General features: G+C 41.5%; 3 protein-coding genes across 8 annotated transcripts; 1 reads left to right on the top strand and 2 right to left on the bottom strand.

The window, feature by feature from the left end:
- Window positions 1-47,853: 47,853 nt before the first annotated feature.
- On the bottom strand, window positions 47,854-98,922 carry NOL10 (nucleolar protein 10). The gene is made up of 21 exons (XM_005506835.4): window positions 98,783-98,922; window positions 98,261-98,306; window positions 97,525-97,623; window positions 96,706-96,783; window positions 94,846-94,883; window positions 91,484-91,620; window positions 90,670-90,735; window positions 89,182-89,242; window positions 88,584-88,669; window positions 88,156-88,234; window positions 86,610-86,759; window positions 84,237-84,303; window positions 78,874-78,926; window positions 61,423-61,549; window positions 59,697-59,776; window positions 59,444-59,542; window positions 58,715-58,804; window positions 57,896-58,069; window positions 57,285-57,532; window positions 51,571-51,673; window positions 47,854-48,258 (listed from the first exon to the last, which is right to left on the bottom strand). Exons 1-21 carry the CDS (start codon window positions 98,846-98,848, stop codon window positions 48,139-48,141), a joined length of 2,067 nt encoding a protein of 688 aa, XP_005506892.2. The 5' UTR covers window positions 98,849-98,922; the 3' UTR covers window positions 47,854-48,138.
- A 5,387-nt stretch (window positions 98,923-104,309) lies between these two features.
- Window positions 104,310-125,269, top strand: ATP6V1C2 (ATPase H+ transporting V1 subunit C2). 6 transcript variants are annotated; one of them, XM_065055918.1, is made up of 14 exons: window positions 104,310-104,447; window positions 105,361-105,519; window positions 107,029-107,096; window positions 112,525-112,610; window positions 113,360-113,389; window positions 117,152-117,246; window positions 117,770-117,861; window positions 119,984-120,082; window positions 121,155-121,223; window positions 122,603-122,695; window positions 123,126-123,219; window positions 123,449-123,546; window positions 123,930-124,059; window positions 124,874-125,269. In XM_065055918.1, the coding sequence occupies exons 2-14, from the start codon at window positions 105,391-105,393 to the stop codon at window positions 124,967-124,969; spliced, it is 1,179 nt and encodes a 392-aa protein (XP_064911990.1). In that variant the 5' UTR covers window positions 104,310-104,447; window positions 105,361-105,390; the 3' UTR covers window positions 124,970-125,269. The 6 variants fall into 6 exon arrangements, with proteins under 6 accessions (XP_064911990.1, XP_064911991.1, XP_064911992.1 ...); XM_065055917.1 differs by lacking the exon at window positions 104,310-104,447 and adding an exon at window positions 105,088-105,205; XM_065055919.1 differs by lacking the exon at window positions 113,360-113,389.
- On the bottom strand, window positions 125,183-140,717 carry PDIA6 (protein disulfide isomerase family A member 6). Its single transcript, XM_065055915.1, has 13 exons — window positions 140,610-140,717; window positions 137,701-137,842; window positions 136,450-136,507; window positions 135,593-135,719; window positions 134,992-135,098; window positions 133,413-133,546; window positions 132,911-133,025; window positions 132,165-132,305; window positions 130,711-130,795; window positions 130,545-130,617; window positions 129,539-129,697; window positions 127,488-127,584; window positions 125,183-126,767 (listed from the first exon to the last, which is right to left on the bottom strand). The coding sequence occupies exons 1-13, from the start codon at window positions 140,641-140,643 to the stop codon at window positions 126,699-126,701; spliced, it is 1,341 nt and encodes a 446-aa protein (XP_064911987.1). The 5' UTR covers window positions 140,644-140,717; the 3' UTR covers window positions 125,183-126,698.
- Between the last annotated feature and the right edge of the window lie 3,462 nt (window positions 140,718-144,179).

Below are 144,179 nucleotides of genomic sequence, written 5' to 3'. Positions count from 1 at the left end.
ACTTGGAGTCATTGCTGAAAAGTTAACTCAGTGTTTGATACGTATATGATTGTAGTCAGCTGTGGTGAAAAGATGGTGTAGGACCAGGAAGCTTTCCCAAGAAAATGACAAACATGAATATAGGTGTGGAACAGCTTCCCTATGAGGAAAGGATAAATGGTGCTGGAAAATAGACTGAGGTTTCTAAGAAGATCTTGTGGAGGAGATGGATTGAGAGCAAGTATTGTCATAAGGTGAGATCTAAGGGCCACCTGGAGAAATCATTGTGCAGCAGGTTCAGACCAAACAAAAGCACGTTATTACCCACTGACTAATTGCATGGTGGAATCCATTACCACAGGGTTCTGTGAGTCTGAAGTGGGGTTCAAGGCAGGGATTTAAAATTTGCAGTTCCTAGGTGGCTGAGGGACAAATTGATGGGGGACAGATCCACCTATCATACTTGGTCAATGTTCTCAAGCTCGGGAACAGAGAGTTCCTAAAGCACTGACTGCTCGTAACTGAGATGACCCGTCTATGTGTTCTGGGCCTTAAACTCTTTACCCGAACAGTCACTTGTGGCTGGATGGTTCTCAGCTCCAACAGCCAAAGGCAGTCCTTGTGCTCCTATGAGGCACTTTGCTCTCAGCGAAGCAGCATTTTAACAAATGCTTTACTAACTCCAGTAAAAAGCACTGCAAAGAAAATTTCTTGTAGAGCTTTGCTCCTTCTTGTTTTGCACCAGGGATCTTCAGGCAAACTGCTCCATACTCAGCTCAGCCTCACCAGTACAACTTGATTTGCATAACGAAAACCACAAACAAATAAATGCACACAGCTTTTCCCTAAAGCCATCACGAGCCGCGTGTGCCAGCGCTGGTTTCTGTGTTGTCTTTTCATGAATGCACACAAACAGATGGATGTTTGCACATCCAAAGACGTGTTTGTGGCCAGGTAAGCCACACTTAACACCAGACAGCCGAGGGGAAGGCAGGGCAGGGTGGAGCAGAAGCCTACACACTGCAGGGAGACCGCAGGAGCCTTGAGCTCCCGTCTCCAGAACTGCTGGGGGGAGAAACCACAGAGGTTTTAACATTGTCTGTCTCTCTTTTGGAAAACAGAGAAGATGTGAGTGAGGAGTAGTGCCAAAACACTGTAAGAGTCTGTGTGCTCACCTGTGACCCTGATCCTGCCACGCCATCCTCATAAGCCATCTTCCCAAGGCTGTCCTACACCTTCCCGTTTGGAAAGTCACAACATGGGGAACTGAGAGCTGATCAGTGGCAGAAAGAGGACTACGAGAGGGTTTAGGCACCTGCAACCTCTGCCATTTTCAAGAGCTGAGGGAGTGGATGCATGGGTTCAATCTGGTTTACAAACCCCACAGTCACACAGGACAATGAGGAAAACTGCACGAACTGCACAAAGAGAAGCAGCTTTGGAAATACCTCAGATGAGCATGCTGCAGGAAGAGAGCTTACACTGGATTTCTTTTTCACCTGTGTCTACACTAGTAACTAGTCAGAATCATTAGCATAATCCCTGGCTTGATTTTGACACAGGTCAGCTTCCCCAAGCACTGCTTGAGCCCAGCCTGGGAGTTTGCACAGGGGAGAGATCGTTCCCAGCAAGTAGTTAGGATGTGGCCACTGTGGTTTGGAAGCTAAGAGAGATTAGCGAGGAGGCTGCAGCATGGCCATGCCAGCCAGCTCCAGTGGTAGAGGCCAGACCTCGGTCTGTTTAATTTCTTTGAGTAGATTTAGCCCAGAAGCTCCAGCCTCCTTTGGCACTTAAGCTAATATATCATGCGTCATTCCGTTTTTGCCTGTCATCTATCATGCAAGGGCCAACGCTGCCAGTCACACCTGTTGAGATGTATTTGCTTATTGCTGTGCTGTACCAACTGATGTGTGTCATGGAAAGCCTTGAACTTCCTTATTTAGCTTTTGTAAATGCTTCATTTACACTTGTGTGCACTGTTTTTTCCTGCTCAGCGTTAAAGTTCCTCGTTTCCACATTGAGCTTCTTTGTGCTAAGATTTCCTGCCTTTTTGCTGAGTAGTTTTGACCTTCTTTCAATAAATCAATAATCTTCCCAGAACTTAATCATCATAGCCCCCCCCGACTGCCTCTGCCTTTTTTCCCAGCACTTACTTTCCACAGCACTTCAGCAGCAGCTTGCCTGGAGTTGTGATGGACTATATAATTACAGAATTGCTCTTGGACATAGATTAGATGGACCGACCCTTCAAAGGGATCTTCTGTCTGCTTCAGTCTTCCCTAGTCATCTTCAAAAAATCCTGTACTCCCAGCAGCCCACAGAGTGAGATGGCAAAAAAGCCTGGGAAGGTTCCTTGACTTGAGCGAGTTTCATCAGTCCCTCACTGAAACAAATACATTTCTGTAGGTCAGTGTTTTCTGACCATGCACTTAACATGAAGAACAGACCTCTCAATTGAAAACATAAAATTACAAACACTTATCTGGGTATTTCTTTTCCTTCAGTCAAGAAATCTTTCTCTCCATCCTAAGTTCAAAAGGAGGTATTTTTTCAGAGTTCGCCTATGGTATCCAAGTAGCAAATTCTCTTCCTTTAGTAGACTGAGTTCCACTTTAAAGGGGAATTAGGCCCTGAGCCAAAGGTTAGATCTAAATTCAGATCTACAGAACAGGGCTGTTTGCATCTTTGTTTGTATTTGAGCCTGTCTGGCTTCCTAGGGTGAAACTCCTCTTCCAGATCTGCGCAGCAAAAATCAGCTTTGCTATTGTGTTCTCTACTCTCCCTTTGGCAAACAACTTGTTGGAAATCAGCACATCTAGGGAGATCAGTCCAAACTGCCACGGGAAACTGGCCATCTTTCTAAAATACATGATACAGATCAACCACAGGTTACTGCCTAGATTACTAGTTTGTGGTACTCATGAGATCAGACTAGGTGATCATAAAGGTGCCTTCTGGGTTTCGAATCTATCAGCCTAAATAATGCATTAATGAAGTAACATGGAACAAAGCCACATTTGTTCATGTGTAAGGCATGTTAATGATGTGCCTTTCAAGGGTAGGTAGATAGAGCAGTGGATTGGTGCACTGAATTTCACCTCTAGGGACTATGACTTTGGTTACGAGACAAATGAGTTTGATAGCATCACGTAAATACTCAGTGGATATTCGTCTCCATCCCCAAAACCGCCATGCAATTTGGCAGGAGCAGCAGTCTGTGCTCACGAGACGTCTAGAGGTGCTCAGGGCATTGGCAGTTCTCTGGAAGGAAGCATCCGACGGCGCTGTGCCCTGCGTTAGCCAGCGCTCTCCCCGGCTCGCTTCCCCGAGCACCAGCAACACGCTGCTCCCCAGAATCACTGCAAAGAAAACATGACATTAGAGCTGAAAGAAGTGGGGAAAGATGTTTATTTGGGTTCACGAAGTGAGCTAATGCTGGAGATTGGCCGAACTACATACTGTATCAGCTTTGATGCATTATTAGAATTGTGAAAACTTTCGGGGTTTCAAGGAAAAGATTTTTTCCAGGCGCAAGATCAAAGTAAAAGCTCAATAATATTGGGTTGCAGAGCAGGGGACTTTCAAATGGCTGGTCTTGACTGTTTATGTATCTAGAAATGTTGTGACAGGAGTAGCCCGTTTTTACAAGGCCCAGTAATAACAGCATAAATCAAGCATTAACCAGAAGTAGGGAGCAAATTGTCTATTTTTTAAAAAGGCTTCTGCTTGAGTTGGTTTTTAGGCAAGGAAAAAACTTTTGTTTTTAATAGCATAAAAATAGTTGTCCAGGAGGCGCCACTGTATCTTTGTCCTGAAGTATAACAATGTTAGATATAAACCAGCCCTGAAACAGCTGATAGAACTACATACAGGGATGTTCTGACACAAAGCTGCTAGGACACAGCTCAAAGTGAATCCTTGCCCTTATTTGATAGCTTTTTAGACTCCTTGCATAAAATATTCAAGCTAAAAAAAGAGAGAGACGTACTAGTCTGTGCGAAATAAGAGGTGTGGAAAATTTGCATGCAAAGTATGTCTCTGTTAGATTGGACATTTCATTTCATTAGTCTCTTGGAGACAGAAATCATGGCTGTGGCAGCCTGGATTTGGTTACAGAGCAGCAGCATTCACAGCAACCGGACAGTGGGAGCACAGACTAGAAGACAAGACATACAAGAGGAGCTAACTTCACCCTTCTAAAAATCACACATTCAGCCTGAACGAGTTGTATGCGTTCCCTCTATAGCTAAGGCAGAGAGGCAAACACCTCCAGCGAGTAAGTCATCCTGTTCTAAGACAGGTGCTTAAGGCAGGGGCTGAACTGCCTAGCAAAGGTGCCTTTTTCCCCCTTCCCTGGCTCTTGGAGCCAAGAAAACTAGTGGAGCCAAGACGCCTAATTGCCAGGTGGCTAAGACAGAGCAAGATGCATCACCCCACAGCTAACTTACCTAATCATCATGACTCCTGTTATGTTTCCAGACGGGTAGAACAGCCAAATACTTTCAGCCTTGGATATGTTTATATGAAGGAACACAACAAGAAAGAACAAAAGTAAGGTCTCCCTCCAGGACACGGCCACAGTTTGTCTCTCTTTTAAAAGGCTTTTGGTAAAGAGAGTGAAATGGCTGTTTCTCCATGTTCAAGGCTGCCTTGTTTTTCCCCATAAGGTTAAAACACAGCCTTTTGTACAGAGTCCACCTTGACCATGGTTAGTATTGCTATCTGAATGACACTGTTCAGGCCCATTTATGAAGCCAAGAAAAAGAAACCTGAAGATCTGCTTCCTCCACTAATTGCAGACTGCCATAATTTCGGGCCAAATTCAATTGCTGACACAAAGAGAATCCAAAAGGAGTGCAGACTCTTCTCTTAACCCATTAAGGAAGCACAGGCTATTCTGAAAGCAACTTTTTCAATGTCAGAATTTAAGATCAAAACTACAGATGAGGAGTATACAAGTAAAAAAAAAAAAAAATCTCCTTAATTCCAACATTTCTATAAAAAAATGGTGCAATTTGCATCCGTCCACATGTAATCAAACTGGTAGGCTTTGAGTGGCAAACATACCAGGTCTGGTCATGACCCTATCATTTGTAACTGCTGTTCCTCCATATTGCTGCATTGCACTGAATGTCCCAGCTATACCACGGAGATCCCTTCTCCTTGGGAAGGAAACTGAACCCCACAGAATGGGGTGACGGACTCCCCTGAAGATAAGGCCACCAGCAGAGCTTGAGTCTGTTGATGAACATCCCTTTACAGTGAGCACAGGTGGAGCCTTATAAGCATGTTAAGACAAAAGGCTGGATCCAATTTATTCATAATAAGATGGTGTTTACTTGTTCCTTGACTCAAATTTTGATGTACAAGTTAAGCAAGGCCAGAACTTTTCAGAAATGCAGTTTCCATGTCAAGAATTATCTATATGTTTATATGAATATACATACAAATACATGCATACATATTTGTCTAGAATGAGATTGATTCATAAAACTTGAGAGGCCAGAAAGAGTTTACCTCCGTGCGTGCACATACATATGTATGTAAAAATATGCTTCTTTGCACAAATAAAAAAGGAGATAATAAAAGATAGAAAATAACCTGAAGAAAATCAAGAAAGAGGCAAAACAAAGAACAGTAAGAGACAGACAAGAAAGATATGGAGTAACCGAAGTTGGAAATCTGACTTATGTTGTACATCTTCTGCGGCCAGGATGCTCCTTCCATGAGAGAAGGGAGCAGTGTTGAACACTACAGGGCCCTGATTCAGATTTAGTTCTGCAAGGTGTTACGACAGTGCCCAAAATGCAGTCACTGAGAATGGATACTTGACTGCTCTCTCTTGCACAGCCCTAGATCTGGAACAAATTTGTTGGAACCAGTGGAGTTACTCCAGAATTATACCTGTGTGAGCAGAGATAAAATCTTCTGTGCAATGTATGAAGATTTATGTAATCCAAGAAAAGGATTTGGTCAAAGGAAGCAAAGCAGAAACAAAGGAGGAACATGAGCACTCTGCCTCACATTCTTTGAAGTCTTGTGTCTTTTACAAGGGAGTAGCCTAACCCACGTTTATTCCAGTGTTTTTCTTCCACAATTTACTCCAGAGATTTTCTTTAAACAATAAATAGGAAATACTCTCACATACAGCTGTGCAGGATATCTAGCTTACAATTTTTTTTTTCCAAGGTGGGAGCTCGTCCGTTACACGTCACAGTCATGGAAAAGAAAATACCGAACGTGATGCAGGAAGCAGCAATGCTGGCTTTCTCATTTAGCATCCATTCAATACCAAAGTTAATTGGAAGAGATATTCCTAAGTGACTACCTGCATGAAAACAAGATGAATTTCAGCTATGTCCATCCAGGGAAAGTGCCACCAGCCTCCCTGCAGTGGCCCCCTTAACTGTCATAACAAGCTACTAAAAATAAAATGCAGAACACCTGAAGTTACACTGCAGCAGAACTCAATCCTGGAGACCATTCACCAGGAATGTACCTGACAGCTTGAAAGTTCCTGAGATGATGCTCCAAAAGGTCCTGATCTGGACAGAGGTGCATAAAAGTTTGGATACAGACTTAGGACAAGGCACCAGAAGCCCCTAAAACTTTTAATGGGCTTGATTCAGCAGGTGTGCTCAAGGCGAGAATATCCATAGCAAGAGCATTGAAATCAGTCCAGAGCACATCTTGTCCTGCTTTATCCACCTCTGGGTAATATCCCTGTGGCTACAGCAGACTCCCACTGAGTGTGAGACCTGGCTTCCAGTATCACCAGCTTCTGTGTGTATGAACTTGCACATGGAGGAGACTGTTCTGGCCACCAGGCTATACCATGTTCCTGGCATTCAGGGGGCAGGGTATATCTATATATTTATTTACCTTTATATGTTAAAGCTGGGCCACATGCACCCCGGACTGCAAGTCTCACAATGTCAGAAGATGAACAAGTGAGAAGCAGCCTTGTCATTAGAGGACCAAACTGGACTGGGCTGTACTCAAAACTGATTACACTGGCTTGGAAACACGTTTGGTAGAAAGCTGGATCCGTTTCTGAGCTGTGGCACCTGGTCTCCATGCAGGCTTGTGGGACAGAAGTGAGTCCGAGTCAGCTGGGTACAGCTGGAAGCAGCATAGTTTTGCACTTCAGGTACCTGGATAGGCTCAACATAAGGAAGATTTTAAAAGTGTGATTTTGCTCTGAAAAGTAAGAAGAAGAAAACAAGATGGTAGGGTGAGCTGATCCCTCAGTGACTCAGATGACATATGCCCTGCTTGCAGAAGAAAATGAGTGGGACATTCTCCACTCACCTTCCTCTGGGAGCCAGGCTGGTTATTTCTGGTCATTAATTCTGCCTGATTTTGCCCAGAGAAAACAGACAGCCATTTATCAGAGTTATTCTGATGATGCAATAAAGAGCTAAAATACGGCTTTCTACTTATTTAGAGCAGTGGGGTTCCTCCATGGCGAGTGTTAACAAAAAGTGACAAAGTTTATACTTGTATGGTACAGCAATCAGCAGAGAGCACTCTCAACGCATACAGGATCTGATGAAAATAAGGTTATTTTCTTCAGCCACATTCACAGGCACACTAGAATTACACAGTCACTTCAGAAAATCTTCTTCAGATTTTCTGTGGGTTTTCTTCTCTGGGAGGTCTTTGTTCGTCTCCTTGCAGCATTTCAGGTTCTGCATGTGCCTGTGTCTCCACACACAAGGTAGACAGAGGACTGAGTCCAGATCTAAAGTCCCAGGCCCAGGAATTTGGATGGGAGGAAAAAGAGCTACACTTGAGCTGTGGCATCTAATGCCAGCCATCTTCTTTTCTGCAGTGTTTCTGAGCACATCCACATTAACATTATTAGCTGTTGTCATTTGGCTGGAGCACTTCTGATTTGTTCCATTAAATTCAGGTGGCTTGTTCACCAAATTGGCTGTGGTGGCTCATGCACCCAAATATTCCCCATTTTCACCTGCAGGAAGGGACCAATGTTATGCAGCTCACAGCTTGTGTCACACCATGCCGCCAAGCATCATCACGATGCCACCGTGATGGTGTTGGTATAAGTCCCTCTTGGCTGTGTCTGAGCCTGGTTTCACTCTCTGACTACAAAAGAAGAGGAGCTAAACCAGGCAAGAAGTAAATTCTGGCACTCAGTCCTGGCGACCACAATGGCTTTATTTATTATTTTATGCATTTTCTTTCTTCTGCTCATACAGTCAGTTCACATCACATTTTGTCTTCCAGAGATAAATTAGAGCCCGCAATGGGCTTCAGACCAACTTTGGTGGAAGCTGCTTAAACAGAGCATGAATTTGCCTCTCTACCTTTGCTCTGATTTAAGGAAATGTGCATGCCCAGATTATTTCACCTGAGGTAGCCAAGTGTTAATTAATTACATAAAAGCATTTGTGAACCTGTTAAAACTATCTATTCGATGAGCAGCACTGCTATCATCTCCACCATCGCTCTGAACGTTTTAATTAATTTGGGGGAATTTACACATGCACATTGTCTGCCAAATTCAACAAAACTTGCTTTATAAACTAATAATAGCATTTGCTTTCAATGTGAAGGAGTTATGCAAGCTCTGTATGTGCTTGTAAGTGGAGAGGGTGCTGGCCACTGCCCAGAGCCAAGTGCCGCCTGGTCATTTACCAACAAACTGATGTTCTCATCAATATTATTTTCATATTAAAGTCATCAGAGGGGCACCACTCAGCACCATGCACACAAATACGTGTTCAGCATCTGACAGGATTAAGTCCATCAAAAATAATTGTCTTTTTTTTTTTTTGCAACAGTCTGAGAAAAATAGCAATTTGTTTTCTCAGAGTGGTGCAGAGCTGTTAGTGAGGCCTCAGTGACTTGTGCCATCGCCTGTGCCTGCTGCAGATTTTACACTGTGTTCAGATAACAGCACATGAGGGCTCAGCTGCTGGAAATTAATGGCTGGTGCGTGATTTTAAAGGAAAAATTATTGCTCTTTTTTGGCAGAATTGATGGGATAACTCATCAATTAGGTAGCCTGAAAAGCAAAATAATGCCCTTCATTGTCTTAGCCACACAGGGCAAGACAAGGCCTGCACAGATGTGAGGAAACTTCACTGAACAGGGCAATGTCAGCTCAGACCACATCCCAGGGAAGATCTGATCCTCTGCTGCTCTGACAGCATGTACCTCTGTGAACACAGGAGAAAAAAACACCAAACTCCTATAACCTGAGCCAGATGGCATGAAAGCACTTGCCATGGAAATTCCCCATGCACCAGCACAGCTGCCCGTGCTGTGCTTCACCGCCTGCCCCACAGTCCTCATGCCTGGCTGGCAGGACAGGGAGATGTCCTGGAGCACGCCAGAGGTCCTCGCCCCAGCACCTGCAGCTGGAACACCCATGGGATGGTGCTGCTGAGACCCATCCTGGAATGCCCTGGCCACCACAGCTCCTTGGTGTCTCACAGTCTCTGTGTGTCTGTCCTCACCCCGCCTCTGCAGGGTATTGCCCCATTTTACCACACCAAGGGTACAGCATTTTCAGGGGTGTTCAGACATCTAGATAGGCATCTGGCCCCAGGTCTTCAAAGGTTTCGAGGCGGTGCCAGTGCTGCAGCTTTAGTTACAATGATTGCAGCTGGAGCTTAAGTGCCATGTGCTTGGGGTTTTCTCCAGTTTAACTACATCCCTCCAAATCCACCTAGATAAACTGATATGACTTTTCTTGTATAGACAAGGCCTTAATCTTTCCATTTAGTCTCTTCTTGCTATTGTTCCCCCTGGCCTGGGCCTCTCAGCAGCCCAGAGCACTAATCACAGCGAGGTGCACAGCTTCCTCAGGACAAGCAGGGAGCCACCCTGCAAATTCATTTCCACTTGTGGCTGGCATTTGGCTTGCACTCTAGCTCCCTGAGGCAATATTAACTTCAACGTTTCCAGCCCATAAGACTCAAATTTAACATTCAAAATGCATGTCCTAATTTATCTCTTTCCCTTGATATGATATTTTCCATGCTTCTAGCTGATTTCTTTGTCATGATAACCAAGGCAGTTTTGACAAAGATCCTCCTTCTCCAGCAGGTGTGACAGGATCTAGCACACCACATCACACTGCTGGTCTACCAGATTGTATCTCCTGCCTTTGACAAGCCCTGAAACCGTATTTTTTAGAGAAATGTGGGGAATCCCATCCTATCACCACATCTGTTACAGAATCACTGGCACTGCATTGCCTGCCCAGCACAGCACATTTGCTGCTGAGGACATCTTGTGTGGCTCCCACCTGGAACTGCCATGCTAGGCAGCATTGTCCTTCACAGTAACCCCACCACAACTGCTAGTGTGCCTGCTATTGTGCTGTGCCAAGCAAAGACTGTTAGTTTCTCCTTTTTGCCTACAGATGCTCACTCCAGCCAGGTCCTCACTGTCCCCGGTAAACCAGGGAGCTCCCACTCCAACCCAGCCTTCACCCGGTACCTCTGCTGCTCTTCACATTGCTGTCATCCTTCCAAATAAAACACAACACAGAAAAATGAGAAAAGAACAGACCCAGCAAGAAATAGGAGTCTGAAAGCAGTGTTTTGGGAGCACTAGTCTTTTGGTGTCATCTGCCTAACGGGGGATATTGCTCCTGCAAGGAGAAGATGGTATTTGGTTGCTCTGGCTTAAGGTCTTGTGCTCCCAAGCCTGTTGACTGGTCACTTTTGCTTGAGCAGATGACTGTGGCTGTACCCAAATAAGGTCAGGGTCCTGTTAGAGATGTCACTTTAGGTGAACACTTAGCTGTCCCCTGCTCTGACCTCAACACAGATAAACCAGAGGAGACAGCAAGTGGGAGTCAACATCTAGCTGGGATCAGCATCTGGCCTGGTGGGAGGTAGAAGTTGTGTTTCATAGAATCTGCTGTCATAGAGGTTCATGGCCAGGTTTTCCTGGCCTAAGTTATTACAAAAAAAGTAATAATCAGTACCATAACCTTAAACCCAGTCTGTATTTCTGCAAACTCCTTGATTTCTTAGCCTGTCTCAGTGCCTTTGTAATGTTTCCCAAAAGTACCTGCAACTCAAGGTGCAGCTGATATGTTCTGAGAGACAAGGAGGAAGGATGTTTTCCATCTAAACAAGATTTGGAAGTCAACTGGGAAATTTTCTGTGGTCTGGTCCCCAAATCTCACCAGGGTCTCTTTTGATATAAGGCACAAACGTTCAACTTTGCATTAATAGAGGCAGTTCTTAACATCTCACGAGGGCACATAGCAACACTCAGGACTCTGCAGATACTGTTTCTCACTTGCAAAACCTCTGCTGTGCCCAGAAGTGAGCCATTTACAGTTGCCTAGAGAAGAAAGAACAACACACGATGTGCTTATCTGTTGCCGTCAGGCCTGTGGGCACTTGTGTGTGTGCACCTGGTCACATCGCTGTCCTCACGCTCTCTCACCAACAGTAGGTATTACACTTATCATTAACTGAACTAGCTCTTCATTCAGGTGAATGTGCATGTGTGCTTGACATACTGTGTAAGAGGAAAATACCAGAAGGGAAATTTGAGCAGACACATCTGCAGGATGTGCAAATCAGTGCAGAAATGAGGAATTTGGCAAGTCTCTCGGAAATGATGATAGTGACTTTTTTCATCTTATGTCTTTTACTCATTCAGCCAGGACACTATTTCCTATTTCAAGACATTTCCACATTGCGTATCTTCTGGGAATGTAAACACAATCCAGGATTCAGCTACAGCTTTTTCATGAGCGAAACATCTGCTTTCCAGTGTCACCCCCAGCCACAGCCCACATGGGAAAGCATTCAGCAGAGGAGTGACACAGCTTGACGTAGGCTGGAGGGACCACAGCTCCATGTTGAGTTCATGTGTGAGCAGGGCAGGCAAGATCTCCCCTCCTTATCTCACTTTCTATCCCATGCTGGTAGGGAATTAATCTCAGAAAACTCTACTGGAAGATCTCTGATGAGTAAGCAGGCACCTTTGTTATTTTCCTTCCGCTCACAAGGCATTGCTGTGGCCCAGCTCAGTGTTTGGAAAAGGCTTCACACCTCCCTGCTGGGAAAAACGTGACGTACAAGGACAAAATGTGGGAGAGGAGCCTGCGGGGACCAAAGGGAGAAGTTGAGCAGCAGTGGCTTCAGGACCAGCAACAGCAAAGTCAGGGCTTGCAAATGGAAAAAGCGGGAGTGCATGTCACCAGCAAGGGAGGGAGATAAGAGATAAGTGATAACCTGCTCACCACCTGCTGCTGGCTGGAAAATGTGATGATTGATGACTCAGTGAACTGGGGTGTAATTTTTCCCATAGGAATTAATGTAACTGAGGGAGGAATGAATGCATGCAGGTACTTACACAATGCACATTCTTAAAGTGCACAGGAACAGTACCTATAGTGTAGAGGATGAAGATGTGGAGACAGGATCACCAAGTGATACTTGTGAGGCTGATTTTTGGGAACAGCACACTGCTCTGAAAGTTCTCACCTGCCTTTTCCATGAGGCTGACAGCTTGATGCACATCCTCTTGCAGAAGAATTCCTCCTACCTCTTCTGAATGATTACTTTTTCATCCCTGCCATTATCTTCTTCAAATTAATAAATCTCATTCCAGCCAGTCAAGGGCAAGGAATGGAAAAATGAATCAGTGATGAAAGTTAGCAGAGCATTAGTTAAATGATTGGTAATGAGACTCCCAAACTGCAGGCAGAGAAGGGCCAGGCAGCAGGGCATTGACGTGCTGCACAGTTTCCCTTCCCCTCTGTAGCAGTCTTGTTTTCTGTACAGAAAACCAGTTCTTGAAGTTCCCTGTAACTGCTGTACAAGGAGCACTTCATACCCAGTACTACAGTTCAAGCCTGTACCATACATATGGCTGAGCACAGGCTGTGCAAGGACTTGGTCTTTCTGCTTTGTTTTACAGCTTTCTCCATTTATACGATCTCACTGGGTCCCTCCTGCACTTGCCCCAGTTTGGTGTGATGCTATCAAAGAACTTTGCTGTCCTCTTCAAAGTCTGCCTCACACTTTGCACTTATGGTCCCTTCCCTGATATTACATTTCTGCTGCCTTTTCTGCTTATGCAGAGTCATGCTGTCTCCCACTGCAAAGCTGTTCAGTGATGTGGCAAACTCACACCTACTAAAGGTTTTGCCCTAAGAATCCAGCCAAAAGGGCTACTGAATCTGAGAGAAATCCAAGATTGCTGTTCCAGCTGTCTTCCCTCCCCTCTGCCTGTGTATGGGTATCTCATTTGCCTCATGCTGCCCTCTCTGAGGTGGATGGAGAATGTTGTCCATTCTCAGGGAATTTAATTTTGGCTCAGTGGATTCTGGCAGTGAACTGGGTTAAAGAAAACATGGAATACTGGTACTCCTATAGAAAAATTAATTATGGGCAATACAAGAAGTTTCTGCCATTTGCTATTTTCTAGCAGATACAACTGTCCTTTGCCACTCTAACCAAAGAACCTTGACTCTTCAGCTGACAGTTTGAAGCCAGGTACATTAAATTTAAACTTGCCTTAACCTCCATTTCAGAAAAAATGTCTCAGGGTGGTGACCTTTGGCCAGTGGCCAATTGAGGGCAGAGCCTCTCAAAGTGCCCCACGGATCATGTGTGTCACTGCTTCAGCCACCACCAAAACGGGGCACTTGCGATCGCTGCTACAGGACCCTGTCAAAGTGGGTTAAAATAAGCTCTGAAATTAAAAACTGAACACAGCATTTCACACAGAGAACCCTGATACATCCTCTTAATTACCCACATGAGAATAAAATTGTGATAATTAGAAGATAAGATAATGGTGCCTGGGAAACACCAGGGCAGTAACAGCAGGAATGTTGATTTAGTAATGAAACACATGTTAAGTATCCTTAAATATCTAATTAACACCTAGTGTATGATTCCCAGTGCCAGCCTCAGTCTGCTGACAGCAATAAGACACATGGAGCTCTAAGGTGAAATAGATATTTTCTCGGTGTTTTTTTATATTTTGGGAAACAACTGAAAAGAAATCCTGTGACAAACTTATTTTTTTCCACACTGTTTACAGCATGAAAGAGCTTTCAGTTTTCTACATGTTGCAAACCACTGAGTTTGCACTCCTGAGTGTTATTTAACTTTCCCCATCCTGCCAAGAGATGCAAAGAGAGCTCAAAGGGGCCTGAAAATCAGAGTGAGGAAAAGGAGGACAGGATGTGGCATCAGTGCAGGAGAGTCCCTGTAGCCACCAAATGGAAACTGCCACAGGTGGAGAGATCTCATACTTTGACTTTGCCCTCAGCTCAGAAACCTTCAGGAGGAAACAGCACCAGGGAAATGGATAAGGTGGATAGGAGTGGATGTAGTAAACACACAGTACAGCATACCAGTAAACAGGGATTAGGACAAGTCCTCCAACAGAGAACAGCTGCTGGAGCAGCATCTTTTTTCCTGCATTTCAAAGAGGCTCCCTTTTCAGAAAGACCTGGATTCATATCTGATGGAAAAGTGAGCTAAATCTAGGTAATTCATGAATCCTTTTTGGAAACTGGCTGTACCACTGTAGATATTCAGGAAAACAAAGATTTTCATGTTGAGTGGTCTATAGCTGATAAGAGCGACACATAGAGTAAGTAACCTATGATTAAACCAAAAACCAATAATGCCACATCATGAGGGTTTAAACCTCCCTAAACCAAGTCAAAGGAAAGAAAGGGGTAGGAACAGTGGCTGCTGAAGCAAATGGAGGGGTTCAGCACAAAAGCTGAACACAGCCTTGCAGGCAGACTCCCATCTCCTGTTTGCTCCAGCTCCCAGCATGTGTGGCCACAGATGGGTGAGCTCCTGCAGGAAAGGACTACCGACCCCTGCCCCATTTTGTTTTGCTGAATATGATTCCATTAAAACTTGTCTTTAGGTCATTTGCTGCCTGCTTGACTGCTCTCTGGCCGGACTTGGCACTGTGGCAGTATTAGGTAAGAGTCCTTGAGTAATACAATTCAGTTTTTAATCCTGATACTCTATAGATTCCTGACTGGGTTCAAATACCACACAAGCAAACAAGCTCAAGAAACTACAGGACACAGTTCAGGACAAAATCATAAGCAATCTGTCATTGAAAGAGATGGACCATGGCAAAGGATTTTCCAGTTGCGTCCACCTCACAAACTCCCTCAAAGGCAACACTATTGTGAATGTGCCTTTGCAGCCATGCATATGCTACCATGACTAAGGCCTTTTTATCACATTGAATCCTACTGTCATTCCCTGGAGAAGCATCCTGTCCAAAGCCTGTTATTAAACTACCAAGCACTTTATAGTTGTGAAAACGAGTTCATCATAACTGTTCGTTAAAGGTTGTGAAACCCAGGAAATGCTGAACAGCCTTTCTTCAGCAGCTGTAGATACTGTTTATATTATAGATTAAAATAAGAACATAAACTGAAGAGTCATTTGGGGTTTTTCTTAAATCACTGAAGGTTGCAAAGTTGCCAAATGCTTGCTCTGCTCCGGACATACTTTGATAGCCAACTGGCAGAACGTTAGCATTATGGGATAGGGATCAAGATATTTAATCGTTAGCATCCCGTGTCTCCAGTCTGTGATTCTAAAGGGAACATCAGTCAGTACTTAATTAAACAGTGATACAATTTCAAACTTGTAAGCCAGTGTTTTGGGTTGGATGAGATTGCAGAATGGGTACTTTCCAACTGAAGATTTCTCCTGCTCAGCAGATTTCTGTCCAGAATATTTTATCTACTGTACCATTTTTATGAGAGACCACTGAAATGAGAACAAGCTTTGGACAAAACGACAGCACATATATATCTGAGAGTGGTACCTATAAATTGGTCCAACAAAGTAAACTGTGCCCTGTTGGACCCTCTGTGGTTGCCTCCTTGCACAGCTCATGAACTCGGGCTGATCACATCAAATCATAGTGCCTTGGCATCCATGGCACTGCCAAGGCTGTGCCACTCATGTCTCCTAAACCAAAGATGATTAAAAATTAAAGCCCCAACACTTTCCCTTTGGACTAAAACATATCTAGATGGTAGAAGAAAATATTTTATTTTCCTGATGTTGCTACAGAAGAATGGGGGTGGCAGGTAATTCCAATACAGAAGAACGAAGCACCAGGGTTAGTTCTGCTTCTTGAAAATTGCAGTTCTGAAGCAGCTCTAGGAGACCTTAGAAGAACTCACAACGTCCAGCAGGAAAAGGGCATGGTATTGTAGCAGAGGACCACGCACATCACTGCAGTCTCTCCCAAAAGAAAGATTTAACCAGTCAGGGGACACTACCCTTAGCCTCGTGAATACCAAAGGAGAAACTGAGCATGGAACTACATATGGATGTACGTATACATACACCCATAGATATATGATTTTAAACTAGAAGAGGGGAGATATAGGCTAAACATGAGGAAAAATTTTTTTACAATGAGGGTGGTGGAACTCTGGCCCAGGTTGCCCAGAGAGGTGGTCGATGCCCCATCCCTGGAGACATTCAAGGCCAGGCTGGACGGGGCTTTGAGCAACTTGATCTAGTTGAAGATGTCCCTGCTCATTTCAATGGGGGGTGGATCAGATGACCTTTGAAGGTCCCTTCCAACCCAAACTATTCTATGATTCTATGATTCATATCTATCCTGTCTAACTGTGTGTTTTTCATGATAGCTCAGTAAACATGGATTGTCTGCCTACAGTCTTTACAATGCCTGTCATGGCTCTTTCACATGTCCATGAACATGTGAAATCCAAACCCAGGGCGGAGATGTTGCAAGCCTGAGGCAGATGGGCCGTTTTCTATGTAAGGGTTGTAGCGAGTAGGAAATCCAGTGGTTCGTTCCAGTGCTAAAGTAGGTAAAGAAAAATATTTTCTTGCAGCCTCCTCAGAACAAGGGAAACAGCAGAGAAGAAAGGTCTAGCACAGCAAATCCAAAGCCCATCTGCCCAAAATAACTTTTCCAGTTCCGTATTCCAGGAACAGTGGGAGATGAAGTGCTGGCACCCAGTCCCAGGCAGGGGACCTCTGGTAAGTGCCTGTCCTCAGGAGAGAGGCGGTAGCTCAGATGGCCTCATGGCCAGCATTTTGTTTTGGCTGGCTCTGCACAGCCTCCAGCTCAGCCTTGTGGCTTTCTGCATCTCTCTCCAGCAGTACTGACCCCTTGCTGTGGGCTGTGGGGGGCTGGGGACCTGCTCCAGGCTGCCTTGGCAAGTCTGTGGCAGCTGGAGGATATGGTCCAGACACCTGCTTGATCCATTTCACCCCTCTTTTGCATTTGCTCCATTTTTCTGACCCCAGGAGGAAATAATCCAAGCAAAAAAAATGCTCAGTGAGCAGCATACCTCACCTGGGATTGATGTGCAGAGCCAAGGCAGGCTCTCAGCCATGGCAGCATCAGCCACCAGTCACACAGCACAGACCCGGCATGGGAAGTGATGTCTTCTTAACTTGCATAATGCAGAACAAAACAAGGTTGTTACCATTAGCAACATTTATCGGCCAAGTTACCATCAACCCTTTTTTCATTTTTTTACCTGGTCTCAGGGAACTCTGTTGTTTCCAGATGGATATGCAATCTCGAGGGCACCACATCACACCCTCAAGCAATTTGCTTGCCTGTTACCCCAATACCACCCAAAACTAAGGCATAAATCTTCCTAATTCTTTGTATTTCTGACAAGTGCCTGTGGTGTGCCAGCAGTTGTATAGTACTGGTCTTAAGCATACTGGTCTTTCAGTGTTGTTTTCCTCAGATAAAGCTTAACTCTTCCAATGTTGGGTAAAACTGAAGTACAGGGAAAGAAATGACACTGAACCTGACCATCCCTTTGTCAGAAGTTACTGCACTTTTGTTTTGTAAAACCTAAGGTGACTTTCAAGAAGCTGTCAGCTGCTTTTGGTATTGTAGTAACCAAGTAGCCTGATGTAGGCTACTGGGTTACCATACAAGCTGACACAGAAATGCAAAGCAATAAAAAGCAGTCAAAAGTGACTAATTTAAAGGCTTTCCAAGCTATCCTGTCAAGGTTGTTTTATTTGAAAGCCACTTACTGAAAATGTGCATTTCCTCTCTAATTTGTGCACCCTCATAGAGGATTATAATCTCATTGCCATGGTTTGCATAGCTTGCCTGTGTCTGTGTGATGTGGCAGAGCATGTTTTTCAGGGCTACAACATCTGTACCAAAGAGGCAAGTTGCCAGGTGTAGTGAAGGTGGAAGTTCAAAGCTGAACTTACTGACAGTTTCTGAACTTAATGCTGCCTGGAAACAAACTGTCCTGCGTACCCTTTTCTGGGTCACACCAGGGAACTCTACAGCCAAATGGCACCATGTAAAAGACTGCAACTTGTTGAGGAGGGTAAAAGGTCTCACAACAAGAGCTAAAAGTTTTGTCTTAGTAGACGTCCCAGCAATTGCCAATGGCTTGTTCAGTAGTCTCAAAGGGATCACTTGCATTCCTCAAAGTTTATTTCATCTGGCACTTTCAGGAAGAGAACGTATTTCTGGGCTCTCCTGTTATCAGTGCTGCTGACTTGGTTTTACATCAGAAAACACATCGGCTATTTTTATCCAGCCTTTCACGACCGATTTCTGTTCTTGCTCTGAGCAGGGCCAAAGCAAACCAGGTGCAGTCAGGGCTACACAGCTGCAGAAAGATCGTGTGCACTGTAACTGCAGTGACGTGACTTCCAGGTAGGAGTTGGCGTGGCTGGTGGCAGGAGACCTTCTCCATAGCATGTCAATCTGCAAAACACTGATGTTCCCTCGGACTCAGATCCTCAGAGAGCCAGGTTTATGGTCACAGTGGAGGGTTTTCTAATGTGCTGAGCACTTTGATTTGTGGCTGTTCAGACCTCTGAGGCAGAGCAAGTTGTCTCTTTGTGGGTCCTCAGAATCAAAGACCACTTTCTAAAGTGGGACAAGCAGGGACGAGTTCCAGTCGAAGGGCTGCCAGAAAAATGCTCAGCTGTTCTTCCACATACAGAGGGGTTTTCCAGCTGTTCTAGCCGTGACAGTATAGCATGCTGCAAGCAAATAATCTTATAAGCAAGACAAACAATTTTGAGGTCCAAGTCAAACTCTACCTAGAATGTAACAAGCATCAACTGTCCGGATGACAGCATTAGATAAAAGAAGCCTCAGCATACTCTTTTAATTATTTTGCACTTTGGTAGCAACTAGAGACCTCAGTGAAGTCATGCTCCAGCATGCCAGGCACTATATTAATAAATATAATGGGCTGGTCCTTAACCCAGAGAACCCAGTGTACATAGACAAGGCGTATTCTGAGAAGGAAGCAGAGATACAGAGGAGATGACAGGACTACCCCAAGGCCAAACAGTAGGTGGTTGGTGAGGCAGAGATTTCCCAGCACCACACTCGTCTCAAGCCTCAGTAGTCCTGGCTTTGTGTACTGACACTTGCCACAAAGCCCTGGTTAGTATCTGAAAGGCAAAAGTACGCTTTTTCCTCAAATTCCAGTACCCTTTTAGAGGAAGTAGGAAGGTGGGGTTTTTGTCTGGTTGGTTGTCTTTTTGTTCAGTTGGGTTTGTTGTTGTTTGTGAGGTGCACATGAGTGTACATCCACCATGTGGTCAAAATGCAGGTGTTCCCTGAGAAGCAACATTTGTGTACCCACTCCAAGGACAGGACACCAGAACCTCTGTCCTGTGTCTCCATACACGAGTATATTCCAGGCACAGAACTGGCTGTGTGCTGCTCACTAGGCAGGGGCACCTGCATTTTTTTACCTTGCCTGTGTGCTAGTCTGAGCACATAAGACCTTCTAGAAAAAGAGTGAGACAAAGAAGTAGGCTTTGGGCCACCAAAATAAATTGTAAACTCCTTCAACAAGAACCTGCTGGAAAATGAGCGAGCCTCTTGGTGACACAGACACTGCCTGGCTCATCCGTAACAATGTGTCCAGAGCTGCTTGAATGCTGTTGGCCTTGGCCCAGCCATGAGCAGAGCAGGAGCCAGAGGGGAGCAGTGAGCTGCCTCCAGAAATGCAGCGATGCAGCAGCATCCGTTCTGCAGTGGTTTCAGCTCATGGAATCATTTCACCTCTAGTAATCCATATTTAAGGAAGCCTGTTCCTGAAAACATTCACAGAATCACAGAACCACAGAATGGTTGGGGTTGGAAGGGACCTCTGGAGATCATCTAGTCCAACCCACCTGCTAAAGCGGGATCACCAGAGCGCGTCACACAGGATCACATCCAGGCAGGTTTTGAATGTCTCCAGAGAAGGAGACTCCACAACTTCTCTGGGCAGCCTGTTCCAGGGCTCTGGCACCTCAAAGTCTAGACGTTTCTCCTAATGTTTAGATGGAATCTCCTGTGCTTCAGTCTATGCCCGTTGCCCCTCATGTTATTGTTGGGCACCACTGAAAGGAATCTGGTCCCATCATCTAGACACCCACCCTTGAGATATTTCCAAACATTGATAAGATCCCCTCTCAGCCTTCTCTTCTCCCATCCCTTCTCCACTGAACCTTGTCCTAGAACTGGGCTGCATTGGGATACGGGGGACGGAATCCCTGGTGACCTCAAGGTTGTGGGTCAAAACCCTTTAAGTATTTAGTCTGTGGTTCAGGGTCACGAGGCAGTGCCTCACGTTGCGTTAGGCTCATTGCCAAGGCATCAACAGGGGATGAGTTGAGCGTAAATGAAAAGCATTGGCCCAGCTGTTCATAGAGTTGTATGGCTTATGCCTGCATTTGGACAGCAAGAATCACTCCCCTGTGTGCAATATAAAATAAGCTGTAAGGGTGTGAGAATATCTGTTAGAGCCTCTCCACAGCCCAAACATGCCAAACAATTATCGGTTTTCTTGTGGATATAAATAGTAAACATAATTAATCATTACTCACTCAGTAGGTGCTAATGATACACTTGGCATTGTGGCCATGTTCTGAAATAAAAAGGAGCATGTTATTAATTAACTGCAATCAATGTATTCATTAAACTATGTGGGACCTGGATGATTCTCTTGTTCATTTTAAATCAACTACAAAATGTGATTATTGCAGAACTTAGGAAGTCAAATGCGTTTCTGAGGTAATGTAAGTTAATTAAGCACTCCTGCAAGATTCCTCTGTTCTTGCAATGTCCATATGGACAGCAAGCATGTGGAATTGCTTACACGAGGATGTGGATGAAAGACAGGTATTTAGCACTCTAGCTGACAGCCATCCACCTTAAATAACCCATGAGCCTCATTATACTGGTCAGATTTATAGGGGTGAAGGTGCCAAAGTAGCTTGTAGAGTACCTGGCTAATACCAAGCATGACACTAGAGAAATGCCTCACGTGGTGCCTGTTTCAGCTTGCAGTGAGACAGACCCATGGTTTTCCAGGTTGCAGAATGCTGATGATCAATTAGAGGGTGACTTGGGTTAAAAAAGGGCAAGTTTGCAACTGCATGTGCCATGGTAGGAATCCAAACGGGGACAAAGGAAACAAAGACAATGGAATAAAGATGGTGCAATTAAATTATCCTCCCATTAACTACATCACTTTGAACACAGAGTTGCTGAATATGATTGCCACAAGATAAGGAACAACAGTTCTTCAGTGTGTTGGTCCAAATTAACTTCCAACACAGGCAGAAGCACAGGAAATAGCACCAGGGACAACTGAGATAAAAAAATGAGATAAAATTACTGCTGTATAAGTGTAGTCTGCATAATGAAAAAAGCATTACAGGTTTATTCATTATAGACATTTTCATAGCAGAATGCAACATGATATATAAATCAACAGCTGTACTGAATGCTGGACAGTGGTGGGGAAAAATTCAAGCTGCCTGTGGGATGGTGACTGCGGGATCTCAGGAAAATTTCCTGGAAAATGTTGGTTTGCTCTACCCTGAATTTTTCATCACATTCAACAGATAGCCCAGGTGCAAAAACTGAGGAAGACCACTGCTCTCTTTAACTCAGGGTTTAAGACATCTTCTCAGAAAATAAGACATTCCTGGTTCAAATCCGCTTTGTGTATCATTCAGCCCAAGGCTTCAAACTGAGGGTCTGCCATCAGACTCTAAGGTACCTTGGTGTGGGTAACCCCCAGTCTCTCCTCTTCACAGGAGCAGGAACCAGACCTTAAATGAGTTGTTCGAGGGCTAGAAGACTGGTTTGGGTTTTGTTGGTTTGGTATGTTTGTGTGGTTGTTTTCTTTGTTTGTTTGTTTTTCCCTGTGGATTAATAATTATTTAAGTTGCTCTATAGAAAGCAGAAGATCCAACATGTGAGGTTGAGAGTGCTTGCGTTATCTATCTCTTGTTCCTCAAGGGTACAGGACTTCACACCTGGTGGCCAGGGCAATGTCCTCATTGCCCAGGTGCAGTTTCAGATTCTCTCAAGCAGAGGTATCAGTCAAGCCTCAGTTCTTACGCATCCCATCCCCATCCACATACCTTGTTACAGCTAGCGACCATGTGCTGGCCTGTAATACCGGAGCCTTACCTTGCAAAGATCCTTTAGCTCCTTGAACAAAGAAGTTCTTTGTGGATGTCAAATCATCAGCTCTTCCCAAAAGGTTAAATAGGGCCTTGACTCCTTCAATTACTTGGCTTGGAGACAATGAGCTTTAGTAGGCTAAGCAAAGCTCTGCATGTGAAAACAACTGAACTGACATGTATTTAGTATGTTGCTGGCTTCTCCTCCCAGCAGCTTTGATCAGTGTTCAGAGAGCAGGTAAAATGTGCAGTGCATGCCCAGATCGAGGATGCCAGTAGCAGTTCCAACAAGACATTCAGGCAACAGACCTCCTGATCTGACAAAAAAGGAGGTCTGTGATGCAAACAATGAATACCACACAAATCCTCCCATCTGCTGATCTAAAGAACTCTGCTGATGGCTCCTCAATGAGTTTTCAACCACCATGGGAGTATTTTCTCCATTTTCAATGCCAAGTGATTGAAGCTTAGAGAAATTTGGCGAAAGCCACACAACAAATCCACCGCACCAGAAAATAGCTCCAAACTTTCAGCTCCCATTCATGTTTTACATCTTTTGGTCTTGCTGCCTATTGGTGCACTGAGACCAGTGACTCCAGTGAAGCTGTAAATATGACCAGAGACCACATCGCTACAGTCCTGTCTGTCTAATCAAGTCTACCTTCTGAGTCTCTTGAGAGCACTGGAATGACAGGATGACATCTGGGGTAGAGAAAACCCTAAGAGGTATTAAATGACCTGGCTATTATTAAATTAAACTATTAAATCTTCCTGGGCATTAAATGACCACTCCTATTTCAGGTTGTGCTTTTGTATTACTATGACTCTTTGGGATTTAGAAAAACTAGGGTGCAGATACTCAACAAAGAGTGAGGCACATAGAGAATAGTAATACCAGCAAATAAAATGGGCCCAGAGCCGTTCTCTGATCCCAAGGTCAGTGGTTCACCAGATCACATCTGTCCAGATTAGCTTTCTGCAGCAGGGTGGCCACATACGAACCACTTAGTGAGACTGGGTCCAAGCCGAGCCCCAAGCCTTGGCTTGGCCATTGCCTGACAGTCCAAGCTGATTCAGGTCCAAACCATGCTGGGCACAGTAGCAGCAGGCCAAGAGGACTTGGCAGACACCATAAGCGCTGCAGCAGTGAACCTCCTCCGTCTTTGAGGAGGGTGCCCAGTCCAGCTCTGAGTGCACACACAGGCTGTGAACAGACTTTTAGGGTTATCTCTGACAGTAAAGGGCATTTTCATGGTCAGGAACACAACAGCACCTTCTTACTCACAGCAGCCACCCCTGTGATCTACCAGCAGGAGGAACCCTCTACAGCAGGACTCCCCAACAGACTGTTTGGGGACAGACTTTTTAGAAGGGTGTGTTTCAACAGGACAAAGGGTAATGCTTTTAAAATAGAAGAGGGGAGATTCAGGTTAGACGTGAAAATGAGATTTTGTACAATGAGGGCAGTAAAATACTGGCACAAGTTCCCCAGAGAAGTGTTCGATGCCCCATCCCTGGAGACATCCAAGGCCAGGCTGGATGGGACTCTGAGCAACCTAATCTAGTTGAAGATGTCCCTGGTCATTGCAGGGGGCTTGAACTAGATAAGGTTTGAAGGTCCCTTCCAATCCAAACTATTACATGATTCTATTAGACTCCTATTGTCAAAATCAGCAATATTATTTTAATGTGCCAGTGCTGACTGTTCAAACCCATGTGCCTGACTGAAGCTGATCAGAGGTTGTTTGTATGGTCTTACCCAGCATCAGAGCTTTGGAAATCATCACCTACAGCAAAGGGACAGCCACCTGCACCCTGAAGAGGCAATAACATCTTCAAATGGCATAACTGACAGCAAAGGGAGGATTTGCTTGTGCCATTACTTCTGGGGCATTGACATGGATTTTCCTGTTGAAGAAAAGCACTGGGTCAATTTTTCTGTAAAGAAAACTGTTGCAGCTACAACACAGGCAACAACAACAAAGAAAAAATTCCAGACAGGACAGATGAATCCAAAGGCTCACACCATCTTGGTGAGGATCAGGTTGAGAGCAGGTTAAGCTCAGTTGTGGTGGTGATTTGTGACAAATGGGACTGGGCCAATATGAACTTGAATAAGTCATATCAAACTGACCACTAGAAAGCTACTGAAGAACCGCCTATTTCAGTCATGATGGATCTGATTCAGAACAAAATTAGCAACCCAGACAGTGAAAGGCTCCATATCGCATTACACGTTCATCCCAAAAGCTATATTTAGACACAGCAGGAGCTCTGTCTTGTCTTCAGACCATCCCAGATCTCTGCGATGAGTGTGAGGAGGCAAGAATAGAAAGGGGGAAATGTACCATGAAAAAATAAAGCATGTTTAGTCTCGTGGGCTGGAAGTGGAAAAGAGATCATAAAGGAGCATAACCAAAGTGCACTGACAAAAGGGAAATATTGGACCTTGAAAAGATAAATAGATTTAATGGTGATGTTGAAGTATTTTTAACTCATGAGGACTTTCTGCTGCTTTATAGCATATGAAGAAGAGTGGATATTCTTTTTATTTCCTGTCCTTTTTAAAGCTTGTCTTCCCCAGCTGTATTTGGCACATTCTTAAATACAAAGGACAAGATCTGAGATTTTACCAAATTTGTTTTCAAAGTATCAAAAAAAGATTTTATGTTCTGATTTGAAGTGTCACTGTTGTACAACTAAAAGCTGGTCCAATGCAGTACGAAGAAGCAAAAAAACACAGCTATGCCCAGATTTCTGTACCAGTGTAGTGGCGTGTTTTAAAGACTGATTTAGAAAATGGTTTAAGCTCAACCATGTTCAAATTGATTTCAGCAATCTGACCAATCTGACAATATTAATTAACAGGCTTTTAACTGTAGATGTTAAATCAGTGCTAAACTACCTGTGGAAGATGCTTCATAGCTTCTACAAAGAACTTGCCTGGTTTATCAGCAGGCTGTTGCTGTTTGTGTACGTAGAAGGGCGCTTGAAAACATGGGTTCAAGCAAAGCCAAAGCAGAACTGCCAACATCTGAAATAGAGCAGGTACCTAATTTTAAACTATTAAGTGCAAAAACACGTTTGCTTTGGAAACAGGAGGAGCAGTTTCAGAAGCGGTTGTCCCTCACAGCTGGTCACCTCTCTGCAAGAGGTCACTGATCTGACAGCAACCGCATTGGCAAATTCAGCACATTGGTGTTCCTCAAAGCACAGAGGAGGCTGCTGCAGCTTGGTCTGCTTGCAGGGGGGCCAGTTCTAGCAAGGACATCAAACTGCCTGCTGGAGCAGCTAAGGGGTGTAACCTGTAATGCTGGATGGGCCTGATGCTTGCTTGGGGAGGAAAACACCTTGAATTGCTCAGTCAAGATTCACTGGAATTCAGCTACCAGTTCATTCAAAGGGGGAAGCCACCTTCATAAATCACATTAGGGCATCCTCGGGTCTAACCTTGACCTTATTGCTTATAGTTAAGTGTCACTTCTAAAGAGCAATTAAAAATAAAGAAAAAATTTATCTTATTTTATCATCTATCCCTAGCAAGCTTCAGAAGAAAAACAAGTTTTTAAGCTGTTGGCTCCTTCTCCTTTGAGAGAGACATTCATGTCTGCAGGACAGCCAACTTGAAAAGAGCACTAACAACTTCAGCTGGCTGAGAGGATGGTTTTGTTGCAGGCCACTGTTGTTCCCAAGGGTCTTGTGATCCCCCAGCCAGAGTCACTTCCACGCCTTTCCTTCTGACTCTTTGCTCTGGGCTCCAGCCCTGCCTCTGCAGCAAAGCCTTTCCCCATCCTAGTTTGGTCAGCACCATTTTATTGAATAGGACAGTGGTCCCTGCTTGAAAACACCTTCCACTGAGTGAAAATCACAGATGAGAAAAGCCCAGTCAAAATCAGTAATCACGAAATTCAAACATTGGGCTATTCACCAAGGTGTGTCCTGGTCTTCTCTTCATGTCCTCAGCAGTGGAGTGAGGGCAACAGAGACAAATCAGTTCATCAATTTCCATCTCGATCATGCTGCAGTTCTGGTGGCCAGTCCCTGCGAGCAGTTTCACCCAAAAGAGGCGTTTTTAAAAAAATGAGAAAGTGCTGTTAGTGATGGCAACATTGCAGGAACTTACTGTCATGGCAGCCTCACACTAACCATTAGGAAGCACTTGTCTTCATGGGCAAATTTGCCTACACACAGATTCTTTAAAGTTATACGTAGCAAGGTAAAGTCTTTCCTTGCTATTAGGCTGCATGCTCCAAAGATCTCCCTAACTACAAAAAAGCTGAACTTCAACTGTCTTTAGGAAACACTTCAGGAAAAACAAGAAACCCCACCAAACTCAGAGGACTCCTGCCACTGTGATACTTTTACCACCGTCAAACAGGTTCCCGAGTGCCACAGCCTACCAGCTTTTCCTCCTCTCTTACACTTGTTAGGCTCTCATGACCATGTTCTCCAGTTAAGCCACAAACTTTCATGACTTCTTCTCCTCTGAAAAAGGGAATCTCTCTTGCTCAAGCAACAAAATGAAGCAGAGTTCAGGTGACTTTCAAAATCATAAAAGCGCAGGTAGAACCCACAACTCCAGTTCGGTCCTACCAGTCCAGTGTCCTAACTGTAAGGCCATTCTTCCTTCCACACACTCAACTTCAGCAGGAAGCCAAGAAAAAGGGTTTTCCAGAGCTGCTGTGCCCCTCGGCTGCCTGCTCTGCGGGGCAGGAAGCACCATTGTTATTCTGAGCTGTGCAATCCCCATGCACCCATCACCGCAGTGAAAATACGGCCAGTGTCAGCAGCCATGGCCAAGGGCACCGCTGATGAAGATGCCACATTGAAATAGGTGTCCAGGATGTTTGTGATCACCAGGATTGAGGGTTCTCTGCACCTGGACCATTTCCAACACAGAGTTTTACAGTCTTCAGCCACCCAGATCAGATCTTGCCCCCTTTCCTGGCTGCCAGCTGCTATGTAGCTGAGAGTGGCAACATTCTTGCTAGTGTGGGGAAAAACAGGGACATGGAAATGTCCTTTGCATCACATCATCATGTGAATGGGAACACTCTGCGTCCATTCCCACCTTCCTCAATTGACTTAAACAACATAAATCCTATAGCAACTAAAAAGATACTGCCACAGACCTGGGAATGGGGAAGCTCAGGGAACTCCAGGATGAGATGTGGAAACAGCAAAATATCCTGTGCCTGGATGCACATTCATGATGGGTTCTTGAAGACCATCACTGGGGTGCCAGGACTGTCCTGGACTCCAGGACTGCTTCAGGTGGGCTTGTGCCCCTTTGCGCACTTGAGCTCACACGGGTAGAATCCCTGCTGCCTTCCAGCAGTGGCTGTATTTTCACAGAGTGCAAAAGAAGCACATCCCCCTCAGAAAGAACGGGCCTTTTTGCCAAAAGGCTCAATCATACAAGCAGTCTTGACGACCTTGCGGGGGCCGATCCGATGAGTAAGGACTAGTGCCATGAATAAGACCCACAGGACTGGATGCAACTTGTCAATCTCTTTTTTCAAGTGCACGCAGGCCTGCTGAAGCTGACCTGCAAATCAGGGAAGAAAGCAAACACTAAAGTTTATTACTGTCCTCTCTTCTAAGGCAAAGCCCGGGATGCCTGAGGCACTCTTCTTCCCCATCGTTCTTCCTTGGTCTCTCCAGACAGCCCCAAATTTGGAGTTAACAGTGCCCTTGCCTGAAATGAGAACATTGTCTGACATTTTAGATAAGCATAAACAATTCCCAAACCTCATTTGCATTTCTTGCTTTACCTGGAGTCCGTCCAGTGTAGCAGTCAACTTGCTGAACCCCCCAGCATGTACTTATAAACAATCGTCTTAAAAAAAATGCGTGCGAAAGTGTTAATGCCTGCATGGTGAGAAGGGCTGGAGCAGGGGCTGAGGGCAGGTACCACCACCAGCTGTCCTCTGGTCAGACATTTTCCTTCCTTTTCTGGAGTGGGTCTGAAGAGAGCTGACCGCTTGCTAGAGCTTCTCACATGTATAATTTCTCCATTACAAATGTTTTTACTAATCCTACAGCAACTGAATGAACTCAGACGAGGAGAGTTTGCTGGAGGCAGGCGTGCAATTCACATTCCCTGCTGTTTCAATAACTCATTCATACAAGTATATTTACAATAATGTATGTGCACCATGTATGACCAGAAACATAACTGTAACTTCTGCAGTGTCAGCAGCATTGTTAGCTTCCAGGAATGAAGAGCAAATAAAAGCACAATGTAAGTGCTGGTTTGGTAGGGAATGCCCCAAGACAGGAGTCACCGTAATTTGCCATGTCCTAAATGACAGTGAAGATGCGTTTGCATTCTTCCTACTCACCTTTGAATGTTATTCTCAGATTTCTTATAGCCGTATAGCATATGCATGCAAGGCGCATATTATCAGGTCCTGTATGTACACACAATCATTTAATTTCCTGACCTCTCTGAAACGTCTCCTGCTACACAGCTGACACAGAACACAACAGAAGAGAGAAGATACCGGTGGTGACACTGACCTAGTAAAAGGTTTGCTGCAGCCTGTCTGTTCATGTGGGATTACAACAGTGTGCTGATTAAAAAGATTATGATTACCTCTTTATAAGAGATTTATCTGCTGTGATTGTGTGTACATAAATACCTCACTGCAAGTAGCTGGAGGAAAAGCTATAGTCAGATAATACCAGATCCAAGACCAAAGTATTTGGGATGAGTGACAGAAAATCTCTTAGAAAGCAAAGAGTGTCCAGCCAGATGCCACTAAATCTTAGCTAGGTAATATTTCATCTGACAAAGCCAGTGCCCTATCCCCATCTGGCAAGAACTGGCAAAGCTCCAGTGATCAGCTGAAGAGCTGGCCTATTTTTGACAGAAATCCTGTCTTTCTCTTCCACTTCTGAAATAAACCAGGCAGAAAGTCAGGAAACCCAGCAAAGTGTCAGAAGTGAGCCAATGGCTGTTACAGGTTGAGGTGGGTTGCCATAAGTCGTCTTTCAGATTAGCCTTTGAGAGGCCCTCTAGAGTTGTAATGACATGTTATGCAGCATACACATACACGGTTGTGATAGGTCGTATCAAATCTATAATGCTGCAGATGTGAAGTATGGGGAAAATCCAGACCCGTACTTTTTTCACAACATTATTTGTCCAAGTATTATTTCAGCTTTAGAATAAACATTGCTTGAAAATGGAAGGTGACACAAAGGTGATGTCAAGCTCACCTCCAAATAAAAATCACAGAAGAGCAATTTGCACCGTTGCCAAACACAATGTGACAGAAGGGCCACTCCAGGCAATGCAGATGCGGGGAACCAGAGCAGAGACTTCGGCAGCAGCTGTGTTGTTCTCTGCTGTGCTGATGGAGCAGTCACAGCTCCAAGGTTCAAGTCCCCCCTGCAAAGCTTTCCCTGTGAGCTGGATGCTTTGCCCGGTTGATTGGTACCCTTGGAGTCGCTGGGGGATGGAACTATTTAAATTGGGGTGTAGCAAAAACTGGGACTTCAGAGCAGATCAGTGACAGCCAGTTGTTTGTGATCATCTCTTCTGGCATGACTACATGGGAAAAGGCTCCTTTCAACTCCAGCCTCTGGCAGAGCAGCTCTAACGAATTTTGCCACAGTGGTTTAAGACATCCCCTTTATCTTGCAGTGCATCCAGACAGTCGGGGCTTGCAACTGCACCCCAGCTATCCAGCTCATGGCACAGGGAATTAGCCTATCCAGCACACAGGCACCAAGGACAGCTGAAGGCACCCACACAACTCTGCCACCACATCACCACATCCATTGCTTGGGCCAGCTGGATGGTTCAGGGGGTGATGACTGGGAGGATGGCGCTGCAAAGCCATCCGGTGACAAAATCACCCTGGTCAAGCCAAGAACTACAGTGCACAACACTTGCTGTTTGAGGTTTGCTAGCAAGGGTTTGTTAGTACCCATGGCTCCTGGAAAGTCCCACTGGGGAGGTGACCAACAGCTCAAAAAGCAGCAGCCACATTCATTACAAAAGAAGTGACTAGAGGAAATGCTAGTGAACATCTTCTGTACAGCAGCCCAGAAGCTACATCACACCTGAGAAGAGATGAAAAGATGGATTCTAAGATCTCACAACTTCTAGGATTTGGTCTCACACTTGTGCCTTATCTTTAGCACCTCTCAGTCCTGGATAGCCCTATCCAGAAGCCCCAGGGGCAGGCTCCTCTCAGGCTATGAACCCTACTGGTCCTGACAGGCCCTGGCCCCATCAGCCTTGACCTGAGCACGGGGATACAATCAGACAAGGTGGTTCAGACACGGTCCTCTCATCATCATTGATTTGTCTGTCTGCTTGTGTTAACTGGTGGCAAATCTCAAGCTTATGTGACCTGTACCATGGAGGGAATTAATGTTCAACTTTCCCTTAGACACATTTTCTGCAGCCCAAGCTTTGGACTTCAGGGTCCACACAGCACAGCCTCCCAGTAAATCCAGCTTCTGCCTCCTTTCACGCTTCCTTCCAGTTACAAGGGACATGAGCAGGAGCGGGGGGTGTCCCAAGACAGGCTGGTAGGACAAGGAACCCATCATCTGTGTGGTGTCGGGTCCCCATGGCTGAGCTTCCAGGGTGTGCTGAGGCGTGGCTGGGTTGGCAGGCTCTGCTTCAGACCTTCATCTTCCTCAGAGCCTCTGAGCTGGGGGAGGGTCAGGGCAGAGGCCTCAGGGCTGATCACAGCACTGTGCCTCGCAGATGGTTGCCCAGTCCAGACTCAAAGGTCATCAAGTTTCTTTGCTGGAGCTGGAAGCTGGAAGGGTAGAGGTTTTCTCTGGGAAGCAGGGCCTAAATATAGGAATACTTCAAAAAAAAAGCAGTTACTCTTATCTTCTAGTTCAGTGAAGGCAAATGATTTACAGTTGCCTTTCTCTTCTATATTAATGAGTTATTCACTATTCCCTTAATTCTTTCCACCCTCCATGTTCAGCACTCATTAGGTCTGAAACCTGGCAAATCTTCCCTGGGCTCATCCAAATCTGCTGTCCAGAAGACCGAACTGTGGCACTTTCTGTTCCTCTTGCTTGCACTGATACAGAACAAATTAACATCTGCTACCAAGCCATGGGATAAAAAGAGACCCCTGCAAAAAGAGTCTCTAACACTGAATGCAGAATTGTATTAGAATAAGAAAAAGCAAATTATTAACACTATTCTGTCTCTCTCTTGTGCTCCTGCTGGGGACGTACCCGGATTGCTCCCATCTGCCACCCTGCTGCAAATTTAAAAGCAGCGGTAATCCATAGATCCTTGCAACTATGATTAATTCTATCTGGGAAGGAAGAAAACCTCAGAATTCAATGAAGAAGTTACCACAAGCAAAAGAGATGTTGCCTAATATTGGCCTGCTTTTATTTTATTGGAACTATAACACTGAAATTAGTTGCTAATGTTTTGAAGTCTGCCTTTGATCTTAATAATATATGTGGTGAGAATTGGACAAATCGGTAATTGTCTCCAGCTGGAGACAAAGCAGTTGGAGGAGAAGCCATTTCAGGATCTTCTGCAGTTGCTTAAGTAAATCCCAGGATTAGGGGCATGCAAATTTTACTGGGGAAGGCAACAGAGGAGGGGCTTGCAGCATTGAACAGAAAAAAAATGAATAAAAATATTTTAGGTGCATCAGAATCTTAAAATGCTTGATTTTAATTAATTTCAAGAAAATGGAAAACTCAGTTTTGGCCAGCTCTATTAGCAACAAAAGCCAATGGCTGACTTCACAGCTGCAGGTGACAAACGTACCTGAAAGATTTGTCAGAGCTAGTGCTGAGAGGAAGAAGAGGTATGATGGAGAATCGTTTTTGGAAGTCTCCTCTGGTAGGTGAGAACAGGCTTGTGGATGGAGAACTCTGAGTGGAGTTATCCCAGACTCACCTGATGAAACTGTCCTGAGATCTGCAAAATATTTAAATATGAATGTGGGTGCAAGTGTACTACATTTCCTAGAGGAATGTTTTAATCAATAGGCTATAGAATACCTGTTTTCTTCTGCAGTCCAAGCTAAAATTTTGTGTGAAGTATACCTGTCCTGATTGCTGAGCAAGGGGAGCCCTGCTCCTAACATGCCTTGTTCCTCAGAAGTGAAAGGATGAAGACTGCTCTAGTCAGCTTGTGTAAAAGACTTCTTGCACTTGTTGTGAGTAGTGGCAAAATCCCCCAGAAGTACTAACTACCTAAAAGATCTAGGGAATACAGATCAGAGTTTAAACAGGCCAAAACTGCACTTCCTCGCCAAAAAAAAATCACTCCCTGTAAACACTCACTAGGTCATTAGGATCCTGGTTAGGATGTTGCAACATAGTATTTGATTCCCCTAATGCTGGGAGCTAAAAAAGACATGCAGAGAGGAATGGGCTGATAGCACGTCACCTCCCTCCTGCAACTATGATGCGATGGTCCAGGATGCACCTAGCTGAAACAGGTGCGATTCCTTTGGTCTGTCTATGTTAAATGAAGAAGTACCGTTGGAATAGCAGAGGTGTGTTATGTCCTGTTAGGCTCTATATTCCAGCAGGATTACAGAAATGCTGCGTTCGAGATTACTAGCAGTCAGACCAGCATTCTTCCAACCAGATTTTATCCACAAACACATCCCTTATGCTCTATTTTTGTATGTGTGTGTGTGCTATGCCTGCATTAAATGAATGCAAATAACATAACAAAAAATAAAGAAGTAAAGGAAACATGATCTCTAATCACTTCACAGGTTGTCAGCAATGGTTAAAAACAAGCTGGAAATATCTTCATTTGTTGCTCTGGTTTCAAAAGCATTAGGGAAACAGCTTGCCCCTTTGGAAAAGGAGAGGGCTCGTGGAAGTTCAACACGTTTATGGAATGCAGGGAGCTGTTTGTAATTACTTGTAGAACATACCTTAATGGAACCACACTGAAGTGGTTTAACTTGTGGTTCAAAGACTGGGTGTTACTCATCCTTTATATATGGTAGACATTATGAGGCTGACTTGGGCAGGAGCCATCAAACACTTCTGACTGCTCAGCCTCATAACATGCATGATATGGCCATGGAAGGCATCTTCAGGTTTCTTCACAATAGCTAGTCTGAGCCTGGAAGCTGGTTTGCCTCTGAGGAGGGATTTCCAAGCTTAGGTATTTGTGGTTAGACGCAACTCCAGTCTCCTGGACTAAAGTCTGATGAGCTGGACAGAAAGTTAGAGGTTCAGCTATCTTCTTGGCAATGCTACTTGCTTGTTAGTAACAGACGACCTCAAAGTGAGTCCCTGGAAAAAACAGGCTGTAGCTCACATAAATCTTCGAGCATTTTTAGAGGACAAAGGGGAACACACAGTAATTTACCATCTGCTTATACCTTTTCTTTCATGCTGTGATTTTCAAATGCCTGTTTGTGCAATGTTCTTTGAGTTCCTTGGGAGCTCAATTAATCTTTGTAACTGCAAGTATATAACTCTTTTTTGTTTTGTTTTGATTTGATTTGATTTTTTCCCATGTTTTGTTTGTTTCTTTTTGGTTGGGGGTTTTGTTTTGGTTTGGTTTTTTCATGTTTTTCTCCCAGTGTGGTCTGTTAGCTCAAGTCAATTGCTGTCCATTTTAATGCTATCTACAGAGATTGGTTTTGCTGAGGGAGAGGGAGCAAGAGGGAGGCTCAGTCAGTGGTAACTTTCCCATGGCATTGCTTTGAATAATGTGCACTCTGAAATGCATGAGCATCAGCATCTGCTGCAGCTGCCATCCCTATGGCATCTGGCAACAAGGTCCTGCAAGTTAGTTTACAGTGCAAAACCACAATCACACTAAAGGGAGAAACTAAGAGCAGTATGTAAGGATGACACTGCTATCTGTCCTGTTAGCGCAGTCCCATTTTGTCCTTTTTCTCACGAAAAGCTCATGCACTAGATGTGCTGTGAAACAGTTCCTTAGATGCTTCATCTGCATCTCCACCACTTATAACACCACAGCTCATTCCTTCAGGCTCAGTGGTTGCAATTCCTTTCTCCCAGGGCTTGAAGCAACCTCATTCTGCCACTTGCACTCCTCCACGGGCGGACTGCCAGCAGCACAGCGGACTGACATGACGCCGGCTCCAGCACCTACAGACCCAGCTTACGGCTTAGCCTGGCCCTTGAGTCACATCCTGGCGTGTTTGCTCTGGGGCGCTTCCGAGGTGTAACGCACCCTCAGCCTCCGCGGTGATTGCAACAGTGGGAAGATAACGTGCTGGCTGCAGGCTCTGCCCTCGCTTCAGCCTTTTCTTTCCCTTTAGCACCCAGGACTCCTTTTTGTCACACCCTGATGACAGCCCAGATGTGGGAATGGAGAAGTAGGTGCTTTCGCTTGCCATTTCCGCAGAACTGCAGGAAACAGGATCAAAGTGATGTTGAGAGGTCCTCGAGTCTGGCTTCTGTTCTGAAGCAGGATAAGCTCTACCTACCCCAGATCAGAGAGGCATTTAGCTAATCTGCTCTTAAGCTCCTGTGATGGAAATCTCACAGCTTTCAGCATGCTCACAGCAAGACACAAATACAGGCAGACCAGAGTTACCTTCTCCCTTGTAGGTATGTAAGGAAGGGTATAAGGAACAGGACAAGTACAGAGTGATCTTTTCCTCAATACGTGCTTCAGGCAGACACTAATCTAAGGATTTCTTGAGCTGGAGATGGCATCCAGGTTCTTAGGTAGAGTAAATCTCAGTAGATTTATCACTTGTGAACATATCTCACCCCTTTTAGTATTAGTACCTACATTTGTCTTCCATAATAGCCTAAGATAACTAACTTCACAATGTACCTATACATCATATACAAAAATACTCAATATGTTGATCTTAAACCTGCTACCTGATAATTTCACTTGCTGGCACTTGGATCTTACATTATGAAGAATATTTAGTAACAGTTTCATAACCTTCCTCTACACACCATTCCAACCGTTTTATACGCTTCTACCATACGGCTGCTCAGCTCTCTTTTTTTCCAAGCTGAAAAGTCCTGCATTATTAATCTTCATTTGCAAGGAAGCTCTTCATGTCTCTTCCAAAAAATGTTTCTCTTCAGTGCATAGTTATATAACACCACACCCTTTCTTACAGTGAGGTGATCAGATCTAAACATAACGCCCAAGGCACAGGAGCTTTGGATGTTTATGTATAGCACAGATATTTATTCTTCTTTCCCCCCCCCCCCCCTTTCATTTCCAATAACCTTTGACTATTGCTGAACACTGTTTCAGTGTTTTCAGAGAACTTTCTCCACTTACAAGATCTTTCCTGACTGCCAATGACAAGCTGAGAGCTCGCTGCTGTATCCCTGCAGCTGGCTGGATTTTGCTGCCTGTCTCTGTCACTTTGCACAGCTGACGTGCCACTGCCGTGTCACAGCATGCCGCAGTGGCAGCTGTCACTTTGCTTCCTACCCAGGTTTATTGAATTCTCCTACAGCTCTTTGCAGCCTTCTTTACTTTTTATCTTGCCAAATCACTTGTAAATACATGGAATAGCACAGGGCTCCTCACAGGTCCTTGGGAAACCCTCCTCCTCTCAGGGAAACTGCCCATTTACTGTCACACTTTCTTTCCTACCCATAACAACTTATTAAACCACAGGAGAACCCCTCCTCTTGCCCCATGACAACTGATGGAAAACAAGCCTTGTTCCAGAACAAAAGGCAAAATATATTATTAATGGTATTTCAGAAAGCCAAGGGCTCTGAATTGTTTGCATGTCTATGAATATCCCAAACATGGGGCAGCTTCTGTACAAGGAGTGACTGAATAGTTCAGGACTTCAGTCTGGAAAAGAGATGACTTTAAAATGGTCACAAAAGAAGTCTACAACATCAAGAGTGTTGGCAAAAAGATGACAAAAAGGGAACAGCTGTCTCACTGCTTCCTCAAAGCCAAGAACTGGAATGAAGCTCAAACGAAGCCCCGGAGCCAGGCACAACACCAGCAGTGGGAAGTGTCTCATCACGGGGTGGCAGTGGGTGCGGTGGATGCTAAAATATGCAGACTTCAAGGGGAAGCTGGAGGAGTACACAGAAGCTGAGGTACCAAGGACACAGAAACTATATCCAGCTAAGGCTGGCCCCAGCTAAATAGCTCTGAGAGCTGGGTGGCTATCAGGTAGGAGTTGTGTTACATCTCCAAGTAGACATGGGCTACACCATAACTATGCAGTGCTCAAAGAGAAATTTCTTGAGAGAAGCACCAACTCATCTGAAGCTGCAAATGTTCATAGGGTTTTCATCTCTCCCCAAGTGCTCTGACAGTTTGCAATCCCATTGCCTTTGCCTAATCTTATAACCACGTAAGAAACCTCTGCAATCACCTACAGATACTGAACGTGTTCTCCAGGAGAAACTTCAAAGCCTTCTACATGTAAAACCCAAGCAAAAATGGTATTTAAGACCTGAACTGTTCCTGATTGTGGCTGCAGATCTCTCTGTGAGCAGGATGCATGGAGTTTCAAGGGCACAAATGACACAAAAGTACATTCTATTAGTCTCCTAAACCAAAGAAGAAAAAAAAATCAATGAATTGCTTTGCTTATTTGTAAATGGTTTTTAAAGATTCTGTCCTTTTTTTTTTTTTTTCTTTCTCAAATTGTATCTTCTGAGATAAAAAGGTGTCTTTGGTTTAAATCCTTAGCTACAACAACTGGGGCACAGAGATGTTTTGATAAATACTGTCTCTAATTAAATAATGAATTTCAGAGCAGGGAATGCACATTTTTTTTCCTGCCTTCCACCTAAGGCAGAACCCGTTTGCAATTAACCACCTTCCAGGTGTATGATGTGCCATTCTGTCAGGAAATCAAAGCAAAGGTGTAAAAGCTTTTATCCATCAGAGCAGACCAAAACTGCACCCCCTTCCCATGGCAGTTAAGACAATGCTCTGACAGAACCGCTCAGTAGATTCAGAAACTTTCACCTTGCTCCTCTGAGATGTGGTCGTCATCTCACCCCTTCCCATTTTGAGACCCACCATAGCACATATTAGGTTGGTGCAAAAGTAATTGAGGTTTTGGACTGTGAATTTTAAATCCTTATAACTAGGCTCAGACACAACTTTATTAATCAAAATATGAACCATTACAATCAACACATTTTTTCAATGAGAAATAAATTTGTTTATTCCTGTAGCACAAAAATCCATGCTTCGAACTCATGGAAAGCATTTTCTGCATCCTGCTGGCTGTGGAAGTGTTTTTGCTGCAAAAAGTTGTCAAGGCGCTTGAAGAAGTGGTAGTTTGTTCACAAGAGGTCAGGCGAATATGGGGGACAAGGCAAAATTTTGTAGCCCAATTCATTCAGCTTTTGAAGGGTTGGTTGTGCAATGTGTGGTCAGGTGTTGTCATGGAGAAGAATTGGGCCCTTTCTGTTGGGAATGGTTGTGAAGCAAAGGAGAAGCAGAAATCTTGCAGAGCTTCCAGTGCTCCAGTTCCACTGCATCCCCCTTCCATCTTCAGGAAATTATCTGGCAACCGTGAACTGGATCTATGCAAAGCATACGGCAGATCTGACCCCCAAGGAGGGCCCGCCACCAGGCTTGTGCATGACCCACCTTTAGCCACTGCTGCTCTTCATGGCCATTGTTAGGGGTCAGGCTGGGAGACCTCATCAACTCATCACACCTAAAGAGCCATGCTACTTTACCTCAGTACAATGTGCTCCTTCCCCCCAGTTCCACCCAGAACAACACACACTGACAGGCAATCAGCAAGCCAGGCAGTACCTCACAGTTGTCACAGTAAACATACAGCCAATACCATCTCAACACAGGCAAAACTCCTTTGATGTCAGCGAGACAATGGTTTGCGTCAACGCAGCAGGATTGGGATTGACCCTATTGTTTTGGAGACTGTGTAGGTGGAAAAGACAAGACCTTCAGGTGGAATAAAAACCCAAAGAAAATGAATTGAGAAATTATTCAGTAACAGTTCAAAGCCCCACATGTGGGATGAAAGCTGGCTTATGCTTAATAAATCTAAAAAATGATTCAGCAATAGTTCACCCTGTGCAATAGGTTCCCTGTAATTAATGTAAGCAGCATGCATGAGAGCCAATACAAACTAAGTACCAGTTGTTCAAATTAACTGTCTGCATTTGAGCTGCCTTACTTATATACCAAGGTAAGAACTTTCAGTTGAGAGAAAAGTCTTTCTGAACTGTCACATGCTGGTCAACCCAAGCTACAGATCTGTTGCTGAGGGACCTGGAGCATGGTCACCATAGCTACCTCTCATGGTATCATTGCTTCTCTGGTAAAAACACAAGAGATTCCATTGCTATAACTGAAGTTCTCTCTTTCGGTGCTTGAAATCCACAGGCAAAAAGGTGTTCAAAGAAAGCTGTTTGAGTAGATTTCAGATTTCTTGCTTTATTTTGAGGCCTCTGCATCAGATGCTTTCAGAGACCAACACTGAAATACCTCAGAATCATTATTGTCCCTTGGTTTTTTATGTCCTTCTGCCTTAGGGCTTAGTCTTCCTTTCTCTGAACCCAGAGGCCAGCTTTTCTTTGTTTTCAGAGACTCTTAATATTTATGGAAGAAAATAAGATCTACTACGGACGGTTTGGTTCTCTAGCTTTTCAGCTTGGTGGTGAGGAACATCGCCTAGGCCCCGCAGGGATCTTGTGGTTCCTTTTCAAAACACTGAATACATTGGCCTCAAAATGCGCTGACATACTAAGGGCTTTCAAAAAAGAGCAGGAAGACTGCTCAGAAAACACACGATAGAGGGAAGGCTGGAAGCATGGCTGTTGCCAAGGTCTTGGGACAGCTTTGTGCTGAAGATGTCTGAGTTGCAGTCAAAGCAGAACAGGCCTATGTTCTTAGATTCAAGCACCTTCGAATTCTGAGTAAGCCTGGAGGCCAGTCCAAATTCTTGTCTTAGCCAAGAGGTAGAAATTTTGACCTATGGGAATACACAACCTAATACAGTGCGAGTACCTTACACAATGACAGATTCTTAAACCCGTCCGATTCTTAAGCCTGGTTTGTATCTTGATGTATTAGTTTTGATACCCTAGAATGCGTTACTCATTGTTGTGAGATATATGAAGCGATGCATGAAGTAAGCCAGAAATAGGATTGTCTCAATTTCAGAAGCTTCAAAGTTTCCTGTGATTAAGAAATTATTTCCACTCAGCTCCTCTCCGTTAGTTGTCACCAAATCCCAACTACACTATGAAAAAATAACCACATCAGCACTGATAATAATTTTCATTCCCACTATTCCCACTCCTGACCAGCTCTAGTAACCTTGTAATGCTGATTAAAGCAATCCAGTTTTTAAAAGACACTGAAGTGCAAGAAACCAGAGCAGGTCAGGACAGGACTGTACCCTCTAGGAGAAAATGGTGGTAAAATCAAAAGCTAGGAACTCTTCACTGAAAACCCCAAACCAGAACAGATTAGTTTCAGCTCTTGAAATTTGACACTTTTATTGATAAGCTCTGCTCTTTGTTGGAAAGTGTTTTAAGAGAAATATTTGGCCAGATATCAAACGATTTTTCACATCTCCTCTCTGTCTTCCTCCCCAGCTGCTTTACTGACTGCCTTAGCAGACAGTTACTCTTTTTCCAAATTCTCTCTTTCTATGATAAATTCCTCTGATTTCATGGGGAGTGGTGGTCTCTTTGAAGGAAGGAGCTCTGCTTCCCCAGATTTTCAGAGCCAAGGGGAAATGGTACATTTTCACTCACACAAAAGGACAATTACTTTTCTCTGGTTCAGAGGAAGCAGGTTAAGTATCAGTAGAGACCAAGAACAACATCCACCATTGGGGATTACTCTCTAGAAATTGCTTCAGTAGACATCATGTACACATAGATATATACATAACAAAGGAAGCCAAGAGAGATCTTCTGAGAAAATGGTGGAGAGAAGGAGCTGCCCAACTCTACTGCTTGGTTATGTGATCCTCTGGTACTCTGAGGTGCAGTGTTCTCTCCACTTGGGTGTAAAAGTCTCCCTTGCTTTGGTCATGTTAAATATCCACCATATACCAGCAGCCCTGCGCTCGCATAGATCCAAAATGCCCCCACTGAAGTCAGCTTTCATTCCCACCACTCCAGGGATGTCAAGCATCTCTTGAATACCTGAAACAGCCTCTTGTCTCATCTGCGCTTTGGGCAAGTTCCCATCTTCTTCCAGTTTCGACTGGAACCTCTCATGGTTTGAGTGTGACCACATAAATAAGGGACCATCTCCTTTGAACTCTCCTAAAATAACTTTCTCTAAACTCATCAATAACTCTAACTTCTTCCCTTAACTGGCTAAACTACAGTTAATTTAGTGATAGTAGTCCCCAACTACATGCACATGTGGAATATTGCACACAATATTCTTGCCCGTGTCTGTACTCGTAAACTGAACAGCGTCAGGCCCCATCGTAAGCACTGGAGCATGATCATCTGTGCCCTGCTTCTAGTAATATTTAAATGCAGTTACCATGGCACTGTGCAAAAGTGATTTGTTGCAACCTGTCTTAAATATCTCAGATAGAGGATATTTATTTGCTGTGGAGATCTGTTTAAATTATTGCCTCATATTTCCAGTGTAAGTGTCATAGTCCTGTTGGGCAATCTCTCATTTACATATGGGAAAGGAAAAAAAACACAGTAGCTACGATGGGAGTGTTGCAAACTTCTCTTTTAATTTGGTTTACAAGAATATCAGCAAAAACCTAATACACAAGATAATTACTTTTCACCATATCACATTTGCATAAGACGATGAAATCCTTACAGGTAAGCATGGAGTCTTTTACGACCCCTACTGTATGGACTTCACTTGCAATATAAGTTGCAATATTACAAAGGTTAAAATACATAAGAAAATACATTTGCAGAAGAAATGTTGTTAAATGGAGTGGACATAATATTCATTACTGAAGTCAGATGATATATAATTTTAATGCTTTTGAATGTTGAACCTGTTGTGTAATTGTACATTGCAATAGTACTAATACAGTAGTAAAAGTCTCAAAAAAATTTATAAAACACAACAACCCCACCCAAAACACCCAGATCCTTACTGAAGTAGAGCTAGCACAGCGGTACAGATGCACACAGAGCAATAAGAGTGAATTTTTTGGGGTTAAAGCAACCCTCCTCTTGCCTATTGTCAATGATGTGCACAGAAGCACGTGCCAGTTCTCTGAACCCCCACCGTGTGTTTCGATGTCACAGCTCTCCACAGCTCCAACTTCATACAAATCTGTTCTGCTCAAGATGTGCCTATCCACAGCCTGTCTACTATTACTGTTTTAGTGTCCCTTCTCAAATCTGTGCTATATCTGTACAAATTTGTGCTATAGATAGATCCTGATATTAATAGAAAAACTGGAGTGTAGAGATGTGTGCCCCCCCGCCCCCCCCCAGGAAACAGCCAGATGTTAAAACAAGAGATAATAAGTAGGAGAGACAGAGCAGCTTTGGCAGAAACTGCTGTAGGGAAGGGAAGGGTGGTTCCAGGAACTGGGAGTGTAAATTTTAATTAGGGCTGGGCTGGTATTTCCCACTTCAACTGCCTTTTTCTCTTTAATGAGGAAATGGGATTTTCACTTTTGCCCCACTCAATGAAGAATTAAATGTGAACAAGGACTTGCCTTCATAGGTAAGCTGACCCAAATGCCATTTATAAAGCATGACCACACTGGGAAGGATAGTGTTTTAACTCATACCTGATCTTGCTGCAAAATTATCGTATTTAAACTCTAATTGAATGTAACTGTCAAAGGAAATGTAGCACTTATCTCTGCAACTACTTCTTTCAAATGGTAAGAGAAAAGTCACTTGTTTCTGAACATGCTCAGGGTCGATCTTCACTCCTCGCACATGCACTGCAGTCTGAAACACTAAGCAAAGAACAGAAGATGAGATCTTGAAAAACAGTCATCAACAGACAAATACACTTCTGAATTTTTACTAGTATGGACGATTTACGCTCATTGCAGTTTTCATTGACTTGTACTGAAATCAGCTTACTTGACCACTGCTGATGGTGAGTGTGCCAACCAGTCTGTACCAAGGGATGCTCACAAGTATTTCATAGGGAAATGCCACTTGCAGTACAAATGCAGAGTAACATGACATATCAACAGAAATTTGCCACTAGGCCCCATGTGGGCCAAGGATCTGGGTCAAATTAAAAAACAAAGGGTGAGGAAGTGATACTAAAATGATACTAAAATGCAGTTAACACAAGCGCAGTCATCAGAGAGAGGAATGGGGCAGAGAGAAAATGCCTAAATTAAAGGTGGGGGAATGGACGTGGAAATTTGTAATACCCAGTTTTATAGATAAAATGACTTACAAACCATCTTGCAAAGTTTGAAGTTATCCATCTACAGAGTCTTCAAAATAAGGGAATTCTTTTTCCTCCAGTTGTGTAAACTACAAGCTCTGCTAAACCTGATTATTTTCTGCAGGCTGTAGCATAAATTGTTCATTTTAGTGATAGAACTACTTCATGTTCATCACAAAGAGTCAGTTGTTGAGTAAAATGGGCTTTGAAACACAGAGATAACAATCAAGAGCTAAAGTTTATTAATAGATTTATGTGTTTTCATTCAGCTTAAAAAAACCCACACTTCCCAAGATCAGACAAAATACATTAGCTATGGAAACAGGCCAGAAAAAGTATTTAACCTTTACAAAAGAGATAAAAAGGTGAAAGTAGTGAGTGATTCAGCTGAAGGATGGGACAAAGGAAAATGACTCCAGTCAGTTAATGCTGCACGCCACTTCCTTATGCCCTACGACATCAATAGAGCCACGGGGCTGGAGGTCCTCTGGAGTTGATCAGTCTATTCCTCCTCCTCAAGACAAGCTCCAGCAGATGTTCAATCTGACATCACACGTTTTTCAGTGGGCACTGCACAACCTCCCCAGGTGAACTGTTGCACTGCTTCACTGTCCTGCTGCACCTGGAAGTTGGTCCTTTCTTCCTGGAATTCAAGCTTATTACTCGTTTTCCCATCTGGAAACATGGAGAAGACAAATATTTATAAAAGGCTGCTGCAAAGCAAGATGGAGCAATTTGAAAACTGTTACACCCTTGCTCACAACTCTTCCTGAAGCTGGTAATATCAAAGCATACCTATGTTACACTCTATACATAAACAAACCCCATGAATACAAAAATGTATATGTATATATACATTTTACACACACATGCAGGGAAATATTTTAAGTCATATTTCACTATTTTGTTCAGATATTAGAAACCAGCAGTGTGGTACACTAAATTCTTTCATTGTTTTGTATAAACTGATGGATGCTCTCCATTTCAGACAATTGTACCAGCCGCAGGAACACAGCATGCTTCTTGGCATAGTAACAGCATTTTGGAAAGAACACTACACAAACAGTTTGGTTCAATGTTTGTTCAATTACTAATAGCCTGTCTGAAGTGAATTATATTACTTGTGGAGTAAGAAAGTACTGAAGTATATAGGTGACACATCAGATCCAGGTCTTTATCTTGCTGGTATTTCAGGCACATTTAACCACTATCAGTAAATTTATTTATAGTCTTTAAACTGATTATTACCATTAAATTCTCACACGTATGAAACAATTAGGGTTTCAATGAGGCTACAGCATCTGATCACTCTTACCTTAGAGAATGAACTTTAAATGTCAAAAAGGATCCCAGCAGCTGCTCAGGTTCTAGGAATGGCTGTATCCATACTGATTCCTGCAGCATGGAAAATGAAGTACTGTTGACTGAAAAAAGGTTGATTTAATCAGGCCAATATCAATGAAATGTCCACTTTGAATGCATTATGAAGTTAATGGGTTGCAATGATGTTGCATTAGCACACCAGCTTCCACTGAAACTCTCAGATGTTACCCCAAATAGCTGCTTAAGGACATTTACCTGGTGTATGAGGCTCAAGAATCTAAACATGCTTCATGTCAGGTCCCTATGTGGGACATTAGGGCTTTGCTACTTCTCCCCCACATTGCCAAGGGTTTGATTCTCTGTGTTGAAAGCCAGCTCAGGTAAACCACTGGGGACCAGACTGCTGAGATCATAGAACAATTTGGGTTGGAAGGGACCTTCAAAGCTCATCTAGTCCAACCCCCTGCAATGAGCAGGGACATCTTCAACTAGATCAAGTTGCTCAGAGCCCCGTCCAGCCTGGCCTTGAATGTCTCCAGGGATGTGGCATCTACCACCTCTCTGGGCAACCTGGGCCAGTGTTTCACCACCCTCATTGTAAAAAGTTCCTTCCTCATGTCTAGCCTGAATCTCCGCTCTTTTAGTTTAAAACCATCACCCCTTGTCTTATTGGAACAGAAGAGCTCTGAACAGCCTTGCCAGAGGTCTCCCCTGCTTTGCTTGAGAGACACATCAGTCTTAATCCTCACCTAAGCTATGTTTCAGGTGTGCCCATGCCCACCCAAATACCTTTCTGATCCTGATCTTATCACTTGACCTAGGACCTGCCTTGTCATGATGGACTTGTCTGTCAGGTCTGTTGTTTGAACCTCATTGCTGTCACCCTACTGCTCTCCTTGTTTGGTAACTGCCAGCCTGCCCTCCCTCAGAGCTGCCTCCTCTTGCTGCTCCCCAGCACCTCCGAAGCAAGGCTTGCAAGGAATCTTCATCCCTATTTCACCAAAAAGCCCTTGGGCTTGAACGCGTTCCAGGCAGCTGGACACCCACACTCACCAACTATAGCTCACCTGGGTTCCAGAGCTGCAGTGCTGGACACCCTGAAGAGACGTGTCTCACCATTTGGAAGTCAAACACCTCTGACCAAAATGAGCAACACAGAGATCAGAGCACTGTCCTCTTTCAAACGTTTAATAGTCAGATCAAGGCTAGGAAATCCACTTTTCTGGGTATCACCGATTCTAAAAGTGGTCCACGGGAAAAAGTAGCCCAAAATTAAATATTCATTCAATTAGTTTCTGAATTTTTAAATTATATATTATCTTTCTGCTTTAGAGACCGGCTGGGTATCCCCCTGCCTGCATTAGAATCACACGTCCTTCCTTCAGGACCCCTGCAGCAGGAAAACACCATTGACACTACAGACCTGGTTTGGGTTAATTCTCTCTGGTCTTTCAACATCAGCCACTGGTACAGCATGAATGTAGTTGTAGCTAAGATGGAGACTGCACAGAGCTCTGTCTCCACCTTCCACAAACGCCCCGTTCCACCACGACCTGACACAAGCCCTGAGCAATCCAGTGCACAAATGAAGAAAACGTTGCATGAAGAACCATCCACAAGGCAGGTGTCCCTGGGCAGACAAGCAGATGCATTCACAACAATATGCCAAGTATATTTAAGCACTGTTTAAAGTATGTACCAAATAGCACAATGTATATTTCACATAGAGGGTAAGTAAAGTTTGCGTGTGCCTTTTCTTTAGCAGTATGACTTATATTCCTCTGATGACACAGATTCCAACCTAAATATATGATCAGTATTATCATAATGTAACATACTCTGTAATATAATAATATAACTAATAAAATAACTGTAATAAAATAACATACTCTGTAAGTGCACGGAAAGCAAAAACCACTGAATTAAACCAGTGTCAGTCCCGAGAATCTCAAAATAGAAGAAATACACTTTTTAAACTGAAAGTTAACCATTTCAAACCAAGTTCACTAATATTCTGCAAATGAACCAGATTTTTTTTTTTACTGCTCCCGGCAGCCAACAAAATCATTGCTGAAATAAGGATGCCTTAAGCCATAAATGCACCTCTAGCCCCTGATTGAACATAAAGGGATTTAAGCCTACAAGAAGAAGGAGCAAATTCCTCCGAATTGCTGTTCTTACAGCGCCAGTTCTGTCCACCTAATCCCCAGTTCTCCCTGTATCAACTGGGATGGTGGCAAGTTTCCAACATTAGTCTTTCCATGTTCAGTACAGCCACGTGTGTGAAGGAAACACACTTGAACTGCGTGCAGGTCACTTCTAAGAGAGAACACAAAGCTCCAGGGGAAAAGACGTTGCACTAGGACAAACTTTAACTTGCCCTTGCACTTGGATTTCAAAGGCTTGGATGTCATCAAAAGACAAGACTCCAGAAAAAGGGACTTGCCTTGGAGCAATCACAGTGGCATTACGTCTTCTCAGTGGCTAAAGAGGAGCAATAATGCTACCCCTTGATACGCAGCATGGGTGAAACTGACATTGGAACACTGGGCAGTTCTGTGTCAAACAGCAAGCATGAGAAGCTTGTGGACAATGCAGAAATTTGACAGCTAGAGGTAAAAGATTGGTATGAAGACACTCACCCTTTAGTTGAATGCAAGGACAGAGCTGTGATGATTACAATGTATGTTCTGAAGATGAAAGCAGCAGGTGTAAAAGGCATTTTTAAATCAAGAGAAACAATTAAAATCAGAAGCAAGAAATTAAAGCAGGTAAAATTAAATTGGGGAGAAGAAAATAAATTTAACCATGCGACTAATTACCATGTTACAAAAAAAAAAAAAAGCATCAGGCTATGAGAAACCAAGGTTTTTACTGACATTAACTGCAAACATTCGATGATAAATACTGTCCAGGAGACCTGACCAGATTAATACCCTCTCTGGTTTATAGAGCAAAACACCTAAGAACCTCCAAGTCTCTTAAAAAGATTTACAGTGATGAGGATATTCACTGATTCTTGTCAGATCCAAAGTTCACAGTTTTTTGGATTTAGTAAAAAGACAATTTATAAAGCCTTTTAAAAAGCAATTAAAAAGTTCCATTAGAATCAAAGGCAAAAATTAATTTCTTTGCTTAAGTAGTGAATAACTTATGTAAATTATGAGTTTGCAAGATAATGATCAAGAAGAAATGCTGCATCCTGGTTAGCAAGAAGACGACAAAGAAAAGAAGCAATCATTTCCTTAACGTATGTTCTAATGAACTTTTTGAAGAATAGGAGGCTCCTGGCATGGCCTTAATGCGCTTGTTAAGTGAACATACACCATCTGATCTATGTTGAACCATGGCTAGCTTATAAAAACCACACTAAACCTGGTCCTAAGGATTCCAAGTAAAGGTAATATTCACAAATTTCACCTAATACGACTATCCTTCCAAGATTCCCCTTTGTACACCAGTAAGGCAAGAAAGGTTTCCTTACAGAGTGACTTACAGGAACCTAAATCAGGCAATCTCAACTGTCCTCATGATGACCATTGGTACCTCCTCCTGGCTACTCAGGCAGCCCAAGAATATAAAGGCAAAGTTAGTTTTTGAAAAACACAACTGTGTGTCATGCTTCAAGAACTACAGAATTAAAAAACTGTTGTGCCCTCATAAAGATAAGTTTTTAGAGAAAATAACTTACCCTTGATCTTTTATCTAAGTAGTCACAAATAAATATTTCAGAAAGCAAAACCCCACAGCTCTTAAGTGAAACAAAAGACAGGCAGCCGCATAGTATATATAAATTTTTATATAGAAAACATCCAGGGTTACAAAATAACCAGTTGCTAGTGATTACTGCACAAATGCAGCTCACACATACTCACATAGTGTCCTTTGGTCAATATTTTCATCAACTTTTCAAAAATGAACGCTGGCTTTAGCAAGTTCTGATTTTTGTGTTCATCAATTAATCGAAATACCAATACATTGGCACTGTGTCCTAATTTGAAAGAGTCCCTTTTTCCAAATGAAAAATTAGATATAAGAAGTTCCTTTTAAAAAATAACATAAAATAAATCAATGAAACCGTCGTCCTCTTCCACGTTTGCTCTTGAGATGACTAGCAGAACGCCTAAGAGCCTTCCTCTCTTGACGATGTTGTTTCTCAGCTTCTTGCTGTTTCTTTTGCTGCTCCGACTGGAATATTAAAACAAAAATAGACTAAGATTCTTGTAAACTTATATATCACCTCATTGTTCAAGTATCTATATATCAAGTCAGAATTCCATTAGGGAAATCTGCAAATGTTACTGTAAATAGTCCCATGCTATCTTGTTTTATACAGCACCTGTTGATTCTGGGTATCCCAGGGAATTATCATTCCAAGTAATTCAGAGCAAACATTTAAGATAAAGACATTGAAAAAAGTGAGTAATGTATTTCAGATGAAAACCAATGTCTAACAACAAATCATAAAATTAGACTCCAGAATGTATGTTTTAATGTCCTCAAGAAGGTAGAGCACAATTTGAGGCTACTTAGTATCTACTTTGGTTAATTAGTATTAGCATATTTATATTTACACAAACGCATTTTTAAAAGATAGAACAATAAGTTAAATTTTCTGAAACATATAGTGTTTTTTAAAAGTGTTCTTAGAAGTTCTTTAAAGTGTTTGATACGCTGTATGCAATTCTAGGCAGATTTTTCCACATTAAACTAATTTAAAGTCTCCGCTCCCATGGCACATGCTCTATTAATGTTTTTCCTTTCCATTAAAAACACACTGAAAGGGTTTCACTTACATACCACATAGATGAGATGGCTCAGACAGCCATAAACTACTATTTCCTTTGGAAGACTAAGACTTGTCTTCAACCTAAGCATAAACTGGAACTAGCAAACTTGAACTGTCCAACCTCAGGCAACTGTCCACGCTATAAGACATTCCAGCAATTACAGCAATTTCAATGGCAGCACCAGATAAATGCATGAACAGCGTGACTGGATGTGTGGCTGTATCCCCACTGCATCTAACTCTGCAACCAGCAGCATTCATACAACAGCCCCGCTCCTCCCAAATCTCCCATTAAAGCATCAATGAAACTAGAGCTAGAGATTTGCCTGCATAGAGAACATTTTGGCTCAGGTAAGATATGAACCAATTTACCAAATAAACCCAGCAATAAACCCATACCAGTGTCATGGAAAGAAAAGACAGTGGTCTTTGGACTTTGTTGAAATTTTTTTACTCCTGTTTCCACTGCAAGCAGGGAAATAAGAAACCCACTATGTGTAAGTAGTTTGTCTCCAGACTTAATCTGAAAAGGTCTTGCGAAATCTTACTTAATATAAAGTTGACTGCTGCTGCACTGAAATTGAATGATCTTGATTTGAATTTGAAGCTTTTTTCTTTTTAATGTCCTCTATACCTCCTTAGTAGCATAAGTACTTAGGAATTTTAGAATCCCTGCTATTTCATTAAATCTACTTGCTATGATAAAGCATGCTGAAATTGAAAAACAGGATGGCACACTGTAGGAACCATACTGACATCCCCTGAAAACTAAACTGTGAAGTATCAGTGACAACCAATTTCATTGCTGGACCTCTTAGCAGTTGCCGGGCATTTGGGAAGCTGCTGACACACCTCAACCACAGCAGCCAAGTTCAGTCTCAATTTCACTGACCTATAAGGCTGAGTGATACCAATGCCTTGGAATCACAATTCTCTCACCGACTAAATCTTTCTACCTACTCCTAAATCCACCTGCACTTTAAGGAAAGGGCATCACAAAGCAGAAGCTGATGATCACAGTATCACTAAAATCCTTTATTTGGCTTGCCAACTTCATATTTTCATCCTCTGGAGTGTCAAGGCACAGAATACCATGTAGCGTGACTTCCCCCTAGCTCTCCCTGCTTCATTTCCTGGGACTTCAGAATATATACGCAGGGTCTGTTACTTTGACACAAGACTTGAAAGTCTTATTTTGCTGTTCTGTTGATAGGAGAACAGAGCTCCACTGTAGATGCATTATCTTCGTGTTAATTAGACTTCAAAAAAATCTAATACAAGTGAGCACAATATACATATTTAAATAAGGCAACATCAGTTAGCAGTCAAAAAAAAATCCATATACATCAGCAGAACATAATTTAAAAAAAAATGTCATAGGTACAGCATATCTTACAGAAGCAAGTGGCATTCTGAACCACTGCTGTACCTGCCTATTCCACCTTACTCCCAAAAACTCACAAAACTGTTACAAAAGGTGACAGTTCCTTATTCAGCACCAATTTCAATAAACCTTGTGCCTCTGCACTTCTTAAGTTAAAGCTACTATAAAAGACTGTGCTTTCAAAGTCCTGCAAAGCCCATTTAATTAGCTGCAAGACAATAACATATCAGTTACAGCAGTTGGTAAAATCCCCAGAATGGTTATACCACACAGCACTCCAGAGGAATTTGATTCTTATTCCACAGTCAACACATTTTAAATTCCAGCAATACAGGAATGAAAAACAGATGAAAAAGGACATCTGCAAGCAGACAATAATCAGATAAAACAATTAAGGTAGAAATAGTCCAGTAAATTTGGTTATTTAAAAACTTTCCTCAGGCATAGCCAATGTGACAGTCAAATAACTACTTAGCTATTCTTGTGACAGCAGTTTTACCAGTGAGAATAACATTTCTCCTTACCAGTGGTCAAATATATTACAGCACAGAGGTTTACCTGAGGGAAACCAGTTTTTACTAAAGTAAATTTTTGCCAGCTCGAGTATCAATTAATATAGCTGTTCAGCTTTTATAATCGGTCCTTTCCTCGGTTCTAAAGCAATTTTCTAGCAAAAAATCCCTAAGCGTTGTACAGCCACAGCAGATGCACACATGCATGTAACTCTGCCCACACTACAAAGTAATCACCTGTCTGCGATCTGCAGAACTCCTTAGGATGGGAAATAAAAACCCTTCGGGGAAGGTAGATAGGCAGCAGTCAACTGCACACTTCAAATGGAACATGGCAAGTAGAACAGGAGCGGAGCTCGTTCCTGTGACCTGCGTTACACAAGTTCAATGACACGAGCGGTTCGGAGCTCTTTTTTCCTGCTGAGACCTTGCGACATTATCAACCGAGAGCAAGTCTGTCACCTACGGCATCCCAACTGCATTTGGGGCTGCAGACAAGGTCTGATCAGTCCTGGCACAGAAGTCACGTAAGGTCATAGGCTTCTGATTGTATGTCTGCAAATAAACTATTAAAAGATGGAAGCCAGCATTTTCCACCGGAACACAAGATTTTATGAGTGTTGCCTGAGTTATAAGGGTATAAACACACAGAGTACTACCGGAGGCTTTCATTCTCTTGGCAAGAAGCAGAAGAGTTGGCAGCTTATAAAGAAATGAAGAGGGACATTTGTTTGACGGTTTTAAAGTTCCTGTTCTTTCATGCAAAAACTAAAGTTACTTGTGCATTATCTTAAAAAATTATATATATAGCTCACCTTCTTTAATTTGAATGTTGCCTGTTTGCTGCCTACTGTGGTATCAGACACGTTGAGTGTGCCAAGTTTTTCTTCAAGCTTTAAACGATCTCCAAGAGTTTTCCTGCAGAGAATAATTAACATTAGTCACTATTCTTGCCATCTTCTTACTATAATAAATGCTGATAATGCAGTCAAAACTAATCTCAATGTCTCTGAAACCTTGAAATGCCATCACCTTAAAAAATAAATATTCAGTACACAGAACAGAAACAAGTTCAAATCATTCCCTCCAGATATTGCTTTCAGTAGAAACGTTTTTAAAATTTATGTAAAGTTCATTGTGCTTTTTTCCTGTTAAAAAAGCAACAGGACTCCAGTTGAGAAAGAAACCGCACCCTTCTATTGCTATAGTTTTCTATGAAATGTTAGAAAAAGGAATGTTCAGCTACAGTAACAGATACATAGACACAAAAAATAAGGCTAGAATAATCCAGTTTTCTGAAAACCTTATCATTTCTAAACTGGAAACACTTTCAAGGGAAGGAAATAACCTTGACAATACATCAGAATGAATTAATCACCAAATTAATCACTTCCCTTGTAGAGACAAACTACTTAGTCCAAATATCAATGACTGTTCGGACGCTGCACCCCTGACAGTCTAATGCAATTTGTTTTCTAAATAAAAGAACAATGCAAACAAGTGAATGTGATAAGAAGACAGACCCTGACGATGGAGCGGAGCTCCACATGACCATGTGCCTGCAAGCGCACAGCGCTCAGGAGCTGGTTTCTGCAGCGAGCTGGTTAGAGCTCCCGCACTGCTGGGGATGGGGTGGCTGCTGGCACCAAAACTGCTGCCAGCTTTCCCCCACTGCAAGTTCATGCCCCTAGAAAACCAGGACACATGACATGCCCCAGCTGCTCCGGGTTGTGAGCTGATGTTTAACGTCACCCTTACTGACTTGAGTGAAGTCGGGTTGTAAACTGGAAGAGCCGAGGAGCGGAGACAGCCCTTGTTCTCCAGCACAGGGTGAGGCAGGGCCAGGGCTGCCTTCAGCCAAACTGCTCAAGGGCACCTCCCATCTTAACGTGGCTCATCCTTCTTCTGTCATGCGGGTCCTACAAGTGGGTAGTGCCACTTGGGAATATGACACGGTGTGTACAACCAAACTCGCTCTGTGATGCGCTTTGGAAATGTTCACTTGACTGTAAATGAAATTAGTTTCTGTAATTCGAGATACTGCTGTTAGTGCCCTATTAGATCTCTCTGAAGAGGTCTAAAAGACATTTTTTGTGCAAGTTTTAGAGTGGAAAATAAGCAGTCATAAAAATACAGATGATTAGCAGCCAAAGTCAATGGCATTTCTAGGGATGAAGGGCTCGTGGATGGTGGCCAGTGCATGAAGTCTCTGAGGTCTGCTGAATTTTGGTTAATGAGCCATTTTATGTAAAAAAGTCTTTTCAGATTAACAATGAAAAATTACTGTCAAGAATTACATTATTTCTCATGACTAGGTACTTTGTATTTTTTTTTTCTGTAGTATATTTTTCAGTGAGTACGTGTAAAAACTTGTTCCATCTGTGCGAATCGGGAAGACAAGCTAAGCCTCAGAGCTAACTATGGCAGGAGATCAGTCACAGACAGTGCGGTGGGATTTTTACATTCAAGTGAAGCCCCATTTCTCTCCCCTTTGAAAGTGAAGTGGAGAAATATGGCTACTACCCAGCAATTATTTAGCATGACTGCCTAGATACTGCTTCTGTCAGGAGAAAAATTAAAATGAGGAGATATTAGCAAAACGCCGTGGGGCTGCAGTTTTACAGAATAATTGCAGGTATGGCTTTGTTTATCTGAAAATGCACAGACCTCAAATGATAGTGAATTGCACACATTGATACACAAACACAACAGCTGGGTTGTTTGTTTGTTTTTAAATCATCCCCAGCAAATTGATTCAAGGGATACATTGAGAGTGTTATTAAAAGCAACTTCCCCTGCCCTACAGTAAAAAAACCAAACAAACAAATTGCCCAGGCACTTCTTTTTTCCCTCACTATAAAGAGAGGAGTTTTTCAGGATCTTTCCTGCTGTTTTACTTCAGCCATACGTAGGAATGTCAACTATGCTTTTGTTGACTTTCTTGTCCACCTCTGGAGACATATACATTGACTGCCATACTTAAGGAGTAAAACTACTGTAGTTTTTAATTTTGACATGCTCTAACCTCAATAATAAACATTTTAAAGGGACATCAAGTAAATCAAAAGAGCTCTTAGCACACTGATAGAAATCCTTTCTGTTGATGGATTCCTTTTAAGTTACTATGTACGGAACTTAGGTGGTGAGTAAACAAAGCAAAGTTTTGCAGGTTTTCATGTGTAAGTATAAGAGCGCAAAAGGGGAAAATGAAATGCGGACAGATTTGACAGAAGGTGTTTTTTTACAATCATGAGTAAATTTTGAAGCTTTCCTGTGCAAAGAAATGCGTAGACTGTTGGTCTATGAAGAAATGTATAGTACGCACCACTGCTTTAGAAGCTGGGCTTGGAGCCGTGCTGAGTCAGGAACATGTTGAAAGAAACACCCAGTTTTATATAAGTCATAAACTGTTTCCTCAGGTAGAACATTATATGATTAGAGAAAAAAAGAACACCTAGCCATTAACTGCATAGTGAAGGTATTAAGGTACTTAATTATATTGGTCACAGACCATCATGCCATAATTGGATAAATCAAATGAAAGACAAACACGCCAGCCTCACCAGATTGTACATGCCACTGCAGCCTTTCCAATTTTCAGTACCTTACTTGAATTAATTATTTTTATGTTGACTACTGATCACTGAATAAGGCTAGCACAAAACACATGTAGGTATTTTCTTCACAGAATTCCAATATGTAAAAATGCTATTAACCAAACAAGCTAGCTCATAACACAAAGTCATTATGATTAGAGAACTGCATCAGCTATGCAAGAAACATATACCAGCTGCTAATTTTTAAACTTTTCTGAGAATGTGAGGAATATCGAACTCCATACTAAGAATAATGTGTGGATGAGCACAAATGGGACGAGGCAGTACAGAGCTAATGGCTTAGACTAAAATTAAAAAAAACATGGAAAGACAATTCAACGACAGCAACTCAGAAAAACAAAGGATGTAACACTGTCACATCCGCATTTTTGTAATCCTATCTTCAATTCTGTCTCGTTTTCTTTCTTTTTTAACGTTTTACATTACATCCCATCTGTGCACCTACCCACAGAGGGTATCTGACCTAAGCCACCCTAGTTATGCATCACACCTTGCAAAGTATCCTAGAGAGAATTAGCAGCAAATCTTCAGACAGTTTTTCTTTTCTCTAAAATCCATCTTTTAAAAATCTTTCCATGGTTATTTCATCACTGACATTCCTCCATCCACCAGATAGGTCTGTGGTATTTGCTTTCATTTTTCACAAGCTGAAGCAATAATTTTCCTCCCCGTATACACCAGATGTAAGAATTTACTTTGCCTTGTGTCACACTATACTAATTTTTTTCCTAAGTGTTTCTCTTCCTTACACCTGTTTTGGTTTAGTTACTAAACTTTCAGTATCCTTGTTCACATTTAAGCCTTCTATGTTTTGAATAAAATGAAATCTTACTACGTCAAATTGAGTATTCTTGAGAATTTCCTTCAGATGTCAGCAGCTGAGTTCCTGTAAAAGCCCAGGCTGCCTGCCAGGGGAGCGTGTCAACAGCAAGGAGAACACAGCGCCATCTGACCACTGTCTCAGGCTCAAGTCACTTGCTAACATGACTATAAATCCAAGTAGAGTGTAAAAAATATCCTCAGCCTATGATACTCTGTCAGTGTCCAAAGTGGATTTTCTCCTGACAAAGGGAAACAACTGACAAAACTGAAGAGTTGCGAGGGGACGAGAGCGGGAGAGAGGGGGACGAGAGCGGGAGAGAGGGGGACGAGAGCGGGAGAGAGGGGGACGAGAGCGGGAGAGAGGGGGACGAGAGCGGGAGAGAGGGGGACGAGAGCGGGAGAGAGGGGGACGAGAGCGGGAGAGAGGGGGACGAGAGCGGGAGAGAGGGGGACGAGAGCGGGAGAGAGGGGGACGAGAGCGGGAGAGAGGGGGACGAGAGCGGGAGAGAGGGGGACGAGAGCGGGAGAGAGGGGGACGAGAGCGGGAGAGAGGGGGACGAGAGCGGGAGAGAGGGGGACGAGAGCGGGAGAGAGGGGGACGAGAGCGGGAGAGAGGGGGACGAGAGCGGGAGAGAGGGGGACGAGAGCGGGAGAGAGGGGGACGAGAGCGGGAGAGAGGGGGACGAGAGCGGGAGAGAGGGGGACGAGAGCGGGAGAGAGGGGGACGAGAGCGGGAGAGAGGGGGACGAGAAATCTAAGAAAGAGTCCAGAATGAGTAGGTATATTCAATATAAAGATCAAAAAAACCCCTGTGTGAAAACACTTGCTGATAAAAAACAGTTAAGGAAAACACGGGAACCAGTTCTGCAGAACTGCCATAAATCCCAATTTATAAAAAATACGACTTCTATTTAAAGTGGTCTTACAGGTATGACATGGAAATCATAGACTACCAGACTACTGTAGAAACACTGTCTCGATAATATTTAAAGACCATTTACATGATCATTCAGTTAAAAACTTGCAAGTCTAAGGGATGAGCTGAGTTTTTATCAAATGTTTCTTGTCTCCAGAAAATTTCCATCATGAAACAATGAGATTGTAAAGGCAGTCATTAGTGACACAAAGAAACAGTCCCATTATATATATTATTCACTTCCTCTTCTTTTACTGTATCATTTTATTCTAAGTAAAAACATAATGGCTATTACGAGATCCATCTAGCGCAACAACCTGTTTCCAACATTAGTCAAAATTCTGCTTTGCATCTTGTGTGCTGCAAGAACTTTGAAGCTATTGTCTTTCAAGGTTTTAATACTGGTGTCTGCACTCCAAGTAATAAAAGGCTATTAAATCTAATCTTCTGAAGGGCTCAATTCACCTCTGAAAAAAAAAATCAATGAGATTTGCAGGCATTAAGCACGTCAAAGCCAAGTCCTTTAGTTTGACGTGCTCTGTATAAAGTACCCAATTACTTCAGTTGATCATCAACTTAAGGAAATCCAAATTAAAAATAAATGAAAAAGGTTGTTTTTTTTGTATTGCAGAAAGAAAAATAGAAATAGTGAGACCTGACAACATAAGGACAGCATAGTTTTTTGAAAGTTTTGAAGTGATGCCACAAAAACACCCAGAGAAAACAATTTTTGTTTTATCACCTTATCCTACCCCCAAAATAGTGACTAGTCATGCAGTATTCTACATCCTTTTAGAGGATCAGATGAAAAACATCCAGACTGTCAACCTCATACTGACACTGGGGAATAAATATATCCAGTATCACAGACATCAGTGTTGTTATTTGTGAGAGCAGCAGTTCACCAACACTAGTAATGGATCCCCAAATCTGGCTCAGAATATTGCTCTTACTCGCCTCATTTGTGTTGTCTCTCTGCCATACTTTAAACATATTTGTTTTAACTACAAAACAAAGCTTTAACAACTATGTCGCTTTAAGTTACATCCCTGCATCGCCAGATGTGGCTTTACTAGTAAGTGCTTCCAAGCCAAAAATGCCACTGGCTTGCACTATACAGAAATACTTGAGAATCGTCCACCCCCAGTTATTAAAATAGGAACATTAGTCTTACTTCATTAATTTTTGTTTTTTGGCAGAGTCTTTGAAGCTTCTGAATTCCTCTCCTTCTTTAATCTCAAAAAACTGAGGTTTCAGTAATGTTTGCTGATCCTCCTTGAACCTTTCCTGCCGCTTTACTTTTTCCTCTTGGCGTAGAAGCTTGCGCTGTTTCCTGACCTCTTCAACCCAGCCTTTTTCATCATCTGAACTCTCAGAACTTTCTGCATCACTTGCTTTTCCTTCTGGCTCTTCCTCGTCTTCCTGCAGACAAAAATAGTATAAAATAAGAAATCATCAACTCATTTTCTTTTCAAACCATTCCTGCAATTAGTGTACGTGACAGCTTTTGCATAGATATAGTTGAAGAGAACTAAAGTTTAAACAAAAGCAATAGCAGCAAATGAAGCAGAAGAGATATTATAAAAGTGTTTTCACCTACATGTTTTATGTTTTTCAAATCTATATTCACGTAGACACATATTGCTCACATCTAACAACCAAGATAACATTAGAAATTACACTTACTGTAATTGATAAGACATTCTTGTGTTGCTTTCATCTTTCTTTCTATGGTAAAAAATCTGAATGCTTGAAACAAACAAATCCAAATGTAAAATATTTCACCTGTTCTTGTGCTTCCAGTTCCTCTAAGATCTTCAGTTTCCTCTTTCTTTTCTCACTTATTTTAGAAACAAGTGGGTTAAGTAGCCTAAATTCTTCACTCTGCTCATCCACCTGGAAATCTGGATTCTCAAACATGACCTTAAAACGATCATCTTTGAGAAGGCTAGGCAGGTTCTGGAAGACAAGCAAAGCATGAGTGAGTTACAAAATTCTGAAACAGACCTATAGAAAGCTTCCCCCCACTCACTAGGTGTTAAACATTAACTCATTTTTTCTTTTGAACTTCATTTAGGATAAAAATGGATTATTTTCAACATCAGGAAGAACTACTGTTGCATAAGGGCAAACCATTTTGGCTCTTTTATGAAATGTAGTTAACTGCGTACATAAAGAAAGGCAATTGTATCTTCAGTTTTGCACATAACATCTATCTTGTGGTCACCACCAAAATACCAACAAATGCAAACAACAGGCTTTTTTTGAGAAGCTTTGCATGAGCTCTGCATTTAGCTGGCTTCTGGAGTCCAAGTAAACCAATATGTTCTTCACAGCAAGTATTTAATAATTTTAAGCTTTAAGTTACTACATAGCCTTTTTGGTGCTGCAGCTACAGTGAAGTCCAACAAAGCCACCTACTAGAATAAGTGATGGGAAACAGAAACAATGGCTTTTTGAATCTGTTTGGTCACATTACAAAACAAACAAAAATCCCACACCAAAACAGAATGAAACCAACCAAAACAAACCAAACAAACTAGTTCTGTAAACATTACTGTGTCTGTGCTCCCCCTTAAAGAAGTCTCCAAAACAAATACTCACCTTCTGTTTCCTTTTCCTAGTAACCTGTTGCTCTTCTCCTTCTTCTTCAATCAGTTTGAGTGCAAGCTCTTTATTGACTTTTGGAAGTTTCTGAAGAGAGGAAAGCAATTAATCAGTAAATTATTCCTTTACACATGCAAAAACCTGTATGCTTTACATTTGTAAGTCTGGTGGAGAGAGAATTCTTATTCATTCTCATAACTCCTGCTGAAAAGCTCCTTGACTGGTTCCAAGTATTTCTAGGCACTAGTAAAGCAATAGTACTTGGAGAAAATTTAAGCAGAACTTCTGTGTAGTTTCTTCCCTGTAACGCATCAGCTTTAGTACTGTGAAAGCTACCATTTCTCCTTGTATGTTGAGCAAATTCAGTGTGGAAAGTTACTAGTTATAAACACAATACTATTTTTATATTATCTCTTTTCAGAGTATTACGATTTGATGGCTTAAGCCATTTCGTTTAATGACAGCAGAAACTGCAAGTTTTACTGGAGGGTTATCTGCTCAAGTGGCAAATGCGATGAGAGCTGCTCTTTTCCAATTTGGTATCAGTCTCTCATATATGGGAATCACAAGCAAGGGAATTCTACAGTTCCATTCAAAACATTCTATAAATCACTTTGTGTCTCCAATGATAAACAGAATCAAATCCTAAGTCATTACATCTCTGAGATACACTTACTCTTTATGAATAGTTTTCCCAGAAGTATACTCATTGTTTACAGGATTTACCTTTAGTTGAACTCTCTGTGCACGTGTTTCTTCTATCTTCTGCCTTATTTTCTCTCTTCTGTATTCTTCATAGGCAAAGGGGTTTGCCATCATTTTTGCCTTTGAATAAGCAGGAGGAAGTAAAAAGAAAAAGCATTAACACAGGACACAGCCCATTGTTTGCAGAAAAATAAAACACACAACCCTCGACAAAAAGCCAACACATGTACTTTACTGTTTCAAGTAAAAGTTGACAAGGATCAGCCTTATTTACCTTATGATACAGTCTTATGTCCATGAAAAAGCCATGCATATATGCTCTGAGCAATGATGATCCAATGAGATGAGCAAGGCCTGGGAAAAAAATTAAAGGATTTCAAAGAGCTTTCATATAAAAATAACTCCTGTTCCAAGATAACCACTTCACTGACCCAAGTCAAGACAAACAAGCACTGCCAACACAACATATCAATCTAATAGTCACATCTAATACACCAACTCTTAAGAAAAACAGCCAAAAAAAGTTTGGCCAGCAAGAAATCTGAGCTCCTTCAGAGAAAAAAAATCCATTTTTCTTGTCATAATCCATGTTACTGTGCACTTCTAAAAAATGCCCACAAGTACTATGCTCCATAAAAGTTTACAAAGAAAAATTTGAGAGGATTTTTTTTTTTGAAAGTCTATAGATGTTTGACAATCACTTTTTTACTGTGGTATAGAGATGTTTTTAATTAAAGAGTTTTGCCTTGGGTCACTATCTTTGAAGAATCAACATGTTGAAAAAAAATACAGTACCACATGAGGTCGTAAAACTGTCACCCTAGGCCCTAACCTAAATAGGAATGAAAATCCTTGAGAGTCTTCTGATTTTCCTTCCACATATCTTCACAAAATTCCAAGACTGAGAAAAGGAAAAGCTTTTTATAGCAAAATATCCTTAATTTCTAAAGATTTGGAATCTGTCGAGAATTAACAAACCACTTCTAGAACTAAATGGCAAAAAAATGTGAGAAACCACTGTGCACCTCAGAAAGTTAAGTTGTTTTTTTTAACTGTTTCCAGGAAACAATCTTCCTGCGTATTCCAAAATGAGAGTACTCCAGCTAATGGCTAGTAACGCAAAGAAATCCTGACAGATAAAATCAAAAAATCCCTTAAGCTGGTTCTTTATTTGAAAGCTTCCATTTATGGGGAAATGAATTTGTCTAAGTCACAGAGAATTTAAAGCAGAATAAGTATTCTGAGTCAAGTCTCTGTGTAGATAATACCACATTGCCTTTTTCCCTTGCTATTGGGATAGGGGTCTGTGGGCTCCATTCAGACTCTAGAACTCTAACACTGAAGACACAGGTGCTTTGGATGACCTCCCCCTTGAATGGCCTCCAGCCAGGCCAAACCCAACTCCCATATTCAGAGGTAAATTAGCTATACTAAACTGGATCAAAACATGGCAATCAAAATACATAGTGGACTGAAAAAGGACTAATTACGTTGGGAGAAACACGCTTCCCTTCTCTGCTATGTAATTTTCAGCACTACAGTTCCTTGAAAGTGGTTTTCTATTAGCCTGAGAATGATTTGTATTTTCTGGAATGACTCTATTCAAATAGGGTGGTCTTTGGCAGAGCTCTGAGCTCCAATATACTATTTGAGCACCTCAAAAATACTTTGAAAACTAAACCAACTTCTCTTCTTATGCCATCTGTTTAGTGTCTGAAAGCACACACGACAGATTCCTAGACATACTAAATCAGCAAATATCAATCATCTTCTTGGGATAAAAATCTGCGAAACACAAATACCTTGTGTTGCACTGGTTGGGAGCCAAAGAACATAAAGCCATCACTCTGGTAATTAATATCCAAGAAGACTGGTGGAAACTGCTGCCAGTGAATTTCTAACGGTGCTCGTACGTCACATCAGAATTACAAAACTTGTATGTGCAAATGGTCAAAAACTGAACAAAAAAGTCAGTTAAAGAGGATATACAACTGTTTTACCTAAATTTTCAAGGTCTTTTCTGGTGACAAATTTGTAATCATCATAAACTGTGCTCTCTGGGTTCTCTTCCAGTTCTTCAGTCAAGTTATCCAAGAAGGAACACCATTTTGGAGCAGGTCCTAAAACCTGTGGATATTATAAAAAGTTAAGACATTGTATATTCTTACAGAAGAAAACCTACAGTTAGGCTCTCAGCTACTGTGTTGTAATTGAATAACAAATGAATCCCTCTGAAATCAAACAGACCTTGAGAGCAACAGCAGTTAGGGAACACAATTAAACCTACCGCTTGCATTACGCATGAGGAGTACTACAGATTACATAAACATTATTTTAATTTAGGTCATTTATTTGAAAGCAACAACACAGAGGTTTCAAGCTTAACTGTTTCAAGTTGTCTCAGTCTGATGGATTAATTTATTAAAAGCTCAGAGCCCAACATTATACACAGAGTTATGAACTAATGGCACTAGATAGCAACCAATCTCTAAAGCACTGTTGGAAATCAAAGTCATCAGGTTCAGCATGCAACGTTAAATGCCACTCTGCCTTATTTATTTTAATTAAAAAACCACAGGTATATTTTATGTATTTTTATTCAAGGATAAACCCAGACTGTTATGAACAGATAATGGGAAATATTAAAAACTTGCATATTTCCACGATGAAGCAAAGGATTTATTTGAACAATATCATGTTGAACTATCAATGTACTTTTCCATATAAGCTTCCTTCAATTTCCCCAGTTAACAATTACCTCCCTCCACTTTTCCCTCCCACTGTTCTGATTGAAATTCCTCTCTATCCTGATGCACGCAGCCATACTCAACTGTTCCAGTACTATTATTTTAGTAGGTGAGTTAGCTGAATGGAAAAATCCAACACTACATTTTTCTCTCTAGAGCAAATCATCTGACATTTTAGAATGTAAAGTGGCCAGTTAACTCCTAGATTGGGACTTTTAATAAGGCTTGTAATGTGTTTGCTAAAAATTAATGTTAAAAACTCTACAGTCAACATGACCATAGGACTAGTTGTGATTCAACAACATTTTAAGATCCTATCTGATTATGAAAAAGGTAGAACTGATTTTATATATATAAAACACAAAGTTTGTTTTAACATGATAGTGTGGTAACAGTATGAGATAATTCTGTTTAAGTGTGTTACTACTCATTCAAAGGTCTTCTTTTGAAGATAACTATACACAAAAAAATAGTAAGTTTGTGTTCTAGACCACAACATTCTAGACTGTAAGACTCCAGACAATAATACTGTATTCTAGACCATTATTGTCTCTGTGTCAAGTATTATTTATCTTACTAAGATTTCAGCCTTAGCCAAGAACTGAAACATGTCAAACCAAAAGTTGCACTTTTTTACGGTGCTGCATATTTTATTCCAATTAGTAAGAGCTTCCAAGCAAAGACCCAGGATGTCACTAACAGGAAAGACGTTACCTACTTAATGAATTAACCAAACAACCATGCCTGCTCCAGCAATACTCAGCCTAAATATAATACCATATAACATTGAGATTGATTTCTTGACAACACTGCAGACACTTCTGTCTCCATATTGTCTCCAATGAGATTTTAATTTTTTCAGTTATTTCCCCCAAACCCACCTATTTAATCTAAATGCCAAACTTTATGAGAAAGTAGACTAGATATATTAAATGTACCATTGGTTTTCATGCAATTCAGTAAATCAGTGCTTAATTACCAGACCGTCAAAGCAGGACTGGGGTGGAGGAATCTTCTCTGAAGTTTACCTATAGTTTTGTTTTGGATGAAACCATTTGTCCTGCTTATGAAAAATGAGTTGATTACTAACTAAAGAAAACTTCTCTTGTAATAAAATTTAAGTACAAGTTTCTCTGCTGAAGATTATTAGAAACTAAATTAGAGAATCCTTGACTCACGTCCATTCCCACTAAATAAAAAGTTCCCCTTTATTCCATCTTCCTGACTCACCATGTAAAGATCTTTATCACTTCAATAAACCTTTTTCATCACTTCCATGTCTATGACAGTATCTGCTCAAGCCTTACAAAGCACACGTTACTCATTAGAACTCAGGCCACTCCAACCACTTAGGGTAATCCCCCGATGGGATCTTGACTGCTGTAAATCTTTGAACGAATAACTAAAGTAGAAGTCTCACAAATAAAGGAAAGCAAGTTTATCTGCCCTTCAGCTGTAGCTCCACTCACTGTTCCAAGTATCCCGGTACTCAAAACCTGAGAGTAAAACCTTTCATGGCACATAATTTGTGCCATAAGACATATAAAGCCAAAAGACCTGATTATTCATTATAATCTGTGGACTGAGTTGGATTATCAGATCACAGAAAACAAGGAGCAGGGGAAATGAGATAATTAAAGGAAAAAAGCAATGGCAGAATACCAGGAAAAAATAGAAAGTCCAACTATTATTCAGATTTCACATGTAAACTGACAAAAAGGAAAATCCTACAGAGATGTCTGTGTATCTTTTATTGCCTTATTTCCCTCTCTCCCACCCTACTGAAGCCACTTGCCTACCTATTCCAGGACACCTTAGGACCTTTGCTTTGTATATTAAAAAGGGACATTTTTTAAAGCTGAGGAAGAAATTTAAAAATAGTAAAAGGCAAACAATACCAGCCACAATGACAAAAACATAAGCAAGAAATATCCTTCCCTTGCAACAGTAATTCCTCACAGAATTTAATTGCCACTGCAGTTTAACCGCAGAGTTTAACGCCCCTCTGTCACCCACTGCCAACCAGGACATCCCAGGACGGTGCCGAGACCACTCTGAGATGTCAGGCCCTGCCAGTCCTGTGCCCAGGTGCCAACGCCACAGTTCAGGGGGCTGGTCCCCGCCATGGCCACCAAGGGTGAGGCGGAGAGGTGACACCTGTCTGTCCCCCCAGCAGCAGGTGTGCAGCAGCACGGGTGGGACCCCTGGGAGCTCCTTACACTGCCTTGGCCTGGTGCTCAGTCCCCGCCAAAACCAGAAACATGGCCACAAAGCTCTGGAGTTTGGGGAGACCTGACAACTTAGATCGGGAATGTACAAATCCACCATGTCTAAGGGACAAAAAAAAAAAGCACTGGAATTCACAGCAAGAATAAGGAAATGTTATTGAGGTAGGTAATCGCATACAACTAAACTGACAGGTCTCATTTCTTAAATATTTATGATATACCAAATAGGTTTCTCCACAAGTTTTAGAAAAGTTTCACACAACTAATGGGTGAGTGCACATCTAAATTTGGCTTTACTCAGATATTTCTTAGGACAGGAAAACCAGACATCATCACCAGCAGTGATCGAACCAATATTTTTGCACTTGACTGGACTCACCACAGGAGACTTCCCACTGGGACACACAGGTAATGCAGATACCTCGCCACTGCCTTTCCTGTTCTATACCAAGCCACAAGAAGATGTGGACTTAATATCATGACATCTAATCCCAAATTTTTATTAGTATGCATTAGAATGTCTTTTTTTTTCTAACTTTAGACACAAAAAACACAAAATATGATGAGTAGTCTAGCATGCAACCAAGCAGAGATGGCCAGTGCAAGGCCAAGCTGATCAAGAAAAGGAAGAGAAAAATGTTGACAGAAAAATATTTTTAAAATAGTTTTGTATTCTATTTCACAAGATGTTTAATTCAATTGTATTGCTGCACCAAAACCTTACATGGTAGAGCTCAGCAATGCCTAATTCCTGAGCACTTCTGTAGAAAATATCATCCTGTCATCAGTCTGTAATTCCTCTGAAATTAATGAAACCTAAGACAGAGTATTACCTGCAACCCACAACAGATGTTCATTATCTTCAATCTGGAACACCAGACAACACTTGTACACTTTTAAACACCACTCAACAATTTGACAGCCAGATCCGCAGAGCCCTTTGAGTCACAGAAAAACTGGGTCTAATCCTAACTAGTACTAAACATGCTCAACAGCTTAAAAGAAGCCCAGGAGGTGCAGAAGCTTCCAGAGTCAGATGTCACAAGATTTAAATTATACAACTTCAATGCACATACAGATGAACGTTGTTAAATATCTGTTTGAAGGTTTCAGGGACCAATTCTATACTAGTTAACTGAACAGTTGCTCTTTCCTTCACAGGGCATAAAAACAGGCTCCAAAATCTGTTTTGCAGGATGCTAAATAGTAAATTCCTGGAAGATTTCATACGAGGCAAGGACTAAGCATTCAGCTGCAAATAAGATGTCAAAATATATTAAGATTCAAGTAGCAGAAACTCCTCCCAAACTTCAACAATGTATTTTAGCAAACAAAAATACGCAAAATGTTCACAGACAGCATAAATCGGATTGGAAAAAAAAAAAAATAACTAGAATTTGCAAAGTTAAAACTGCCTGAAATCCATCTAGAAGACTAACTTAATGTAGGTGGACACCAGTGAATAAAACACTTCTATAGGCTTTGGAAAGCAGAGGTATTTGCTGCCATAGCTGTACAAGACAGTGACATGCAGCTTCACAGAAACTCAATATTAACACTGTAATGCTGTATCCTGCTCTACCAAAATAATACAGTTAATAATAATTAAGTATAAAAAACCATAATATCACTGTTGTTTCATAATGTATTTTAAATGTAAAAGTTTCTTTTAAAAATCTTTTGCATTGGTTGTTGTGGTATCTCCTATGGATTTTAGTTAGACTGTGAGAGCTTTACAAGGTAGCCAAAATGCACAATTATAGTTAAATCATCCACTGCCATCCTATTTGAACAATGCCAAAAATAAAATAGTGTACCTTTAAGGGTTTCAGCAGAGCTCTGGCTACAGTGTCTTGTGTAAAACTACTGGTCAGGATGAGAATTTTAATAGCTGTAAGGCAAGACAAGAACTGGCTAACAAGAAACAGCTTATGCTGAAAGGAGAATTGCTGCACAGAAAGGAGGTTCAAAGACTGTCCTATAAAATATAGTAGGAAAATTAAAATATGCTGATGACAAACTGTCAAAAAAGAAGGGTCAAAATCTCTCTAGGAAGAAAACTACCTCAAAAAAAAAAAAGCTGGAAATCGGATTAAATGTATAACCGATAACTATCAGCTGTAAGGAACAGAATAGGAAAAAAATTATACTATCTGATCACAAGACAAGAAAATTGTCATATAAGGACATTGTATTAGTACAGAATAGGAATAACGACTCTGTGTACATCTTGTACAACATCAGGCAATAATGTTCAGGGTATGAGAACACAAACTGTAGCAAGTACCGTCAAAGGCTGCCAGGATGGCTTCTGAAACAGTGCTTCCTGCACAAGGACAAACACATGCAAAGTCCTCCCAGTGACACTGTAAACCACAAAAGTCAGCTAAGCATCAACGGAACGGGACTCTTGAACAGCTTTTTAATGGAGATAATGAGGAAGAAACAAACAACTAATTTTCAGATGAAATCTGACATATTCATGGAAAAGATCATACAATCTGACTGTGACAAAAATGGGACTGGACTCCACGATCCAAGGAAGCTCCTCCATTCCTCTGTTCCCGTGTAAACAAACAAACCACCAACACAAACTGAAAAGCACTTTAACAAAGAGAGATTCTTTCCTAGATGATGATTTCTTTAAATTAAATATCTTTTATACATATGACTCAATGACTTCACAAATGTATTTACCTGTAGGAGAGAAAAATAATTCTTTGGAGAAGACAGAGTAAGAATAAAATAATCTTAATTTTGGCTTGCTTTGTTTAATAAAATGGCACAATAAAAAGCATTTTAAACTTATAACAGGACACATTTGCTGGAGAAAGCAAATGTATGTCTATGTATGCATATTCTCAGCTTCAATCCTGCCATTTAACAGAAGGAGATTACAGAAGATCTAACGAGGGAGGAGAAAAAAAAAAAAATGGGTGATCCCCAGGGTGTGGGCAGTGATTGAAATGTGCAATTGCGTTTTAAACATAATTAGCTCCCTAATTGCATAGCCAAGTTTAATTAATGCAATTACATGAGTAATTAATTACTATTCATTTTAAGAGTACTGTTTTCAATGTTTTGTTCTCTAATTTTAAGAATTAGACAGATCTCAATATGTAATAACTTTGAAAAGTTTCCATCTATACGCATTGAAAAGGCAAGAGAAGAAAGAATAACTTGTTATTATCCCTTATTAACAGTCAAGGTTACATCAATTGCAATTGGTAACTCTCACAAATCCGATGGATTATTTCTAGCTTGCAGACACAAAAACCTGCGGCTCTCCATTCCTGTTCCTGCGCTTTTGGGCTTCAGTCATACCCAGCCCAAAAACTTCAGAGTACTCAGGAGATGAGCTCGTGTTAAAAAGGAGCCTTGGGATCACCTTGTCATGTTGTGTTTCTATCTATTACACTTCCATACACAGTGTGTTCCCTTAGCAACCAACGTGCTCCAAACAATTTGTGAGGTTGAGTTTTATTTTGCCATTCCTTTCTAATCTACTTTCTCCCCATGAATGGTCTACAACCAACTCCAATTTTGCCTTGTTAATCTCATGAGTAAACCCATTTAACGAATTGAATAAAATTCTTTAATACTCTAAATTAAATGGGGTTTGGGAATAAACTCCAAACAAATCTCCCACACATTTCTGTTTTTCAGCATTTCATGATTTCATTCACCTTACATTACATAGTGTGGATTTGATGCTTCTACAGCCACCAAATAGCTCACTGGAGTAAAGCTGGGACCAAGACTGAACAGCACATTTTTCCTTTTTGGCATATTACTGACAACTGCATTGCATTTGGTTTTCAAGCCCACAGACTCATAAATTTCACTGAACTATACAATGAATTGGCTCTTTCTTTCATCCTCACTCCAGCCCATCCAGACATTTCTGGCAGGTTCATTAATCTGAGAGAGGCTGGTTTTCCTACCTTTCACGATGCTACGGAAGCTGCCAAATAAAAAATTTTGAGGTTTTACTCCTCCGAGAACATGTTAAAGAAAATGTGGCTTTTAAGATCCTTCCAGTGTTAAACAAAAACTGCTGCAGGAACTTGTACACTTTATCTAGGAATGAGATACTAAGTCTTTCTGCCCTGGTAGTTATCAGATAGTAAGCACTTCTTTTTCTAATCCTAAGTAGTTTGGCTTTACAGTTTGTGGGGTTTTGGTTTGGTGTGTGGGTTTTTTTGTTTGCTTGGTTGTTGGGGTTTTTTTAGTTGCTGTTTGTGGGTTTGGGGGGAGTTTTTTCTTTTTTTTTTTTTTGTTTTGGTTTGGTTGGTTTTGTGTTTTGTTGTTGTGGAGTTTTGTGGTTCTTTTTGGGTTTTTTTGTTTGTTTGTTTTAAAATCTCCTATTCTCTGATGTGACAGGTATTGCAGTCAGTTAACTAGCCATGGGTCTGCTCTCCCTGTGAGGGTCTTCTTGGTGAAGCCACCTTCTTTCAAAGGAGACAATGGTCCTGTTGCTCATTATGTTGGGAAAAAATGACCTCCAAGATAGGAAGAGCAAATAATTTTTCAGCAAGAAAGTTACTCCTTAAAAACATAAATAAGATTAGCAGACTAATTCTCTTCCTTACAAGGCAGGAAGGAAAAGGGACTTTTCTCACAAGTCATCTGTACCTTACCAGCAATGAATAGCACTGAGTCTGATACTTTCGCCAACATCCTTGTCATGTTCTAACATGATGACATACATAAAAGATAAACACTTGTCACTACTGCTACAGATCTTTCTATTTATCAAGACTCCCTACACTTTTTAGGTCTTTCGACAATTGGAGCTGAGATGGTCAGAAAAATACATAGAAACATGAAGTACAAGAAACCACAACCTTCACATTAAGCCAACTAATCAAATGAAGCTCAGGGGGTAAGAAGACACTGGCTTCTCAAAGCATGTATTACAAGCATGACCTGCTGCAAGCACTTTCCCATAAATATCAGCTGGAAATGAATTAAATGTTCCCAAAACTCTGTTCTTCTTCTAATACAGCAGCTACTACAGTATATCTGCTGTAATAATAGAGGCACTTCGGGTAAGTTGAATACTGTATAATATGTTCAGCTGAGACTCACTCTACTGTTTTTTACTTGTGAACATCTGGTGATGGTCTGTTTATTTATCCATGAAAATAAGGTGTAGATCAGGCATGACCAGCTGATCTAATGCCTTACTGACAATAAAAGGCAGAAACCACATTTTACTTTGACTACTCATACCTCCCATTCCCAACAACGTCTGACTATGTGCTCTTACCAATTCCTTTGCAGAGGTTCTGGTATTCATCAGACCCCTCATGGAGCCAATTTACCAGCAAAAGCCCCCTCAAACACAACATCTCCACATTTTATATGAAGTCTGACAAAACAAACCAAACAAACAAAAAACAAAGCAAAACAAACCCACCAACCTCACCCTATTATGATACTCTTTGAAGAATAAATCCCTCATGAAGCTTTCCCTGTGCTTTTACAGTTGCAACTGCAGAGGACAGACAAGGCAACAGCAAGTGGGAGACTTCCTAACTGTCTCAACTTTTTCTTGCACGAGGAGAGAACCGCTACACAGCTTCTACCTGTTCCAACATGGTCAGAAATCTGTTTCTCAAAATATAATAGCATTTCTTGCAATACTAAGGGCATGGACCACCAACGGACAAAAATTCTGCTACTAATAGAGGCGAGAGTAACACGTGCATTGATTTTGGTATGGCCTCTGATTGCAAACTAAACTAAAAAATAAGGACTAAGAATAATCCAGAAATGCAAAATCCCAGCACGTCCCCCTCTCCATGTCTCTGATGGGACAGAAACCTTGCCAATTGCCACACCATGTGGGGCCTTGCCCCTCGTGTTTTTTAGTGGCTGGGAATAACAGGGCTCTCGCAGTACAAGCCAGATGCCAAGGAAATGTTACAGCATGAATACCATTACAGTAATGAAAATAAAACTGTACTGGAGTTCAGAGCATGACTTGTATTTTAGAAAAATTTGAGGGATGCTACAGATACAAAGGTGACCTCAAATCCAGCTGTATGGCTACTGGAAATCAAGGAACCTTCTAATAACTCCCTGCCCTGGCAGCTTAATTGCACTTTGCAAACCTGGGAGGAAGAAGAGTCTGTACAGCTACTGCCAGACAGCACAAAGGGATGGAAAGGCAACTACTTGTTGGGAACGTGCAACTCCTGCAGACAGATAATGAAGATAACAGCATACAACAACCAACCATTATGCTCTGCTTCACAGAGCATAATGCTAGTTAGAAGAAATTTTATACGATTTATGAAATAATTTTCTTTGGGTACAAAACATCTTCCAAATGTACACTTGAAAGCTTTCGCATAACTGATGGTTTTATTTATCTCTCAAGTTTGTGTGATAGAAATTTTAAATCCTCACAACTTTGTTAATATTTTCGTATAAAAGTGGTAACTCGCAATGTATTTGGTTCATTCCTGAGTGCAGCACAGATGATAATACAGACAAGTCACTTGCCTCTGCTTTCAAATATAATGAAATAAAGACATAGTTTAAATTATCACACAGAGAAAATTCTCATGTGCTTTGCCTTTTCCAATCCCAAAGCAAAAACACTCACTAATTTTTATTACATGCTTACAGACTATAGCATAGTATGAAACTTCATTTAAGCAATTACATCCTTCCATTATCTGTGACTGCTTCTGTCTTTACTAACTGCAGCTGAGCAACTGCACCTCCAAATTTTCAGAAACCAGATAAAGAACCGATGGTCCAAAGGAAGGAACAAGTGCCACTTAAGAAATACTCTTTTTTTCAGATACTCAATGCTTAAGTTTTCTGCCACTTAAAAAGGGAAGCCCCCCACCCACCAAGAAAAAAAAACCAACACAAAAACCAAAACTGTTTTCTTAATACAGGAACCCCAAACCAGAGTGTCCTATACCACTAATTGCTTAAGAAACAGTCACAACACTAAAAACATGAGCCTATCAACTGGCAGAGCAATCACCTGGTATAATTCAGTACAACTTCTGCTGCTTTGTCCTATGAAGGGCATGATGCAAACGATCAGAAGTGTGGGCTTAACAGGCAGCACGCTGCTAGCCAAAAAATATTAATCAAGAAGCGCTGCCTATCACACTATCACCCACAACAGCAGCCAGCAGGGACCATACACCCTCATAATCAACACCATGTTGAACTACTACATCGTCAGCACCAAAAATCATCTAGAACAAGTTTCACAGGAAGGCCAGAAATTGTTTCCTGATTATCGCACGCTGGTGTTTTCCTTCTATATTTGTGTGCTAAGTGGTACGGTGCCTCTCAGCCAGAGCATGGGAAATGGAGGATATCCTTTGCTGGGAATAAGCCCAGTGTGTTATTTTTCAGTTTGAAAGTGTTTAGGTTAAAAGTAGGAAGCTCACATTTCTGTTTGTGATGATAAACAACTTTTTTTCCCTATGCTTGTAAATACTGTGAGACAGGTAATGTATCATTCACCAGCCATTCTTTTTATATTGTTTGCACAATTTTCTCTGTAAAGGATTAGACTGTTCTGGATAGAAAACATAGTTCTAAAAGACTAATATACCAAATCTCAGAATTAGCTTAAAGGCCAAAGATACATTCAAGAGTCTTTTATTAATGGGAAGTTTTTTCTTCTAACACCTGGCAACCCCAAAGCACAACCGTAATACGCTACTTCATAACAACCCTGCTTCCCAGTCATTTCGTAGTTCCCAAAATGAGCAAGCTAAGGTTAAGATCAACATTTCTCATTTTATGTCATAACTACTGTGTTTTTATTTTAAAAGATTTTTTCCCAGGGAACGAAATGTTCTTCTACACTATGTATTGTTTCAGGATAGAAAAAAACAAAACCTTCAGTTTCATGGCTGCTTTCCACTTTACCTAAAACTTCTTCGGTAAGGGTTGTACTGAAGGAGATGAACAACTGTCTTTTTAAAAATACACCCTCATCATATCTTCTAAGACGACAGCTGAGGCAGCATTAATTCAGAATTACCAAATACTGCCAATCAGAAGACATGAAAACATCCTAAAAGAGATCAAAATTTCACACTAGTCCTAATCTGTTCTATTAGTGTCAAAATATCGGCCACAAATATGAAAAGAATTGCATCATTTGCTTCATAGCTTTTACTATGCAGAAGCCTAACTCCAACAGCACCCATAAACCATTTGAACGACAGCTGACTATAAAACGACACTGGTCTTAAGGGCATTTAGTACAAGGTGTGGGGAGGGGATTTTCTCTAATTGTATACTCACCATATAAAGACCCAAGAGAAAAAAAAGCGTGGGGGGGAACCAACAACAAACAAACAAACACCACACGCAACACAAAAAACAACACACCACAACAAATTAGTAGATTCCAAGATAAGTAAAGGATGAGAAAGTTAAGTCTTAGATTGATAAAATTGTTCTGGGAGTCTACGACCATAGAGTTAAGCATGGAATGTGCCACAAGTGAGAAACCTCCTGCATCTTTTAAAGTGAAAAATGACAGACTATAAGGACAAATACATGATGATTATAACCCCTAGTGAGAGCACCCTGTCACCAGCCTGACAGAAATACCTGCTTCAGATAAAAGCTCCTCCTGTCTGCAAGTGAACTGAACACAACTCTTCAGTCGAGTCAGTCACAAGTAGGTTTAAAAGCAGAATCTCTAAGCGTGCTCACCCTTCATTTACAATCCAGAACTGTTCCAAATTAAGAAAGAAATAAGGGTGGTGAACTAAGGTGTTAAAAAACTGCCTTTGTATTTCCTTCAGTACAAGTTCCCTCTACAGATTTGTTTCATTGAATATCTAGTGCATTAAATAAAGACATAAGCTAGGAGAATCTGGTGTCTTAATCTGTGATTATGTTATTTCAGGTAGCTACTAAGGAAAAACTACCTTTTTCTACAGTTTTTCTAAAACTTTATTCCTAAAGCTAAGGGAAAATTAAAAAAGCAAGCTTTTTTTTTTTTTTTAAAGAATGAGCATTTTTGGGGCATATTAAAAAACAGATGGTGATAAAGAATAATTAAAACTGGTAAGTAGAGAACCTAAAACCAGGAGAAAACAAATAATTTAAAATAGCACGTATGAAAGGAAAGGAATAACAGGAATGGCTGGTTTAGTCAAAAAGCTACTCAATTTGAATAGGACAAAATTCATCAATATTTCTAACAATAAAGAGATCCACACATCCAAAGCAGATATTGTACTAGAAACCAGACCCATTATAAAGATATTCTGGGAGAAACTGAATCATTGAGTAGGCAAGAAATATTTGCCCTTGAAATATTTCCAGCTTATAACTCCAACAACCCTGAACCGGGAGAGCACTAGGATATCAAATGATTTTCCAAAACCACCTGAAAAGAAGCCAGAGACGCTCCAGGATTTATTTTTTCTTAAAGAGCTTAATATCTTCTCTACACCAAAAGTACATTGCTTCTAGCCTCAACGGGGAGTTTTCTGCCAACACTGCAGGAAAGTATGAAAAAAAAATCCATAACACAGAATATAACTCTCAATTAATTACACACTTAATTGCTCTCTTCTTTAAACAGCCTAATGAACAGAGCAAGTTTCAGTTTCAGTATATATATGTAGCCCAAAGTTTCAAGTCCAATAAAACAGATGCGACTGATTTGAAATATCTGCGCTAAAATCAGACACGTCCACCTAACCAGTGGTAAACACCCCGAATAAATAACATCTACACGTCCTGCTCTCCACCCAGAGTGGCCAGGACATGTAGGGTTTTTCTGTACAACCTGGGAAGAGAACATTCTATGCCATGAAAGCTGACAGCCTGGATTAAATGTAAGAGAATCTGGCTCACTTCAGATGCCAGGCCAGCAGACCACCATGTGTTGGTGGAGCTTCTTCTCTTCACTTCTCCGGCCAGACCCTGGTTGCACTACTGACTCAACTTATGTTTCTGAGTCAGTAGTCTGAAAAGTGTCCCAAGGCACACACAACTTTCATTTCAGCCTTCCTGAGGCACACATCAAAGCCATACTCCAGGAAGCCAGCTGGCAAGGAGCGCATTCCAAGTGTTTGCAGAAATTGCAAGTTAACTATTAAACTATTGGCAAACGGCCCAATTCCAGTCAGAGGCACTTGCCCTCATTAAAGCCCAACAAAATAAAACAAAAACAAAGTCTCCAAGCTAAGCCACTCAAGCTGTTACCTATGTAAAACAAACATTTCATTTTAAAAGTCCGATTCAATTTGGCTTTTACTCACTCCCTGCACTGTGTAGTACCTGCATAAGGCATCTTCTTGACATTTAAAACCAAACCTTCCTGTCCTTTCTAGTAAACCAAAAAATCACCTTTTCCCTCTGTTAACAGCTTTGCAGATAAAAGGAACAACTGCAGTGATTTATTTTTTTTTTAGGAAAAGCATAATTCTCAGACATTCCTAGTCTCAAATGTCATACTCATCTTGCTGAGAATTCTGCAGGAAAAGCTGATGCATGCCATTTCATTTACAGACAATATTATGATACCCGTTGTCAACTCTTTTATAATCCTGAAGTTCAAGAGACAGTAACTTTTTGGTTTTGCAGTGGAAATTCAGCTTTGGCATTAAGAATGGAGAGAATGGGCACATGTACACAGATAATCCAGTCAGACATGAGCTCAGCCAGACCGTACTCCAAGCTGGCCGGACAGAAGCCAGCTCCAGCTCACCAGTCATGTAGCTGTGTTAGCACAGGACTGTGCCCACACTAATAAAACCTGCAGAGAGGCCGGGCCTGTTAGGCTGGGCCTGTTAGGCTGGGCACAGTCTGGCCAGAGGATGCTGTTTCTGTCTGCACCCACCCACATCCATACACACTCCTGCTCCATAAAGCTCTGACTCCTGGGCATCCCTTCTAAAGATGTTTTTCCTTATGCTGTAAACTAGAGGGCTAGAGCACAGCACCATACATTTGAGGTTTTGAGTATCCTTCTTGACCATAACCATGGTAATTCCTTGTAGTAGTTCCAAGGAAGACTTAAAAAAAAAATGAGAATAATTACTGGTGTTACAGGGCAATGAGGGGCTAGGGCAGTCAAATGGATTCTATTTACACAAAAGTACTTCCAAGAGTTCTGAAACACAACTGTCCTTTATAGTAGTAGCATTTCCCCCAGGCATTTATTTTGTTGTGGAATTCAAGAATTATAATCCAGTTCATGTCAACATCTCAAAAACAGAGGACACATTTTAAGTAGTATTCACATCTACCTCAAAGTAAACAAATAGAAAATTAAGCTATTCATTGGAAAAACAGTGAATCCAAGTTCTTAGAAAAAGCCAGAAAACAAGATAATGAAAAGAGAGCAGGTAATACAGCAAATCACTAGTTCTTTAAAGTTTTGCCCCAAAGATAAATGCAACTAAACTCATCTTTGCCTCTGCAAGGAAATTACGGTGTGTTCCAAGGACAAAAAAAAAGTCTTAATAATCTACTGACACAGAAACCAAAGGACAGGTGTGCATCTTGCACCTCAAATAACCGGCCCAAAAGATCAAGGAGTAAAACTGTAACATGAACACGTTAATAACATTGAGTTTTCCTTAATAACAAATGCCCTGGAGCAGCTTAAGGCTGACACAACTTATGCGTTTTATATTTTCTTCATCTAAATATGAGAATAAAAACACCCAACCAAACAAAAAACAACCAACCAAAACAGATTTAGTGATCTACATACTTGATTTTTTAGGAAATGCAGTAAGAAACCCGTCAATTATACAACATTATCTGTGCCAGCCCCTTTAGTCTTGCCCGTGGAAAAACACGACAGGTTAAAAAAGGCAATTACTAGACTGTGAGACTTCTGTCTCTATTTCAAAGTAACCTCTTATTTCTACTTTTACCTTTTCTATTGTTTAGAAGAAGCATTCCATGTTTTGAAATGAACTATAGATTGTTGACTAAACAGAAGTTATGCCAGTATTTAAGATATCTTCAGCAACCTTCAAACTCAAAACCATTGACATGAACTGGAAAAGTTTACCTTATTCAAAAAGCAAATTTAATCTGGGCAGTAACCTTTGAATCACATTTTAAATTTTCTTATACACAACAGTATTTCAAAAATGGAACTCATATTTGGATTTATGCTTTAACATTCATTATTTGGGTCCATTTGTATACTCATGTGTCACTGCGAATGTAAAACCCATAAAAAGGTTTAATTCAAATAAGTTCAGGCAGACTAATGTACCAATAATCAGAGAACAGTGACAAAGGAAGATGGTTCAAGGAAAGATTTGTGTTAATTTTCATTGGAATAACCTGCATGCTGAAAAAATAGTAGGTAGGATTAATCAATATTTAGGTTTGCAATAATGTCTGTTAAGTATGATCTGAGATCTAATATAGAGTGCTTATATTTCTTAGCTAAAAATTACTTATCTGACTTCAGAAACATGAATTCAGTATTCACAGAGCATTCTGCGACAGTGAGATTTTTGAGACAGTAAAACTTTTCATTTTGATTTACAATATGTGCAAGAATACGCAAAATAATACAGAATCACAGAATCGACTGGGTTGGAAAAGATCTCAGAGATCATCAAGTCCAACCCTTGGTCCAACTCCAGTCCGTTTACTAGATCATGGCACTAAGTGCCATGTCCAGTCTCAGTTTAAAAACCTCCAGGGACGGTGAGTCCACTACCTCCCTGGGCAGCCATTCCAATGCCTGACCACTCTCTCTGTAAAGAATTTCTTTCTAATATCCAGCCTAAATTTCCCCTGGAAGAGTTTAAGCCCATGCCCCCTTGTCCTATTGCTAACTGCCTGGGAGAAGAGACCCATCCCCACCTGGCTAGAACTTCCCTTCAGGTAGTTATAGAGAGTGCTGAGGTCACCTCTAAGCCTCCTCTTCTCCATACTGGCCAGAACAAGTTCTAACAAACATTCGTCGCTGGTGACAACCAAGACAAATAATTTTTTGGCTAAGTGGCAATGTCAGATATGAATCTCTAATGTACTATAGCTGTATATCACACACACCTGCGTTAAAAAAAACTCAATGTGCAACTTTGAGAGAGAATCTGAACCTTATCCTTCAGGACAGAAGGAATGCTTTTTTTTTCCATCTAAATTACTTAAATTGAATAACTAGTCCACTCCAGTTTTAAAAACTCATCCTATCTTGTCTTCCCTAATCCATTAATTAAAAAGACAAAAGATTAAAAAAAAAATGCTTGGAGAGGTACTCTCTAAACTTTACAAAGGACAACAAATAGAAACAAAGTGTTCAGCTCTAACTACAGCAAATACTTTGTCTTAAATACAAAATATTTGTTGTCCCCCCACCCTTTGTTATCCAAAGCATTGAACAGCTCCAGTTAACAAAACATAAGTTGGTTAGAGCTGCATTAGAGAAATAGGTAATTTACATCTGAAGAACAACCTGACACAAATGACACACAAAAAACTCACATATAAAATGCAAAAATCTAACAATACAAGAACCAGACTACAGAATTGTTTAGAGTGGTAAACTGTTGTGTTCAGACATTTATATACAACAGGTATATGGTATCTATTCCACAAAGAAAAATGTAAACTGATGAATCTCTGTCTTAAATGTAAGTGAGCTCATATAGGGGGGAGACATGACAACTAGAAATAAAATATAGAAAATTAAAATTAATTTAAAACTAATTATCTGAAGACTTATTGGCTGTTTTTAAAAAATGGTTAAAAATATATATATAAAGTTAAGGAATTTTATAGTTTGTCCAGAATGTGAATAAAATTACTTAAGAAGAACTGTACATATTTTTAGAGCCTGGTCAGCTATTCTACATGTAACATTCACATATATATCCTGCTATTTACCTCCTATCAGGCCAAAAAGCCTCTAGCAAATGCACTGTAGAATCAACAAGAATGAAAATCAGGTGTAGTTTTCTGTCCCATTCCCTAACAGCAAAAGTCTTGCTGTTCAGTCTCCCTAAGCCCAACCTGCAGAGATATATAATTAACCTACTTAACTCCTTCCAAGTGAAGAGCTGCATTTCACGTAGGGCACTGAGCAGAGGCTGCAGCAAGAGCCACACAATCACATTTCTTTGAATATTCACTGCTATGACTATTTCACTATATATCTTGAAAGTAACCTAGATAGTTCCTATTTAGGAATTATTTTCTGATGAGCAATCAAAAACTACTCTTTCCAGCAAACCTCCACTTGAATTTCCTACTGCCACTGGCTAATTTTGAAACTGGCTGCAAAGAGGCAAATTACAGGCTGTTTTCTTCAGTAATTCAATATGTTACACTAGTAAGTTATGGTTAGCTTAAGTTTACTTTATCCTGGAAAGTCAGAGAAAGTAGACGCGATTTTGCAAAAGTAATTTTCTAACATGAATACCTGAATGGCACCAAACAACCGAGTTTTAAAAGAGCAATATCCACAACAATTTGTATTACTTACTGGTATATAATAGATATTCATTTTAGGGGCTTCATTGGCAGTCATTAGCATTCCTAAAAAGAGATTTCCGTATTAAAAATTTTGGTCACAAGAGGATAACACTACTTTTTTTTTAAAAAAAAATATATACTTGAGGCATTTAATTCACATGAAGTATTATAGATTTATACATAGGACTTAAAATATCTTTCCAGGCAAATAAATGGAATAAAAATTGAAAGTCAACCTGAGTATTTGTAGGAAAGAATACTTCATGGGTTAGGGGAGGAAGGGTGAAATCACATTACCTGCAGCTCATACAGTACATATTCTGGACCTGCAATGGAACAGCTAAGTGGGACCCATAATAAATAGTTGCATTCAATGCTAAGGAAAGAAAGGTCTGACAGCAGCACAATTAATAAAGCTTAGTTCCCTACATATTCTTCCGTTTTGTCCTTTATCTTAACAACTGTTCGGCACCACTTCAAGCAACACCAGAGTCCTGACAACCGTTGGCTGCCAACTCTTATAACAAATCTAAATAGTTCATCCCCTAATACTATTTAGAACAAATCCAGTTAGTATTGTACTTAAAACCCACCTCTGGGCTGAACAGGTATTATTAATACAAATGAGGTTTCATATTTTTATTTTGTTTTTAAACACACACCTGTAGTCTAAACAAAGTCAAAAATCATAAGGTGGTTTACACCTTTATTCGTATTTCATCTTGGGAAACCAACACAATAGTAGCTTGTCAACACAAAATAAGAGTCAAGATCCTGTGGTTTCAAATGCAGTAATATTAGTGATATTAGCCAACCAGAGCAAATGTAAAATTTGAAATATCTATGAACATACCCAACAAACACCACGAACAAGGGTTTCAAATACTCTGAATACAAAAACATACTGCAGAAATACTAAAATCCATGGAAAAATCTCCAACTGTCACAAGACTTCATTTAAGTTCAAAATGAAAAACATTTCATTCTACACAGAGATTCATAAGGACATTCGGCATATACTTTTACATTTATCTCAATTTTGTCTTTCCAACATAGCTGATCACTGGGTAACACAAGAAATGGAATATGAGGAACAGAAATCAAGTTAGATAACATTCTGGTCTGAAAGCATTGTAACATATGCTGCTGGGACTATGAATAATTGGGTCAATTACTACACACCCAGAGGGTAGAAATATAATTTACACCCAACTAGAGGAACGCAATTAACATGGGTGGAGTAATCCTTCCTACCTAATCCTTTTATTAAAAATACACAAGGTATGGACTTAGAATGTCAGAGAAAAGGGGGCTTCCTTCCCTGGCAAAGCACAAAATCTGGGAAAGCTTAGTCAGCAAAATGAGGCTAAAAACCATACCTGGAAAGGTTCTCAGGCAATTTAAGGAAAAAGCAAGAATGTATAGTATATACATATATATATATATATACACACACACACACACACACACACACATACACACACTCTGTATTATATGTATATATTGTAGTATAGTATACAGTTTACATGTTCCCTTAATATATGAGCATGCTCACTACTGTTTCAGGAGACAAAGCATTTCTGCATTGACTATATGAACCAGTAGAGATAAAAGCATAGAAATTAATTCTGCAGGTGCTCCAAAGACGACAGTAAAGGGAAAACCTCCTATGTAAGAGTCTTCCCCCAATGATCACAGGAGGAAAAAACAGTCTTTGGAACAGTACATGTGTGTATACTACAGGGAAAACAAAATAATAAAATAGAAAAAGGAACAACTGCGAAAGGAGAAGTCTACTGTGCACATTTTCATTGTTCCAGCTTGTCAGTTTTAACCAATTTTTGTGAGAAGAGAGACCACACCCTAACAAACTACACAGCAGCCTAGTTTGATCACTTTAAAAGGGAAATAAATGAGACCTCTTTTTTTTCAGAGATGAGTTTTTATAAGACCATCTTTGGAAAGTGGTCTGCAATAGAGCATTATCCATTTAAAAGAATGAAAGCATGAGTATGAAGCAGTAGTGAATGGAAGAAGTTTTAGAAAATGCAAATTCATTAATTGAAAAATTTTCTTTACAATAATTGAAACAAATGAGGCACAGATTTCTATACGTTGCAGATGCTGTTAAGTTTCATTTATATTCTTCTACTTAACAGAAGCTGAGCCAAGGCTACTCAGTAAGTGGTAGACCTTTTTTCCCCACCCCTATTCTGTGCGTGTGTAATCAGAGAAAAGACATTCATAACTAGTTTAAAAGATCCACTTACAGTTTGTCATGATGTAATTTGGTCAAAGATACACAAGGGTTTGCTTCCCACAAAGGGCAGTAATACTGACATAGGTCAGTAAAATAATTTAATTGAAAAACCCCCAACTACAACAAGATTCTCACAGTACTATTAAAAAAGAATAATTCACAATACTGATCCATAACTTACCATAAATATTTCAGAATGGTTTACGTTAAAACGTAGCTTCACTTTTCCACTTCTCTTTTTAAATAACTGTGACAATACAGTGTTAAAACTGTTTCATTACTGCAAGTACAGCAGTTATTTAGCTGTAAAATGGGCTGCAACTAATATAAAGTAGCAGCTACCTACTGTGGTTTTAAACTAAAACCTGATTATTACACCTATTGTAATAAAATTACAAATATAAAATGGAAAAGTACTAGACATCAATTTTTCCAATATAAAAGCATTCTGCATGTAGACTCAATGACTTCTGGTTCATGGTATTTCTGAAATTGCTCTCTTCAATTTGAAACAAAACATGTTCCTCATGAAAGAAATTCTGAATTTTGACCCACATCAGTGAAATAAAATACGTAAGTGTATTGTTCCTTGCAATGATGAACCGCAAAGTTGTTTTAAGCAAATATAAGAGCATAAGGGTGAGATTAGAGTATGGGCTTTCTGTGCAGCAGTTCTATAGGAAGTGTTAACAGGAGCCAGGCAAATATCTTTGGGTTCCTGAGCGGTGCTCTGAGAACACTGGGGCACCAGTGGCAGCACCGAGCCACAGCCACACCGGGACTTCACTGATGTCCAGCTTTCCACAACTGCAAGTACGTATCACTGAAACTATTTCCCTCTTTTCAGTTGTTCTACCATTATTATTCTTTACATTCTGAATGAGCATGAGCTGGTGATGGGCACCTTAAATTATGGAGCAATAGTATTTATGACAAATGTGTGACACCTCACCTTTTATATTAAGTCTCTTAATTTTTGCTGCAACATGTTCTAGTTTTTCTCCCTCTATCTTCATATGATTATAAAATACAACTTCGTTTTCATCCCACAACAGTTCTTACCAAAAGACATTAACCTAGCCCCCTACAGACATGGCCAAAGAAAAAACAGTAAGTAAATCAAAACTGACTTAAGGAGACACAGGATGGGAATGCACAATCTCAATCATGGGTCTTGATCCAGATCACAGACACATGAAAATGTAATGTCCAATAAGCAACATTAGGGAGATATGTACATACTACAAAATTCTTCCCACAGTCTCATGAAAATCACTTCTGCAAAAGCACTTGGGGCACGTCTACATATCACTGAGGTTATACAGATTCCATGGCTGAGTAACATCCACCCTTGTAGATACTCAAACTTGGCCAGTCATGACCTGAGCAACCTGTTCAGACTTTAAGTTACATATAACTTCAAAGTTTGGCCCTGCTTTGAGCAGAGAATATATGACCCCCAGAGGTCCCTTCCAACCTAAATTATGTTAAGATTCTACATTGTCAAATAGCTTCTCTTTCACTCCCTGTCATGAGCCTTTCATTATCCTGCATGGATGTTAATGCACTCCTGGGTTCTCCTTTGCAAAAAACAACAAGCTCAAAGGTGAAACCTGGATGAAACGCTGAAGATAATTCACTCCAATGACCTCTCTCTGTAGCCACTATGGATGAGAAAAGACCAGGTTTGTTCACTTCAGTGTTGCACAGTCCACACTTACACTATACAGTTATTCTCGAGGACACCAAAAGGAATTTGTACACACAACTAGGGTACATGAGAGGTACCCTCAGCGCCATGCCACAGAGTCTCAGTTTTGGCAGGCTTCAATTCTTTGCTTACATTATTTCTGGAACTTTGATCCAAAAAAAAAAAAAAAACACAAGTATACAGAACACAAAAAATGGTATTTATGCCTTTAAGGGCTCAAAAAAACCTAGCCCAATTCCTACATAGTGAAACACAGTCTGTTTCAGAGGGGGCTAAACCAGCATGGAAATGAGTTAATATTTTCATCAGCAAGGTCCTGCAGACCATTACACTCTTGTCGCAGTGTAAGGTACAAAATGCCCACCACCTCAGCAGGGATCCATAGTTAAGTGTTTGTCTTAATTAAAAAAAAAAAGGATTCATTCTTAACTGAAGTTGGCAGAAGAGACAAGATAAGTTTTAACTCATTAGAAATCTCAAACTCACTTATCTACAATCTTGAATTTGAGCTGCTAGCGTGAATCAAAGTCCAAGTGACTCTGTCTTCCCTGCTACCTCTCTCCAAAATGAAGATAACGGAGTTTGCAACATAGGCATTCTCTGGATCAATAATTTTGTCCTGTGCCATCCTAGCAGCCCTAATTTTTGTTTCACCTTTTTCAGTCTGCTTTCTCAAAAGGACGTAGGTGTCACATACTAGTTAAGAACTAAGCAAGTTGGATCAAAGAGAGAAAATTAAGGCAATTACAACTAGAGGTACAGCCAAAACGTGTGTGCACACGGAAGCACCATTTTGTAAAATACTTTCACTCCTAAGGTAGGATCTGGAAACTCTGGTTGAAATTGACCCTCCATTTTGACCTCTAAGCATAACAACATGAGACACAGCAAATCTGAAAACAGTCACAAAAAGCAACCAAATCTGTGCACTTAGTAATCTACACTTAAAGCCAAAGTATTCCATCCCAGGGAGGGCACAATAAGTGCTGTATCTAAAAGCAAGAAAGATCAAATAGTTGTGAACATTTGTAAAAATTTGTAAATTTGCTGTAAAGAAATTTTTCCTAGCTCTTGAATACAAGCTCTAACTCATCTGGGACTCAGCCGAGACAAAAGGCCAAAATTTCTCCTCTTATGAAACAAACACTTCAGATATTTGAAAGGGTAAAAGAGGTCAGTCGCTCAATAGGCAGCACAGCAGTTCCTAACTGCACAGGCTCTGATTTAATACAGATGCAAAGGAAACAATGACACTAATGAACAAGTAACCATTTTTTCCTAACTCAGAAGGAGAAAAGGTGCACCTAATTTGTATCACCTAAACAGAAAAAAAAGACCACAGCTTGGGTTAACACAAGCTTTCCCTTTTGAACTTACTAAGACATTAAAATATCTAACGTACCTGAGTTTGGATACAGGCAGACATCATTGATATCGTATTCTGGCTCCATTGAAGTAAATATCTTCCCCTGAAATTGTAGGAAGAATAGCTATTCTAAGGAATCCGAAACAATATAATATACTTAAATTTAGTAAATCTAATCATTAAGAACAGCGATTATAGAAGCTAAAAACATGACAGAATAAAGACTGAACAGATTTTGCAGAACAATAAAGTATCTGAACACAACACAAGGAACGCAATATTGTATTTTGTGTCTGATCCTACCTCTTATAAGGAAGTGCAGCCTACTGGTTATTTAAGACACAGCAACGTACAGTGGCACTTCTAATCTCTCAGCTCACACTTCTGTGTTGAAAATATGTATGTCACATCTGCTTTATTTTATGCAAAAGGAGCGGTGAGGTCTATAAGTTCCTGGCACACGGCTAGCATAACCCCCCTTTTGTTTAAGTCTGAACATGGTAGTTTTAAATAATTTTATTTTGCTAAGTATTATTAGCTGAAATTATGAACTGGGAGTCTAATTTTATTCTGCAGTTTGGTTCCTCCACCCTGCCTGTGTCTACATAAAATCAAATATAGCTCAGCACTTCATCTGCAATTTATAAGCTCAGTATTGAAGAGGTTTAAACATAAAACTAGTAAAAGCATCCAGTGGCATCTAGGTTAGCTCAGAATTGAAGTTATAAAGGTTATTTAAGAAAAAGGTAAAAGCAGGAAACAATATTCTCAAAAAAAAAAAAAGAACTGGAACAGAGTCTGAAAAACCCAGACAAAATACAGGTGCTCTTCTAAGCCAACACACGAGACAGCCAGTAAAGGAAGAGTCTCTAAGAACTGGGCCACAGAATCTGAAGCATGAGAGTACATGTCTACACGGTTCTAAATGAGGGACAGGAACAGAGCAAATTTTCATCCTATTCCTCCTTTTTCTTTCCCTGCAGCAATCCCACCTACCTTTCTGGGCCCGTCCTTTCCCTCCCAGTTACATGCTGTTACCCCACCCACCTCTGGTCTCTCCCCGATGATTAATATGAGTCCTCCCCACCCCGGTCCCAGCAGACAAAGCCTCCCGCTCCCCACCCCAAGGCACGTCTCAGCATGGGGCTATTCTGGTATCAAAGCCATATGCTCTCCACCCCGCAGTCTGCCTCTGCACTTGGGTCCCAGCCAGAGATAGTCAGGAACCAACATCTGGCAGAGGTGGAGCCAGCTGGAACATAACTCTAGGAAAGAGTCCAAAGCTATCTCTGCCCTCCAGCAGTGAGACACCCTCCCTTTTCCCACTGCAGAGGCCACCTGACAAACTTGACAGCCTTTCATTCTCTATAAGGGGAACATATATATATACCTAGGAAAAAACAGAGAGAGGCCACCGCAGATGTTTCAAATAATATCCAATAATTTCTCTGCCCTTCTAAACAATAAAAAAAATAACTGCAGAGGAGCCTACAAAAAACTGCTCGCGATCAGAGAAAAAATAAAGGAGGCTGTTGAAAGTTCATGAAGAAGCGCAACAATAGAGAAATGACTGCCTGAAATAGTCAGAAAAAAGCATCTCTAAACTAGTGTAACTGCTCTTGATAGGTTTCACTATAAAGCTAGAAAAGCATAGATGGAGCATATTTTTTAGAAGGAATACAATGAGTAAAGTTAGCACCTCAAACCAAGTTAGAGTAGCATTACTATGAACCTATTTGGTAATTATTTCGTGCAAACTTCATTGATGGAAAGGTAAAAACAGCTTAATATAATGAAAGAAAGTCTTACGAAACTTGAAAGATTTCAACTTCACTTAGGGGTGCAAAAGGCAGGGACAAAGCCGTTGCCTATTGCAACATAGTCCATTAATACAGCATAGTACACCCTGTTATTTGGACCTAGGCTCAGTAACTGCTTCAGTATTCAAATAGGTTGCTCTGAAAATAAGCAGTACCTGAATTTAATAGGTCCTAAACTAACGGATAAACCTTTGAAGTTAGACCTTTGAGCAGGGAATTGGAATGGTTTCTCTGACGAAAAATTGTAACTGGATGTGTTCAAGCACACTGTGAGAAATACACAAACCAGGGTAATGGTTAAGATACTACTTTTCACGTTTAAATCCTTCTACTGAAAGAAGCATCGTGGGCAGACATGTACAAACAGCTAAAAAAATATACCTAAGACTATATCTTTATACCTGACAGGCTGCTGAATACCTTCCCAGATGTTGGTGTATTTAGTCTGACAGGACAAAATGCTATGTAAATCAGAAGACATTAAAAATCCAACTTCCTACAGTGAATTTCAGATTTATTATTCGAGCTTCACGAAAAAAAAAAAAAGAAAAACTAAAAAATCTGAATGAAGCAACATAAGAATACTCACTGTATCTTTGTTCCACATTTTTATGATTCGTGAATCTGCAGAGATAATTAAATCCAACTGACGCTGAAACTGAATTGACTTAATAGGCAGGCCATAGTGGTGATCTTTGACTATTAATGGATTACTAGACCGGAGATCATATAATAAAACCTTGAAGAGTACAAGACAGATTAAACTTACAATATTATAAGATCAAGAAGAAGTCATGTGTACCAGATCTTAACTAAAGACTTAGTGATGCTTGATATTTTTTACTTGAATATATGGACAGGATTTAAATAACAGAAATAATTTCAAATTCTGGAAAAAGTGTATTAAGTGAGCCCAGTTTATTCTGACAATATGGAGAGTGTTTCAAGAAGATGGACGCAATATTTTACAATTACAGAAAAATTTACAAACGGTGTAACGAGTTATCAGGTTTTAGTAACCTTTTTATAAATGCTCTGTTCCCTCCACCTGATGTACAAAATTGAAATTATAGTTGACACTTCGTGGTTGCAGAGATATAGTGATTTCAAAATGGGTCCAACTTTTTGAAACACCCCGTATTTTAACCTCAGAATGCTTCAGTCTAGAAAAATTAGGAACAAGTTTAAGAGCTCATCATCTTTCTAAAGTCTTTTAAATTTCTGTTGAAACAAACCACTTTTAAGGCTCTTAATTACTCATCTCTCACTTTCAGATTCTTGTGCTGTTCATACAAGATTTCAATTTTCAGACTCCCACATTCAGTGAACATCACTTCCACTCAGTTAAACACCACAGAAGGCAATATTTTATTTTAAGTAGAGAGTACATGCCCTGTCTTCCAGAAACCTGGATTTTTATCTCCAAAGTTTCCTATGGAACTTGGGAACACCTTACATCTTTCACAAGCAAAGTGTAAGTATTAATAATTTTTGAAAAAAAAAAATTACCAGTTTGTTTAATTAAAAAATATAATCTCCAATAAAACTTGTCTAACACGTATACTATCATTAGCCCAAACACAACTCTTACGTATGTATCTGTTCTTGAACAAACTGCAGTTTTCTAAACCCAACAAAATATTGATGAAGGCAGAAAAAAATCTCCACTCCACAAATATGATGGTAACAACGAAAAAATGAATCTAAATGACCCCTTACAGAAAAATAAGGCAGTAAAAATCATAGCTGAAAGACAATCACTTCTGCTTTCTTAGCCACAATCCAGGGACAGCATATGTGACATGGAGATGGTACTGATAGTCTCAAAAAGCAACAATTTGCGTGCATACATGACTCTTAAGTCATGAGAAAACTGCAGAATTTGAAGTTACAAAGTAAGTATGTTATAATGATTTTAAGTGGTCGCCACAGTATTCAGAAGAGCAAGACCATTTGACAAAATTAACTAGCAATTTAAGAATTACTATTACTACTCTATACATGTAATTTATGCTCTTGTAAATACTTTCATTATTATGTATTTACATTATAATAAGTGCATTCAACGTACAATAGACCTGGACTGGCAATTGCAAGAACAGGATCTCCTAAGAACTGTTGTAGATGAACTTTACCTGCCCTGTAGATGTTCCAACAGCCATGTTCAAAGCTCCATCAAATTTCAGTGCTGAAATGGATGGCAAACTGTCTATCCTGAAAAGCACAATGCTTACAGTTGGATATTATTCTAATAAAGGCTGGAAATAATTTTTTCAGTGTTAAAAATAGCTAAGATAATGAATGTAAATTAGTTTACAGATATCACTCAGAAATACTACTTCAAAAAGTACTGTTTACATTCACAACTTGTGTTTGTATAGAAAATCAGCCACTACTACTCAGACAGATAACTAAGAGACTCCTCTATGACTAAGAAAACCATTCACTCACAATGAGAAGACAACCAGACAGATCATTTTAATGCAAAGTGGGATTTATTTCTAAAAGTAAAACTACTGAAAAAAACAGAAGAGCACCCTTTGACAAGGCAGCTTTTACTCACTCTGTGTCTGCTGTCACGCTGCTCAAAGCACAGTCCAACAGCCCAACTCGATTTCTAGTTCGAGGATCCCAGCATTCCACTTTACCCTAAACAGTTTAGAAAATACGTTTCAACTTTACGCAACAGATACCTGGTATTCTGAAAGTGTTTGAATAAAATTACGAATTATTTCATCTATGACTGATGAATCAAATTTCCTAGGTTGACATGAGTGGTCTAATAATGGCATATAAGCTCCACATATTCATATTTTCAAAAAATGTGATCTAAATTAAAATCATTAACACCAAATTTCTGAAGATTAATAGGGTAAAATTGCTAGCTAATTACTACAAATGGCTACACTATAAAGCAAGATAATATTATTTTCTCTCCCGCCTGCAAAATCTCAAGCATTTTAGCAAAAGGTCAGAAATTTTATCTGCACTATGCTCTAAAAAGTCATCTTGTTTAACAGATCTACACTTGAAACAGCAAATGAGATGAAATTAATTAATTAGGCTCTTGTCATGATTTTTTCCTATTCTCATGCAAACTAACATAAAAAAAAAGAAACAAGCACTACTGCCCTTTTTATAAAACAAATGCAAATATTTACCTCAGCCGTCCCCATGGCAAACAAGAAGTGTACAGGATTTATGTCACAGACATTACTCTCTCTAAAACAGAGAAAGAAATTTAATGACTTCAAAATAATTTAACACATTAACAACTAAAAAGACTCCTGTGATCATTGCTCAGCCTGGAAAAGCAAAAGCTGGAGGGAGAGATGGATGGCCACCTAACAGCAGCTTCCCATACTTAAAAGGAGCTTATCAAAAATTTGGAGCTATCAGAGACAGTGCTAATTACTTAAAACAGGCTGTGTTCCAACTGGATGTATGGATAATATTTTTATACCATGTAGATAATTAACCATTGAACAGGTTGCCCATAGAGGCTGTGGAATTTCTTTCCTTGGAGTTTTCACAACCGTGTGCAAAAATTCATCCGAATTCAGTGTGACCGTGCCCGAAGCAGGAGGCTGGGCTCTAAGGTTCTTTCCAACTGGAACAATTCTGCATTTCTCTGCCCATACCCACCACCAAGCCTTTCCTTATGACTCTGATCCTCTATATTCTTAAACACATCAATTATAACAAAAGGTGTTCCTGATGACTTCCATTCTGAAGCTTACAAATTCAACGTATTCTGATTAATTATTTCTTTTCCTCCCTCAAGCATCCCGTTTCTCCACAGGGCACCCAGCAGCCCTCTATTTCTCCAACAATTCTTCCAAAGTACAAATATTTGACTTTACACCACTCATCCTGGCACTTTCTAACTTCTTTCATTCAAAGTCCTCCACCTCTAATTCTGTAACTCATCCAATTCCCCTACCCTCACAACCTTCTCACGACTTCAAGCATCATCTCCCCAGTTCAGATTTTACACAAGACCCTTAATATTCCTGCTCCAGGATATTCCCGCCCCTCCACCCCCCTTTTTTTCTCTACTGCTCAGTTTCTGTAGTTATTCCTGCCCAAATATTCCTTCATCCATTAAACTCTCCGACCCACTGAGCACCAGCTGTTGCCCACCAACTAGCCCCTTCATCTAGTCGAGTCTGTTACTCTCATCTGCTTCTTCCCACGTAAAAGAAGCCCAGCTCCTGCTCTGGTAGGATTTTCAAACGAATCAAACACACACTGCAAATATAAAAATTCTCTCTGGGCTACTCCAAGAGCAGAAGGACAAAGACATGCCTGGGAAATTACATACCCTGTGGGTAGATCTCTATATGCTGGCTAAATTGAGCAATAATGTCAAAGTTTTAATGAAATGCTCTTAAGATCAAGTTATATAATACCTACTACAAGTCTCCATTAAGCAATTTTAAAATATCCCCAAAAGAAAACTCAATTAAAACATAAAAACTAGAACAAATAATTACAGAACATAAAATAAGGCTTAGATTCGGCATATGTTCCGTTTTAGCTCTACAAGGCGTTTGGGCAGCTCCAGCAGTGAGGGTGAGCACACTGGTCGTTTGCTTCCACCTGGTGGAAAGAAGGCAGATGGGTGCCAAGCATTACAGATAACTTACGAGGCATCAGTCTGCAGGGAGTTGAGAAACCTTCCTTGTTCCAGGTTTAGCCTGTATACTTCAGAACTACAAAGGAAAAAAAAAAACAAAGTTACTCCTTTCCGTCACAAATACTGAAACATACTGTTATAAGTTAATAGGAGTCATAAGGAATCTTGCTGACAGCCTAATTTTACCAAATTTTCAGACTTCACATTCTAAAACATAAGACTCATCTATCCTTTGGTGTTAAAAAATACAGAGAAAAATGTGTATGTTCACCAAAGATATTTATTACGCTGTAATATCATACCAATTACCCTTTTTTCAGGGAAAAAATGTATTAATTCCTAAGTTCTTCTAATTTCCTTTGATTTATATTACATCTTAAGTTGCTAGTTATTTGTTTGAAGCCCTAAAGACTTAGTTTTATTTTTAATGTATCTTCTCACAAACTTTAATTAATTATGTGATTTGACTCACACTTTAACCGCAACAAAACATCAACCAGGATAGAAAATTATTTAATACTCTTTACTTAGATGCTAGTCACTTTTTAAAACAGTACATTGAATTGTAATTTTTACAACAAACTTGCAAATATATCATGTACCTGGTTTAAGAATCAAAGAAAAAAGTATTCAAACAGTACAGGGACCTGAATTAATCTTAGTCTTCCCACATCTTTCACTCTTCACAAACCGTCTCCATTATTCATTTGGAAGGAATTGCCACTTCCCCCAATTTCTTAACTTTTCTGGAATTTCAACGTCCATTTTATTATCGGAAAACACTGATAACAAAAATGAAACAGAAAAATCCACTTATTCAATACCTTGCTCCTACAAAGTACAGGTCACATGACGGATAGTGATACGAGAAATCTCTACCAAATTTTGGTATTCTTGTCTTGTAGTAATGGCCATGTTGGGAATGAAACTCCACAAACCTGCCACACTCCAAGAAGACAATCTGAAAATAAAACAGAAAGCATTGAAACACGCAGAAGCAGACAAGTCTCCTCAACTTGTCTTACAGCAGAAACTCCAGTGTTTTTTTTAAAGCTCACACAGGTCTATCACAACTCATTTAAACCATTTCTGTGACAATGATGCAACCGACTAGTGCTTCGTCATTTTCACTAGTCACAGCAAAGAGCTTTATTAAAAAAGATTAGATGAATATCCACAAGCGTACAGTATAGAGGTCATATAGTCACCCTAGTGTTATGCTGCACCAAAATTCAGATCTGTACTTCTTTCAGACACCAGAGTCAACGATTTCTTCCAGGTACAATGCCATGCAGACATCAACATGTTCATAGGTACTAAGCACTTGTACCACACATCCTGATGCACAGCAGCATTCCTATAAATGAAATCAACAATCTTTGTGCATTTTTTTGTTGTTCGCCAACTGAATAAGTACATTGTTTCTTTCTGAAACTTAGACAAACATCTTGGTCCTGGAAGAGCCCACAGGCAGGTACTAGTAGAAGGTTAGATCTATCCTAGTAAATAAAATAGATTAGAAAAGTGCTAGTTCAGTTTAGTTTAGAGTATGTATAGTCCATACATCTTCTAAAAGTAGCAGATAATGAACATTTAAAATTTCCTACTGCTGGACTACACTGTTAGCAACACAAATAAGGATGAGAAGCTCAGGAAAAGCGAAGTACAGAAGTTACTTTGAATCTGTCATCTTTAATTATATATCCATATATTCTTCCCTTACAAGACACAGAGAAAGTACTGACCTGGGCTAGTATTTAATGCCTACTCATCACTAAGTCCTCCCCTACTTATGATTTTTCTGATATCAGAAACCCTAGTGTTTCAACTTTTATTCATGGACTTGCTCCTCTTGGTCCAAGACCAAGCAGAGTATCATTTTTCACAAGCGTAACTACAATTTCATAAGAGATTGCAGATGCAGCTGCACAGGTGATGTTATACAATGTTTTTCATATACACTCCAATCAATCCTTCGTGTGCCTAATGTCTTTATGCTTTAACTGGAGGTTTACAACAAGAAAAGCTCTTAACTTATCTGTTTGAAACAACACCCAGATTAAATCTTTTCTGTATTATCATTGCAAAAGAGAAATGTCTGTATCTTCATGTAGTACAGAAGCTGAGAAGAATACAAAATTAAATTGTATTTAATTTAAAACTATCGGTATCATATTCTCTTAGTTCACTATCGGTAAGCTATCAAAAACCTGTTACCAGGAAGAAAGATACAGTTTGCTTTCAATCAGAGAAGCAAAATTTCTTCTCACCCACTCTAAAAAGATTTTAGAAAGTTTTTGATAGTTGCCAAAAGCAACCAAATATTCTGCAAGTGGTTGCCTTCCCGCTAATAATTTTCTACTTTAAGAAAAATTTCTATAATATTGGACTTGAAGATATTTGTGCCTTCTCTCATTAGCAGTGGATACAACTCACTGTAAGTCATGTTTGCCTTTCCTTCATACTAATCAAATTTTGGTCACTACCAGAAAACTACAACCTCAGGGTGGCAAAAACATAGCCACCAGTGTGTGGCAAAAATACTGAGCAGAAATAAATGTCTTTTTGCAAAAGGCTGCGGAAAGAGAGATATTACTCTCTCCTTAGTCTAAAACATAGACCAAGTCTAAAACTTTTAAGCCTAAAACATAAGAGCACAGAAGTGTAACTAGCCTTATGGATACCAACAGGAATGAAAACCAACAGCCTGTTATCACTGTGAAAATGCAAATAAGCCTCAAAAGACAACCTTATGAGATGGTGGGAAAGGACTGAGGAGAAGCTGTTTTCCCTGCGCTGCTAAAGCCTGAGGCAGCGTCTAGTGAGGGACAGTGAGAGCATCGAGAGGGCTGCCCAGACAAGGGGCAGAACACAAAGCGTACAAAGAAAGATTGGAAGGATCTTCGCTTGTTTAGTCCCCTTTCAACAAATATTTTTATGATTCTAAGCATTTCAAGTATAATTTCTCAGATATTGTTACCCCTTTCTAACATGTCCAAAATATTACGACAGCTACCTGAAATTAGTTTTCTTTCTAACGATTTGGTAAGGCTTAGAAAAACAAAATTGAGAAGTTGTATTGAACTGTGAAAGTAGGGCTTCAGTCTGAAACACAGTACCAATTTCAGCTGAAAACACCCACAAACCTTACTGTTCGTAACCAGTCAGAAACACATTGGCAAACACAATGTGTTGCACAGCCTCTCAAATAACTGGTTGGTCTGTACAACCAGAAGCATTCCCCCATAGCCAGAGAAGCTAGAGGCAACTGTACCGTATCAGTCACCTTCTGCTACTTGAATTCGTGCACATTATTGGAAATCTCAGAGGGGAAAAAAAATCAAAAATACTTAAGCTAGAAGGATCAAATAGAAACATTTATTAAAACAAAGCCATACTGGAAACACTAAGGTCTGTTCTCAGAAAAAAAACACAGTAATTTTAAAAAAAGGCTTGTCCTAATGAAATGAGCAAAATTGATGCTTAAATTTCACATTTAATTTTGAACATAAAACCTTGATGAATCCGCAAAGTGAAGTCTACAGAAAGAGGTAATGTCTTTTCTTACAGCAGCTTCTGCAGCTGGAGAAAACAGATGAGCTCTCAAGCACATGAACACTTTTCCAACTGTTAAACAGAATTAGAATCAGTGACCATATTGGGCCTGAAAAAGGGCTGATGGTCCTAAGAACTCAACCATTTCCTCTAGGTACAGCACTTCATTCAAGAAAAAAAGGCATTCTTTCTCTCCACATTTTTTGCCTCATCCATGTGCTTATAATCATCATGACTACAACAATCCTGACAAATCAGACTATTAACTTACACCATTTTTGAGAGATGGGATAGCTATAGGTATCTGTGTCTCACTGGTCACAAGGGATTGTGACTACATGTTATTCTAGAAAGAATAACTAATTCCATTTTTCGCATTATTTTGTTTGTAGGATAGATCACTATTTGGAGTTTTTCTCTCCTACAGACAAAACACTTTTAAAGTGGTAAGGCAAATTGTAATACAAAGAGACAAAGAAAACAAATAATATTTATCCTGTTTGTTTTATTAAAAAAACTTTTCTGTTCCAAAAGTTGTGTTGATTGACTGCCTTTACTATATATGAAAGTACATTTTAATATACATATTAAACCATTTTTTTCATTTATATATTGAAAACATTAAACGTACCTTTGAGTAATCATCTGATAAAATCTCAAATGTAACCACTAGAGGAAAGAGCAAGAGAATGTTAAGACAACTAAGTAAGCAAACTTATTTGGAAACATTGGCATAAATCCTGAAAACATTTATACTCATGCTAAACTATAGTCATATAAGTATTCCCCACAGCTGTCAATGCATAATGCAAGCACTGTGATAAAATCTTTAATTATATAACCTTATTTACAAAGTAGTAAGTAGTTTTTTTTAAACTTTAGAAATGTATGAAGCATCTTGTAATCTTTTTATCCTTCTTGTATACTTGACATGTTCGTCAACACAATGCTCAACACTGTATCTATTGGCTCAGGGAAGGTCTAATCAAATGGTTTTCAGTGAGTGTTTGGTCCACGGACCTTTGGTAATCTGTCAAAAATAACAAAAAATTACTTACATTTGGGCATACTACATACAAACCCACATATGTGATCATTCTAAAGAGTCAACACTTCCACAGAAAAAGTTCTAGGGCTCAAAAAACAAACCAAAAAAACCACAAACAAACAACAAACCAAAACAAAAACAACAAAAAAATCAAAGTTGAAAAGCTACCTACTATGCACACTGAACACTGCAATGTATTGAACTTCACCTAGTTTTAAATGAGCTGGGTCGGGAACATTAGGGAGTAGTTGCTTCAGCTAAATTGGTTCCATTTAAATTAGGTAGCTCATTTAAAGTTACCTGAAGTGACTCTATGCTACATTTCCAATTAAATATACTTTTGCAATCTAGTAAATGCCAGCTAAAAAAAATGTTTACCTTAAGCTCTAATTACCAGCAAGCATTTACTATTAAAATGATCACTACTCTTTTAATAAAGTGGGTCTTGCTCTTGCCACACCTTCCTCTCCCCAGTCTCTCTGAAGCTGTAGCCCTAACACCTGCCCTCTTGCCACATTGTAGCTCCATGTCCCTTCACCCCACATGACTCCTTGTAATCTTGAGGCCCAGGTTAAAGTAAAACCAATATGCTCTTCTGCCCTTTTCCTGACCTCATTTGGTAGTTCTCAATTTTTATTTTTCACATCATTTTCAGACACAGACCAGTTTAATTCTTCCATAATGAGTTAGGACTTCTGCCAATCTATGCTCATCCCCTCACTGTTTTGATCACCTCTATATCCCAGTTTTCAGCTGTCAGGCTTCTAACAAAAAACAAAACCAAACAAAACCACAAAATTCTGGTCCCCAACTCTATGCACCCTAAAACTCAGAGCCACAGCAGCTCTGACCTCCTCCCCTACTCTAACTGGCAGCAGATTCGCCCTTTCCCATTGTCTAGATGGCTCCTTGCTCTCCTCACCATAGTTGTTCTCCCTCTAAATTAGTAGCAAACAAGGTGTAAGCAAGGCCTTAGCCGTGCTACCATCTATCCCCAAGTACCTTGTTTCCACAAAAACAACTAAAAAAACCCAAACCAAACAAAGAAACCTACCCTCAGGGAATTCTTTTTACCCTGTAACTCACTTACTGAGCTTGGGGTTAAGTGAGAAAACCGTCATTACAGACAGTGCAACTACAGTGCTTCTTCCTGCCTCCCCAGAAGGGGACAGAAGAGAGATCCGGCACTACCCATCCAAACCCTGCGCTTACTGGCTCAATGTAAATCTTACATTCCTCACACCGCTCCAAGAGAGGAAAGAACATTGACGGAGAATGAAAAGGGAAAAATACAGATAAAGACTAGGTGACGTTTTACTCTAGATTCTTGTTCCCCCAAAGAACACTCCGTCCCCTTAGCACAGGAAGGAACATTTCTACTCAAGTCCAATCTGAATTATGTATGGAAGATATCTTGTACTAACAGCCATAGCTTATACTAACCTTCAGAATCTAAGCATCTTTCAAATTTCTGGGATAACTGATAGGTATCATAACAGCGGACCCTTGGCTTGTAGGTTCCTGAAAGAATAATTTGATCTTCAATAAAAAAAATTAAACAAAAAGATAACATTAAAGCATTTTTTAAAACATACATCTTACATACACAGGTTTTACTGCATTTCAACCATGAGCATTCTGAACTTATCAAAGTCTCTGTGACCAGAAAAACATGCCTCTTAGTAACATAACCTTATGGCCTGTCTTTTGTCTTGGCTGCCTGGAAGCACCCTGCTTGTGTGTAGTTTCTGCTGAATTTAGTACCTTCCAATAGGTCTGAGAGACCAAGTTTCATTAAGCTGTTAATGCCTACTAAAGTGTTCGTGTTTGGATCCTGCTTTGACAGCTACAAAATGTAGCTCCATTATCCATTATCCTCCATCCTTTAAAACAATAAACAAACAATGATGTTCAGAAGTTATTTAAAGCAAATTTATGTACACACAATAACAACAATTAAGAACTTAGTTTTTAACTGTATTATAAACCCCCCCTGTGGCAGGGGGTTGGACTAGACAATCTTCAAAGGTCCTCTCCAACCCAAACCATTCTATGATTCTAAGAACATCCGTATTGTAAAAAGAAGGGCTACACAATACCACTCCAGAAACAGCCACTCTATCGCATCTTAAGAGCAAGTTTCCAAATGCAACCTTTAAAAATGAACACTTATCAATTTTACCTGAAATAGTAACTCATTCTGCAATCAACAACATCTAGCACTTGTGGCCTCTACTACAGAGAGACACTTTGTTAACTCACCAACTGCCATAATATACTGTCCATCTCTTGATACCTTAATCTTTGTGCTAACTGTGGGCATTTCAAAGTCTTGAATAAGTTCAATTCTTCTACGGACATCTAGAAAGAAAAAAAAAAATGTATAATTAACACATGTTATAAGCAGATTAATACAGACTGTTAACCCTGAGGTGCAGGCTACCTCCATGCAAAATACATCACTACTGTAAGGTGGTAACTCTGTAACAAATTATTATAGATTGTAGTAGCAAATATGTATCACATATTTTACATAACTAAGATGTTGCCTGATATATTCCACCTTCCTGATAACTCTATGTATTTTTGGTTAGTTGAGATTTTTATATAAGATTTCCTATGGTATGTAAATAGCCATATTTTATTTTGGATAACAAGTTTAGACTAAAGTGAGAATGTTCCTGCACTCTAAGATGAGCGTAATACACAAAAGAGTTTCTAGTTGGACTTTATAACAAGCTACATGTGGAATTCACCTGTCATGTTTCGTTACAATCTACAACCCCAATATTTAATGTCTGAAATTTAATGCAGCATTAGTAATATTCAGTTTATACAAAGCCATGTAGAATGTTAAGAATAGCCTTCTAACCATAACTACTTATAGCGTATATACTCGAGCAGGCACAACTCCCTTGTATCAGTTAGTAAAGTGTCTCCTTCTGGACTCGCATGTTGTGTGTGTGCAGCCCAGTATTACTGTGATGGGAAAACTCACCCACATCTTTCTTCTGTAAAGCTCTTTTCTTCCTGTCTGAAAGCCACTGCAAGAAAATACATAAAGCAGCGTTGAGCTCATTACTCCTGAAGGAACCACAGAATCGCCTGAAGTTAATCCATTTTGAAAGTATAAGGCATATGGGTAATTAATTATTTTTTTTATTATTTTAAAGCTTTCACTGTTAAGTTTAATCACTCCACATGAAGAGAACTCAGAAAGCAGTGTTTTTTAAGGGTCTGTATAATAACACGCCCACAGCCGGAGACGCACGCATTCAAACCGCATTTTCAGTTTATAAGACACTTATAGCTGGTTTCAGTGACCGACCCCCGCCCTGAACACAAGCGCAGAGGCCGCAGGGGCAGCTCGGTGAGCTCAGGCCCGAAGCCTCCAACACGCGTTTCTCCTCAAGCCGCCGCGGGCCCCGCCGGGCGGCCCTGGCACCGGCACCGGGACCAGCAGCGAGGGAGCTGGGCCGGCAGCGCGTCCCCCCGCCCGGGGCCTCCCTCCGCCGCTCACCTCCGGGAGGCTCCTGCCGGCGCTGAGACTGTAGATCTTCACTTCGTTGAGGCTGGAGACCTGCATGGCCGCAGCAGCGCCCGCCTCTTCCTGGGCGGAGGGGAAGCGGAAGGCGGCTGGTTCCGCCCCGGCAGCCGGGCCGGCCGGGCGGGGCGGTGGCTTCGGGCCCGCCCCTCTCACAGGGGGAGGCGGTGACCGGCTTTCCGTGGTGAGCAGAGCACCCGGGGGCAGTCGCCAAGGCTGGAGCTGTGCTTGCAGACAGGGTGGAAAAGTTTAATTTTCTACAGGAAAACAGCGTCTGTCGTCTGCGGAAAACAGCCAAGATTTGTTTGGTCAGAACCTTGCCGGCAAATGTGAAAAGACCCGTTTTTATTGCTTTGTACCGGCACTATTTGAATAAAAACATGCAAAGTTCTCATTGTTCCTATTCTGACTTACAAGAGCAAGAAAAAAGACCAAGATAACACATATTTGATCTACGGGGGGTTTTGAGAGGATGGACCCAGTTTCAAAGCAGTAGTGATTTCAAATTGGGTCCACCTTTTTGAAACACCATGTTTTCAAGAAACAATGAAAATCACAACTAAATTCTTATCAGAACTAAATTCTTACCACAACAACGGGTAACTCCGGTACAAGATGCAAACTGAAGCTGTTTCAAGTAAGTCTTATGTATGGTGTTCCCTAGACGACATATCTCAACAACGATTGATACCAATATCATGAGGAGAAAGGACTGTTCAAGTTCATATTAGCGTTATCGCTGAGATTCATGGGAGATCAACACACTTTGATACAGGTGTTTACGTGGGTGCTAGACATCCAAGCTCCCATTTCAGAGATCTAAGGCTTCACTTGCTTAAATGTAGGTTGTCTAGAGGCATTTGAGATGCCGTAAGGTATCCAGGACACCCAGCTGGGGCTGACACGAGACCTGTGGAAAACCCATGCCCTTCTGCAGCATGAGCTGGACGCCAGGCACGATGTGCAAGGACATCTCAAGTGGCACTAGAAGCTCACGCAGCTGAATCTCATTCCTAGCAAATGTGGCTGATGAAGCCTGAGGAGCAATGTGGCTCAGTAGCCACTTGGTGTCTTCTATGGGGTGAGCTCAGTTCTCTCTGGGTTACACAGTCTAATTACTTAGACCACGACTAGCTACAAATAGACATTTAAAGTTGAATTTGGTGACAAACAATGATAGGACAAAGGGTAATGGGTACAAACTGGAACACAAAAGGTTCCACTTAAATTTGGGAAGAAACTTCTTCTCAGCGAGGGTGACAGAGCGCTGGAACAGGCTGCTCAGGGAGGTTGTGGTGTCTCCTACTCTGGAGGCATTCAAGACCTGCCTGGACACCTTCCTGTGTAACCTCATCTAGGCGTTCCTGCTCTAGCAGGAGGATTGGACTAGATGATCTTTCGAGGTCCCTTCCAATCCCTAATGTTCTGTGATCCTGTGATTCTGTGAATTCACTTGTCCACAAATAGAGGTCTTGTGCTGTTTGAGATGCCCTTAGGAATCCCAGACATCCACAGGGATTTTTTTGGTTAGTGTAATACAAGGTGTACAGAAGACTGGTATCATCCTGAAAAAGCAGCTGAAGGCCCAACAGGATGCTCCACGGCACCTTAAGAGGCATTGGGCAGAATCAGGAGGACTGAGCCCACAAAGAATTCCCAGACATGTGAAACACTGGAGATTCTTACATGCAGGAGAATTATGTGACCTTCTTTAGGTGAGAATGCCCAAAGATTCCTGACCCTCTCGTCCATTCTCCAGATGTATTTAACTGACCACAGTGCAGAAGAAGAGGGTCTGGCTGCAGAGCAGGAAACAGCATTGTATTTCAAATCACTTGAAATTAATTTTTGGTTCTTTTCAGTAAAATTCAGTTCTCAGGCAAAGTTGAAAAATCTGAGACTGGCCAGTCATACATTTAAGACTTCTTAGAAAATCAAGGGGAAAAATATCAACTAGAATATGAACTACTAAAATTGCGGCCCAGATAATTTAAAAGCAGCCAAATCTGCTTCTTACCCTTACTACAGAGTTTAAAAAGTCAGGATCTGAATGACAGAGGAGAAGCTTTGGCAAGCATTTTGCTTCCTGTATATAATGAAGCTTTGTTGCTTGTAATTATATACTTTTAGATTTTCCATTCAAATATAGATGAGCAGGTAGATGTACTGACTGCAAATATGTGTGCTATAGGATGCTCTCAAGCAAGAACAAATAATTTTGCTTGCTTTTTCTTTCTTTTTCTAGTGTCAGAATTTGCTGCGTGCGTTACCTGGTGACAGACACGGTGCTGCAGTGTTCTGAAATGGTGTGGTTATAAGCAAACTGAATGTAACCTCTGCTGATTTTAATGATTCACTAGACAGTGCCCCTTCAGTATGGACATACATATAATTATGTTAAGTACAAGTTTTCAGGTATATTCACATTAAAACAACATTTCACGTTCAGTGCACAAAAGTAAATAGACACCATTTATCGGGAAGGTTCTGCTGCACTTTACACTGCAGAGAGAGTGAATAACCAATACTCTGTAGCATAATTAAAAAATAAATACACAGCAAAGGAATGGTGATAAAAAGTAGTTTGCACACTAATCTTAAAGGTACATGGAAAAAATGTTCTGATTTAAATAATATTTTATTATCCATTATCAAGTTATTTAAGAGTTTCTTCACTGAAATATTTGAAATTATAATTTTACATACATTGCTACAATGATAACAAAACACTTGCAGGACTAGGAAATAGGATTTAAAAGATTCTAAGCAGAGGGGGAAAAGCTCCACACACTACTAGACAACTAAACAGGTAATGTATTTAAAAGATGTATAAATTCTTTTCTATAGAACTACAAACATAAGCTTTCATATTAATATCCATGTCACTCCTTAGTAGTGACATCTGAAGAAGTACAAACGTGGGGAGAGGAAAAGTCACAGAAAAAATCACTGAGTTGACAGATCAAAGAGTGCAGAAAGACACATGATGACCACGAGAGAATTAGGCAGCTTAGAGATCACATGGCACCCCTTGCAGAACCGGCCAGGGAAATGGAAGGGGAGACACGAGCTGTCACAGCCGCCTTACTGCCAGAGCCGGCAGCCCATGCTCCTTCCCTCCTACACATTCACTGCTCCTTCACCCAGCCTAAATAAACGTATAATGGGGGAAAAAAATATCTTAAAGTCACAGTAAAACCAGAAAATGTGATAATAGAAAGCATTTGATAGGACATTGCTTAGGCCTTGACATTGTGTTTCCTTGGTAATTTTCTGTTAAAACAAAACAAAAAAAAAATAAGTACCATAAAATTTTCCACTTTAATGAAAGTAACCCAGGTAAATCAATCCATATGAGAAAATAAGAAATACAAAAGTGACATTGCTGCAATAAATCATTTAGGAAGGAAATAGTGTATATTGTAGAGTCCAGAAATGTGACCACCCTTCAGCCTGGTTTTTACCTCATTCACTATAACATTCAGGCATACAGACCATCATTTGCCACTGCAGCAAATCACATTGACTGCTAGCACTAGTGGCAACTGACTCAATTCTGAATTTAAGAAGCTTACAAGAACATAACATTTATAAAATTAATCATGCAAAGTATTTCTGTGGCTTGAGACTGCAACAAGGATCCAATGCAAACTCTGTACTTGGTCTGAGATGGGGAAGAGCTGCCTTAGCTAGGTGATGAGGTTACTATGCCTTTCCATCTATGAGTAGAAATGTCTGATGTGCATACTCAAACATCAGCTAATTCTGTTTCAGTATTAAAATGTATAGTCTAAAGAAACAAACAAAAGGAAGATATACAATAATCACTATTTCTATGAATGCCATAATGCACATCAATATGTCAGGTTCTGAAAAGTCCTTTGTTGTGCCTTAGGGGACACCATGATTGAAAAGAACTAGAATAATCACAGTATGAACATTGAATGTTTAATTAGCCTAGAAAGGAAAAAGCAACACAAGCAAGGAAAAAAAAAAGCAACCACAAACAACAACAACAAAACCCCCCAGACAAAACCACAAATAACCCACAGAGTGGTTATTTCAGCTGTGAATCTTCTCAGTGTCTTTTTCTGGAGAGTTTTCAGTAGAAACTCTCCTCCTCCACACATGCTTTTTTATATATCACTAAAATATATGTCACTAAAAATGTTAGAAGAAGATGAATCCTTGGCTAATCTAAAGAGTCTATAAATTTAGAGTCTAAGACTTTCACCTTTGTGTTAGCTAACTAAAGCATGATTTAGATGGAACAGTCCAAGTCCAAGACTATGATTCAGGACTTCTCCTATCAGCTGCTTCTGCCTGGTGCTGGAGATACTTAAACCCATTCAGGGTCTTCACTTAGAATCAGAATGGTTTGAGTTGGAAGGAATATTCAAAGCTTATCCAGTCCAACCCCCCTGCCATGGGCAGGGACATCTCTAACCAGATCAGGTTGCTCAGAGCCCTGTCCAGTCTGGCCCTGGATGTTTCCAACGATGGGGCATTGACCACCTCTCTGGGCACCACCCTTGTAAAAAACTTCTTCTTTATATCTACCCTGAATCTCCCCTCTTTTAGTCTGAAACCGTTACCACATGTCATATCACAACAGGCCCTGCTAAAAAGTCTGTCCCCATCTTTCTTATAGGCCCCTTTTAAGTATTGAAAGGCTGAAATGGCTCAGTGCATGTATAAACTGATGATTAGAAATAAGGTTCTTGGAGGTGTCAAGAGCTCTGTTTCTGTGCATGGCCAGACCTGCCTGGCCCAGGCAACTCAACCCCTCTCAGTTTAGGACAGATCATGTGGAAAACCAAGGGCATCCTTCTGTTTCACGTCTCACGGGGCTTCATTTACATTTGTTACACAGAAACATGAGCAAAAAATGCACTGTGTTTTGAAGAAAATAAAACACCAGTAAGAGCAGAGATTGCTTAGGTGCTGTATGACAGCATAGTGGTGAGACTATGCAAACGAGAACTGGATGCACCATGTACTCTCTATGAGGGAGTTAAATCCCTGCTTGCAGAAATGCCACTGAAAGGTGAGCACTGAAAGTGTTAGGCACTTGTTTCCTTCAGATCATGTCTGGTTTAGAAGCGTCTGCAGAACATTACTCCACATGAGCTACAAACCACCCTCAAATATCTGAAATAAGGCAAACTCAGAGCTCAGTAAGGACTAAAAGCTGTTGCTATATTTGACTGAGGAAGAAGCATCACCAGAGGAGGGAACATCGCTACCTTGCAGACTCCTGCACCGCAGGAGTATTTGTTAAATAAAGCACTGATGGAAGTCCCGGAAAAAAGAGTTTCCTAAAAGTTTATTTATTGCAAAACCTCCAGACTGGTTAAAGGCAGTCGGTGTTTAATGAAAACCAATGGCCTCTGCATTATTTTTGCGAGTTTAAAAGACGGCGAGAAGCTGACAAGCTGCGAGAACCGGAGCTGTTACCGGCTTTTAAGGGGTTGTGTCACCAAGTGCAGCAGCCGTCCCTGTACGGAAAGGGACCCCCTGCACCCAGCGTCTCCCCCCGGCGCGGATCCAGCAGCTGCCCCGCCCCGGCCCCGCCCCGCCCCGCCCTGGCGCCGTGCGGGCAGCAGTGGGGCGGCGTGGGGAGGGACAGGCGGCTGCGCAGGTGAGGCGGCGAGCAGGGGTGGGCAGGACACCGCACCGGCAGCATCTCTCCCCACCCCAGCATCTCTCCCCACCCCACCCGCAGAGCTCGGGCTTCGTAGCCCGGTGGTACCGGGGGTTCGGGCGGTGCTCTGGCCCCGGGGCGGAGGAATGGCCGGCCCCGGGGGTGGGTGGCAGGCATGTGTCACATCTTCCCTGTCCCAGGCAGCGGAGAGCTGAGGCGTGCCTGGCAGGGGGCTGCGGGAGAGCCTCCGGAGATCGTTTCTGCCTCTCTCTGCTCTGCCCAGTCTGTTCAGTTAAGACCCGTGTAGTTGTCCCGCGTGGATTCCCATGGCTGTTATATCTGTGGTGTTCTACTGATATTTTGTCTGTACACCGCGACTTGCCTTCCTTCAGCTCCTTCCTATCCAGTTTAGGAAGAAAAACACAGCGGAAAGCAACATTTTATCTTGCCAGTGGCACCTTTAGCAGCCGACGTGCTCAGCAGATGTCTTTTTGTATCCTGCTTTTGCTTTTGCCTGCAAGTGTCCAAAAATTTGAGAGACAATATTTGTCAAGCAGAAACTCTTAATAACATTTGAATGGTTTAGTGAAGTCCCCAAACTGCACAGCGGAGACTGGACTTACAGTGAGAGGGGAATGGAACAGGCTGGGAGGGAAAAGGGGAGGAGGAAGCTTTGTTTCTTCATTCAGAAACTGGATTGAACAACCCTGAGGAAGGAGGAACAGCTCCACTCTTTCCGTGACATTCTGGAGAAGGTCATGTTCCATTTCAGCCTGAGACACAGGACTTACTCACTCTCCTCATGTTTCTGAAAGAATCATTAATCTCTTCTAACTTTTTCCTGTTCTTAGGGAAGAGCCTGTTTTGTGCAGTGCTCTTGTAGCCTCTTACCTGCTTTGTGTTTCTACAGCGACCAGGAGCGAAGGGAAAATATTAGATCATGTCGGAGTTCTGGCTAATTTCTGCCCCAGGAGATAAAACAAATATGCAGGCATGGGAGAGAATGAACGTGGTGACGTCTAAATCCAACCTGTCCAGCAACAGCAAATTCCATATTCCAGACTTAAAGGTAAACGAGGAAAGGGTTTGGGTGTGTGTGATAAAGTAGCATTAGTAGGACTAAAGACTTGGGATAAATGTGGGATTTATTTTTTGGGGTAGTAAGCAGAAAGCAGAAGAAGACTGGAGTCAGGGAATGAATTGTGTTCAGCCAACTGAAAACTGATCAGAGAGAAAAGGAGTTATTGTGCTTGAAGCTGACCTTCACATTGGAAGGATATATCTATCAGGAGTGAAGACGACTAGTTAAATAACTGATTTATTGCTCTCGATGTACCATTTGCTCCCAGTCATGAGAGTCATACAGCATTGTACATCTTGGATCGCTAATGCAAAGGGAGTAGCTAAGTATGTTGAACTGTGCCAGTAAGACTGCTAACAGAGAAAACAGTGCTATAATGCACATTACTGCTTGGGAAATGGATGTATGTGTATATTCAGCTATGTTGCCTAGCTTCATATCACCATATAAATAGGAAAAGTCTTAATCCATTATTTTTTTTAATCTTTGCATTATTTAATCCTTATTTTATAAGGTCTGCACCTTATTATTATTTCACTTGTGGCTATGAAAAAATCCAAATATGCTGCATTAAAGTCAGCGGAGCTACCACAGATGTAGAACTTGGTTCCTTGGGGAGCTGCCACTACCCATCGCTTAACAAAACTACACTTAGTGCATTCATGATCTGGCTTTAATCCAAAAAGATTGTTAACAGTTATAACTCGAGCTATCCCAGTTACATAAGGATACAAGTAAAAGGGGAGCATGGCCTGTTCTCAAGTAATAACCTACTGAATTTTCACATATATGTCTCAGACTGGGAATATTGCTTTTGGCACCTGCACCTGAGATTGCTGGCTTTCACCATCTATGGGCCTTACCCAGTCGGTGTTGGTGTCAATCGGTCAATGTCAGAGGACACAAAGCATTTGCAGTGCCTGGAGGTGCAACCAGCCGCTTAATATTCTCTGTAAAATTTCTTTCTTCTCCTTCAGCTTGACTCTTCAAAATGTTGAGCTGGCAACATTACACAAAAAGGTTCAGCAATATATTGCCGTACCTTAAACATAAGATGATGACTGTGACAGAGAGTCATACAAAAAGCAGATATTGGTCTTGGAGGCAATGGCTTTGTGAAAGGCTTAGTCTTCGACTAAGCAAAGAAACCAGAGACCCCCCCCCCCTCCTTTTGAATAAGTGCTGCTTCCCTTGGTTCTCTCACTACATCAGCTTTGTTTGTATAATATGTATGTTGTGTGCATTTCTGGTCACTATTTCATCATGTAAAAGACCAGTCTATGCTACTTGATGATATGGGAATGAAAACAGGAAGAAAGACGCTGACATGTAATCTTGAGACTGAGTATACATGTTTTCCTTTATTGGAAAAGGCTTTTTACCCTAGGTCTTAGGTACAGGAATTGCTACTATTTTCCACTAAGTAAATCAAGTTCTGCCAACAGAAGCCTCAGTCAGACTTGTGCATCTTTCACCTACTTCTCATCTTTTGCACAGGTGGGGACACTGGATGCTCTTGTTGGTCTGTCAGATGAGTTGGGAAAACTTGATAGCTTTGCTGAAAGGTAAAATAGATCTTATTTACTACCTACAAATGAGAAACAGACATTGTTTTTATGGGACGGAATGTCCTTGTGTTCACCTCTGTCTGATTCAGTTCAGCCTGGGCTACAACTGGGCTAAAGTCGATAGGCTTTTTTTAACCCTTGTGTTGATTGTCATGGAGTCATCACAAAGAAAGGACCATTCCTTTAAATTGGGATGAATTAAGTCAGTGATAGTTTTGTCTGCACAGCAATCTGTTTGAGTGGCAGTGTTAGGGAAGCTGTTTCTCAAAGGAAAACTGCTAAAAAATGTTTTTTATTTCTTTGTAAAGAACATCATCCCACCTGATCCAGAAATTTAAATTAATAAAGTGGCATTTGGAGAATATTAAGCCCTCCCTGATCTCATTTCCCCAGAATTTTTCTCTTGAGCCTTCTGCTCCTTTTCAGCTAGATATAGGAATAAGTTCTTCTGAATGAAATCTGAAGCTCTCCATCTCAGACTCTTAAACTTCTCGAAAATCAGATTATTGACTCACATAATATCAAACCAACTTATGCAAAGACTCACATGATCTCCCTGCTGATCATTGCCCAGATTGCCTTTTGAGCCAAACTCGCCTGGCTGTACAAAGAATACTAAGTATAGCAAGCTGAGAAAATGCCAGGTTGTAACATACTTCAGGGCACAAGTTAGACTTTGTTGTTGAAGCAATCAATGTTACACCAGGGGAGGTTTAGATTGGATATTAGGAAAAAAATATTCACAGAAAGGGTTGTCAGGCATTGGAACAGGCTGCCCAGGGCAGTGGTGGAGTCACCATCCCTGGGGGGGTTTAAAAGACATATAGACGAGGTTCTTGGGGACATGGTTTAGTGCTAGAGTTATGTTATGGTTGGACTTGATGATCTTGAGGGTCTGTTCCAAATGAAATGATTCTATGATTCTGCAAGCTGCTGTGCTTTTCATTTTGGTGGCGTGTTTTTGTGTGGTTTTTTGGTTTGTTTTTGTTTTGTGTGTGTATGTTTGGTTTGGTTGGGTGGTGGGTTTTTTTGTGTTTATTTGGTGTTTTGGTTTGGGTTGGGTTTTTGCTTTGGAAGGATACCTCACACACAATTGTGCTCGTGGTCACAGTGGCATGTGTTCCCTCTGGGCCTTTTTGCATTTTTTGCCCTCAACCAGGACTGATAAGGATTTGCTTGTTTAATATGCTTGATAGTTTCATAGATTTTTGTCTGGCAGTTGCAAACACGTACAGAAACACTGATATAAACTGTTTATATCTATGCTAGGCAGTCTGAGTAAAAGTAAGTCTGCTAGAATACATTTCTCCATAGAATTTTTTTTTTCTACTTTACTGGTGCTACAGCAGTGCTGTATTAGGATGATTACATTTGATCACTCTTGGTTGCACACAATGCTGATCTTTTTAGAACCATAGAATATCTCAAGTTGTAAGGAATCCATAAGGATCATCGAGTCTAAGTCCCCGCTCCTTGCAGGACTATCTAAAACTAAACCCTGCTACTTCTCACAGGATTTTTAGCAGGACAGAGAAACTTAATTAATCAAGAAAATCTTTACTGTGATCCTGCCAAAAAACCTGCTCAAATTCTTTGTAAACATGGTCAGGCCTCTGATTCATACTGCAGAGATATTTCACGAAGTGGGGTTGGAGGCATATTTGGGGAGAGGCAGTGTCAATCCTGCTCTCTGGTCAGGGCAGCAGATAGGTAAGCAACTGTGTAATCTGGGTTTGAGAGCTGCCAAAAACCATGCAGAACTGACTTTCAGAAGGGCATAGCTAATTCCCAGCTTTGTGAAGAATTAGGACTTCTGAAAAGCTGTCTGTAGGATCTGTGTAAGATCAGAGGCTGATTTTAAGTGGAATATCAGTATGAGCTTCCTAGGCTCACTGTCTCCTTCTGTTACCTTTGTCTTAACTTGACAACATGGTACAGCTCCTTGTTCAAGCTGGTTGCCATGTTACTCCACTAATTGTCCCTTTAATGCCGCTAATGACACTCGTCATATGACATGTTACAGGCATTGAGCAAAGGGGTCAGTGAAGCCCTTACCCGTAACCTGCCAAGATAAGGACTCTTCCTATTTGTCTCATTTGCCTATTGAGCTAGGTAACCAAGAAGGGTCAACAAGATTTAAAAATAAGAAAAATGTGTTGAAAAATAAGAAAAATGCATGAGAGTAATAATAGAGAGTAATCAACGTAAATGTATTAGCAGATCAAATCCCACAAAGACATACAAAGGCATTTTGCATTAAATAAATGCCCAGAGGTTTGAGTCTGAACTGTGATTCAAGGGTTAAAAAGCCAAGCACTCGCGCTTCATTGGAGTAAATGGCATCCAGAGAGTTACAAGCCTGTTCCAGCGACCTGAGCAGTTCCCTTCCTGCTCCTCTGGAGCAGCTGCAGTGGAGCTGTTGCTGGATAAACACCTGCCAGTAAAGCCGGGCAGCGCAAACCTGTCAGCGCTGCCTCCTGCCAGGACAGCAGAGACGGGGCAAGAGTTTGCAGGATCTATTGTTTCCACATACTTTTATTATTTATTCACACAGGGAGGCAGGGTGTTTTTCCATGTCACCCTGTGGTATCATGGAGCTCTCTCAAGCTGATGGTCCCCTCGGTTACTCATACCTGGGGATTCTCCTGGCTTCTCAGTTGGCAGAGTGTTCTGCAGTGGCCTTGGATGGCAGGTCTTCTGCTCCCTGCAGCACGTTGGAGGCCTAACTAGTAGCACCCTTTAATACACAGTATCATTTAAAGAGTGTTAGGTTGTTCTTTTTTTTTTTTTTTTGAAGTAATGACATTGCAGCAATTTCAGAAGCAAAATGTGAGAGTCTCCCAAGCCATAATACAAGTATTTATTACTACTTCTCGAGGCAGTTTAGCTGAAACCTACTCCTTCTGTAGCGCATCATTTGAGCATGATATTTGCTCAAGGTGGGATTCATCTCACCTGAAGGCAGAGGTTAAGGTTTGGATGTGAAAGCTGCTGGCTGTTGGATTTGCTACAGTCAATGGAGCTCCTCCAGGACTCTGGTTCCTCTCACTTGCATCAAACATCTGTGGTGCACACGTTGTATGTTCTGTCTTTGCATAGGGAATGTACTGGATGAGTGAATCCCACTTGCATTTCATGGGATGCAAGGCACAGAAACTAAGCCAGGACTGGAGAACACGTCTCTGGCCCGATGTATACAAATATTCTGGCTGCGTCCTGCTGCAGGGACCTTGGGGTGTGTGGGCTGGAAGGGAACCAAGCCTCAACAGGGCAGCTGGGACTGGCGGGTGCATGACAGCACATACCTGCCACACTGTCTATACCTGTAGGCAGAGACCAGAGCTGAATCCCAGCTATCAGGTTAGCCACCAGCTGCACTGAAAGCAGCTCACACCCCTCGGAAAAGCTGCTGTTGGCTGCTTTCTCCATAACGTCCTTAGCCTCCTGCTATACTGCTCTCACCAAATAGGCTGGAGTCCTGTCCTGTTCCAAGTTCCTTTGGGCTCCCCGAGCATCGTGAATGAGCCAAAAACCAGCTGCATCTACAAGCTGAAAATTGCATTAGTGCTTGGGGAGCTGCTGTGCGGATCCTGCGGCCTCCCCAAGCCCCAGTGTGGGCAGCACATGTTCTGCTCCAACAACATGCAGCCGACACTGGGTCCCTGAGGGGCTGCAGCCAGAGGGTGAGAAACTGAGAGAGAGCTGTGAACCAGGGCACGGTGGTGTATATTCCTCCTACAGACACTCTGAACTGGGCCTCTCCAGGGTTTTGGTGAAAATAGTTTGGGTTAGAAGGGACCTTTAAAGATCATCTAGTCCATGTCCCCTGCCACAGTCAGGGACATCTTTCACTAGATCAGGTTGCCTAAAGCCCTGTCCAACCTGACCTTAAGCATTTCCAGGGCTGGGGCACCCACAGCTTCTCTGGGCAGCCTGTTCCAGTGTCTCACCACCCTCACCATAGAGAATTTCATCCTCAGCCTAATCTAAATCTACCCTCTTTCAGTTTAAAACTGTTGCCTCTTGTCCAGTCGCTACAGGCACTGGTAAAAAGCCTTTCTTATAAGCCGCTTTTATATACCGAAAGACCACAATAAGGTCTTCTCCAGGCTGAATGACCCCAAACAGCAGGAATCCTGACTAGTGCATTCTTGTCAGCATCAGCAGTCTCAGATTTTTCCTCCCTATCACAGGGCTGGAAAACCTAGCCAAAGACTGTAAGTTTCTTCACAGGAATAGAGATGGAGGGAATCTTTACCTCTGTGAACGAATACTTTTAAATGGCCTGTATAACTGCTTTGCAGCACACCAAAGAAAATCCTTTTCTCTGACGCTCTCATGGTATCTGTATCTGGCCTGAAGCCCCTTTCCTGAGCTCTTGAAAGCCACAGGATGTCACACGACACATTGTCCATACGCTGTAATGCCCTTTCAGCCTCCAGCTCATCTGCAGCAGTACCTGTCTCCCCTCTGTGAGGAAGGCAAGGGAGAAGCATTTTGCCGTTGTGCTCCACTCCCTGTCACTGTGCCAAGGATTGTGTCCACTTCATGCCTCTGCCAGCCTCATGATCAGGGAGTTAATTTTTAGCTTTTTTTTTTTCACAAGATGTAGTCTACCTGGAACAATTATGGAACTGAAGGCGAAATTCTGTGACTATTTCTGAGTACAGGAGGATACTGGAACAAACAGAAAAGCTCTTGGCCTGTATGAGATAGGTACTTTGACTAGAGCCAGGGGGATCTACTGCTGGAGGGACTTGCTGAATCCATCCCTTTAAAATAAACACACGATAAGTAAATGCATGGAGACAATGTTCTCCAGGAAGGGCTCTGTTCAAATCACTGCTCTGCATCAGGCAGAAGGAGGATTTGTATCTAGTTCTCCCACAACTGTCTTGTCCACCATGCCAAAGAGTCTCCTAAAGAAGAGGAATAAGAAGGAAATTCTCCCTGTCAAACAAGAGAACATTGTCTTTTTCCCCTGAGTACTTTGTAAGAATCTTATCTCCACAAGCCATAAGTGTTTATTGAGCATCTTATGGAACCAATTTTCAGCCAATGTTGTCTCTATGTACCTTCTTGTTCCTCCATTGCCTCTGGAGTTGTAAACATGGGTTTCTTGCCTTCTGGTTTCTGCTATGAGTATGATGAATGTACAGAAGACTGAATCTTGAGCTTCTGGAAGTCTGGAGCACTGGGGAGATGATATTACTTATGTGTTTACAGAGATCAGTGTAATTAGAAATACGGCATTTAATTCTGCAATATCCCATAGATTTTTTTGTCATCATTTGAATTACAAATTAATCTGCCTTGCTTCAGAAGTGTTTTGTTTGGGCATCTCCATGTTTATCAGATCATTGTGGCGACTGTTTTATATTCATTTTGTTACTTCACTAACAAAGCTTCTCTTCTTACACCTAAGTGTAATGAAGAAAATAGCCCAGTATATAGGAGAAGTTCTGGAGGACTCAAAAGATAAAGTCCAGGAAAATCTTCTGGCCAATGGAGGTAGGTGCTGTGAATGTGGTTTTGTTTTTTTGCTTTTTTTTTTTTTTTGTAATGTATCAATGCTGCCTTTGCTTTGGAATATGAACATGTGGAATTCAAACACTCATACATTAGAAAGGACAACCAGCAGCAACATTTTCAAGAACACATCTAGCCTGCTGCCATTTTTCTCAAAGTTATGAGAGGCTTCATCCAGCACCAGTTTTGCTTCCAGAACAGTGTACAGTGTCTAGTACTGAAATAGTTTCTAACATCAGGGCTGAGGAGTGAAGATGAAAGCAGGAGATGTCCTTCCTCACTCCTAAAATGACCTGGGACCTCCATGAACTGATTCCCCCGCTTTATTATCCAATATGGTACTCAAGGCCCCAAAGGCAGCCTGTGTCAAGGGCAAAATTACCATTTAGGAACTGGTGGCTCCTAGATCTCTCTGCATGTTTCATAATACCCTAAGTGTGTTTCAGAGCGAATTTCTCCCCAGCTGTCCTGGAAAAGTACAGCAAATTTGGATGTGTTACACATGCTAGTGACAGGCTTGTCAAGTGATGCTATTAGCTGTCAGACAAATAACCTAAGAGTGTACACTCCATCAGCCTTTGACTGTCTGCAGTATTGTACTTCAGATCTGTATGAGTAAAGCATGGGGAGGAAGTTCTTTTGGAAATGTCCTTCTTGCATGTAATAAGACTGATTTTTTTGATGAGAACAGCCACTTGACAAGTACAATAATCCCACTTATTATGTTTCAGGGCGAAAGGATAAAATGAAATGTCTAAAAAGTATGTTGAAGATTGATGATTGCAGTGTTGTTACAAGCATGCATTTGTGTGTATTAGTGCTAGAGACAAGTCTTGGTCTGGTTGTAGAGATACAGTGATCAGGTTACGATGGATTTCTCAAGTAACAACCTCGTAGCTTGATCACGATATCCCTATGACTTGAGAAACAACAGGTTTAACTTATTTCCTTTGTTTCCTCTTTTCACAACATTTTCCTTCCCTATCAGCTTTGCATGTGTTGTAATAGAAGGATGTGTTACTAATTGCATGTGTTACTAATTTCTGCCCTCTGGATTTAGTCATCCAAGCAAATAATATTAAACTAAGACATTAACCTTTCCAAGACTATTGACTACATCTTAAAAAATGGAGTCAGCTTTAGTATATGAGGATTCACCCAATGCGTTCCAGTGTCATTCTTCATAAGCAGCAGCAGCTTTGTTGTACAAATTCTTTCACCTCCCCTTTCTGGTTAGCAAAAGGACCCTAAATTTGAAGACTTCCTTGAAGTCGTGAAATCAGAAACGAAATTATAAGACACGACTTCTTGCCGCATGGTCCTGTTTCAGACTATTAGACGGTCAGAACTCATATTTTGTTTTAAGTTACACTATACACGTTCTCAGATTTTAGCTCTGTTGTATACGTTCCAGACAGCAGTTTGGTCCACAACCTGATGATAACGATGGCTGTGTGTCTAACAGTTATTTGGTAAGATTCATGTGAAGAAAAATGCAAAGTATGAGAAAATACAGCTCTTTTAGTTGAGTGAACGCACACACACTTCTTTCCAGTGGCGAACAGCTGGAAGCAGCCGCATGGAGATGTCTCTCTTGTAGAAGAAAACATGTGTTCGTGTAATAAAGGGAATTTTTAGTATATCACAACAGCAGGGAGTGCTTTATTGCTTATGACAGAATAAAAAATATGAAATGTAAGTAAAGCTTTTTTTCAAAGATTCAGACCAAATTCTTTTCCATTTACAGTAATGTTAAACCCAAATAAATTTTAAAATTTGGTAAGTGATGGAATAACTCCATTCTTTATAATAAGCTCAAAACGAAGCAAAATGGGAAGCGTAACCATTTTGAAGAACTAAGTGATTTGAAGGGAAAGTATTTAACGTTGCCTCTTAGAGCTGGGTGAGTACATCAGAGTTAGGAGAGACTGAGGCTGTGGTGTTCCTGCGCAGCTGTGAGTGCACTGGGGTAGGTAGGAGACATCTCTCCTGGATGGGCAGCTGTGTCAAGTCTTTCAGAAGTGACTTGACAGGTTTCATAAATGAGAAGTGCCATTCCAGGAGCATCAGGGTGCTTGCACCGCTTGGCGTTTTACGCTCATTTCTGCTGATGTGTTCGCAGTACTTTGTGCCATCCCCATGATCAGGCTGCTTAACTAAACCACACCAGAGTGAGAGCTCTGCTCAAGAGTGGACTTGTAAAATGGGCTGAGAACTCAAGCTGTGCTCAACCTTTGAATTCTGCTGAGATTCAGGGAATGCGAGGATAAAGGGGCATGTTCAGGGAACTGTCATATCTCCTCAGCTAGGTGCCTGTTTCTAAAGAGCCTGTGAGTACACTGTTCTTCCACACAGCCCAGTAGTACCATACTCTATGCAGGTTTCATTCGCATTGAATTTAGCAAAGTGTAGGACATGAGGAAGGCCTGTCTCATCACGGTCAAACCCTTCCTCGTATCCTACAGCAGAGCCTAAGCAAGAAAGCTCAAAAGAGAGGCAGCAGGATAAAATTTGTGTATCATGTACGCCATGCTGAAAATGTTCCATAAATTTTATTGTTCGAGTATTTTTGACCTTACTGACTTTCCTCCAAAGACCACGAGCAAGCTCTGCTGGAGAACTGTGCACACAGGAGCTCTCCTTGCCTTCTGCAGTTTTGCTCCCTTTCCGCACACCTCTCTGTGCTGGAGAATTTGCTGATTCCCAACCAGACCTTAGCAGGAGAGGTTGGATCTTTGCCTTGTGACTCCTGTCCATTGGATGTGGGGAAGGTTTACACAGCTGTGGTTTTAGAAAGCTGAGGAGAACACCATCATGCCATTGCTGTCTGCCTCCCAGGCAGTTTATCCCTTGCTAAGAAGCCTGTTTCCTCCTAACATAAGACTTTCCATACTTGGAAATCTAATAGGGTAAACTGACTCTGTTGTGGGGTGAGAGAAGCCCATGGGAAGGATAGTGCTCTCCTGCCAAGGGTATTCGGTATCACATGAGGCAGGGTAGTACCCTCAGCCTGGTAGTAAGGCATTTACACAACGTTTTACATTCCTTTCCATGCATCTCAGCTCATAAGGTTTTCCCCACACCCTTGAAGTCTGTGCTCAAACTTGGCTGTGGGACTGAATTAACCCTCTGGACAAGGCAGCAAAGAGCGCTGAATGGCCCCAGCGTTGCACCTCCTTTCACTTGGCTCCTTGAGCTTGTTTTGCTTCCCATGTCCCCAGAGCAGCTTCCCAGATATTCTCCATGTTTACCCTCCTGGTCTGGAAGGGAGCCCACCTGGCAGGTGACAGTGCCTCTGGCCTTTGTCTAGACACTGAGACCCTGACTGCTGTCTTCTCTGGGCTCCCTGGCCCACAGGGGGACAGTTCCGGCCCCTCTGCTTTTGTGGCAGTATGTGTGACTTTATCCCATCCCATAAAGTGTCCCAAGAACACTATGTAGGAATAAGTTTGGCATCCTAAGGGCTCTCAGGACTCAGGCAAAGAGGTGTCTGATTTCATGAGCTGCTAGAGAAGAATTCCTTGTTTGGTACCATAACGTACCAAGACTTAATGCAGGGGTGTCAAACTCATTTCCTCTGGCAGCCACATCAGCCTCGCGGTTGCCTTCAAAGGGCCGAATGTAATTTTAGAGCTGTATAAATGTCCTAAAATTACATTCGGCCCTTTGAAGGCAACTGCGAGGCTGATGTGGCCTCCAGTGAAAATGAGTTTGACATCCCTGCATTAACATTTTGTAATGTTAAGGAGCCTTGGTCTTCAAACAGAGCAAGCCAGCATGATCCTGTTCTAGGAGCAGGATGTCATATGTGTCATCTCCCCTTGATTCTGGGAAGAAGTGATGGTTCCTCATAGGTGCCTTGTTTGGGGGCAGAGGGAAGTTGCATGCACAGGGCATTGCTGTGAGTTTCTGTTCTTGAATGCTGTGACTGGATTTATCCATTTAGAGAAATGCCGTATGGCTTTGTGTGAGGTGGGGAGCTCTGTGTGCAAAGCCAATGAGGAATTCCTCATCGTACCTGAATCACTTTGATTTCCAGTGAGCGCTTGACTGAAGTCACATCAGCTATGCTCTTCATACCTTTCATCAAACTCTTAACAACCCTGAGTATTACTGCTAGTCGTGGGTCAGTATTGTCCTGATAGCTCTTGCTGGGATTAAATTCAGGCATATTGCAACAATCAAGATTGAGGTATGTTACATGAGGCTGTGGCTGCACGTTGCTGTGTCCTGCTAATTTTACAGTAGCGCTTGTTCTGTGGTGTTAGGTATAATGCAGAAAAGATTTCTAGTTCAACTTGTAAGTTTGGGGATGTTTAGAAAGATTATTAGATTGGGCATGCGATCTGTGCCCATTTAATCTAGATCAAATTTCTATGAGGATTCAGAGGTGAGCTTCTGGTTCACTCCCCTCTCCAGTGGTAACCAACGTTATGCATAGGCTGTAGCTGGGGACTTCTACCCAAACTTTGACCTGCCATCTGGTAAGCTGCCTGCTTTAATGCATCTCTTTGCATTTTCAGTTGATCTAATTAGCTACCTGACACGGTTTGAATGGGACATGGCCAAATATCCCATAAAGCAGCCACTGAAGAATATATCAGAAGCATTATCAAAGGTAAACTGTACTCAAGATTTTAAGATGTCAGCATGGGAAGCATGTCTTTTGGCAGTTTTTGGTCCCTCCTCTCAAGGCAGTCAGTGAGAGCCTTGCCTTTGGTTTGGGCAGGAACAGGCACAGTACTTGTACTGAAGCAGTTGATATTATTTTAATTTCTAGTGTTATAATAACGATACATATATTTAAACCTAACCAGTCTGTAAGTATATGGCACTTTATCAGAATTACTAGAGTACATTGACATGCTTCTGCACTTTAATCCCTTTCTTTACAATATTTTATTGTTTTTATTTACTGCCGTATTATTCTCCATTTTGAAGTTATTTTGTGAAATTGTTGTTCTGACATTAAATCAAACACAGCGCAGCCTGAATGAATTATTTACACTCAGTCCATTCAGGAAGGCGTGATGTGTTCGTTCAGTATAGATAACAAGGCCTGAGAGCTGTGTCCTTGCAGGAGGGGGGTTAGGATGACATCTCAAGCACTGAGTTGACTCATTTTTTTTACTTTGTTTTAGCAAGTGACTCAAATAGAAACAGACCTAAAGAGCCGATCAACTGCATACAACAACATTAAGGGAAATTTGCAAAGCCTGGAGAAAAAAACTGTGTAAGTACAGCACATGTCTGTTCACATCCAGAACACTGCAAGGCCGAATTGAGGACAGGGCACACTCACACCCCTTGCTGTGCTGTGGACCATATCTGTTCTGGTGGGAGCAAATTTTTCTGGCTTTGGAGCATGCTGAGAATCTACAGACCCAGCAAAAGACTGGGGGCAGCTCGTGTGATTGGCATGTCTCAAAATCAGCTCAGGGAGACTGCAGTTCCTAATAGGATTCTACTGGCAGTGTGAGCAGACAGTCCTGGGGAGTCAAAACCAAAGGCACTGCATTGTTCTGATGAGATTTCAGGGAGTCAGAAATTAGATGAGTTGGGTCAACCAGTGGATTCCTTTGCGAGACAGTGCTGTTTCCTATGTTCTGAACTCCATCTGCAGAGCTCTCATGGCAAACAGCTCTGTCTTGCTTCTTCCCAGCTCCACCAGCACCCCACTTCCATTTTTCTTTGCTTTTTTTCCTTTCATTCTGTTGAGGTCCAGGTGATGCCCTGTCAGGGCCTCCCAAATATTCTCTCTCCTGTCTTTAGCTGCATGTGGTCTTTACGTATGTCAGTGCTGATAACTGGATTTTTTTCCAGGGTATCGCTGGGGAGAACAGTAAATTCCAGTAAGTAGTACAGTGAAAGCAGCTTGCCCAACACATGCGTGTATGTGCCACCCTTCGTACTCAGGCCCCTTGCTGCGGGCACAGTACACAAGTCACCTCACCTTCCTGGCACTGCAGCCAGCCAGGCTGTCAGCCTGCCTAGGAACCAGCCTTTGCCCAAGGGAGACACCCACAGGGGCTCAAAACAAACTCCAAGGTGGTTGGAATTTTGCTCCGAATGTGGAGCTAAAATGATCATGCCCAGCACCAACTCCACTGAACCCAACTAGAAACTGCAGAAAAAAATACTTCCAGGGGGCAGTTCAGAATGAGTTTGTAAAAAAAAAAGCTATTCCTCATGGAGACCTGCTCAACATGGGGACTGCAGAGCTATACATACCACAGTTACATCTCCCCCTCTTGCTGCCGAGTTCCTGTGGCCTCATCACTGCCAGCCAGGGCGCTGGCCTCTGTTTCCAGCTTGGTATGGACAGTGTTAGACACATTTGTCTCAGGCTGCATGCATGTGGATAATCATAGGCATGAGGGACAAGGGGATATTAGCTCCTATTTCGCTTTTCTTGGTACCGTTTGTATTCCCAGCCCACTCCTGCAGCATCTCTCCAGCTTTCACGTCAGCTTTAAGCACCTGGAGGGAGGCAGAAACTCTGTGTGGGGAACACGAGCAGTGCCAGGCCTCTAGCAAGGTGATAACGGAGAAGAATGGAGACCTCATGGTCCAGGCTTGTCTTCCTTTTACCGACCCATCCACCTTTAAATGCAGGCATCTCTGGTGTTGAACAAGCATCTGATAAGATGCTAGTGGCCGGTTAATTAATGTTTAGACTGGCACAGTGAAGCTCAAGTCAAATGCAACTGGTTTAGGTCTTTCTCTGCTCCTGCCCAGTGACAGCGTGTGCAGCTGCTCTCTCCCCATACACACCCAGAGCCCAGCCAGCCCCAGGCATCTACACCTAGTAGTCGTGCAGCGTTAGTGGGATTTAATCTGATCAGGTGGGTTTAGACTGTGAAGAGCACCCTCCTGCAGATCCCACCCACACATGAGACTGCTGCTCCCACTGTCCTTCAGCTGGAGGTATCTCAGTGTGCTTTTCCACGGTGGTGCAGGTGTGCCAGGGCTGCTCTGATAGCTGAGGTCCATGCCACCATGGCCTGCTCCAACCAAACCGTGGGCACACAGCAGCTCAACAGGCAGCCTGAGGAAGTGGGTGCTACCTGCAAGCAGCAGAATGGTGTAATTTCACATAAAGGGCATAATCTAGCCTAGTGCTAGTCACTGATATTCTGCCATTAGTATTAGTTGCTTTTTCATTCTTTGTAGTTGCAGTAAAAATAACTAAATGGCCATTTTAGAAGTGTAGGCCTGTCCTTTAGCCATTGTCTTCCTGGCCTTCTTCTACCCCGGCATGCATTGTTAGCAACTGCACCCACAGCACAATACCTCCAGTGTGCTGCTGCTGGGTTCCTGCTAATGTTATTTTTAATTTGTCTTCTTCACCATAGGGGAAATCTGCTGACTCGGACCCTGGCAGACATTGTGCATAAAGAAGACTTTGTTCTGAATTCCGAATATCTTATCACGCTGCTCGTCGTGGTGCCCAAGTAAGGCAGGAGTGCGTGCACACGTGCTTCGTGTAGCGTGGAGTTTCAGGACTAAGCACTGAATCCAGGCAGCTCTGGGTCAGGCTGGGGCAGCTCGTCTGCACGGTGGCTGGGGCACAGATGGAGCTGTTAGCAAAGGGAAAAAACAGTTTCTGCCAAGGGCGATGCTGGCACAAAAGAAAGGGACAAAGACTGGTTTGAACTCTGAGCAGGACAGAATTGAGATGTAGGTTTTTAATGGTTATAGAGTGGCTTCTGAAACAGCTTTCTGGTAGGAATAGTACAAGTTAAAAAAAAAAAAAAAGAGAAAAAAAAATTCTTACTGCAGCTTAGCTACTTTCTAAAAGGAATTAGACCTGTCAAACTCACAAGGGCCCTGCTGGCCATGTATTTGTAAGAGCCTACATGTAGGATGAGTGCCATCACCATGAGTTGTGAAGTTACACAATGTCCTGCTCCAAAGCCTACACAAAACTTCCTCTCTGTGTAGCCCTGTCCCAACACCCACACATATATAGTGCCATCATGTGTCTGTCTGTGAAAACCATGTTACAGAAAACTATTTGAGGTCTGTTTATTGAGTTTATTATCTGCACATTCTTTCAGACTTCTCACTTTGCAAACTCTTACCATGCCCTTGGCCCCTTTCTCCCAGTGCTGGCACTTGCCATGTTTGAAAGTAGCACCAGGTCAGCTCTGGGATTGCACGTGGCAGATACACCACCACACCTGCCCACAGACCAGGGACAGCTTGTGCAGGGCTCCTGGAGTGTGGGACACTGTGGCAGCCTGGAAGTGTGTACCAAAAGCCACGTTCTTCCCACCATCAGCCTCCTGCTCTGGGCCCTTCCTCATGCCAAGACCCAAAGTGAGGATTGAGGGTGCAGCATTGAGGGAAACATCTCCTTGACTGGTGACTAGGAGAGGAAAGGAGACGCTTCATGTCTCTTTATCCCCTAACCCAGCATGAAGAACTCCAACTTAAGCCATTGGCTTAATTATATTTATCAACACATTTGTTTTCTAATATATAAGTATTTATTCACCATGCTTTGTTTTGTGTTGCTCGAAGGTCAAGCTACATACAGTGGCAGAAGACCTATGAATCTCTCTCCGATATGGTAGTGCCTCGCTCCACCAAGTAAGTGAAATTCCAAATTAAGGTCCCTATTTTTTTCAGAGATCCCTGCCATATTTCAGCCCCTCAGATTGCTGGATCCTGGAAGGAATCACTTGTCTAACACATGGGCTCCATGTTAACATACAGATTTGCCCAATCTCATTCTCAGCTGAAAGCAGAAATCCCTCTGTTGTAGGGAAGTGAAGGTGAAAGAAAAAAAAAAATCACTGTCTTTTCACAATTAGCTAGTTGTTCCCTTTTCTAGTAATCTAGTTCTTTCTACTTTCGATGAGGGCCTTTGCTTTTTGTATACAACAGACAAACAATTTGTTACAGTAATCCAGGCATAATTCATACACATTCAATCAATCACATAGAACTTTATGGAAGCTGCTTTTTATAAAGATCAAACACTATCTTTGCATCTTTAATTGTTTCCTACTGTAGAAAAGGATAATTCTGTGTATTGTCATTTGCAATAGCAAAGGCCATATTAACTTATCCTTTCACCTGGATTAAAAATTCCTTCCTAGGAATTCAATATTCCACTACTCAGCTCACACAGACTAAAGCATAGATTCTAACATGTTGCTTATTTTTCTAGGCTTTTGTTTGTTCGTTTCTTCTTTTAACACAGCTCTTGCTGTAATGACACCAGGAAAATATGTCTGTTTATTGTAGACCAAATAGTTTCCTTAAAACATTCTAAACACATGCAAAAGTTCATGATGCATAATGACTTGAGTATTTCTTGTAGGTAGGTGTTCTGTATTTCAGAGGATCCATAAGTGTTACAAACAGTGAACAATCAGAAACACTCACTGATTATGATATGAATTTTTTTTTTGGTAGCCTTTTTCTGTTGCTCTGACAGAATTATAGTGATGCATTAGTCATTTGCATAGAAAAGAACTTGGTCCATCACAGTCATTTATTGGTGGTGCCATCTGCACTTTTTCTGAGTAGATTCTAAGATTAAAAAGTGTATTTTGTTCATTGGTACTTTAAAAAATTGGATGCAGGGCCCAAGAGGCGACAGTGATATTTTTGAAACGGAAGAAGCAGGAAGCACAGAGAGAGAAGAAAGCTGTGTGCTGCCTCCTTTCTCAAAAACACAAGTATATGGGAAGTAGGTGAAGGTTACGAGGAAACAAAGGAAGATCAGGCAGGCAGAATGTGTGTGTACTACGGTGGGTTCAGGAACTTAATTTGTGGGAGCTTTACACGGAAGATAGTGTGGCCAGTACTAATAAAGTCTTTGTTCGTGTTTCAGTCACAGCAGTTTTTGAAAAGCAGTGTTGTTCAGTATCATAAATGAAAAAAGAACTGCAAAAGGGGAAGGTAAAGGCAGCATGGGGATTTGCCATGCCAAATCACAGCAGTGAGTTTCCCTCCCACAGAATGATTGCTGAGGATGCAGAGGGAGGACTCTTCACCGTGACCCTATTTAGAAAAGTGGTGGATGACTTCAAGGCTAAAGCCAGGGAGAACAGGTAAGAAGCACTGCTTGCTCAGCGGGCCAGGTGAGCAAACAGATGATGAGGGTAAGGTGGGGCTTGTTCTCTGTGCAGTACAGCTGGATCCATCACTGGGTTTTAGGAATTTACTGTTAGGGCTGCTGCTGGCCCTAAAGCCACTGAGGAGGCAGGGTGGGAAGGGGCTGTGGCAGCAGACACAGTGATCCTATTTAAGGAGCAAACTACAGATCCCAGAATTGTCCTTCCTGCTCTCATGCTACTGACAGCAGTAAGGTTGCTTTCTGGGGTGACTTTGACTCCCACCTTCCACATACTTAAAGTAGTTAAGTTTTAGCAATTTTAAAACATCCTGTACCTGCTTCTCCAGAGGCAAAAGAAATGAATGCGCTTGGACTTGGAATTGCTTGGACTATGGCTTATGAGAGCAAGTATCATTCAATTGTAGGTTCATGGTTCGAGAATTTCATTTTGATGAGAAGGAACTGAAATGTGAAAAGGAAGAGCTGATGAAATTAGCTTCTGATAAGAAACAACAATATGTAAGTAGCATGTGATTTGATGAAGTTGATGCCCACATAATAACAGTGTGTGCCTAAGAACCTCTCCCTCTGAAACAGCTTTATGGTTCCAACAGACCCCTCTGAGTTCCACTTAGCCCAGAAAACTGAGGCATGGGGTAGATAACACCATTTGCCCAAGGTCACTTGACCATCTGATAACCTGGGAGCCACTGACTGCTTCACAGTGCTGTTGTGTCTGTTCTCACAGGGCCCGTTACTGCGCTGGCTCAAAGTGAACTTCAGTGAAGCATTTGTAGCATGGATTCACGTGAAAGCCTTGAGAGTTTTTGTTGAATCTGTCCTGAGGTAAGTGGTTAAACATGCAGTGCTGGCAAAGACTCCTGGAGAAGTCAACATGTACAGCTCTCCTCCTGGGGCAGTTCCTTCATGGGAGGGAACACTCCTTACACACCACGCTCTAGAAGCTTCCAGGAGACAATATAGATGATGACAAAAAATGTGACATACAGAGCTGATGAAAAGCAGTTCTTTGGGGGCACTTACAGGAAAGTGGAAAACAGAAAAACATTGTTTAATTGACTTTTGGCTTCAAAAAGAAAATACTTTCAGATAAGAAGGAGCACACCAGCACTGAAATCGTGCACTGCAGAAACAATCAGCTGGTGTGCCAGGAGCGGAAAGCTGTGCCCCTTCCCAGCAGGTGATCGTGTACATTGGTGTGTTTCAAGGTATGGCCTACCAGTGAATTTCCAAGCGATGCTGCTGCAGCCAAATAGGAAGTCTGTGAAACGCCTGAGAGATGTCCTAAACGTGGTCTTCAAACACCTGGATGAAGTTGCAGCTGCAAGTATAATGGATGTATGTATTTGACTATGACTACACATGCTGTAGCTTGTCTGGGTTTAGCCAGATGAACGCTTCCACCACCCCACACCTTACACTGTGAGGAACCCTGGATGCAGCTCTAATCCCCCTGGTTACAGAGTGGATTAGGGTAACAGGTCAGCTCAGATTATGATGGGGAGGCACATAGAGTGCTTACATTTTTTCTTGAAGCATCTGATATTTACAGCTACCAGACTAAAACAGGTCTGCTCAATTAAGTTAGCTCCTTTAGGTAAAAAAAGCTTCAAGCTTTCTATAAATGTTCAGACCAATACAAGCTAGAGAAGATAAATTCAGAACTAAATGCTAGGACTGTGACACCTCTGTCCTCTGCAAAAAGCTGTAATTGACCTCAACCTAGGCCTTCAGCAAGCAGCAGTTCTTGCTTTGTCCTCCCTCTATCTTAAGTGCACAAACAATTTAGGATATATCTATTAGGATACACCAGTCAACATTATAACAGCCTAAAACCAACAAGCAGAAGATTCCCAGTGCATGAAGGGAGGAGAAATAAACGAGCTGTCCTAGAGCGGAAGCACACAAAAGTGCTGCAATCCATGTTCATATAGTTGCAACCAAGCATGACTTCTCAATGCTAACTGCATCAGGCGGCCCCCAAAACACCAAGCAAACATCAGATTTCCAGTGGTGAATTCCCCATCTTAAGCACAACAAATACAAAACTCCATTCCACCTGTGGAAGAGGAGCACAAAAGCAACCCACTGTAGCCTGGAACCGTGCAAAGTCAGCTTTCTGGTACTAAAGTCACATCGTTTCCTTTTGCAGCCTGGTATGGACATCCCTGGGTTACAACTGAGTAATCAGGAATACTATCCTTACGTCTATTTCAAGATTGACCTCAGTCTTCTTGACTGCAGTTAAAAATAAATTGCTCAAGCTTCATCTATTCATTTTCAAGACCCTAATGTTACAGTAAAACAATCTTCAGCTGCTGAAAGTCAAATTAAAATGGAGATGCTGCAGTAGGATAATTGCATACTATCTTCCTACCACTTCCAGTAATTTTTACAGTAGATTCAATATATATATGTCTTGTCCATAGTTTAAAAAAAAATATATTTTAGAGGCAGGAGGTACTATGGTAGTATTTATTTGTTTTTGGTAAGTTACAAAGATGGAATATGTGTTGGACCAGAAATAAAACAACTTAAGTGTGGTGGCTAGGTGTGTACATCTTTGTTTTTCTAACAAAGCAAGCTTAAAAATAAAAAACAAACCAAAACAAACTAAACCAGAAAAAGTAGAAAGCATCAGAACAAAACCCAAAGTTTTTTTTAATTAATAAAAAAAGCGTAAGAAAGATGCTCGAGATTGCTGTGGAACTCAGTTGGGACTGTAAGTCATAATACAATAAGTTTAGTTTTGTTCAGTTAGAACAGTTCCATCAGATCTCTTCTGCTGGATGATTTAGAACTGGGGCACATTTCCTGCCCCAAATCAGCACTCCAGTTACCATTGGCTACCACTGGCTCTTGGTGCCCTTTCCACAAGCGAGCTATGGGTGACAAATACACGTAAGTTACTTCCTTATAAGAAGGGGAAACTTTCAGTTCTTTAATTCCATACTTATAAACAAGCTGATTACGAGGGTCACTTCACTAGACACTGATACAGAAAACATGAAGAGCAACAAATACAATAGTATTTTTATTAAAAAGCAGCAGTAACCATCCCTATTCCTAGTCCTAACTCCCCTTCCAAGGAAACAGCAATGTCAAATCAAAACAATACCAGATGGGAAGTGAAGAAACATTGGATGCCACTTGCTGGAGACAGCACCGTGGTGTTGTTCTGTTAGCACCTGGAAATCCTCAAGCCCTCAAATGGGGATTAGCTTCACTGCTAATCCTGGGGAAAAGACCAACAGCTCACAGCGTCCCTCATTGCAGCAGCAACCCCACTTCCATTGTAGTAATGGTCTTACCAAGTCCGGCACAAAGAAAGAGCGAGCCCCTGAGAAGGAACAAGAAAAGGAAGACTAAAGAGCATTTAAACTAAGATTGTCCATCTAATCAGGTTTCAGGCCAAACTGTCCGGATCATTCTCAGGAAAGGGGTGGCTTAGGACCCCTTTCTCCACCAGTCTCTCTATTCTACAGTTCATTTTTTCCGAGCATTATCCAAAATGGGGTACCTTTTGTCATGTGCACTTTTGTTACTCTACACAAGACTAACACTGTGTGTCAAAAATAATTTTATTCTTTAGGTGAAACAGAAGCTGACCAGGTTCCACCCCCATAAGAAAAAAAAAGAAAATCACATTTAAAATGGTTTACACTAACAGCCTCCAGTAACACTCAAATGGCACACCATCAACAAAATAAACCCCAAGATGTTCCAAAGAAATATCCATGTTGCCCTCAAAATATTCGTTACACAGAATACAATCAAGTTTACTGGTTTTGACAATTCATAGAATTTCTGCAATGTTTTCTTGAGATGTGTACAGTTCATTGCTGCAGTGCGTCCAATAGCACAGCATATCACGTGCTATTTCTCCATAAAAAGGCCACTGGAATATCCATCTGATTGTGAACCAGGTTGCAAACTACTGCGCAAACTCTCCCAAGAAAAGAAGTTTCCTGAAGATCTCACAGCTCATCTTTATCCCAGTCATCCAGATCAACATCACTGAGATCAATGTCATCTTCAACTGGAAGCTGTGAAAAAGGGAAGGTTTTGAGCACGTTTAGAAGCGATTAACATTGCGACATCACTTGACTTTATCCTGAGAGTAAAGCTCCCACTTGCCATCTCTTTCATTCATACAAGTCTCCAAGTGTATTAAGCACAAAACAAGTGATCAGAGTTCAGAGTAGGAGGTTGTTTTCTGCTAATAAAAATACTCCAGATAAAGGCAAATACAGATCAGCTACTACTATATTCTATATTTTTATTCCATCTGAAATAGATCAAAGGATTATAGCAACTTAGTCTTTTTACAGCAATGCTGAACCTTAAGAACATATTTAATCACTGTGTTTTTTTAATCACTGGGCTTTTACCTTGCAAGCTTTCTGACATTAAGACTTTGACGGCAAGGTCAGCTTATTGCAAAACTTAAGCCTCCACAGACGTTTGAGTCTTGAATGCATACACTACTGCCTCCCCTACTCAGCATGGGTAATAACAGGTTTCAGCCTCAAGGGATTCGGCTTTCAGACTGCATCCTAACAGCTGGGCAGGATTATCTGCCCACAACGTCAGACAATCTGTTGTGTGGTCTGGTTTTCTACTATCTATATCCTGCCACCATCAACACAACTTGGCAAAGTCTCTGAAAAACAAGAATTTTCACACTGCCAGTTCCTAGTCACTCTGTCCACTAACTTCTGAACCCAGCAAACCATCAGCTCTTCTAGAGATGGAGCACCTCTTACCTCACCATCTTTGCCATCCCATGGTTCAACTGAATGAATCTTAGGGAAAGCTCCACCACCTACTGGTGCTGTAGAGCCACGACCAACAGACAGTTCCCTGAGGGGGAAAAAACAAAAGTTAAATTTAAGAAATTTCTCCAGTTGCCAACAGCCTGGAACAGCGCCTCCTTCAAATACAAAGATGTCAACTTTGAGATATGCTTGCATCTCTTGAAGCCGATCTAAACTGTCTGCAGGAAAAAGCTTTTTAAATTGAGAAGGAGAAGATGACTGAGCCCTCAAAGCAGCATTGCAGATTTACAACTGGATCCAAAGAGAAACTATGTGAGCTACACTGTTTCATTTTTCAGGAGTATAACAATCATGGAAAAACACAGCCCCATTAACAGTATGTTGTTTACCACTGAAGCCAACTCCAACAGGAGTCTATAATTCTAGTTTTCAAAGTCACCTGCAACTGTTACTTGAAATTGAGTGATTTTAGTGGAGACTAAGCCTCTATAGGTTATAATAGGTCTGGGTTAATCAGCTTCTGCTCCGAGACACCCCAACTTGCACTCAGCTTAGGCTTGCTCAAAAATCCTAACATTAAAGTCCTGAAGAGCTAATACCTTTGCATTCTTTCAGAGGCAAGTAAGACTGAATAAGCATTCCTTCCTAGGTGGCATCTACAACTTTCATGCTCTTTGCAGTGATTTCCATACTTTTAGTTCCTACCGTTGAGACTGCCTATTGGATTAAAAAGCTGCATGCAGCAAGCTGAGCTGACAGATACACCAGCTGTAACTGTACTGCTTTGTCTAGGCAGCATAGCTGAGTTGAAGTGTCAAGTAAGAGATTATTCTAACAATGTATTGCTCTGTAGTAGGACAATACCAAACCAATTATCTAATGCAATATAAGCTGTTAAGTTGGCTGTTGTGTCCTGGAAGCACCATCCACCCTCACCAGGAAACGCTTCACTATGACAGATTTTTTAGACTAAGGGAATTTATCATGTCTGAGAAAGGCAGACATTTCTTTCACATGCATTAGTACAGACTGTCTGGTGTTACTCTCCTTGCATCCCAAATTTTACTTGACACTCTGAGAATGTTTCCTTTTTGGCATTAAGAAAAAAGTCTGATCACTTACATAGGTAGGAGAATATAGTACTGTTTCAACTAATCCAGCAGGAACAGAGTTCAATTTATGTGCTTCTTATGGCAAGGTAAGGAGAGCCTGTTGTATTTGCTTTTGCAATTCTGACTCTTGTCTGCCATTCTCCAAGTAAGGACATGGAAATAACACTGCTGAGGTAAGCTCTGAAAGGCTTTTACATACCTTATGGCAGCTAGTGTTTTACCCAGAAGCAGAGTTCCTACTACACTTTGAGCATGCTTAAGTAACAGTTTAGCTGCTCTGTTTTGGTGCTGCTTCCACCTTCTGTCCTCCTCTCCATTCCCTTTCCCAGTTCAGTTCTTCTCAGCCTTGGCTCTTGCCCAGCTACACAAAAGGCAGTTTCAGGGAACTTCAGCTGAGCAGAGAGCTACTGACTTTTTGGACAGATTGCTTCAGCTCCTCCAAATAGTTTATCAGATGACAAGGGAACAGGGAAAGGGAAGACAGGACCAGACCAAACCAGAAAGAGGAACAACAACAGACAGAACCTCCAGAACCTCACCAGCACCCATGTAGATTCCCAAACTGAGAACTGCCCAATTACTAATGAGAATGCACCATTTGAATTAATTAGTATTGATTATCAAATCTCAAATTTATTGGGTTACCACAGAATCAGAGTTTTTCAAGATCAAAACTCACTTCTGTTTTCAAACTCTCTTCAGTTGTGCTAAAACTACCATTTAAATCTAAACATCCAACTTCTTGATTCTGCCCATCACAAAAAGGTAGGGACTCCTTCGTTTGTTGCAATTCCCTACTCCAGTGAACACTCATCAACTTAATTCTCCTAATGTGCAAGTCTTATCTGACACAGGAAAGCCTGATTTTGGTCTAAAGAATAACAGCCCCAGTTATAGAAAGACTGAAATCACTCTAAGATTTCATACCTGAGAAACTCATTAATCCCTTGCTCACTGAATGATCCTTTCAGAAGGGCAAACTTCATCTTCCGAGCATTAACAGCTGCCATCGCTGGATACCCAAAGCCTCCAATCCCCAAAGAACTCTCAAGATCTGACTGAGCACCTGCTTCTGTCCACAGCCACCTTGAAGAAGAGATAAAATAGAAAATGAATAATTAAGATAGGCACTACAGTCAGTTTGAAGTCAGACATCTCCTGCAACCCTGCAGAGTTCAAGCTGGGCTCTGAACTGCCCTTGACAGCATCAAATGTTACTGAAATCAGCAGGGAACAGCAGGTCCCCATCTTGAACCATGTGACAGAAGAAAGCCCCTCCTGAACAGCACCTCTGGGCCAGCGCTGTGCTCACAGCCACTGAAAGCTGGATCAGAAGAACTCCCATTAAAGGCAGTCCAGGGAAAGAACTATGCTACCAATCTAAACAAATTGCTACACTTCAGCCGATATTAAGTGAGGTTTAAAAGGGCTCAAGTCACAGATCCAAAGGTGACAAAGTACTGCCCAAATGCTGCTATAGAGGATTTCTGGCAAAAGACTGCAAGACCAATATTTCACTCCATATTAGTTCCTCACTGGTCAAATCTCAGTTTCTCTAATAGTTAACAAGTCCCCTGAAGAATCTCTGGAATCAGCCAATCTCAGTATTTCCCCCCAGGCTTTCATGCCGTTTTGCCCCCTTTTCACAGCAGTCAGTGTCAGAACAATTCTCACTTCCCAGAGATCCTATCATCCACTTGAGGAGAGTGCAAACACAGGATTTGAGAGGTGAATGAATTTTTTTTTTTTAAAAAATCAGCAGTTTATTCTAAAGCCACAGGATCCCCTCCCACAGTACAGTTAGTGAAATAACAAGATACACTATCCTGAAAAGGAACAACTCATCTGCAGATAAATCACTATCACACAAGTTTTATCCCCTCTAAAAGTGCTCACATCTTTTCCAAGATGACCAGTCTACAGTGACACTTACCCCCACATTTTCTTTTTGTATTTTTCAGCCATTTTTAACATGACATCCAGGTAAGAATTCCGCCCTGAAGCTCCTGTTTTTAGACAGAATTGAGCAAGTTAAAAAACCCACAACTACATGTTTAAGTGACAAATTCATACAGAAGTCTGCTTGCTTGTATGTCTACCTGTATCAAGAATATGAGGCAGGACAGAAATGATGCAGAGCTGATGAGCATCACAGGTGCTCTTCAGAACATCTTCACTAGTTATCTAGAAGAAAGCAGCAGAAAGTCAATGAGAGTAATACCTGGTTACCCAGCTGTGACTGCAGTTCCCTCCAACAGTCTACCAACTCCTTCCTGCAAGATAATTAACATTGAAACAACAGCTTACAAGCTTCTGTTACTTCCCTGGCTCCCCAACACAAGGCTAACTACAAAGAGTTCAAAGTCTTCTGTTGAAACTTGCAGCAACAAAAAAGTAAGCAGTACCAAATGAGGCTTACAGAGAGCACAGTAAAATGTCACTTCTTGCTCAAAGTCACTGTCCTTGGACCAGGGCCGGAATCAGCACACCCAGACCTAAGCATACGCCCGTAGGTTTCACTCATGGCACTGCCAGCAAAAGGGGAGCCAGCAGGGTGCAGCACTTGCTGAAGGTGAGAGTATTTAATCAACAGAGCAATACCAGTTGTGTGATCTACACCAAAATCCATTTACCTATATCAGGGGTCTCCAAGCTTTCATTGTGCACCGCTACCAGTCAAATTTCTAAGCACGCAGCTCAAAAATATGAATATCAATTATATACATGCACTACTGTACTAAAGTTACATAAATTATAAGGCATACAGATACTTTAAAAGGATGACAAAGATGAAATAAACACCATACAGCCTGGAGAAGGATGAGAGGGGATTTTATCAATGTTTATAAAGATCAAGGGTGGGTGTCAAGAGGATGGGACCAGACTCCTTTCAGTGGTGCCCAGCGATAGGATGAGGGGCAGCAGGCACAGACTGAAGCACAGGAGATGCCATCTGAACACGAGGAGAAACTTCTTTACTTTGAGGTGCCAGAGCACTAGAACAGGCTGCCCAGAGAGGTTGTGGAGTCTCCTCCTCTAGAGACATTCAAATCCCACCTGGACACATTCTGTGCAATCTGCTCTGGTGAACCTGCTTTAGCAGGTGGGTTGGACTAGATCTCCAGAGGCCCCTTCCAACCTCAACTATTCTGTGACTTTCTTTTTTTTAATTTATTAATGGTACAAATTCTTTTTCTTCCTGCACCCCAATGGATTGTCTTGCATGCACCTCACTTCATAGAAAAACACTGACCACCATTTCAAATCTACCAACATCAAGCTGAAACAAGAAGTCATTGTAAAGAGCATGGAGCTTTTTTGGACAAGCAGCAAGGTTAGTCATCATGCAACTTCTAATGAATGGCTTAGAAGTGACAAAACCCTGCTCCCTAGTTGTAAGAGAAAAAGATAGGGCACAGAACCCAACCTTTTCAATTGTTCCTCAAAAGAGGCAGCACATAAGCACTACCCTCAAGCTGTTTTATTTACACTCCCGTAAAAACTGCTGCAAAGGATATGACGGAAAAGCAATTTGAGAAAATAACAAAGGTACCTCCAGGAGCTCAGGTGGCGGGGCATTATCTGAAAACAGATCCAGAGCACGAGCAACAATATCAGATCTAGTTCTGCCACCATCATAATCAACAGGGTCTTCTCCTTTCTGGAAGATTTTAATTGTGGGAAATCCACGAATCTGCAAGACAAGTTTAAGCCATCAGCTCAAGTAAGTCTGGATATTTACGGTGGAACTTCTCTTCCCTCTTAATCTAGAACATATCAGAGTAGCAGAGATTTAACACCTACAAGTCTCACACCATGTTACTACTGAACTGGAACAATTCTGCAGTGTCCTACTAGTGCAACAATTCAAAACAAGGCTAATGTACTCTGAAACACTGTTTGAAGTTTTATACCTAACAAATCAGCAAAATTTAATCTCAGATTACACACACCAAGCACAGCAGGTTAAAGTATCAGGAAGACTGCCTTCACTCTTTGGGAAACTGATGTCTAAGAAATACAATTTGTTTGTGGGGACAAATATAGACCTTATGGAAATAAACAGCCTTTTTCGTCAGCAACATCCAGATTTATCCCTTTCCTCTCATCAAATTTATTTATATTGTTACTGACATTCAGGAATGAATTATTTGTGGAAAACTGGTAGGCATCACTCAACATTATTTTTAGCACAAAACATTTAAGTGGTACCAGATTAAGGAACAGTTCAGTAAGCATTAAATGGAAATCAGAATTGGAGATTGAAAGCAAATTGAAACTGCTGCAGAACACACTCACCCCATAGCGGCTTGCCAGCATCTGATTGACTGTTGCATCTACTGCAGCCAGCTTTACTTTTCCCTTTGTTTGTTCCTTCACCTCAGTGGCAGCAGCTGCCCATTCTGGCTCCAAGCTGAAAAACACAGTATAAGTGCTTAGAGCTAGCAAAATTATACCACGTTACAACAGTATGTAGCATACTCCACTCAGAAAAAAAATAAAGACTCTGCAGAGAATGACAGCTAGGAGAGTTATTCCAAATGAGACTGAAGTCCTGCATCTTAAGGAATGAAAAGGTTAGTATAACTTCCAGATCCTATTTCTACTGGTAACTGGGAATTTTATTGCCAAGTAGGAATACAGCCAGAGCAGCACCAAGCCCACAGTTTTGTTAAAACACCTTACAGAACACCCCACTTCTGATATACCAGAGATGCAAGGTTCCTTTTAGAGAATCAAGCGCACTGCACAAAAATGAGCACAAATGGGAACTAAAATGTCAAAGAAAAAACGCATTTACTTTTTGCAGTGCCCACACCATGGTGCATAAAACTCCACCATCCACACATCATCACTATTTATGACGTTCTTATCAAAGCTGTCATCAGTCAGTTCAATCACATCCTTCTTATCTCCACCTCCACTTTCTCGGCTCTGCAAGAAACAAACAGACCCTCACTTAAGAAATAACCAAAATTCATTTCCCACACAAGCCATCTCCTGTGTGTCATGTTGCACAAAATTGTCTTTATTTGAATGAGGCACAGAACAGGCAGTCAGTGTTAGGTCACAGAAATTTCCCATTTTAGAACTAACGATACACACAGCCTACTCCCACAGTACTTTTAAGAAACAGCAAGTGAACCTTCTCTTAATCATAAGAAAAAAAAATAAAAAGAAATCAGGTCAAACTGACTAACAAAATGTGAAAGCACTTCCCCAGTTCCTCATGCTCTGATCTGTCTGAAAACAGAGTACTCTCCAATCTTCCAGTCCCACTGTGGCCTGGTTTCCAGGAGAAACACCTGGGAGTGCAATACACACTACAGCATACTGCCCACCCAGGTCTATCTGGCCAACTTGAGATGTCAGTGTGTACTTGCTCTGTGATTCACGTACAGCAGTAGGAGCCAGAAGCTTTTCAAGTTACCTTCAGGGAAGCAAGCCAAATTCAGAAGAACACCACCAAATTTAAAAAAAGCCTCAACCATCCAGCTTAGCCTAGGACTAGGCAAATGGTACCTCAACTAGTTAACAGAATGGGCTAACAGGGACCTCAGAGTTCAAAGGGAGATGCCAAAGTCTTGCACCTTGGAAGAATAACCCCATGCACCAGTACACACTGGGGACTGACTGGCTGAAAAGGAGCTTTTCAGAGAGACCTGGGGATCCTGATGGACAAGTTAAATGTGGGCCAGCAACGCACCCCTGTGGCAAAGGTGGCCAACATCCTCTTGAGCTGCTTTACACAGAGAGTTGCCAGCAGGTTTGGGGAGGTGACCTTTTCCTCTGCTCAGCACTGTGTGAAACATCTGGAGTGCTGGGTCCAGTCCTGGGCTCCCCAGTGCAAGAGGCATGCACACACTGGAGCAAGGCCAGACAAGGGTAAAAGCCGATTGAGGGCTCTGAGCATCTGACATGATGACACATCAAAAAAGCTGAGATTGTTCAGCTGAGGAGGAGGCTCAGCATGGATCCTATCCATGTATATAAATACCCAAGTGGAAGGGACTAAAGAAAACAAACTCTTATCTGCAATGCTAAGGGACAAGACAAAAGGAGCATAAGTGGAAATACAAGAATTTCATAAGCGAAAAATTTTTGACTGTGAGAGTGGTCAAATACTGGAACAGGTTGCCCAGACAGTGCAGTCTGTGTGGTGTCTCAGTCCTTGGAGATAGTCACAACTTGACAGAACATAGCCCTGAGCAATCTGCTCCAGCTGACCCTGCCCTAGGCAGGGGGTTGGACTAAACCTCCAGAGGTCCCTGCCAACTTAAACTATTTTGTGAGCAGTCAGGAGCACAAGTCCTGATCTAATGTTCAGTCAGTCAGGTCAGCCTCCTGTTTAAAATAAACCCACACATTCCCTCAAATACCTGTTTCCCAGAACTATATCCTCCGCTTCTGCCACTAAGACGGTCTTTCACTAGTGACCGAAGAGCACTTAAAGCAGCATCAACAATGGCATCACTTGTCCTGCCACCTGCAATACAGCAAAATGAGTGATTAAAGCACCTAAAGGTCAGTTTAAGGTAGGCCTCTGACTTGATTACAAACTTAATAGTCCCTCATCCTAAAAATTTTTCAGGAAAAGCAGGACTGGGCTGTAAGTGATATGGTACTAGTAGAAGCACATCACTGACTTAAACACAAGCAGCAGGAACGACTTCGCTTTTTTAACTACCCACCTTATCTGATGAGGGGTGACTGCAGCAAGATTCCAGCTAACAAGAAGAAAGGAAGAAGTTCTTTGGAACTGCCTGTCTACCTCCACCATCTACAAACTGCAGGTGGGACACTTAGCTGACACTAAGACACACACAATTTGCTCAAAGAAGTCCCACCCATCTGTCTCTCAGTTACTAGAAGCACTTGACAGGAAAAAAACACCACACAAGACAGTATTAAGAGCTACCATAATTACCATATTCAGAGAAGTTTTTAAGCATGCAACACATGAAAGAGCATCACATTTACCCTGATAATCCTCAGCTTTGTTTTTGTTGGCTCCAAATATCTTGATAGTTGGAAACCCTCTGACTCCATATTGTCCACCCAAGGACTGATGCTTATCTGCATCTACTGCACCTACTTTCACTACACCCTGTGGAAATAACAAAAACTAAGACAAGACTTCTACAGTGATTTAACACATTTTATACTATTGTGCATGCTGGAGAGACAGTTATTGGGAGGGTAAGGAAACAGTCACCAGAAGAGAGGTGTTATACCTCCAAAAGCATTAATTATAGAATCATAGACACTACAAAACACTATATATGTCCATTTCTTTCTTAATTCTGTCAAACCAATTTGTTAAATTATTATTATTTCAATTTTAAGACGGGGAATATATTTTACACAGGCAAGAGTTCAGCAAATCACTACATGACCAAATTTTCTGTAATTAAGGAAAAAACCATCACCAACAGCTTATAAAGCTGTGTTCAAATATTCAGTTGATGCTGTTCCTGTACATCAGAGGCAGGTGACAGGATAGCAAGGAAGAAAAGAGAAACATGCTATTTTGGGGCATGGTTGGATTTTAATGTCTTCTGGTGCTGCTAAAAGCAGCCCTGGAAAACAGTAATGGGAATTGTCAAGGACAGAATTGACCTACTTCCTCTATAATACAATGGATTCTTTAAAAAATGAAACAAACAAAAATCATTACTTTTAAGTGCCCCTGATTGACCACTCCTCTGGCTAGACAGGTATGATTAAAGTCACAGTTTTGGAGACCAAACCCCACCTCCATGTTCCCAAGCCAGATGACAAACAGCCAAACTCCCCTCAGTCCACTGTCACAAGCACATTTGAAAGGCTAAACTTACTTTTAATGCTGTTGCTGCTTTCTTCCACTCAGGGGTTAGCCTTTGACAATGACCACACCTTTTAGGACAAACAAAACAGTAATTGTCATTCAGATCTGACAACTATTTTGCAAAGTATTGAGTGGACTTGTTGGGTTTGCAATTACAAAACAGTCACTCACAGCAAACTGTAGGAGACAAAAGATCTACTCATTAAGAGAAGAGGCGATGCCACAACATCACATCAGAACTCAGACTTCAGAAGAAAAAGCTCCACATGTATTATATAGATGCATACATACACATATGTATATACATAGAGGTTTCAAAATCTACCTGGCTTTCCAAACACAGGGACAAACATTAACACCAAAATCCAGATTTGCACACTAGTCTGATTTTTGCAAGCCAAAATGGACCTGTGAGAAGAACCAAAAAGTCTATTCTAAAGATAACTTCTTAACTAGAAATAATTTGTAGCACGCCATATCCCAGAAGTGTCTGGGGGAGAAGATGAACAGTTGACTGGCAACTAGTGCGTAATCACAGCATCATAAGTCTGCAGAGAAGAAGGAGCTGCCAATTTACTAATATCTGATCAATAAAGCTTCCTGTTGCCCATAAAGCTGCAACACCACCAGAAAAGGTACAGAAAGCTTTCCTTTAAACCTCTCAGTCCAGACACAGACTGTTGCAATGAAAGGCCCTTTCCTCCAGAATGTGGAGCTTTGGATGGCAATAGCACAAATGATTTGTGAAAACATGGAATATGCATCACCAGAATCTACATGGAAGATGAAGACACTCCAATGCTCTGGGCATGAGCAGGATGGGGCATAGAAGTACTAAATTAAGATGCACAAAGCCAGTATTTTTCAGTGGAAATTGGAAATTCTAAGGTGAATTCAGACCTGTGCTTCCACATCAGAATCAGGTTCAGAAAAACAGAAGTGAAGGGCCTTCTCAGTTACCTATTGCACTGTTGATCAGTCATTTTCATTATTTGTCTCAGTACAAAAACTGAATTAGTAAAATGGCACATAGGGTTTTGTTGTTACAGCCTATTTGCCAACTTGAAACCAGTTCCTGCCTTTTTCTCCCTTATGAGGGCACTTAAACTAGGAATCCCTACTACAGCTATTTTGCTACCGATGAGGCCAAACTGATAACTGTACTACCAATGACTGAATGAAACCCTGGACTGATCAGCACCAGATTCCTATGCTGCTCATTCAAGATAAGAGCACGCAAGCATGCATCTGTAATTCTTACCATGGGGCGTAGAACTCCACGAGCCACAGGCTCTCACTCTGAATGACCTCCTTGTTGAAGTTAGTTGGTGTTAGCTCTATCACATCATCACTGGCTGAATACAAACCATTAACTGCCAGGAATAACGTGCAGCTCACTGTGCCTAGGACAAAAAGCAAAGTAGTCAGCGCTCCCACAGAACATTTATGGCTCTCCTGTTGCCATGGCTAAATAATCTCCCTTCACATTGCAAATAAGCAGGCAAAAAGGGAAAGGGATTCCAGCTTGACCAGAGGAAAAGGACGTTAATGCAACATATATGTATTCCCTCACAAATAATTGTTCTACAGGATCACGTAATGCAATTTCTGTGCCTAAAGCTAGCTGGAGTCATGCCACTCCCACTATAGCTCTCCAGAGAGCATTTTGTCAAAGCTGCAAACTCTAACTACTACTGGTACCAGACCAGCAGAATTTCCATAGGTATACTCACAATCAGCTACGGTTTCAGTTCTTTCTCATAGAAACTCTAAAACAAATTGCCTATATCTCTTGCACAGCAGGCAAACATCTTTCATGGGATCACATAATACAGAACTATCCCAACTAGTCTTAGCACAGTTACACTGATTTTAGGACCAGCACTTGATACACTGGTAGCATAAGGAAGTCCTTCATTCTTGCTCATGAGGATCTTAATCTACCATTGATTTTGTCTCTCTAGCAACAGACTGGAGAACAACAGCTAAATCTCTCTAGTTAACAACTCAAGCACTCTTAGAACACTAAATATATATATATATATATATATATATATATATATATATATATATATATATATATATATATATATATATATATATATATTAGAAGGTACAAGGAAATTGCTTTCTTTTAAGAAAGACTTCATAATTCTGGATTTTATTGTTTGAGACTGCATGTAAAGCTACATAATCCTTCCTTCTACCTAGTCAGAGATTAGAAGGTGACTTGGTGGAAGATGACAAGCATCTCTGTCACAAAATTCACATAGCAAAAGACTTTTCTTAATCCACCAAACACTGGGGGGAATAAGAGCTCAGACACTGAAGTTAGAACTATGCAAAAAAAGTTCCAGCTTTGCTATGAGGAGTTAATAACTTGCAGAGGAAGCTGCGCATTCTCAAAACTGAATGAGGAAGATACAGTCCAGTGATGCAGAAACTCCACAGCACATGGTACACAGACTGCACTGCATCACCTATGCTTTACCAAGTCCTGCTCAAGAAAAGCCAGTTTTGTTACACCTATTCTGCAGGTGGCCAAAGCTGACAGAAATAATACCTTTCAGGTTACTCAGACAGAAGATCAGGACTGAAATGTCACACTGCAACCCAGCACACTTATCTATTGCACCACTACCCCTCCTAACAGCTTCTTCTAGCCCTGGGACCCAACCCTTTTCTTTTGGGATGATCCTAGCTGGTTTCCACTATCAGATTTACACATTAGATTGGCCCTTTCACCCTTCGGTGCACCCACACACAACCAGCACTTCATCATCAGTGAACAACTGACTTCCAGGGCGATCCGTGGCTCACACAGCATGTTACAGCGACCTACAGTACAAGCTGTTGCCGGGGTAGAGTAAAAACACAAGGATGCAAAAAGCTGCTTCAATGTTACAGTCACTCTCAAGAGAGAATACCTTCTCTAGATGGAACAAGCCCATTACATTGTAATCAGTATATTTTTAGCATCACCTAAAGAGACCTGTTGCACAATATATTCAAAAGCTGAACGAGGTTCTCTCAGCCATTTCTGTCACTTAAATTGAGAAGTTCCAGCTTTGCAAAAACACCTGCTAAAGAGAACTCACAAAAGCCAGCACATGGTGAAATTCACCTAGTCACGTATAACTGCATCATTAAAAAAAAATTATGATGACTCATGAACTGGTGGCATAATTTGCCTTTCTATAGTGAAATATTCAATGCTAAATTCATCTTTAGCAAATAAAAAGATCATTCTGCTACAAGCATCTAAGCCAGGAAAATGCAAATCTTTTCCTGATATTGAATAAAAAAACCCACAGAATAATCTGATTTCAAAAGTTGTTTTCTAATATAAACAAACTACATACACACGAACAATATTAAACCAGCTCTATGCTAGTATTACCACGCCTCATCAAAAAGTTGTGACTCTGAAGATCTGAAAAGAAAAAAAAGCTTTTGCTATGGGACAATTATGACGATTCTGTGAACTTTCTCCTTAAAATCACCCACAGCTTCAGCAGCAGAGCTCGGTGTGCTGAAGATCACACATCCCTGCACATCTGGGTGAGTGAGAGCCCTTCGGGCCCTGGGCACTATCTGCACCCCAGGTGTTTGTGCGAAGGGGTCCAAGCGGGGCTGCCGAACGGCTCTGCCCATTTGTTCAGCCCAGAAGAGGCAGCAGCTAGCGGGGGGGGAGGGGGGCGGGCAGGGGAAGCGCAATTCCCCACGGACTTCTCATTTCGTCTCCAGGCGTTACTTCATTACCGCCCTCACAGCGCTGGATCCCAGCTCAGGGCAGCCAGGCACCGCTGACTGAAAATCAAAGAGGTTTTACCTACTGATTTATTACTAGGATGAGAGATAAGCACAGTTTTTAGTATCTTTAGACCGCCTACCTGCGCTCCGGTGACCCACCGAGCAACCGCGGGCGGCACTCCCGCCGCCTCAGCCGGCACCGCGGCTCGGAGCGGCGGAACCCGAGGCGCGACCGCTGCGACCCACCCCGCAGCACGGCCCGCACGGCCCAGAGCCCTCGCCCCTCCCCAGCCGGCGGCTCGGAGCTCGTCCTCAGCGGTCGCCCGCTCAGCCCGATGCCCAACACCCTCCCACCCCGGCGGGGCCCGAGGAAGGGAAAACCGCGGCCCTTCACCCCGCCTGCCTCTCGGCTCCTACCCCACCACAAGCGGCCCGCAGCGCGCTCTCCCATGGCTGCCCCAGCTCCCTCGGCCGCAGCGACTAGAGCCCGCTCGCCCCGCCCTCCCGCGCACGCACCCTGCGCTCCCCGCCGTGGCCGCCGCCCATTGGTGGCGCCGGCGCTGGCGCACTGGGATAGCCAATGAGGGGAGGCCGCGTCAGTCGCTGTGGGGCGCGGGTGGTCGGAGGCGGCTCTGAGGGGCGGAGGAGGAGGAAGAGGCGGGTGGCGGGGCCGGGCCTGGCCTGAGGGGCTGGGTCTCGGGTTTGAGAGCGGGGTGTCGAGGCCAGGAGGGTGGCAGGGGCGAGCGTGGGGGGCGTTTGGTGAGCGTTGTCAGTGCGCTGGCCTTGGAAAAGCGCTCTTAGCGTGGTTCTTGCAGCTTCTCGGGGTCCTGCCCAGACAGAGTGCCCTTAGGCGCTCCCGCCTCAGCGCTGTGGGGTGTCTGAGCTGAAACTCACATAGGCCTTCAAGGAGAACGAAGACAGGCCAGTGTTTTGGCCTGTTTGGTGCCTGAGCTGCTTTTGTACTGCCTGTTAAGTGCAAACTGAAGTCTCAAGGACTTGGCAGTCTAAATGATGTCACTAAGGATCTGGAAAAAAGATTGATTGCAAGTCACAAGCTTGCAAGTAAAAGTAGAAGTTAGCCTATCTGCGTCTGTGGTACACCAAGGAAATAAAAGTAGTGGCTGGGGAGGACTGACACATGCTGACACCAGTGCTGCTGAAACCGGGATAAGCTGCTTGCGTCCGTCAAACTTGGAAAGTTTGGGTCTAGTGGCACAATATGCATATGGCTATTTTCAATGAAAAATCCGCATCCAAGTTAAAAATCTCTGGAAACAAATGGTTCAAAAAGCTGATTGTTTCCCACCTTGCTCCACAATTATTGCATGTTGCAGGCGGGTATCAGAGCTTGAGGCTATGCAGGCATAGTTCCAAAGGCTTTTGTAGAGCTAGGATTCAACGATTAAGTGAACTGTGAATTTTTTAGTGTAGCAGTAGTAGCTGGATGTAACGTACCATTGAAAAATAAAGTTTCAGCAGTTGGCTCTGAAGTGGTTTAAATTTTACCCCCCTATCCACACCCATTGCTTCATGCTCACAAGTAGCACTTTTCAGTATTTCCAAGTCATGCTTTTTAAGAATATTAAATTGTTAGCATGGTAGTGAGAAGAAGCAGTCATTTTTATAGTCATGTTGTGTCAGAAGTGGAGGAACAGGGATACATGAAATAAAAGTTTTAATCAGAATGGTTACAAAATATTGACATCTCGGCATTTCTATCTACAAAAGGGCAGCCTGCTGAGCAGGCAGGTTCCTGTTTGTGGTGATTCTTAGTTCTTGAGATAAAACATACGTTTTATTTTACTGACCCCTGAAGCAAACAGGAGCTGCTTTGCTGACCATCCTTCCCAAGGGAGTGACTGTTTCTCTTAAGTTTCTCTTACATTCCACCTATATGATGAAAATTAAACATGGTGTCTTGGCCACAATTGAGCAGTTAGCATGACATTAGCTCCAAGTGAAATCCTGAAAACCAGAAATAATTAAAGGATAGCTTTATGGCATGTAAATTGGCAGAGAATATTGATAAAAGGGTGGGCTAACAGAAGGAACTGCATAGAGGAAGTATATTTTATTTTTCATCAGTTCATGCAGCAGCAAGCTGAATGGCTGTGTTTAACATTTCTGTAGCACCAAGAAGCATGTGTTAAAGTACTTATTGCCGAATAAGAAGCTTTTAACACAGATCTTTACTGACTCAGTAAATTCCTAGTGAGGAATTCTACATGAAACGATTGTACACCATGAGCAATTCAACATTTTTATGTGTGTTCTGGAAATACACATAAGATAGTGGTGATAAAATCTGCACCAACACAAATATTAGTAGAGTGATAAATAACAATGAAAACAGGGAAACGATACAGGGTATGTGATAAACGAGCTGCTTTCAGACAAAATGCATTAAGGTTTTTAATGAGTTCACATGGGGCTTTACTGTGTCTGAAAATGGTACTCGAATGGAGTTTCTGAAAGAGATTTAAATGTTGTTTCTTCATTGCAGCATGAATTTCTGTGATTTTACTGGCAAAAAAACCCTCATGTGGTGCATGGCTACATGAAAAGAGGAATACGGAAAGTTACTTTACCAAAGTTCATGAGATAAGTTACTGAGCCAATGTTTAAAAATGTATAGGTACTTGCAGGGACAGGATTCAAAGGGACTTTGCAGATTTCCGTGGTCAGCACACTGATATAGCAGACATTGCTCCCTAGAGGCACCTGTGAGACCTCATGGATGTGTGCCTCAGTGACAGACATCACACGACACATACAAGAAAACCATACAATCAGGCCCAGTCAACATGGGTTTATGAAAGGCAGGGCCTGTTTGACCAACCTGGTCTCCTTCTGTGACAAGGTGACCCACCTAGTAGATGAGGGAAAGGCTGTGTTTGTTGTGTACCTAGACTTCAGTAAAGCCTTTGACACCATATCCCACAGCATTCTCCTGGAGAAGCTGGCACCTCATGGCCTGGATGGGTGTACTCTGCGATGGATAAAGAACTGGCTGGATGGCCAGGCCCAAGGAGTTGTGAACGGATCTAAATCCAGTTGGTGGCCAGTCACAAGTGATGTTCCCCAGGGCTCAGTATTGGAGCCAGTTCTGTTTAATCTCTTTATCACTGATCTGGATGAGGAGATTGAGTGCACCCTTAGTAAGTTTGCAGTTGACACAAAATTGGGTGGCATTGTTGATCTGCTGGAGAGTAGGAAGGCCATACAGCGGGATCTGGACTGGCTGGATTGATGTGCTGAGACCAACTGTAGGATGTTTAACAAGGCCAGCTGCCAGGTCCTGCACTTGGGTCACAACAACCCCAGGCAGCGCTGCAGACTCAGGGCAGAGTGGCTGAAAAGTGCCTGGAGGAAAAGGATCTGGGTGTGTTGATTGACAGCCGGCTGAACATGAGCCAGCAGTGGCCCAGGTGGCCAAAAAGGCCAACAGCATCCTGGCTTGTATCAGAAATAGTGTGGCCAGCAGGACTAGAGGAGTGACTATGCCATTGTACTTGGCACTGGTGAGGCCTCGCCTTGAATCCTGTGTTCAGGTTTGGGCCTCTCATCATAAGAAGAAAATTGAGGTACTAGAGGGAGTGCAGAGGAGGTTGATGAAGCTGGTGAGGGGCCTGGAGCACAAGTCTGATGAGGAGTGGTTGAGGCAACTGGGGCTGTTTAGCCTGGAGAAAAGGAGGCTGAGGGGAGACCTTATCACTGTCTACAACTACCTGAAAGGAGGTTGTAGCATGGAGGGTGTTGGTCTCTTCTCCCAAGTAGCAAGTGATAGGACAAGAGGAAATGGCCTCAAGTTGCACCAGGGAAGGTCCAGATTGGATATTAGGAAAAAATTCTTCCTGGAAAGGGTTGCCAGGTGTTGGAACAGGCTGCTCAGTGCAGTGGTGAAGTCACCATCCCTGGAGCTGTTTAAAAGGTGTTTAGACGAGTTTTTTAGGGACATGGTTTAGTGCTAGAGTTAGGTTATGGTTG

Source organism: Columba livia, chromosome 3 (genome assembly GCF_036013475.1).
Source record: "Columba livia isolate bColLiv1 breed racing homer chromosome 3, bColLiv1.pat.W.v2, whole genome shotgun sequence".
NCBI lineage: Eukaryota > Metazoa > Chordata > Aves > Columbiformes > Columbidae > Columba > Columba livia.
The sequence above is the reverse complement of the archived record's forward strand: the minus strand, read 5'-3'. Positions and strand labels throughout refer to the sequence as shown.

Excerpts from the sequence above, each read along its gene's own strand:
- NOL10 (XM_005506835.4), bottom strand. The coding sequence starts at position 98,848 with ATGCAGGTCTCCAGCCTCAACGAAGTGAAGATCTACAGTCTCAGCGCC. Across the intron at positions 89,243-90,669 it reads TCCCTGCAGACTGATGCCTC|AGAGAGTAATGTCTGTGACA; the intron begins GTAAGTTATCTG and ends TCTCTGTTTTAG. Across the intron at positions 78,927-84,236 it reads CTGCCTGTATCCAAACTCAG|GAATGCTAATGACTGCCAAT; the intron begins GTACGTTAGATA and ends ATCTCTTTTTAG.
- ATP6V1C2 (XM_065055918.1), top strand. The coding sequence starts at position 105,391 with ATGTCGGAGTTCTGGCTAATTTCTGCCCCAGGAGATAAAACAAATATG. Across the intron at positions 117,862-119,983 it reads AGCCTGGAGAAAAAAACTGT|GGGAAATCTGCTGACTCGGA; the intron begins GTAAGTACAGCA and ends TCTTCACCATAG. Across the intron at positions 124,060-124,873 it reads CAGCTGCAAGTATAATGGAT|CCTGGTATGGACATCCCTGG; the intron begins GTATGTATTTGA and ends TTCCTTTTGCAG.
- PDIA6 (XM_065055915.1), bottom strand. The coding sequence starts at position 140,643 with ATGGGAGAGCGCGCTGCGGGCCGCTTGTGGTGGG. Across the intron at positions 137,843-140,609 it reads TGCGGGCCGCTTGTGGTGGG|GCACAGTGAGCTGCACGTTA; the intron begins GTAGGAGCCGAG and ends TTTTTGTCCTAG. Across the intron at positions 126,768-127,487 it reads GGGATGGCAAAGATGGTGAG|CTTCCAGTTGAAGATGACAT; the intron begins GTAAGAGGTGCT and ends CCTTTTTCACAG.